This window comes from Cyrtonyx montezumae, unplaced genomic scaffold (genome assembly GCF_038088225.1).
Source record: "Cyrtonyx montezumae isolate F1298 unplaced genomic scaffold, pur_monq_1.0 scaffold_22, whole genome shotgun sequence".
Taxonomy (NCBI): Eukaryota; Metazoa; Chordata; class Aves; order Galliformes; family Odontophoridae; genus Cyrtonyx; species Cyrtonyx montezumae.
In genome coordinates this window covers 5,691,485-5,834,205 of record NW_027071959.1, presented here as the reverse complement: position 1 = coordinate 5,834,205, position 142,721 = coordinate 5,691,485, and the positions used below count along the sequence as shown (strand labels likewise).

The 142,721-nt window shown below is 50.8% G+C and overlaps 1 protein-coding gene across 3 annotated transcripts; it reads right to left on the bottom strand.

Annotated features, from left to right (window-relative positions):
• Positions 1-70,812: 70,812 nt before the first annotated feature.
• ETS1 (ETS proto-oncogene 1, transcription factor) lies at positions 70,813-133,674 on the bottom strand. 3 transcript variants are annotated; one of them, XM_065738571.1, is made up of 10 exons: positions 133,608-133,674; positions 128,442-128,524; positions 126,745-126,889; positions 88,351-88,470; positions 87,494-87,694; positions 84,170-84,247; positions 83,797-84,045; positions 80,085-80,345; positions 71,734-71,852; positions 70,813-71,069 (listed from the first exon to the last, which is right to left on the bottom strand). In XM_065738571.1, exons 2-10 carry the CDS (start codon positions 128,511-128,513, stop codon positions 70,854-70,856), a joined length of 1,461 nt encoding a protein of 486 aa, XP_065594643.1. In that variant the 5' UTR covers positions 128,514-128,524; positions 133,608-133,674; the 3' UTR covers positions 70,813-70,853. The 3 variants fall into 3 exon arrangements, with proteins under 3 accessions (XP_065594643.1, XP_065594644.1, XP_065594646.1); XM_065738572.1 differs by having other exon boundaries at positions 126,745-126,886; XM_065738574.1 differs by lacking the exons at positions 126,745-126,889; positions 128,442-128,524; positions 133,608-133,674 and adding an exon at positions 109,197-109,538.
• Between the last annotated feature and the right edge of the window lie 9,047 nt (positions 133,675-142,721).

Genomic DNA, 142,721 nt, shown 5'->3' with positions numbered 1-142,721 from the left:
TGATGCGGGCGGAGTTGGGGGTGTGGGGGCTGAGCCCCTCCTGCCTGGACCTCTGCACGGCTGATGCGACCCGACCGCGCGTCCTTCCCCTCTCACTAATTCCATCACGCCCTTCACTTTGTGTTAGGGATGCACACGTAATGCCCGAGAGATTCGTAATTTGGCCTCAGTCTCCATTGTGCCCGCGTGATTCTGAGGGTAGAGAGGAAATCTGAGCATTACAATGTGTTTTAGGGTCGTTGGGTGCTTTGAGAGTAGCACAATCACCTCCTAAAAGGGATGCTCTGGCTCCCCACACCCCATATCTCTCCTAGGGTGGGCTCTTCAGGGCAACGGGCACCACGAAACCATATTCCTTGCACACAGAGCAAGCTGTGCTGCATGCATATCCTATTACCCACACTACAGCGACGGGGTCAGCATCCTTTCCTCCTTGTAGGATGAGTTGTCCTCACCTCCTCAAATGAAAAACAATAACAGAGGAAGAAAATACTGTTCCAAATGATGGAGAAGCCCATGGGGAAATTAACACACCTTTATTTTTATTTTTTTGCTTTTCAGGTTTCAGTTATACAAAAAAATCTATAAAGTGGTGACATTTTTAACCATTTTTGCTCATTGCTTTGAACTTCCCAGCCTTGTATTCTCAGGCACTGAGGCCCAGAAGGGCCAGAAGATGTAGTTTAATGAGACAAGTTTTAAAGGTCACTCTGTGTAATAAATCTGTGCTTTTTAATATTTAAACTTTTAAGGCATTTAAACCTTTAGGCTCCTGGGATTTGCTCTACCAGATCCAACCAGATCTATCAAGCCCAGAAAGCCTCTCGCCTCTGGGACTATCCAATTTCTTATGCTTGAGATGAAGAGGGTCTCTTTATCCAAGTCCATTCATCTGTCATAACTCAGGTGGCTTTATATCCCATAAATCACCCTGGAATCCTGGACAGAGTGTTGAAGAACGTTATTCAAGGCCAAGCTTGAGGAGTTCCCATCCCATCCCTGATGGAAGACAGCTGAGCAAGGGGGCTCAGCAACAGAGAAACTGGGGGTCTCCCAAAACTCTGCCAAAAACCTCTCCCCTGGCTTTGGCCAACCCCTTCTGCCTCCAGTTTAGAGGAATATGGATGATGAGGTGGATTGAAGGTAGAAAATCTGCCCATTTTAACACTTGGAAATGCAGGCAGGGATTTGCCTTCAGAGAACTGCACCTATGATTTGGGCCAGATTTGCTTAGGTATCTCTAATTCACACCCCCAGCAGCATTTTGAATGTCTCCAGGCGAGCTCCCCCTGCCTGGTGCCAGCTGCAGGCTCCTCTAGCACAATGTCAGAACCGATGCTGTTAGCACCCAATTGCTTTTCCATCGGAAAGCATTAAGGATGCTCTCGCTTGCAGAAGGCTAATGCACTAACGCGCTCCCAACTGCTCAGTTGACTGGCACTTTTCCTTATTGATATTGCAGTAAAAATTAGATATTATTAAATTGAATCATTGTCTCATAATCAGGCTCCAAGCAGGGATGTGGGCCAGCAGCACGGGGGATGGTCAGGAGGCACATTTCATTTGGGTTTGAAAACTGCGCTTCCAGGAGCTGTGTTATAAATAAGGTAATTAAAAAGTAATTTTTCTTTCCCAAAATCAAGATGCAAAATATTTCCAGGGCTCCTCCAGTGCCCCCAAAACCCAGCAGTCATATTTAAACCTGCCCCAGCTTTCATTGCAGGATGGGTGAGCAGATTTCTTCATTACCCATCTGCATGCTAATGAGGTTACCTGCACTTAGTAAGCACTGCCAAGGGGCAATAACCCAAAGCTGCTGTGGTCCTGGCTGGATGCAACTCCTCCTGTCGGTGTCCTGGGGATTTTGTGGATGGGAGAAGATGCAGAAACCTCCAAAAAAAAACACATTTTCAAATAAATAGAAAGGAAATGTGGTGCTTTCCAGAGAGGTGGACGCAGGTCCTGGGACTACTCAAGGTGAGCTTTGCTAGAGAGGGAAAAGAAGAAAGATCTGTGAGGTCAGGAAGGTGGGAGGAGGGGACTTTGCTGTCTGTCTTCTGAAAAGTTTCTGTATTTAACGAGAAATTGGCTCGCCTCTTGATTATTCCATCTCAGGCACATTATACAAAGGCTCCTGATGCATTACGGCAGCTTTATATTATTGCTCTCGTGATGGATGCGTTTTGCTGCGTGCGGGATCTCGTCCCCAACCCAACATGAATTCCATTAGGAGGCCAGATGGGAAATGAGGTCTTTCAAGATGTAAATCCTTAAATAACTTTTTCTTTTTACTCTTTTTTTTTTCCTTTTTAAATTCGATGCCGGTGTTAAGCCATCTATTTGACTTCAATTCAGCGGTGAGCTCTGGCCCTGCCGGCCTCGCTAATCTTTTAAGTTATCTGTGTTTGAAGTAGGACCTTATCGCTGCTTGTTCATCTTCTCCTCGCTCCAAAGTCAGAATTATTTCCCCACATTTGTAATTATGGCAACGTCATCAGTCGCCTGGAAACTCTATCCTAAAATATGCCTGTGCTTACACTGCGGCAACCTTGAAATACCTCCAGAGAAAGGCACTGAAATCTGCTTTTGGAGGTTGTCCCATCCGCATCTCCATGCACGTTCCAAGAAACTGGATTGAGCCAGGGATGCTAAGCTGCTTTGGGGGAGAAATGTACATTAACAGCATTGTCTGGGGTGGGAGTAAAGCCAACAGCCTGAAGGCAATTGCAACAAGAAAAGAAAAATCAGTCATTTATAATCTTACCCTGGTTTTGAGGTGAGAAGGGAGGAAATTGGAAGTTCAGTGAAGGAAAGCACCTCAGGTTGGTGACTTCCAGGTGGGAAGAGAAGAGGAGAGGATGCTCACCCCAAAGGGATGTGGTCTCATGTGGGCTGGCTGTTGGCAAATGTATATAGTCTGTGGATTATCATCTTAACCCTACAGAGTTAATTCTTGAGTGTCTTTCAAATCAACACAGAGGGTATAAGTGCCTTGATTTTTGAGTTAGTCACCTTTCTTTTGGCTTTTGACCCCTCCTGTCTGGAGGAGGCAGTTCAGCTGATCTGTGCATGGTGAGATGGTTCCCTGGGAATTTCCAGGTGGGAAAAGGGAATGGAAAGTGTTCGTGGGAGTGAAGGGGTCTTGCAATGAGTTCTGCAGCTCCCCAGTGGGATGCTGATGCTCAGCAAACTCAGTGTGCCAGCTGCTCGTGTCCCCTTTGTCCCCGTTTCTTCCAAGCCTAGCTGGTGGCACCAGAGAAGTATGAGGCAGTCAAATAATGTCCCCCAAAACTATCAAACTCCAAATGGTTTCTCCTTGCAAGCAAGAGGCAAAGGAGCAAAGGCTCCCTTTTTTTCTCCTGAACTGTTTTTTTGCTTTTTTTGTTTTTTCTTTTTGCAAAGGAAAATTGATGCATCAAGAAGTGTAACCTCTGCTCCTCTCTGCTTCCCTACAAATTTCTGAACCTCTCAAATCCACAGAAAGTGCCCCGGGTTTGCTCCTGGTGGGAGTTCTCAAGCCTTGTTGTGTTTGGCACAAGAAACACTGCTGTTTGCTGAGAAGTGAGCACAGAAATGATTTATCAAATGATCAATCTATGTCTAATGCCTGGGAAGAAAAGGTTGGGTTGGTTTAAGCTAGAGACCTAACCCCAGCAGCAAGAGGTGAGAAACCACCCAAAAAAGAGGATTTTCCTAGACAAACACTCCTTGAAACTCTTTGAATACACCGGGTAGCCTTTATCCAGGCACTGGTGTCAATCTGAGCAAGAGTATTTCTTCTGATCAGCATCCTTCTCCTTGCCCCTGTCTTGCTTGAAGACCGTGCTTTTGATGCCATCCTCGTGCATCCTCAGAGCTGGAGACACGGCAGTTTCCAGATCAGGCTCTTAGTTAAATGAAGATCGGCGAGAATAAGCTGCCTAACTTGAGAAACCTGCATTAACTCAATCTCTATTCATGAACGCATTACGTTGAATTAATGTTGTTATAGAATTAGCCTCCTAAGAGGCTTGGAGATGTCACCTCCGTTACGTTGCTATTATTTGTAGCCCTCTTTGTGTGGTGAATACGGTCATAAGGAGTGGTCCAGATTGTCTAATCATCTGGTAACGTGCTGAAATTAGGAAAACACATGGGTTGGGTTTTTTTTCCCCTGGTTTTTTTTTTTCTTGATATTCAGGCCTAACTTTTCAAATCACCGAAAAGCAGAAAAAATTGTCCACTGCAACACCAGCTTTGTCTTTTCTTTCTATTCCTCTCCCTACTGCACTGCAGTCCCAGGTCTCAAATCCAGCCATGAAGTGGATTCCCAACCTCAGCTGGGAAGCAGCACACTGCAGGATGCTCCTCCTGCTTACAGGTGCAATTATGAGGGTACATAAACCTCACTGAGACTTCTTTTTTTTTTTTAACAAACTTTACATTTGGGAAAAGCACTGTGAAACTCAACATAAGGCAAAAAGAGAGCTGGGAGGTGAGTTTGCCTCCTCTTCTTTTCCGCTGCTCTTTGGTGGCTTGGCTGAGGATGGCCAACATTTGGAGTAATCTCTGCAACATTTTGTGTAATCTATGGCAGCTCTCCATCTCCTTGGGTGCTTTCTCCAAGGGCCCTCCTGATTTGATTCTACTTTGGGGATGCTCACCAAAGTGGAAGGGCTTCATCCATTCAGTAAAAGCTGGTGGGTGCCCCATGGTGATGTGATGGCTGAAAACAGCACTTGGAATGAACCAGTGAGGACAGGAGGGGGTTCTGCTTGGAGGCAGGTGGGGTCAGCAGGCTGTGCTTGGCATGGAGGGTTCATCCCATGGGTGCAGTGGTGACTCATGAGACTGCCCCATCGTGCCTCACTGCCTAACTCATTTAAAGAAAGAAGAAAGAAACCCAGGAGTTAATTGAGTCTTAACATTTTCTGAGTGCAAACAGATTTGACACTCGGCTCTTTACCTATTTCTGGAGTGCAGATGTCTGAGCACACATCATCTGCTCGCTCACCACAGTGGGGCCAAATAACCCAAATGATTCACCAGAAAAGCTTAAAGACTGTAGAGGTTAGCTCTTCTTGCTAAAAATGCCTCCACACAGGGTTTTCAGGTTGCTCATATGGAAAGGGAAGGGAGAGGAAAAGGATAATTTCTCTCAAACTCAATGTTGCAGGTGATTAGTGCACAATACACCCTGAGCAGCTTTAGTATTTAACATGAAGGTGATAGTGGGAATTTATGAGAGCTCATGGACAATAACTGCTTTCCAGAGAGGCTTTGATTAAACATTATGGATCCACATTATGCAAATTTATTGCATGGTTAATACGACTCCAAAAGAACACAGTGGCACTTTAAAAAGCAGTTTAAAAAAAATAAAAGAGAGAGAGAGGAGAGAGAGAAAGAGACCATGGTGCTCCTCAGCTCTGCAGAAAGACCTTGCTTCAGGATGGATCGACACTGAGGGAAGTCATGGTGCAGCTGAAGAGCACAAGATAAATGGGGGACTACAAGGAAGATAAAGACAAATTCTTACCTGGATGTGTCACATTTCACTCTGATACTGGCATTAAGTCAGTGGTGAACAACTCTTTTCCAACAACCTCTTTGTTGCATTCTTCTTAATCTGGCCCATTACTCAGAACAGTGGAGTGGTACGAGGTGGAAATTGGATGCATCCCCCAAATTTTGCATTCCTCCCAGAAGAGCTGGGCGAAAGGGGTTGTGTTGTTTGCTTTCCACTCTTCTACACTTCTGGGTGTCATTTGTCAACGTCTTCTACAAAATAACATGATTTATTCCAGCAGGGTGATTGTACAGCCTTCATTACCTTAGACAGATTTGCTTGTTCTTTAAAACGGTTATTATTATAAAGCATATATTTATTTCCTTCTGGAGACCAAGGTTAGCAAAATACACAGATCTCATCAATGTCTCTTTCTCAGTCAAACAGCCAAAACACAGAGATAACGTGGGTCAGAGATGGCAGTTAACAACCAAGACCTCTTTGGTTGATGTCTGGTGTTAAAAACAGATGTTTTGGTCAACAACCATGGACTAGGAGCTTCTGTAGGGTGTTGTTCGAAGGATCTCAAGTATGGGGAGGCTTAAGAGCATCCCCTCTCTTCTCCCATGCTCAGAGCAGCAAGGGGCATAAAGCAAACTTCCCCGGTGTTAATCAGAGCTTCTCCCAGCAAGGAGAGACCTCTTTCCTCCCTCCCAGCTCCACCAAGCCCTTCTATTTAAGCAGTACATACTTTAAAGGATGTAACCCAGATAATAATCGCTGCTTGTAGATTATTCAAGGCTGCCTCCGTTTATTTCTCCGGAGGATACTTATGGCTGCTGCTGCTGCAGCCGCTGCTGGAGAGGGCAAATTGGCAATGCATTAAATTTTTAATAAAAATAGAAGCAGAGGACACATAACAAGGCTCATTTAGGGCAGGAAGAAGGAAGGCAGTGAGCACAGACCCAGTGGGCAGAAGCATTAGGCACGGGCGGGCGGTCCTGGCACTACAGCCACTGTCAGGCTGGAGGGGAGAAATCCCCTCCTGGAAGATGCTGGTGGGGATTTGTGCAGTTGGACAAGGCAGACGGCTTTCTCCCCTCATTTTCAAGCTATTTGCTAATGCAGCGTGAGCCCAGCGGCACTGGGGGTGATAAGGAGAGGCAGCAAGTGCACTGCACTGATTTTTGGAGCAGGCACATCCAGTTGGAGTCCAATCCCTGCAAAGGAGGTGCTGGCAGCAGGAACCACCCCTGGCCCTCCATTTGGTGGTGCCAAGATTGCTTCTTTCCACGACTCCCTGCTTGACTTTGGGATCTGCTTTAAATTGTTTTGCTCTGTGACTTGGTTTCCCTGTGTGTGCTGTGCTAGTTCACACTGAAATTGCAGCAGATTTCCCTCTCCAAACAGCAGCAGGAGGATTTGGGTAGGAAAATACTACAGCCTGGATCCTAAATGTGGAGATCTGGGTATGAAATGGCTTCTGCCCCCCATCCCAGCACCCCACACATTCACAAAGGCTGATATGCCACCTCTGAGCCATCACAGACCCATTGCAGCAGTGCTCCAGCAAACAGCCTCTGCTCAGACTCCGTGGGCTGCAAGGGTAGCCAAAAGCAGCACTTACAGAAGCCATAGACATGTATGGATAAGGTGTCCCCGGGGTACCCCAGCAACCCTTCTTCATCCTGGAGTCATCTGGGTATCTTGCATGAGCTTCTTTGCCAGGGGAATTTAATGAGACGAGCGCCCTCAAAGCCCGATGAACTGGATTTAATGCATTTTTAATTGTCTGGGGTTGTGTTTTTCTACTGGGGAGAAGGCAAATCAGAGCCGTAAGAATGAGTTAATTAGAGCAGGGCAAAATTTCTGTGCTGTCAGGGATAGTTTTCAGCAAGACTCTGCCCCAGAAAGGAAAGGAAAGGTTGGCCAATGCTGGGTGTGATTATTTCATAGAGAAAAAAAGGTGGAGATTGCTTGTTCTCTGCCATCCCAGGCTTTGAGACTTCACCTTTTTATCCTATTAAGAAAAAGGAGGAGGTTGGAGGGTGGGCTGCCGGGAACCACTCATTGCTCACCATCTTTTGATTTCACTGAAGAATGATTGATTTTATTAACATTTTCCATCATATACTAGCTTTAATGCCAAAACATGATCATAAGAGCCCTTGCCTGCCAATGGCCAGCTGCAGGATCAGGCCCTGGTCCCGCCATCCTATGTTCCTTCTCCTCCCCAAGGGACAGGGTGACACTGCGTCCTGATGTCCCCAAGCACACACAGGTTACACTGAAAGGAAATGTCCCTTCAGCTCCAGGGCACAAACCTTTGTCTCTGGGGTAATATGTTCCTGTGGGTGCTGGGATGTGTTTCTTGAAATACTTTCCCCTCTTCTAGCAGCTTTTATCCAGTAATCTCAAAAGCACTTTCCAACTAATAATTAATTAAGCTTCATAGACTCTTTGTTCAATTCCAGATTATTAATAAATTATACTTTATTATTTATAAATATATGCCATGTAATTTTTCTCCCCTGCTATTACCCTGAGCAGTCACTTATCCTATATTAGCTCAGTTTAACTCGGATTTAGGAAGCTTGCTCTTTGCTCTCTGGATGTTTGTCCATGCTGGGGGGCTGTCACATAGGAAGCAGAGTGGTAGGAACAGGCTTGCCCAGCTCGTTAGCTGTGTATGTAACTTCAGCACCTGCTTTTACCAAGAGGGGTATTATTATTGCCCTTACCCACACCTTGAATTAGGTGCATTACTTTTCCCCTCACCTTCAGCCCCCTGCTAACCCCCATATAATTCCTAGTCTGGAGCTTGTGCCTATTTCATTTCTCTCCTCTAAGACTCACCAAAGCTGCTTATCTGGGCTGTGAGACCAGGGCCCATTTCTACTCTGCTTCCAAATCCTCTTGACCTCAGCAGCCTCCAGCTTAGCCCCAGAGCAACACAAACCCACACTTCTCCTCCTGGAACCAAACACGGAACAAACAGCAGCTGCCTGGACAGGATTTCATTTACCCATAGGGCAAAAGCCATGCAGAGGGGAAGCAAACACGAGTTAAGAGAAATAAGCCATTGAGATGGTTCCTCCAAAGCACTGTGTTCCTTTGCTCAAGAAAAGCCAGCAAGGGATGTGTTTAATGGCATTAAAAGAGGAAAAGAAAGAGCAAGAGCCACCCCAGAGCCTGCAGTAAGTAGAGAGGCCACTGTCAGGGGGCTGTAATCTCTACAGTTGATGCTCAGAAGAGGAGATGAGGGAAGAGCAGAGTGGAGAAGCTGACGAGCTGACCTGCCACAGACACACAACATCCCTCCTACAATAGGGTTTTATGCTGCACCCACCAGGGTTTAAGCCACTGCTCACTGTGCCTCAGCAAAACCACTGCTGTGCTGCCCTAGGAGACCTCAGCACTTTCACCAACAGCATCAGTCTGGCCCACTTCTACTTATCAACTTAAACATTCTACATACAACCCCAGTGCAGACCCTCCACTGTCTGCACACCACGAAACCCAGCAGCTCCCAGGCAGACACCCTAAAAAAACTCATCCATTTTGCCACACTCCAGTTCAGCAACAAACAACAACAAAAAAAAAGAAGGAAATAAACCAGCCTTGAACTTCTACATATTCCAACTACTCCTGAATTAACATCGAGCCTGGAAAGAAAAAGGGGGGAGCAGCATTAAAAAGCAAGCAAAATGATGTGCTTCTCCTTAACTCGAGCAGCATCAGAGGGTTTTTCATGCTGCCTGTGACAGCTTCAAGCACCGCGCCAGCGAGGAGCGTGCTTCGTTAGCGGCTGCGCTTGTTGGCCGGTTAATAATTTAAAGTCAGCAACATCTGAACCAAACCTCTGCCTTGTGGAAGGCTGGAGGATGCCAGCTGCAGTCTGCTCGTTAATGCTGTTTAATTGGTGATGGGGGGACCCGACAGCGCTGTGTGGTGTGGGGAAACTGAGGCACGGAGGGATTTTTCTGCCCTTCCAACCAAACGTGCACTCCGGGGCTATCAGGGGGCTGTCATGGATTGGTGGTTGGCATTTCTGGTCCTGGAAGATGCTCCTGAAGTTATTTTTCCTGGAGCGTGGAGGATGCTGAGGGGGAAGCCAAGTGCAGGTTGTTGTTTCTCCCTGCTTCGATTCCTTTATTCTTTTGTTTTATTTTGGTATAATTAACAGCTTTGCCTAATACAGTATTAATTCATTGTGCCATCGCATTAATTAGCATTAAAGAGGCCCTTATATCACTGTCTGGAAGGAGAGCAGATCCAGCAGCAAAGTCAGAGGAATTTTTGCTATCAGAGCACGACACGAGGGCAGAAGAAAAACAGCCGAATTGACGGCATCCGGATGAGGCTTTTCCCAAAAAACCCATTTCTTGGTGATGACACAGCATCTCCACATCAGCTCCGTGGTCCCTCTGGCCAAAAACGTGTTGTTGGAAAGGGGAAAAGGCAAATGCCTGGATTCCCTGCTGGGGGCTCCTGTTGGCTGATAAATATGAACCTGGAGGCTTCTCCAGCAGCACTGCTCAGAGCCCTCTTCTCTTCTCCAGGTGGGAGAGCAGAGGAAAAGAGGAAAATCCCCTTGCATCAGCTGCTACAGATCCCCCCAGTGCCTGCAGTTCACCCACACGAGCAAATAAATAAATAAAGGCAGAAAAACTTTTAATATGATTACGTGAACCGACACCGTGACTTTAAACGGAATAAAATCAATGTGATGCTGAGGCATCTCTCAGCTCTATTGACAGCACTGGCTGGTGATTTTTCCCCTTGAACTAGCAGAATAAAAACTCAAAGCTGCATTAGCTTTTTTTAATTAAGACTCCGGCATTATCAGGCTTTACAAGGCAGAGCCAATGCACAGATGAATTACCATTTAATTAAGCTTTCCAAGAAACTTTTGAAGACTGGAGATTAAATGTGGGCTCTGATTTCTTGCAGGTTGTTGTTTGTTGGGTTTTTTTCCAATGGAAGTTTTAATTGTTTTCCATCCGCTTGGTAAACAATAATAATAATACAAATCATTATCTGCAAGATATAGCTTGCTGATTTTCCATTTTCAGAGCTTCCTGGCTATGCAGATGTATACACAGAGAGGTGCGGTTTGAAGGCATGAGAGCAGCAGTGTATTTCTGCCTGGCCACGTGAGCTGAGCCCAGGCTGAACTGGCAGCACAGAACACTCAAGGAGTCAGCCCACAGATGCAGGGATGAAAGGAGGATTTAGGGAAGAAATCCCTGCATATTACTCTCATTTAACGACTTTATTTCACCTTTCAGATGGTCTGCTCTGCATTGAGGTGCAGGAAGGGACAGAGGGTGGAATTACAGCACCTGTCCCCTGGGTGCAGGGCAGCACATGGCAAAGCTTGGAGACACAGAGCCTGAACCTGGAGGGGATTTACTGATGGGTTTTTAGGTTTTCCCTGCTGGTATTTTTCAGTTTGATATGAGTATGCATTCGCTTTGGAGCCAGTCTTTGTTCTTTATGCACACTTAGGCCTGATGGTAAAATGCCTTTTTAATCCCATTACTGACACAGTGAAAGCACATCCAGGAAAGCACAACATAGAAATGCTAAGAGTTAAATATCACTCACAAATACCAGGGAAAGCCCTCCTTGCTCCAAGCTCCCACAGTTCACTCTTTCCCACATTTTATCCGTGCTGGGAAAAAGTGAGAAGTACACTGAATAATAACTCAGGGATTGCAGGAAGCAAAGACAGCAGCACAGAGCAGCTAAATATGACACGCAGTCATGCTTAAGCAGGCAGAAAAAATCAGGCGGACGTAGCCCCCACACTGGGTTTTTTCTTTATGTTTACGTACACATACCATCATTTTCTTTTATTTTTTTTGCCCCAAAGCCGAGCTCTGCCCATCTCGGGCAGGCAAGGCTGCGGCTGCAGTGCCACCTCCCGGTGCGTGGGGCCAACGCAGCCCCGCGCGGAGAGCATCCCTCGTGCGGAGCTGCCCCGCCGCGATGCAGCGCTCGTGGGGGAGGAGATGACCCTGCAGGAGAAGGAGAGCACCGTCCTGGCAGCTCTGCTGTCATCTCAGAGAAACGCCCGTTTTCTCCCACCGTTGCAATGTCCCTTCGCAATCCTCACGGAAAGAGGGAGACCACAGTTGTGTTTTTTCACCCACAGTTAAAAAGAAGAGCCAAAACTCATTGCAAACTGTTGAGTGCTCCATTCTCCATCCACCCCAGCACGGAACGGGACGGAGCCGGAGCTGCAGCTGTCTGAGGCCGTGCAGACCTGGAGGTGGCAGTGCAGCCCTGGGAATGCACTCCTCCTCCCACCCCTCCCTGGTGATGCCGTGGTACCCAACGCTTTGCCCGCATCCTCCGCATCCGGGAGGGCTCGGCTCCCGGCCCCGCTCCCCCTCCATCCTCAGCATCCTCACACAGTGCTCCCCTCCTCATCCGTGCCGGTATCAGATGCTCAGTGCACAAACCCCTTTCACTCCGTGCAGTACATCCACTGAGCAAATCAAGGGGGTCTCACTGAGAAGACCCCAGCCCTCCTGCTGCCCCAGTGAAGCCACCTGGGTCAGCATTGTGCTGCAGGAGGAACAATCTCCACCCAGATCACCTAGGGGAAAAACAGCCATCAACACTGAAAATTGACTTGCAGCTCTTACACACCCCACAGCTGCCATCACCAAATGATATAAGACAATTTTTAAACCCTGTGCAGTGGTTTGGCCAAGACTCTTAATGGATTCTACCTGTTGTCGTCTCCCTGAGGTCAAATCCTGTTTTTCTGACTTTCCAGACTTCACGAGCACATCCCGGACCCCTCTCTGCATCACCCTTGGAAAACCCTGATGTGCTGCAGCATGCAAATGGGAGGACCCCATTACCAAAGCATTATTAAGAAGAATCCCATTTGAGGTTGCTTGGGGATGAGGTGGACCCCACAGCCCAGGGTTTACCCTGCACACTAACACATCTTTCTGGTGTTTATTCGATCTGGGATAAAAAACAAGGAGAGGAAAAGGGTTACGAAAATACCAAGGGTGTCTTTTGTCACTCCTGGCCACGGTGGTGAGGTTTGGTGTTGTTTCAAGCTGTAAGAGATCTGCTGCTGCTCCTGTCTGCAGCTCCTTTCAGGAACACCACTCTGCATAACCTTCCCTTCTCCATGTCAAAATATGACAAAGAGTGAATGTATCCATCCTGGAACACCACTTCCCTTCCATATTTACTTAAAAATTTTTTAATTTAAAAAAAGGGCTGTAACACAGCACTCTGCCAGCACTAGGAAAGAGGGAATTTGCTCTGCTTTAGTCAGATTGGTGCATTTCCTTCCTCATACAACTGCCAAGCCCACCCTCACCTGGGGCCCTTCCCACCCCCCAAACCTCAGAGCCTTCCTCCCATGGGCAGGTACAAACCATCAGCACCATAAGAGGCAAAATCTCCTTCTCACAGGATGCTGCTGTTAGCCTCAGAGAAATGTAATGCCAACGTTTGATGCCATCTGGCAGTATCCTGCACGCACAGCCCTCTCCCAGTAGCCAAAAGAGAACAGGATCTGGAGGCAGTCCTGACACTAACCCCAAAAGTTTGCTGAACTCCACCCTCTTCTTCCTCAGTGTGGTCCTTGCAGAAGCACACTTCAGTTTCTGCCACTTGCTGCCTGCTGGTTGCAAGCACCCCTTGCTCCCTGCTTGCAATACACCCCACCAGCACCAGGCTTCAGATCCAGCCAAGAAAACTGAATAAGAAATGCAATAGAGTGAAGTAAAAGGAAATGAAAGAAATCTTCCCTGGCCTCTGGCTGGGCTGATCTGTGTGGCCCACCCAGCAAACTGAGCATCTTCAGGGGCAGCCATCCTCCCTGATCAGCAGCACGTGGCTGCTTCCAGGCTGTCTGGGTGCCACCAGCCCATGGGGATCCTGGTCAAAGCTCTGCAAAGAGGAGGAGGTCCCCGTGCTGCAGATCCTTCTCCGTTGTGTCCGCACAAAATACCATTAAAAACTGAAATCTTTGACTTGCAAAACAGGTCCTGTACTTGGCAAAACAGAGATGCTTAATGAATTCCCCATCCACTGAGGTTTACTGGTTGGGGTAAACTTCCTCCTGGCTAATTACTGAAGTCAAATTAATTTATGCATAAATTACTACGTGGATGTGTTTATTCCTGTTTACAGCCAAGGCCGTTCTGAGCTGATGTAATGCAGACACAAATCAGCCCGATCCCAACCAAAACCATCCCCTGCCAGGGATGCTCGGGGGAGAACACATGGCACCTCCCTCCATCCCATCCTTTTTCTATGGGCACCAACGAAGTGCAGTGCTCCTGAATCCATCGGGAGGACACTGGGGACCTCCCCTTAATTCAAAACTAAGTTCCCCTTAGAGAACAGGCTTACCACTTCCTGCATGCTTCTCCCCAATAACTACAAGTAGTTTGCATAGATGTTAAGTAAAACAGACAGATACAGTCCCATGTATATACGCATCTGCAAAGCCACTCTTTTGGGGAAGGAATTTCAATCTGAAGTGACACAAGCACAGGTGGATGGAAAGCCATCCTGGCAGATGTGCACATTTCATGAGAAAGGATGTGGTTTGCATTAAGCCATGAGAAATCCCCTGGCTTTGGTCTGCAAATGCCTTCTGCAATTCCTATTCTTTCATCCCTGATCGATGGTGTTGGCAAAAAGAACCCCATATCAATGTTACCATGGGACCCACAATTACATCCCCACCCAGGGGAAGACACCTCAACACTGCTATGATGGACATAAGGATTTCGATACAGATTTCTCTGGTTTGGGGTCAGTCTCCCAACTTCTGCAGCAGCCAGCTCACTCCCTCCCTTCAAGGCAAGGCACCGACACATGGTGAGCTGAGAAACGCACCTCTGACAGCCTCTGCCCTCCCAGAGGCCAAATGCTTCTACCTTTTCTGGCTCAGCTTGGAGGGGAGGAAATACCCACCAGGGACCATCCCCACCAGCAGCACGACCTGAGTTGAACTCCAGCGTTGATAACCACCTCACCCACATCCTCTGAGTGGGTTTTTCTCCTCTCTTACCCTAGGAGAGGTTAATCATGTTATCAACAACAGAGGTGCACCCAGGCATGACTGGAATAAGGGATTCAGGTTTTAACTAAGGCGTTGTACACAGCAACAGCCTCCAGCAGCCCGGGGGCTTTTTGTTGTATTTCAAGTGCTACTAATTCTGTTGGCTGCTTTGGGGCTCTGCTATAATGTCTGTAAGCCCCCAGGACCCAGCCATGAAATATACAGGCTGTAAATCAGAGGTCCCGTCACGCAGCACTTCTCTGCTTCTCCCCCAGTAAATCAAAGCCACTTCTGGGGGAGTTCTTTTGGTTTTCTGCTGTTTGAATTCAGCCTCGTGATGGTGGGGTCAAAGCTCTGGGGAGATGTGTTGGACACAAGCTGAGAATCACTGAGGTTGGGGAAGATCTCTCAGGTCCCCATCCCCACCATGTCCACTGACCGTGTCTGTGAGCACCACAGCCCTGGAACACCTCCATGAACAGTGACCCCAGCACTCCCTGGGCAACCTGAGTCTCACATTGAGAATAACTGAGCTGAAGGGTACCAACAAAGGCTAAAGATGGGCACAGTGGAGGATGTGCCCTTCACTCTCCTTCATCCCAGGGAGAAGAGCAATCCCTAACACCTGAGTTCTGCACCAACACTATCCATATGCCAAAAATATCACACAAAAACTCACCAGTGAGCAGGCATTAATCCCACATCAATCCATTTCTTGTATGTACTGGGACAAAAACCTCAGGGAGGCAAAAAAAAAAAGAAACAGAAAAGATCATATGGAAGCAATTAGCAGAAACTTCATTCAAAAAAACATTAAGGTGCTTGTAGCATTAAGGCTCAAGTGATCTGTACTCTGGGACCATAATTCACTGACACTTAATAGCATTTAGCCTGCAGATGTGCATTTTATGCAGAAATATCAGCTTACTGCTTTGAAAAATTAACCTATTGAAGGCTGTCAAGCTCCGGACACGCTCTGGGGAGCATTAGATGTTGGCTACACAGTGCTCTTTTTCACTTATGGGTTGGGAGAGAGATGGGTTAATGGGGGAATGAGGTATGTAATGGAGGCAAGGGGTAGCTGTGGTACCTTTTGTTGCATGAGGAAAGGAACTTCCCTTGTAAAATTCACTCTGATTCAGATGAGCATTGGAGTGCACAATGTTTGTGACTTAATGGCAGCCTGTTCCCCTTCCCCCACTGCAAGGCTGAAATAAGTGCAGTGCTATCCTGTTGGGCAGCTGTTGTAATTTCCAGTTGGTCATAGAGCATGGGCTGCCTCTTTGGGGAGCAAGGTGTTATCTGGGGATGAATGATTACCTGCCAGCCAAGGATGAAGGCAGTGGGGATGCTCTAAACTCCTGCAGAGCCCCACAGCATCCACAGAATCTGAGCTGAGAGTTTGGATGTTGCTGAAAACAGAGAGCAGGATGAGGTCAGAGCCACTCCAATGCTGGAGTTGGAGGAAAAGTGTAAAACAGACCCCAGCCTACACCTGCTACCTCTCTTCAGCATTCTAGGGTGAAAACACCCTACACTACAACATTCATAAATGAGCTCACTTGACACAGCACAGCCAAACCCTACAGGAAACAACCCCAGAAATAAACCCATACCCCCCCTCCAAGCCATCCAGCCAACCCCATCAGCGACGGCTCCAGCAAAAATGCAAAGCACCTCCACAGTTGGTCTGTGTTTTCCAAACACGGCTTCAAGCAAAAAGCATAACACATTCATAACCCCCCAAGCTGTCATAAACCTTCGGCATCGTCAGAATCAAAGCACTTTGCAGGGCAAGCAGTTACCACGGACTGCCAGCTCGCTTTTCAATGAGGGGGAAAAAGAGAGAAAGGAAGAAAAAAAAGTCTCTCACGGCCCTGGGAATGAATTAGGAAGGTAAAACTCAAGTTCTCTCTGAACACATTTCAATTACGGAGGTGAGCGCTGCTCGCACGCACTGCAGGGACTCAGGGTTATTTATTCAGCCTCCTAGATCACGGGCTTTTCTTAGCAGGAGTTAGGAGCGGGATCTTGTCTTCCCCATCTCTTTGAAGAACAATAAGGAATGGGAAAAGAAAGGCCTTTTTTTTGTTGTTGTTTTTGAAGGGCATATATTTAATCTTATCAGAGGCAGGCAGGACAATAGCAGGAAAGGGTAGGGAGGCCTCGCCAGGGATGCAGAGGGAAGGGCAGGGAGTGAAGAGGGGTTAAAAGCAAAACGCAGCCTGGCCCCCAGGGAAGCTCTAATCAGAGGCTGCGGGGCTGAAACTTAGCCTGGCAAAACACCATTGGAGCCACACAATGAGAAAGCCAATTCTGTGCAGACAGGTTGGTAATGAGGAAGGCAGGCAGAGGATGAAAGGCTGTTTCCCCTCCCGGCTTGCTCAAATATTCACCTAATTCCAGCAAATTGAGTGCTGTGCGATGCTGGCTCAGGGACATGAGTCATGGACTCATTAAGGTCGGAAAAGACCTCCATGTCATCAAGGTCAACCATCAACCCACCCCCGCCACGCCCACAGTAACACAATGGGAAGCACAGCAACGACAGCAGAGCAGCAAGGTCCCAGGTTGCAGCTAGTGAGGACTTCCTCAGATACAACAGCTACAGAGACAAAGGAAAGAAGCTACTTTCCTTTGAAAGACACCAAGTAGGCAGGGATCTCCAGCAAGAGCTCTGCACCTCCTCTGGCGGGGAAGGGGTGGATCCCAGATCACTCAGTGCACTGCATGCACCTGAGCTCCCCTGAGCTGGCCCTGCCTTCCCACCAGGTGCTGCATCACTGCAGATCTACAGCTAGTGCTGGCAGCACTAGAAAAATGTAGAAGTGTTTTGGGCACCGTGTTCCCTGGAATGACCCTTTCCTGCTCTGAAATTGCAGAGAAAAAAGGTATTCTGGATTGGCAGCACCTTCCATCCAGAGCCACATTCTGAACAGCTGATGTGGTAAACGTTGTGGCTATTTTTGAAAGAGCTTACTGAATATTTTTCTCCCCTTCGTGCATGCCTTCACCACTTCAAGAAATGCCAAATGCTTCAAGAGAGTGGATATGAGGAAGGAGTTCATTACGAGAAGGGCAGTGAGGCACTGCACAGATTGCTCAGAGAGGCAACAGTACCCATCCCTGCAGGCAGCCAGGGTCAGGGATGGGGCTCTGAGCAGTGGATGGAGCTGGGGGTGTTCCCATGCACTGCAGGGACTGGGACCAGATGGTCTTTGGGATCCCTTCTGACTTAAACCACACCGAATCCCCGATCACTTGGCAGAGGGCTGACAATGAAGAAAGAAATGGAGCTCCTAGACGGGAGGCCCAGATGCCCTTGCATCCCCATGGCTGAGTGTCTTTGGCTACCAAGAGCAGTGGCTCCTGGGATTTCATTTCGTGCTTTAACCCCCCAGAAGGGAAATATTGATGATTCAAAGGTGGCTTCTGATTGTAGCACTGAATAAATGTATGCCTCTGTTCTGCCGCAGGCTGGCATTGCGTAGGGGTGTCTTTGCCTGCTGCTTGGGCTGATGGCTTTAACTGCTGGAACGCTAACTGCAAAATCAGATTTGGCATCTCCCTGGCCTCTCTCACATGGCACTGCTCCATTAGTGTGTCACAATATCTTGCTTTATTGACGGTATCTTTTAATTACACAGCCGCACACATCCCATCGGCGAGATCTCAAAGACCTGAGATCAGTGCTTCCTCATGAATATTTTACTGGCGTTTTTGTTGCACATGTCAGAAAAATCAAGAAGAAACGGGAGGAAAACAAGTGATTAAAGACTCTGGAAATGAAAGAGGGAAGGTGAAGAGAGAAAAACTGTACGTTTATGAAGATAATTAAAGGGAAAGCACCATAACAGAGCCTCCTGGGGAGCATATGTGCGGGGCAGCAAGCAGAGAGCAGCGCAGTGTTAAATGCGATTCATGTAAAGGAATAAAACCCAATGGCTTGGGAGCATTTGCAACCGAGCTCCTGGCAGCCCCTCTGTCCCAGGGAAGGCTGGCAGGACAGATGTGAGGAAGTGAATTGCCAGAGTGCAAGGAGTGATGCTCCTGGTCCAGGTTGCGTGCTCTGCTCTGCTGGGCTGAGCTCAGAGGAGGAACGTGAATCTCACTTCGTCATTCCCAACGTTCATCTGAGCACTGGGCTGATGAATTCCGCGAGGCAAACAGCTCCTCTCCCTCTCCCGGTGAGCTCTTCTGTTTTGCATCCAATACATATTCATTGGCCAGGGAGAGGAGTCGGCAAGGAGCTTTGAGCCGCTGCTCCCATACCGGCTGCTGGCTAAAATCAACATAACAACAGAGGCTCTCTGCTCCAAACATCTTGCAAATCCCCTGTATGACAACATGCAACAGTTTTGCTCCTCCACGTGGCATTTTTCCCTGTTGACCGTGCAGAATTGGGCTTTCATTTGGATGTTGCAATGCTACAACAGCTCAGTGCGGCCCCGAACCCCTCTGATTGGATCTCCGCAATAACCTCTATCCCTTTTTCCCACCTCAGCCAAGAGGTCCCCGGAGTCTGCATTTGTACAAGGTGATGATCTCCAGGCAATTTCACAGCCTAGAAGTGCAGGGATAAAATGTAGCTTCGTCATCCAAGCCAGAGAGAAAGTGTCATGTCTAATGAAACCTTGTTGCTCCAGTCTAGAGCCAAAATGTTTTGCAGGTGCTTGTTGCCGAGACCGGGACAGATAATGAGTAAAACATGTTTGTGCTTTAGTCTCCAGTAAATGTGACAAACTCGAATCTTATGGCTGGGGGAATGATATGAAATATGAGTTGGAGCGCATCTGAGACACTCGTAACTGATCCAAGATGTTGGGCTGTGCGCTCTTGCTGCTACGGGGTATGGGTCGAGCCAGGTTTATAAGGGAGCAGGGAAACAGAGAGGGGCTGGAGTTATCTTTAAAAAGACAGCAGGATGTGACCTCTGGCTGCTGATGATATAATTCTGCGCATTAAAGCAAGTGTTGTCTTCGTCCGCTGCGTCCAAGTCTGAGCTGACCCCATTGTTTTCAAGCCCAAAGGAGAAGCGAAAAGGGGAAAAACATTTTAGATGCCAAAGCTCATTACATTAAAACACACATGCTAAAAAGCCTCCAGAGCCCATCCGTATTATTAGTGCTCTGAGGTCAGCGCTGCATGGAGCAGCCAACAGCTTAGAGGATTGCTTTAGGAGCAGCAATTCTCTGGGATTCACCCCTGCACTCAGCCCTGCACCCTGATGTTATGCCCCATGCTTGGGTGTTTCACTCTTTTTGAGGACAAAGTCGTGATTCTCTGCAGAAAGTTTGCAATTTTTTGTTTTATTTTTTTTTGCTTTGGCTTCTCACAGGACTGAGCCTGTATGGAAAAAGGAGCTGGGAATTGCTTTGCTGTGTTCCTGGGGAGCAGTGGGTGCTCCCTGCACAGCCCTGGTGGCACTCCCAAGGAGGAGCAGCTCCAGTTCTGTGCTCTGAACACCCCAGTTAACCAAGTAATGCTTTTCTGATACGTTTTCATCATGCTTGCACTTCCTTTTACATCATTACTCCAAATATTCTCCTGGAATACACCTACGTGTGTTCTAAATTAAGAGAATAAAGGGTTATCTACGTGCTGCAGGTCAGCACTGGGCTCGGTGCTGCCAGCCCTCCCTCTCCATTGTGTTTTTCCTCCCAGAACCCTTCACTCATATTTTGAACCTGACCCCATGCTGCCTTTGTCACTGCGAAACAAGAAAACCAACTCTCAGTGCCATGACGAACCCCCCAAAAATCCTAAAATCAATTCAGAAGAAAGCGCTGATTTTGTAACACACGGGGCTGTGTCTCCAGCTCATTCAAAGCATCTTCCTCATTTATCTTCCCGTTAATTAGGGCAGAACTTTATGCTGCTCTGTATTCAAGAGGATTCTGCTGGTAGCACAGCGGGCGGCTGAGACCACGGGGAAGCAGAGTGCTCCATATCTCTGCTCTGCACACCATGCACTGCACCCAGAGATAGGCCCTGGGCTCGGGCCATGAGCTCTGAGACAGAACAATGCAGAAAGCACGATATTCCCAGCTCCCAGCTTCCAAAACTGGGCAGGTTTAGAAGTGCAGAACACAAAGCGTTGCGTTCTGCACATCCTGACATGAACCCTCACCCTCTGCTTTTTGCTCTTAACCTTCGTGCTCCGAGCAGCTTGAACCCTGCATGGCTGCTCCACCCACCCTGCACCTTGCTGAGCATCACATTACTTCTGCATCTAGTGCAAAAGTCCCCCGGGAGCTGGCTCAGAGCACTCCAGACCCACGGAAGACCCTACTCCAACAGCTCGTTCAAGTGTACTTTCCCAGCAGGATCTCACAGCTGACCTCAGGTATTGCTTTACACAGCCCTGAGCCTCCACTCCGAGCTCTTTCCCCTTCACTTCTGTCTGCAGATTCTCAGTATTCTTTAACCCAGATGGCTTTGCCCTGTCAAAAACATTAACTGTCAAAAAGACTCGAGGCAGCTGCTCAGCCTCTCGCTTTTGGAGCTGTTCTTCTTTCTGAGAGGAAAGAGCGAAGCAGTGTGCAGGGTTTCAAACCCACTGTGATCTGCCAAAAATCTGTCAGCACCGAATGCAAGCCTTGTGCAGGAGGCCACTACCTGCCCGAGGAGCACTGTGCTCAGCAGCTTAAAGACTACAGAAAGGTAAAATCCCAGGGCAAACATCATTCATTTTATCACGGAGCATGCTGCTTGCTAATTTGAGATCAGATGCATGCACAGGTGCTCGTGCAAAACCAGAACCTCTCTCTGAAGCCTACGGAGCATCTGGAGGGTGGAGATGCAGGAGTCAGCCCAGCCCACAGCGCAGGTGGTGCTATGGGAGCTGTGCAAAGTCACCTGGGGGGCAAAAATCTCCTTTCATGGGTACTTGGGCTGTGTGTGCCTGCATGCTCTCATGTGAGTGAGCTGATGGCTTATTTCCCAGCCCTCCTATTGCAAAGAATAAAGCATGAGTCCTCAAAACCCCAAGCCAGCAGATTTTTGAGGGGCTCAAGTCATCAGAGCCCAGTTTTTAAGACTTTAGTCACTTTTATAACCAGGACACGGAGAGACTATGAAAGGAGAAGGCTTCCCCACTGTTCTTCACTGCTATTTACAGCAGATTTTATTTATTTGGTTGTTTTGGCAAGGTTCTCGTGGGAGCGGGTTGCTGGAGGTGCTGTGGCTGCAGTGAAACAGAGCAGGCTGCAAGGAGGCCAAACCTGCTTTGCAGGAGACATCTCTGGTTTTAGTCTGTTTTCCTGCCACAGAAGCCAAAATCAAGCAAGCAGAGCTTGGAAAATCATTTTAAAGAGTCACAGGTGGAAGAGTTTGAAAAGGCTTTAATTGGCTTTTGAAATTGCCTTTAAATTGCCATTGAGCGATCTTCTCCAAGGCATCTTTCCCATTAGCCAAATTCATTACAGAATTAACCTCTGCACCCCCACTGGCTTTTTGTCCTTTCCTCCCTTTCTCGTGCTCAGACTCTGTTAAAACTAGAAACTATGGAAGGCAGATGGAGGAAGAGTAGAGAAGAAAGGAACTCTCCAAAATGACAGAGGTGACTTGTAAAACCTGAGCCATGACTGCAACCCAGTTCCTGTAGTATTTCTGTATCTCTGAGCTCTCACTGCTGCTGTCTGACTGCATTTCCTTCGTTTCATGGATGAAAAAGGCTACTCCTTTCCTTCTGTTTAAATCTGGGGGCATCCAGAGAGCATCCATGGAGAATACCCATGAAAAAGGGGAGGAGAAAGTGCCTTCATGAGCTCCGTGATGAGATGTTGGTGAGAGACCAGCCCAGGCGTCTTTTGAGGTCTCTTTGCTCAAACTTCCTTTCCTGGAAATGCTGATGCCAGCCAAGCTGAGCCATGCTAAGGCCTTTCCAATTTCCTGCAGCAGCCTGGCCCCATTTTCAGAGGGCATTTTCCTTCAAAGTGACAAGAAATTATAGAGCAAACTTCAGTTTTGCTCGCTGATGGCAAGAACGTGTTCACCCAACAAGTGTCATTTGTCCATGCTCTCCTGGTCAGTGAATATCAAGAGAGAACAGCCTCTTTTGAGAAGCAATTCCCTTTTCCCCTAACATACAGGCCCTACAGCAGCTGCTGAGGATGCAGGGGGGAAGGAGGCCGAGGAAAGGAATTAAGCAAACTATTCCAAATGAGTAGGGAAGGTGCTGATAGATAACAATAAAGACAAAGCAAGTTAGAAGTGGGTCAGGGCAAGAAGTAGTTCCTCTCCCGCTAACAAATGTGTCTGGCCTGCTTCCATGATGAGCTCATATATCTGACAATATCCTCGCCTTAATGCTTTGCAGACCTCAGGTATATTATCCTACCCGGAGCCTGAACCCATGGGGGGGGGGGGTCATGCTGGGGAGGGAAGTGGGAAGCATGCACATTGCAGCAGGATGCTCACGGCAGAGGGATGGGGACGCCTGCAGTGGTTGGAAGGGAACGGTGGGGGTGCTGAGATGGGGATGGTGGGGGTGCTGGGATGTTGGGGGTGCTGAGATGAGGATATTCACGGTGCTGTGATGTCGGTGGTGCCTGGATGGGGATGCTTATGGTGGGATGGGGATGCTTGTGGTGCTGAGATGATGTCGGTGGTGCTGGGATGGGATGCCCTCAGGCCATGGACCAAGAGGTGGCGCTGACAGACTGCCGTCAAGCTAAATGCACACGGTGAGCTCCAGCAGCGGGGGAAGGCAGGCAGATACCCTACACACACATATAATTCTCTCTTATCTCCGTGCTCTCGGGCTCGATGAGGGACTCTCAGGCACTATATCTCATGTCTGTCCTGCACAGAGCGCAGGGTCCCCGAGGAGAAGGGGAGCTGCCGGGTAAGGAGTGACACTCAGCATGTGGCACTCGTCTCCCAGGTCTGAAGGCCACAGTCAAAGGCAGCTCTAATTAAATTAAATCGAGGGAACTGTTTTTGTGGTAAGGAAAACATGATTTCTTTGCTGAATGGGAGGCTAAGGGGGATCAGTGAAAGTGAAAAGCGCTCACTGTGCAGAGGAGGGAATGCAAACTATTTCTGTGCTCATCTCAGGCTGTTTCTGTGGAGTTTTCACCCCTAAGCACCCCATCTCTCCTTTTAGGCATGGCATGCAGAGGGGCAAAGCTCTGAATGAGCCCCTGGCACTGGGAGCTGCATTTCTCTGCTTGGCAGCTTCCATTGGTTTTGCAGTTGTGCCTGAGGTTCACTCAAAGGAGGAGCATTTTTATTCAGGAAAAAGCCCCAAAATCTACACCAGGCTGCCATCGTATCTGATTAGCAGGTGACTGCAGGTAAAAACCAGCCCGGCACACTTGAGCTGCCTGTTTCCTCAACATCTTAAAGCATTTCTGGTGCTAGATGTCAGTCACTGGAAATCCCCTCTGCCTGGTGACACTTCCCCTGGGGCTCCTCTTTCAAACACCACTGGGGAAAGGACGGTGCAACTTCACGCACAGCACTGCAGAGAACGTGATCAGTTTTTCCAGTAGGAGAATGCACTAAAATGTTGGAAATGGTGAGAAGAAAGGAGCAGAGGACACTTTAGAGAGCAAGTACGTGCACAGCTGTTGGGTAGGTTTGCAAAGCATCTGTCTTCTCAAGGCATCACTAAGGAGAGCAAACCTCAGCTTCGGGACAGATGTTAGCAGCACAGTGAGCTCTCCTTACCCAGCATCCTCCTAATGGGTACAAATCTGCCAATTAAGGGCTGATTAAGGTTTGTCTTTAAACACGTCCTCCGTACTCAGCAAAGTGCTTGCATGCATTGAGCTATTAGCAATAGGCCGTTTGGACAAGGTCATTGTCCCTTTCATCTCAGGATCTCAAAGCACTTGATGAAACTTCACTGCCTTTCTCTGTGGTAGGTAAAAGCTGTAATGTTATTTTAATATCATGAACCTAATTTATAGGGATAAATTACAGTGGGAGATAAAGAGCACATGGATCCATGTGGATAAAAATAAAAATCCATATTGTCCCATTATCTGGCATTGGTTAAGCTTCTGCTTGTATAAGTTTTTTTGGCTAATTTCTCTCCTTTTTCTTTTTAATGAAATGCTATTTATTTATAGCTAAACGCCAACTTTGAAGCCAGAGCCAAGCATTTGGGGAGCTGCTCAGATAGGGCTCTTGAAAAGGAGAATTATGTCTGTTTCAGATGTTTTCAGAAGTTATTGTTTAAAAGCAATGAGAACTATGACATTTCTCCCAACGAGCTTGCCCTCCCCTCATTATTTCTATGGGACGTGGACAAAGCAGATGTCTCCAGAGCTGGGAGAAGAAGTGGTGACAAGTGTGTGTGTGGGGAAAAGGCGCTGGGGAGGGGATCAGATGAAAGAGGATTTTAGTCAGGAAGCTTCAGAGAACCAGCACTGGTGCAAAGAGCTCCCCGGTGCCACATCCCAGCACTCACAGGGGTGGGAGATGCTCAGAGGTGGCCAAGGGGTGTTCCAGCTTTCCCCCCCCATAAAACCACCTTCCCAGAAGCTGGCCACCTTTTGCAGTGTCACACGGTCTTCAAGGGTAAGCTTTATACATGGAAACATGAACTGAGGGAAGCTGAGGAGGTGAAGAAGCTCTCAGTGGTCATTTTGGAGCTGTTTGCTCCAAACCCCAGGCCAATTACAGCACACACAGAAACCTGGGGCTGTGTTCCCCCCCACCCCCCAAGTCCTGTCAGCCCATTTGGGAGACTTTCCCACTCTCCAGCAGCACCAGGGAAGCTATTTCTGGCCTCCTGTCCAATAACCAAACCATCCACGTGGCCATGGGAAGCTCTTTGCCTGGGATCACCGCCTTTTGACGGAGAGACGAGGGGATTATTGTAACACTGGCTTTTTCCATGGCTCCTGCTCTGCTGCCTGAATTACATCATGCCCTCCTGACCCACGATAAGGCAAGAGGCAGAAGAGTCTGACAGAGAGCCTTTGATAGCGTGGGGGGACGTTGGCTTGCCTCCAGAGATGATTACAAGAGGCACATACCTTCATCGCGTCGCATTCGGCGAGCAATTCCTGGAGGGTGATATAACTTCCTCCGCTTAGAGGGGCTCATGTGGGGCTGAGATGGAGACAAGCTGGGGCTCTATCTCGGAGAACAGCAGTTTTTTTGAGGGCTGAGAGGGGGAAGATGCTGGAACATCCTCCCACTTGTGTGTGTGGACAGATCGGGCATTATTTAGCAGTCTCCTGGGAAACAAGGCATCGATGGACTCCCCACCCTTAACCTATTCCCTGCTGCCCTATGATTACAAACACAGATCACATGGCTTGTTTTCCCCAGGACAAAAGTGGTCAAGATAGCCTGCAACATTTGGAAGCAGAGGCTGATAACATCGTATTCTCTGTGTCTTCCCGTACTTGCAGCTCATTCACTTTAGACACATAACCTATGCACCTCTGGAACCTTTATTCCCAGTCTATTGCCAGCACAGGGATGCCCACTTCACTGGGACGTGCTGACAGTCACACAGAGCCTTCAGAAAGCAAAGCAGGAGCAAAGCAGCATGCTGGCCAGGGGAGCAGCATCTCGGGAGGTGCCCTGGATGTGCATTTCAGCTCCATTCCCCATCCTGCAGCTTTTTCTGCTCCAGTGGGACAGCTCTTCCTCCCCTTCCTCTGCTCCTGTCTTTGTGTTGCTGCACTCCAGCCACGCTCTTCAGCAGCTACAGCGAGGCAAGGGAACGTTTCAGGATTAAAGGCTTTTTGCCTTTTTTTTCCCAGTGCTTCAAAGTTGCTCAGCTCAGGAATACGCAGGAGGAGACCACCCACATCTGCAAGAACTGATTTCAGCATCAGCAACAGGTGGGGACAGTTTGGGTTTCCCCACTGCACGTCCTTTCCATACTCTCTAGTGTAGAAGCTCAGCAGCCCCAGCCCTGCTCCCCATCACGCACTGCAACGTCAGCCCTGCACTTACCTGCACCCCCTCAGCTCTGTGTCAGCCCCCACCTCACTGTTTTCACAGGTTCTCCACAACTTTCCCATCACCCAACAGCTCAGGGTGCCACGGTGGGTGCTGTCCCAGAGCCCACAGCAATGCACTGGCTGGAAATACCAATGTTTCCAGCCATGCTTGCTTCTATTTGGTGTAACAGCACAGGGGAATGCTTCCAAAGCAAAGCTGCAGTGTTTGTAAAGGTCTCATTCAGTGGAACATACCCACAGCCTGTATCCACCATGCCACATCAGGCAAGGGGAGGAACAGGGGATCCAGCCCTGCTTGAAGTGCAAATCTCAGCTCACCCTTCGCTCTGGAGCCATTAGCAGTGCGTCCCTGATGCTCTAAGATCTCCAGTTGTTCCCCTGGAAATCTGAAAGCTATTAACACGCTTGAGAAAGGGAGGTAAATGAAAATGTGTTTGCCAGTTTCACCAGATGTGAGGCCAGTGTCAGGGACAGATTTTATTATTCTATAAATACCAGGGGCAGAAGGTTGTTATTAGCCACTCCGTAATTAATACAATGTGCAATGGCCTCAGACATGGCCCACCACTTAATGTCCAATTAATAGCATGCTGCCCTCCTGAGCACATGTTAAACTCCCCAGATGTTGCACAAAGTCTGAAGTGCAGGCAGCAGGATCCCCAAACATGGTCCCGAGCTCAGAGGACAAGTTTATCGGAGAGCAGATGATGTTACATATTGCAGACATCAAAGCCTGCATGAGCACATTTCTGCACATATTCAGTATGCATGCAAGGAATGCCTAATGCAAGCTCCCAGGCCAGATATCTGTGTATTAAGAAGCAGCTAAGTGAACAAATCCCAGATTTGCAGTTTGCCCATGCATGCTAATAACCTGCTTTCCTCCTCTGTTAGCACAGCAGAAAGCCCTGGCATATCTGCACATCCAAGGGCACCGCCTTCTGATGCCAGAAGTCACTGCTCTCTCTGCTTTCATCATACAGATGTTGTTGAGAAAACACTGAAACTGTTCTCTTGATTGGGTGTCCCTCTTCCAGCACACCAGAAGTGTCTGGGGCCAGAGATATGGAGGAGAAAGTGGAAAAAATGAGTGGATTTTCAAGGCAAGGTGAAGAGTAATTTGAGATTTGGGTCTTTGGATGATGGTGTGAAGGCGGCTGGGGTGCTGCTATGCCTCTGCTGAACTGGTCAGCACTGGGCTGGGGAGGAGAGCTCAGTTATTCCCACAGCCCTCAGATGTGTTATCATGGACAAAAGGGGGAAGTCCTTCACCCTGATAGGGGAAATCAGCAGCTTTTGGTGCTGGCTGTATGGAAAAGTCCAGTGGGTATTGTGATACATTTATTACACAGTGAGTTTGTCTGTGGGAGCAGAAATGGGACAGGAGCTCCAGTCCTGAGCAGTGCTGAGCATCACTGCTATGCTGTCCAGAAGGGCTGCAAGGTGGGAGACTGCAGACCAGCAGCACAGCAGGCAAATGCAACACCACTGCTCGTGTTTCTTCCCAACCTGATGTGCATACACCTGGTGTCCTCCACGTGCAGGCTGAGCACCCGCTGCGATGGGTTTGGGCTCCAGCTTCCCAGTGCTGAGGTGGGAGAGAGCATAAGTTGCAGTGCAGCTCTCTCAAGTGATTTATTTTATTGCATGTGTGTAAAAGAGTCTTGGCGCTTCACAGAGGGGTCACTGCCAACTTCAGGCTAGCCAAGCTATACCCTGGTGTAAAATGAGATGGATGAACAAGAACATTTTTCCACAATAACAGAGTGAGAGATGCAAGTGATACTCCTCAGACATCCATCCTTAATTCCTTGACCTCTGAGCTGTCTGGCAGCCAGCCCCTGTGATGAGTAGAGGTGATAAAAGTGCTTGCCAAGCCCTCACTTCCCAGCTCCATCTGGACTATCCAGCAGCAAGCACTTGCATCCCTGCAGGGCCACGTTTCCAAGCCATTCCCACGTGCTGCACTGAGACAAGCTGGGTGACACCTCTTGGATGAGGATCAAGTTGAGTCCGCCGCATGTGATCCCCATGCTGAAGCATCCACTGCATCTTTCTTTCCTTGTTGGACACTCAGCTTCTCTAAAAATAAAATATCGAGTCTACTGAAAGCTATAGCTGTGAGCCTAGAGCTCCTAAAGCTCCAAAATTCCTACAGCTTACAAAATATCTGATGGATGACACCAGCTGGGTCACCAAGGGGTTGCAGAAGAGCGCACAAAGCCATGCACACTGAGGTCTTCAAGGGTGAGGAGGAAATCTTCCATCACTTCACTGGCATGACAATCTGAGCTGTGTTGGCTAAAAAATACCCATCCCCCTGTGGGGCTCCTCTGAGTCCTCTCGTTTACATCCCTCGAATACTTTTGGGCTGTTCTCATGCCCTGGCATAGCCAATGCATTGCCAGAGTGGAAGGGTGCAGCTCTGGGCAGCAGGGCTGTGAAGGAGGCTGCTTGGGGGCTGAGGAAGTGGAGCCATGTGGAGTTCCAGGTGAGCCTTGACCTTCAGTGACAGGTGAGCCCTTCTTAGTTTATCAGGTGTCGTTATACCAACTGGATGATCCATCCAAAAATATACTGCCCGTCTGCATTATATCGTGTGGGTACTATTCATTCAGGGTATTCACCCTACAGCATTTAATCTGGACCTAAGTGGACCTGATCCAGCTGGTGATAAGCAGCCCCTTCATTTTCTGACCCCATTGCATTGAGGTGAGACCATCAACAGCATTTCCTCTCTGGGATCTGTAGGTGCTGCAGAGCCCTTCACTACCTCTCCCTTTTCCTCTTTCCTACCATTTTCTGCTGTGCATGGGTAAAACAACCTACAAATGCCATATAACAGGGCAGGATGCATCCTCTGATGCTGAGAAGTATCCCATGGATGACACTGCCTTGCTGTACTCAGCCCTCATTTCACACCACTGCCAATCTCAAGCAGCTTCAGGGCAATAACTCTGTGTTAACAGGGAAGGAAGCTGGAAAGCACTTTCTCTTCTCTTTTCCTTTGTCAAGATTCATCCATCCCCCTGGCCACGAGGTTGCGAGCAGCAGAAGGATCCTGCAAGCAGAGCTCAGGGGAGGAAGGCACTGGGATGCAACGAGGTTATCTCTTTAACAGGTTTCTCCTGTCCTCCAAACATATGTGCAGTAACACATCTCTGGAAAATATGTGAGTGGGTGAGTTTGGACTTGTCTCTCTCCCAGATGGGACTTTACACAGCCCACATCACAAAACCATCAGACGCGGTTTGACAGAGCTGCCAGCACACCCATCCCTTTATCAGAGGCCCAGAAATGTCCATATGATCTCTCCTCTCCCCCAAACCTCCTTTTTGCTCTCATTTGCAAGCAGGAAATGTGTTGGCAAAAGGGTTTGGCCGGAGCAGAAAAAAGAAATTAAAAGAGAGGGAGGAATAAAGCTTCAAAGGGAGAACGGGGAGATGAGACCTGGGGTGGCCTGGGGATGAACTGCCACCGAGTACACAGCATCACAGCTGGCACCCCTGAAGGGCACAGATATCTGTGCTCACATCCAAGGCACCCAGGAACAGCTGTTTTTGCCCCACTTTCCAAGATCAGCAATGCGCTGCAAGGTGCACAGCATCCTCTCAGTCCCTTCCTGTTGCTGATAGAGCTCAGGAAGATGCTCATGGGTTGCACGGCCCCAGCAGGTCCCGGCAGCATCCCCTAAGACAGGCAGGACTCCTCCTGGCCCTCTCCAGCACACAGCCTGTGCTCCTTAGGGCTGTTGCTTAATACGAAGCACTCGGCAGACCGAGCTGCTCCGCATCTGCTGTGCTGAGAGCAAAGTGACATCTGAATTCCACAGCCCACAGCTGGGAAGCATTTCACCAGCTCCAGAGATTGTTCTGGTGTAAAGAGCTATTTCCCTGCAAACAACCAAGCGTAATTCTTAGGAAAACCATCTGAGTCCTTGGCCTTAGCTCAAAACACATTAGAAAATCAAAAGCATTTATTTTATCCCATTTTTCTCCTGAGCTTTGTTCAATACTATCCAGAATGAGTAGGTTTAATAGACTTTGCCTTGTGACTGCAGACACCTTTCATAGCTTTGCTTTTTCATCACACATGAACTCAGATATTCATCATCTGAAATCCGGTTAGTAACGTGTTCTCATTCACTAGTTCTCTATTTGCATTTTGTCCACTGTTCCTTAATTAATTTGGTATGTCAAGGCTTATAAATCACTGAATTCATTAACTGTTCGTGTCTCAGTTTGCCCCACAAAACCTCAAAGTGCCATACAGACATTTAGGTCCTGGCAGGGTGGTGATGCCTGGGACAGCCCCTCTTCCTAAGGCTGGCTGTGCTCCGAGGTGCTCAGGTTTGCTCAAACACAGCAGACTGAGTGGAAGTAGGTGGGGTGCAGGAAGGAAAGTGTTCAGAGGCTCAGGTTGAACTTAACCATTAGGCAAAATCTGGCAACAAAGGGGTCCATCCCACGTCATGCTCTTTTCCAGAAGGATGTTTGGGTTGATTGGTTGTTGGCATTTTTTTTTCAACTTTCTGGGATATTTTGATCTTAAAAATGGAGCTGTGGCAGCAGGGTTTTTACTCCTGCACCAAAAAAATCCTCCTGAAGGTCAAAAGAACCATTTGCTCACTTCAGAAAGCAAACTGATTTGGCCCATGGCACCACTTGTGTATGGTCTGACCTGAGCTGACCTCTGCTTGGCTCCTTCTCCCCTCGCTGACTCTTTCTCCCATGGTTGGGTTCACATCTCCCAACGGCTGCAGGGACGTTGGCTGACAGTGCTGGAGCACATCTCCAATGGGGGTTGGGAGCTCCCAGATTTGAGGTGGGCGTGAAATCTGGCAGATCCGTGCCAGTACGAATGCACTCTTGGACTTCTACACAGCAGAGATGCTGTCAGGGTGACAAGCATCTCCCAGAACGAAAAGCACCAGCAGCCCTAGGTACAGCAGTCCACGTTCAAACTCCTAAAAGCACTTCTTTCCAATTCTCCTGTTTCTTAAAAATCAGAATCACGCTGTTTTCCAAGGAGAGAGCAGTTTTACATTGCTAACCCCAATCTGCATTGAACAGATGCTGCTATCCCTGGATTTTTCCTCCATGAACAGCACCACGTGAATCAGACATACCTGTGAAGGGAGCACGATGGGACTTCTTCCATATTTTGAGACACTGAACACCTTGGTGCTTCCTAATGTGGGAAGCTCCCTCCCAGCTCCCTTCAGCCAAAAGCCCAAATTCGGAATGGAGCCTGCAGGGATTTTTGAAGCTCTCTATGCTTTGGTGTTGGGTGGGGTATTTTTTTCCCACTCTTTCAGAAGATTCTTAGTTTTTCACTAACTTGCCACCGAGCAAAAGACAAATTTTCTTTGAATGTCAAAACAGGATGTTTTTGACAATTTCAGGACATTCTGAATGATTTTTTTTCTGTCTTTTTGAAACAGGAAGCCTCTTTGAAAGCCCTTTCCTGCATGCAGTTTCAATTGTGACAAAACTAGCACTTTTCTGACTGAGTTGTGCTGTTTTGGCTGTGTGTGCCACTCCCCAAAATGAAGAACTCCCTGCCAGGAAGCTCAGTACTACAACTGAGGGCGGGTTACTGCCCCTGTAAGAGCCCACAAATGGGTCATATCAAATCTGAAGTAGCAGATGGGTGGTGAGGAAGGGAAAGGCTGACACGGATGTATGGAAACCGAGACCATGGCAAGAAAGTCAAGTGAATATGCCTGTGACATACTGCAACCCAGACAGCTCCATTGCATTCCCCAACGTGGGCAGGCAGCACCTCGTTGGATGGAAGGTGCAGGAGGGAAAGGAGGTGCAGGTGGGTGGCAAAGAAGGCCCAGTGTATGGTGGTGCTACTCAAAATGCTCAATTCTTGATGAGGAACCGAAACAGTATTTGCAAGTCAAATGCTTTCTCCTCTTTGCACACTGAGGGAAATGTGGCTTGGCAGAGCGAGGAGGGTGGGGTGTGCTAGAAGAGTGGCTGGGGGGCTCCTCGTGGGCTAAACGATGAGTCCAGTACAGGAAGAAGAGAAATAATATGGTTTATGCATGGGCACGTGTATGCTAAGGCATCAGCGTTCTGTTTGCTGGGACCAGCACATCCTGAAACACACTGAACACACATGAGCCTCTGTGGGGCAGCAAGACCCCAAAACTGATAGCAGCAGGCAAGGTAACATAGCCATCGAATGTCAAGCATGTCTTCTGAGCTGCTGGGTGGTCTGAAAGTTATGAGTTTAATGCGATGCATACACAATACGTTGCATTCATCTTCTATATTTTTGCCAGGCTTTTGTGGTGACTTGCAAGAGAAGTCTGTGTCAGAAGGAATGCAGTGAAATACTCATTCCTTCTGTTAAGGAAATTCAGAGAGAGGCAGGAAGAAGGGACCAAATGTGTGATCAAGGCAGGAAGATGTGCCCTGCTCGTTGCGTTTGTATTTCTGTGACCAGCACGGAGAGAGGAGAGGTCTGACTCCTCACCACCGTTCTGATACAGCAGCATTAGCAAAGGTCTAAAGAGCAGGGAGACACAAGAAACTCCACAGGGGAGAGAAATGTGAGTTTATTTGAATTTTGACAAAGGGAGAACATTGCAACAAGAAATACATCGCTCAAACAGCACGATTGCTAAGTGGCACTGACTGGCTGAATTAATGCTCCAGTGCTCCCCATCAAAAATGTTCTCTGGGAGTGCAAAGCGCTAATAAAATTGTTCCCCAGATGGGATTTTCAGGCTCCTTTTTCCTTGTCTTTCATCTAATTTGATTAACTTAGCTCATTTCCTGTTCTCCCTGTGATCTCGCTTATGAGATGTGCAATCACAGGTTTTATTGCGGCCTGATTAGGATCAGTAAATGACAGGAGGGAGCTCTGCAAGCACGACCTCGGCCAGCTCAGTGGTGTGGTCAAGCTGCTTCCATGTCCCCTGGATCCCCCAGCTATGTCCCCACACCCCCACTGGGAAATGAAGTGGCCCAGGAGCATCTCAGGGCTTCTGCTTGCAGGCTATGGTCAGCTAACACAATCAGAGTGATTAAGGCTGGAAAGCACCTCTCAGATCTCCAATTCAACCCCAGCCCACCCTACTGTGCCCACTGCCCATGTCCCTCAGTGCCACACTCCCAGGGATGACCCCCCCTCCCACTCCCTAGGGAGCTGTGCCACTCTTCCAGAGAAGAAATTGTTCCTTATATGCAACCAACTTATCCCCTGCAGGTGGGAAAGTTGTCCCAAACAACACCCTGATGTGCTGGATGCATCCCAAGTGTTCTTCTCTCACCTTGGTTTTTGGGGTACCCATTTTACTCCATGCAGAGTGTCAGTGTGCAGAGGAAGGGGATTGGGTGCTGTGCTCCCAGCCTTGTTATCAGCTCTGACCTTACTGTTTAAATAACTTTAAGCCTTCGAAAAATAAATACACCAGGAGAGTTTGGCTTTATTCAGCTCCCTGCCTGGCAGTGCTCCTAAAACATCCAGGAGTTCTCACAGAGCTATTTAGCATAATATTTGACACTTCTATCACTCCTTTCATCCTAAAGTGCTTCTCAAACACAAGACCACTGCTGGAGTCAAACCTCTGGTGGGATAGCGGGGTTTTTCCCTAGAGACCGAATCCCACATCAGCTTGGGACCCCCAGCTTCTGAGCACCTCAGTGCTGTAAAATCAATGAGAGCTCAGCACATTGCACATCTGTGAGGACGTGGCTAGGATGATGCTACTGCAAAAGGTCAGTGGTGCTGCTCTGGGGAGCATCTTGGAAGGATGTAGGGCCAGGGGCCATGAGCTTGAGGTGGGTTTTGGCTGAAGGTGGTCTTCCTATGGTCTTTGTATTCAAAACGACTCAGGTTTTGTGCATCTCAGTTCTTTGGCTGTTTTTTCCAGGAGAAAAGTGGCTTTGGGAATGGAAAAAACGTGTCACTGGGCAGAGTGATAGTTCCTGGGCTTCGGGAGCACTGTTAGGGCTGGAAGTGGCACCACGGGTTCAGGCAGGCTCCTGAGAAGAGAACATTTGCAAATTGAGGCAGTATTGACAGCAAAAATTAGGCAAATCTGTACAAGCTAAAGCTTGGGCTCTCTCCTGGAGCAGTCCTCCTCTGGACACCCAGGTATCACTTGGCCCTAGAAGCTGTCAGGCTTGTGGAAATGGGCTCTGGCTGATGTTAAGCCAGGCAGAAGGGTTTTATGAGCAAAATGCAAACAAGATTGCAACTGGGATTGGAGTATGTGTGGTGGGGGAGCAGGACACAAAGGGGACAGCCCTGGGGGAGCTGGGGGAAAGAAAGTCAGCACATTAACCCTTGCACCACTGAATGGTGGAAGCATTACGAGACCAAATTCCCTCTTTCCCCATCCAGGCTCTCTGTAGTTGGGTGCTGGAAGAGAAAGCAGCATAAATGCAGAGCTATCTGTGCTGGGAAGTTTATTGGAGAAGGATGACAGCTCCCTGCTAATGGGATTGGGGATGGGGAACGTGCAGCACAGCCGTGAGCTGCCTGCACAGCCCGGGCTGAAGTTGAAGGGAAGGCAATTATCTGATTACGTGCTAATGAAGGACAATTGAAATGGATAAGTCCTGCTGGAAAACCAAACAGGGCCCACAGTGGATTTTCTAGGGAGAAAAAATGATGACCTCATGTGAAGGATCCAGGAGGAGAAAGGGACGCTGCAGAACCCCACCACGCCATAGAAACACAGAACAGTTGGGCTGGAGGGGGGTCTTAAAGCCCCCCAGCCCCAACACGAATCCCATTCTGCTCCTCCATATCCCACTTCCCCCCGCTGCACGTTTCCAGCCACAGCAACCTCAGCCACAACGCTGAGATTTCTGAGCCCCTGTGCAGAGCCACAAAATGATGTTTAATGTGTCTGACATGGGAGCAGGTGATTAATTTGTCTGGGGGCACGGGGGTACAGGCTGCACTGCAACGCAGCGCTGCTCCTTTCATTCTCAGCTGTGGAAGCAAATCGACATGCCCCCAGAAGAAATGTTATCTATTTATTTGCTTTATTTAATAAATACAGTTCATCCTTCAGCGTTGGCTGGCCTCACAGCTTAAGCTGACCTCCTGAATGAAGAGATGTGATGTTTGGGAGAGGCCAGAGAGCTGTTTGGGCTTTGAAAATGGCATTGCTGTTCGCCTGCATCCTGCAGTGCAGGTGGAGATGCTGTGCAGTGCAGGGGGATGAGCTGGGTGTCTGGGTGTAGGATGCACGAAGGCCTGGGCTGGGTTATCCATCCCCAGCAAGCAGCTGGGTTATTTCTGCTGCAGGGAAATACGAAGTTGTAAACGTGTCCAAGCCAGGTGTGCTGGAGATATGTTTCCTGCAGACAGGTGAAATGCTCTCTGGTGAGGGCTGAACTGCACAGTCATCAACCAGGGGTGCTTGGAGCTGCTTGGGATGCTCATTGCAGCTAATTGGGTGGATGACATCCAGCGGGGGGAATGCTGCACACCCATTTGCACCTCACAGCCGTCCTTTTTGCTGTCTCCAAGCATTCCATGGCCTCAAATGGAGGAAAGGTCCTCGGGGTGTATTTTGCCCCCCTCCCTGCCATGAATAACACTTTTCCCAACAGCAGAAGAAACAAGTGAAGCAGCCCCAAGGCAAAGGCTGGTGCTGCTGAGCCCTCGGGTGGGGCATACAGATGGGAGGGGGCTGCGTGGGGCTGATAAGAGCTCCGGAAACCCATCAGAGACACCCGGCCTCAGCCCTCTGCCTCTCATCAAAATTACCTGCCAAAGGAGGCTCCGCTCCAGCCCTGCACCTTGTCAGCTTTTATGGTAATAGGAAACAGCTGCTCGTGGGGGATGGCGACACGCAAGTGAAAGCAGGGGGAGCCGGTGGGGGGATGGAGCCATTCATAATTTTTGCTCTTTGCACAAGGCTCCAGCACGAGGCAGAGGTGGGGAGGAGGTGGGGATGCTTCCCTCCGTCCTGGGGCTGGCTCTCACTGCTCATCCACCTGCTTAGGGGAAAAGGGTTCCCATCCAGCTCCCCAGCCCAAGGTTGTGTCCAGGAGATGGGCTTAAAGTTTTACTCTGTTCCAAAAAATAGGCTTTCCAGTCTCAAAAGTTCCTGCGTCACCTCTCCACACAAGTCTGCAGGGGTCTGACCAGCCAGGTTGCATCCCAGTCCCACAGCATCCCACATCCCAGCCGTGCAGCATCCCAAAGTTGTGAGCTGGATGAGAATCTACACTTGTGCCTAGGATGAGGGTTGGGGAAGAGCAGGATTGCTAAGGAAGCAGCTCCATAATCAGGTTAGCTGCGCTTGTTTTCAGGAACAGGTTGCTGCTAACAAGTTTTAATTAAAACCATCTTCATGGTGTCAGCAAGTTGAAGTAAAGGGCAGCTATTAATATCAGAGGTAGCTAGAAAGAAGCTTCTATCTTCCTTCTCCTTGCAGCTGGAACATGGTTCAGGGGTTGTTTGGATGAGGGATACAGTTCACCAGCAAAGGAAATTCTGGTTGAGTCCATTAGTGGAAAAGGAACATTGAACTCCAAGGGCTCCTTTTTTTTGTGCAATTTTCCTGCTTAACCCTGGATACGAAAAGAGCTACAGCGCTGTGCTTCTCATTGTGGAAATGCAACATTTCCATTTCTGCTCCAACGCCATCCTTCCAGCTCTTTCTTCCTTGGCAGGAGCTAAAGGCAGCTCACAGCTCTGCCTCCTTACTTCCTCTGCAGGGCTGTGTGGAAAGAACAGCGGAGGCACAGATCCTTCCAGAGTATGGGCATGAGCATCACTTGATGCCCAAGGAGCAGGGCCTGTGTTGAGCTCTGTTGCTGGAAAAACAGGTGACTTTTGGAGATGGTCAGAGCAACTCTGCATTGCTAGCCCAGAACGAAAAGACCTTGCTTTGTTATTACAGGAAAAATCTACTGGAATGGTTTTCTTCAGGCCAAGTAGGTTTGGAGCAGGGCAGGGGATGGGTTTTGTCCACACACGGTGCCTTTAAGACCCTGGACATCAGCAAGAGCCTGGCTGGTCCCAGTGCTGGTGGGAGCAGCAGCAATTGGAAGCAGATGCTGGCGGCAGCAGCTCGGTGCCCGGGGCACTGCAAGGGGCTCAAGCAGGAGGGGCCAGGCCCACAGCCCCCCAGGATCCTAACCCAAACCAGATGGGAGGGGATGGCTTATACTGGGGCTTAAAATGGATCATCTGCTGAAAGGGAGCTGAGATGTCCTGGGAAAAGGGGATGGAATTGGGGAAAGAGCACCTGGAGATGGGGTTTGCAGCATCTCCTTTGCAGGGGGGCTCAGGCAGTGCTGAAAAATGCTCGCAGGGTGCTGGCATGCAGCTGAACTCAGCAGTTTGAGCTGTTGCAAGACCTCGCAGGGGGGATTTTGTCTGCAGCTGGATCACACCCAGCAGCAGGGCTGCTCCAGGCGCCCGTCTGGACAGCAAGAACTGCAGGGCTGCTTCCAGCCTGGGAATCAGAGCTAATCCACTCTTGTTTCCCAGCCCTGATGTATTGAGGGTTGACAGTACACAGGTCTGCCTGTGTGTTTGCTTCCCATCGCTCATACAGGGAGCAATCCTCCTGCAGCACGAGCATCCTCCTCCCCGTCTGCTGCAAGCTGCGACTTCGCATGGGAAAAAATGTAAGGAGAAGTCCTGCTGCCCTCATCCTCAGAAAAAACCTTTGGGTTTTGTGGCTGTATTGCCGTGCAGGGTGCTCTTATAGAAAGCTCCTCCAAAAACATGGTGTAATTTCCTCTTTTCACCTTTCTGTTCAGAAAAAGCAGAGGAAATGGTGTGTGTAAGTACGTCACCGCTGGGGCTGATCTCTGTGTACACCACACATGTCGCAGGCACTCTTATCAGTGGGAGAAGCTGCTGTTCCTGCAGCATGGCATGGCGCAGGAGCAGCAGCACAATGTGCACCATGGCTTTGCTGGACAGCTTCTTCAGGGTCTCTGTAGTCCAAATCTGAAAATGCAACCACAATGCAGTCTTCGCCCGATGTTCCTTTGGTTTGTTTGCTGCTGTCCTTTGCAAATAATCATAAGAGCTCTTTTGCTCTGCCTGCACGAGGCTGGCTCTGCTCTCCATGCACACACACTCCCCCCCCATCCCTTTCCAAACCAGCCTCGGAAAAGAACAAAATCATGGAATTAGCCAAGTTAATCAGGTGAGCTTCTGACGCACCTCATTTATCTTTCTTTCGAGGCCGAGGCTGGGAGACCCAAAAATGGGATTAAGTGCAGCGATAAACAAAAGATCCCAGACGGCCCAGAGATTTGTGGGTTTTCCCCTGGTCTGAACTCTGGGCTCTGCAGCCCAACATTTGCTTTTTATTTCTGAAGAAGAGGAAGTGACGGAATTGGGCTTTCTGCCACACTTCAGTGACCGATTGAAACAGCCTGGTTGAGAGGGGACGAAGGTCAAGCAAGGTGATGACTGCGGCTCTGCTCCATGCTGGGAATAAAGGAAAGGTTTTCTCCACTATGCTTCTCCTCTTCCCTGCATCCCCCTGGCTGGTGAGGCAAGGAGCTCGCTGTCAGCTTCTACTGGGTGCAGGGCTGGGGAGAAAGCAGGGGAGGATGCTGCAGCTCTCACAGACTGCCTGCAGACACCAGTGGCCACATCCATCCATCACCCTGGCCTCAGCCCCCGTGTGCAATCCATCACCCACAGGAGCCCTCTCCGCCGGCAGCGTCCTCCTGATGCCTCACAGACACACAGCTCACCCCTCTTCCCCCCCTCCACCATGCCCCTAAATTCAGCTGAAACTGTGTTTGCTGCTAGAGAAAAAATTCCTTTCCTTGCAGACTTTCCCACCACCTTTTGGTATTGGTGTTTGTCGGGGGATTTTGGGTGCTGCAGAGCTGATGGCCTCACAAGCAGCAAGGCAAAGCTGCTGTGTGTCTGGAGGATGTCACGTCAAATGGAAACACATCCCCAGCCCTATCCTGCAGTCCTTATGGTTTGGGGATAAGTGAAAGTCCTCTGCGAGGATTATGAGACATGAAGACTGAAGGGATTGCAGCCATGGAGCTGAGTGAAAATGTTCTAGCAGCTTTCTCCTTTTCTATTTGGCTTTATTCTTTTTTTTTTTTTCCCAAATGAAATACATTTCCTCATCTGGAATTTCCTGAGAGGAGCGCAGAAACCCATAGTCACGGTCTGTAAAATTGCAATGAATCTCCTTAGTTCAGTATTTTGAAGGAAAACTCGTTGTGTCACAAACCAGTATTTCTCCACTTCTCCAGCCATCCACTCCCAGGAGCTGCAGCCTTATCCCTGGGGCTCCTAAAGCAGCAACCCATGGGGTTACGTTTCCCCTTCTCCCTTGCTGAGGGTTTGGGCTTCATCCCTGGCAACAGCAATGGTGCTGGCAGGATTCAGGGCAATGTGTTGCCTCTGTGCTGCTCTGGTCCCAAAATCCATCTTGGGGTCCCTTTAGGCATGGTCACAGCCCTCCTTGCAATCAAACCCCCTTCCTTCAGATTGATGTTTTCCAATTTCAGCTTGTTTTAAAAGAGCCTCGGCTTGCACACCCAACCCAAAAGCAAGGAGAGGCACCTCCAGCCCTGCAGCCACTAGATGGTGCCAAGAGAAAGAGCGTGGGAGGAACGGGGGAGGAAGAGGAGGGCACCCAAAAATCGCCTGCCTCTCAAAAACTCACGGGGTGAAGGACATCCTCAGCTGGTGAGGATGTGATGCGTGGAAAGAGGGAGATTTCTGCACTGTCACGAAGGAAATGTGTGGCTGTGCAGGGATGGGACCTGGAGGCTGTGCGTGGAAATAGGGTTGGGGTGTGGGATGCAAATCTGCGACATGGATGCTCCGGGTGGGCCTGCAGGTATCATAGCTTCCTTGCCTTGCCTGGAGTCCGGGAGGGTTTGAGGAGGATCTCAATTGCATTTAAAGATCACAAGAAAACGTCATTTGGCTTTGTTTCAATGAAAGCTAGAATTATGGGGAAAAAAAAAAAACCAAAAACTCAAAAGCCAAGTGAAGTTTCTCTGAATCTGTCAGCCTGCTTAGTTTGCCTGCCTGTGCCTGGTTGCTTGACTTTGGTTTGAGTCTCAACCTATTTCTGGTTCCCCTGAAAGCCCCAGTTCCCGGAATCCCGTGTTAGATACAGATGAGACTCATCTTTCTTTTCTTTATTTCTTAATTAAGGAGGTTTCTAGGCCTGTCTGAGCTGGCTCCACCTCAAAAACGTGACCTTGAGGCACCTCAGGGGCTCTGAAAGTCATGGCCGTTCCCAGAGGATGCATAAAATGCACTCATGAGCTTTGGGGCCTCTCCATGCCAGGAGGGCTCACAGTGGGTTTACATTCACTTTTCAATGCTGGTTTGATCGAGGAGGGATCCCGGAGCTTGGTGGGGATGGACTCAGCACCCTGGGCTGTTCTCATACAAAGGCTTTGATTTCCAGCTGGGCATGGAAAGAGTCTAGAAGCACAGAAAAAAGCAGAAACGTGTTTCCTGTGGTTCATCCCTTCCTGCACCATAACAGAGGTCAACAAGCAACGCCATGGCACAAGTGGAGGTGGGGGATGGGATCCATCTGATGTTCTGGGAAAACTGAGGCACGGAGGGGTTGGGCTGCACCAAGTCACAGCTCCTGGAAGGAAGCAAAGGGGCCAAGAGCCCTTTGCCCGCGTGTTTTCCACTTAATAGGGAAGAAAAAATTGCCTGCAGCATTAGTATTTCCCTGTCACCTTTCCTCTTTGTCACTCCCAGGTCTGAAAATCAACACAAAAGCCAAAAGCAGCATTGGGTTGGATTCTCCCCCAGAAGGTTTCCAGAAATTGAGAATTTCTTCTCTCTCTTTTTTTTATTCTCCTCCCTTATGTTGCATTCAGCCCAGAACCAAGGGAGTGGAAGAAACAACTTGCTCATCACGCCAAAGCAAAACCCTCATTCAGAGCTCATCAAGGAGCGGTGAAGTACCACAATTCAGCAGCTAAAACCAAACCACAAGGAGCTCAAAGCCCCCATTAGTGCCTGACCTGAGGCGTGCTGCCGTGACCACGCTGAGCATCCTCCTCCTCCTCACCTCTCCATCGCTGGGAGCCAGCTGCAGCGTGTAGGAGAAAATGCCCCTGTCACGGCTCTCTGTGCTGTGTTATTGTTAGTGTTACATTACAAATCCCGTTTCCATGCTGAGGTCTCGGGGGGGTCATAAACAGGGGAGGTCAGGACCCTGCCAATAAACAAGCCCCCAGCCCCAGGGCGGCCTCCCCATAGTGTTGCAGACAGCATTTACCTCCAGCACCCCAGCCCTGCATCCCAGCCATACAGCATCCCCTCCACACAGCCCACAGTCCCCTCAAATCCCCTTCAAGCACAGCACAGCAGCAGTGCAGGGAGGCTGGCGTTGCTTCCAGCTGCTTGCAGCTCAATCTATAATTAACCACCTTGTGGAGATGCAGCTTTTAAAAATAGGCACGAGCAGGGATTGTTTCCCCTCTTCGTTAGTGTGTGTGTTTGGCTGGTGTTGCCTAGTGGCAGCTTCAGCCAAGTATTGTTGTCTAGAGCAGAGTCGGTGCACAGCTTGGTGGTGTGGAACTGCCTCAGGGGGGCAAAAATATCTTAAAATAAAATCATCTGTGGATGGGAGCTCAGTGCCAATGCTCTGAGCAGGTGCTCTGTGCACACCGTGGGGTTGGTTTGCTCTCCTGCTGCTACATGGGGTTTGGAGAGCATCCCAGAGGGAGCCAGGCATTTGCAACCCCAAGTAGCAGCCAGGAAAAGGGTAACACAAAGATTCCCGGAGGTGTAATGGGATAAGATCTCATCTGATTCCATTAGGAAGATGTACAGCAGCTGATGGGGCAAATATTGGGAACTCTGTAGCCTGCAAACACCTCCTCTCACCCTCCTCCCCAGCACCACTGAGGATGTTTCTTATTAATGTACAGCTTTATTTTGCTGCACAAGGTGGGAAACGGCTGGAGAAGCCAAACTCACCCAAGTGAAGGGTAGAACTACAGCTCTGCTGCCTTTCATCCCCCATTCCCACAGTCTGCTCCAGCATCCTCAGCCCTCCCGTGGTTTGGGATTGCAGCTCTGGGTTGATATTGGCACAATGAGGATGGACATAGGAAAGCTTTGTGGGTTTTTTTTTGTTTGTTTCTACCAAGATGAACACCCTTGGAAAGTCAGTGATTGTCCTCTGCCTGGGCCAGCCACACCAAAAAGCCACCGGGGGTGGAAGGCTTGTGGGTGGCAATGGCATCTCCAAAACTACCCTCAGCTCCTCTGGCCACCACAGTGCTGGGGGGTTCTTTTCCTCTCCATCACATTCAGGCAGCTGAGAAGATGGCTTTGTCAAAAAGAGAGGTTTATGTGTGAGGATATTGCCAGCAGGTAAATGAGTGAAAGACCTGGGGAGTGGGAATAAAACCCCGCAATAAATCACAGACATTATGAAGACCATACAGCGCGAAGCATCGAGGTTTCAGGATGATTTAGGAGCTTGAATGCCACTCAGATCTGTACCTCTGCTCCAAAGGCAATGAGGGTTTTTGGAAAGTCTCCCACCCACGTGCCATGGGAGGGTTTCGGGGCGGTGGTGGCACTCGGAGCCCAGATCTGAGGGGCTTCGACGGTGCCTCTGCAAACCCAGGGAGCAGCTTACTGAGGACTGAAAGCCACTCCTGAGTCATACATCTGAAACCACGCTGCAGGTAATGTGCTAACACCAAAAAAAAAAAGAAGGGGAAAAGGTGGAGAAAAGGAGTGAAGAAAGCAAAGCTCAGCTGCACCGATGTGCTCAGCTTGGGCTGGTGCTGTTCCAGCACATGAGAGCGCCCTGAGCTCCAGCATCAAAGCAATGTGGTTTTTGGCTAAGACCAAAGCCCGGGCCATTGCAAACTTCAGCTGCAGGTTGAATCTTTTCAGTTTGATGCCCCTCACGGTTGGCTCACCAACACGCACCTAGAGGAGCTGATAAGTCAGCAGGGGACCCACGTTAATTAGAATATTGGGCCATCATGTTGGTGATGCTCAGCACTGCTCGGTGCCCAGCCTCTCTCCTGCACTGTGCCTCTCTGAAAATCCCACAGATGCAGCACAGAGATTTCTGTGGGGTTCTGAGCGTTGCCATGAGCACCCGAAAAACCGAGGCAAACAGTGTGGTGACTCAGAGTGACGTGTGAGATTGGTTTCAAGTCCACGTGCAAAGAGCTCCCCGTCTCACTTCTGCTCGTGGGGCGGGTTGGGAGCGGCCCATTGGAAAGGCAGCAGTGTGTTGCTTGGTTTTGCTTGGTTTTGCTTGGTTGTGCAGGTGGCTCACCCAGAAGCTGAGCAGCACTTGCGATCAAGATAAAGGGCTGCAGAGCAACAGAGCCCCACGATAGGAAAAGCAGAATAAATAGGCACAGAGAGCAAAGAGCTGCAGCCGTTGGGTGGCAAGACACGGGGCAGTGGTGGCAGCACTGCTGAGCTGGCACTCATAACTGCTACACAGTGAGGAGATGTGGGGAACGACTCAAGCCCAGGGCAGAAAATGGCTTTAGGGGCTCCAAGTGCTCTGTCCAAATCGTGCTTGGAAATAGGGATGTGTCTTTGTGACAGATCGATGCAAATAGGCCGAGAGGAGCTGAGGTCAGAGACGAGAGCACCAGAGCCTCGGTGGCCATCAGGATTCTGGAGGTGGATTTTAATCCATTTGTAGATCAAAGCCTTTAATTGCATCATCCTGTGGGACAGTAATGGCTAATGGGAAAGGGTAAATACTGCTTGCAAGTGTCAGGAGACAAAATGGGGGAAATCTCAGACATTTCACCACCCTGCCTGCCAAACCCACACCACCAGAGCCACAAACTGGTAGCAGTGGGCATGGGAATTGGGAGAGAAAAGTGTCCAAGACTAAATCTTGGTTTAAAGCCAAGACCTGCTACAATTAATCCATGTGCTCTGAGATAAACAGCCTCCCTCCTATCTGCATCTGCAATCCTTTTGGGGAAGGCTGCCCAGGAAAAACCTTGCAGCATCCCTGATGGGTCCGTGCTGTGCTGGTAGTACAGGTGGCTGTAAACACAAATATAAAGCTGTTGCAATCAGACCTTGGCAACCGTAGAAGTCAAGAGATGCTTTGCAGTGGTGAAAAAGCATCATTTACTTTGATACAGAAACTGGGACACGAGGACAAGCTTGCTTGTTTGACAGCAGCTGCGACATCTCATGTTTATTGGAGGGTTTGGGAGCTGTTCTCATGGCTTCGGTGGGTTGGGTGAGGGGTTGGTGAGCAAATGGGTCAGAAAATGGTTTTGTGTCCAGGGAAATTTTGAGTGAAAGTGAGTCAGGGAGGAAACGTGGTGAAAAAGGTCAAATTAATCTCCAAAAACGCAGAGAGTTCTGTGCTTTGACAAAGTTACCCTTTTCAGAAGGGAGCTGATATTTGCCTGTGCACGATGGAGTTTTGTCTGTTAAAGGCATGCTGCCTGAGTGGAAACCATTCCAGCATCCTAAAAAAACCATCACACAGAGGTGTTCAAGCAGGAAGAAATCCTCTCAAACCCCAAACAGACAAAAAGAAAAGAAATGAAAGAAAGAATCCTGTTAAAACCAAAGATAAAGCACGGGTTTTCAGGTGTGAAACAGCCAAAGCAGGTGAACAGCAGCATCCCTGCTGGCCCTTCTTCTTTGGTTTGGTTCCCCATACCAGGTTTCATTTTTTCCTCTTCAGAAACCAAAAGCCTCCACGATCAGATGCGTTGAAGCCTTCTGCTTTCCTTTTTTTTTGTTGTTTATTTTTAATGGGAACGTTGGAAGGAAACCAATTCCAGCCACAATTGGTGCTCAATAATACCCCAATTTTCCACCAATACATTATGGATTTTGTACAGCCACGAGGTTTTTCCCTCTATGAGAAAATATTTATAGCTGCAGAAAGAAGGAGTGATACAGGCTCAGTTCAGCTTAAATATCAACAAAGAATTAAAGCTCCTCCACCTTTCTCAGTCCATTTTGCCAGCAGTGAGTGGTTGGAGCATCCTGCTGGCTGGGATTTCACCTCCCTCCCACCTTAGCACATAGAGCTGAAGTTTGTTAATGAAGCCCTTCTGTAATTGTATCCCACCTCACGCTGCCATAACCTCCACCAGTCTCTAAATGAACGGGCTCGGCTCTTTTGATCCCCGTTTTGCCTCTGGCTCCATCCCCCAGCCCCAAACTTCCTCCTCTCTGCCTCGTAAAAGGATTTCTCCCCAAGAAACGTGGTTGCTGTTTTACTGATGGGGTCAGGACCTTTCCTTTTTTTGGTTTTATAGCCCGCTGGGAAGCGAGGCTTTCCATCTGGGGAGATAGGTAACGCAATCCCAAAATAACAGTGCAGTGCCCCATGCACAGGGGAGGGACCAAAACATCCCATGGTGCAGGACTGGCATCACACGTGGCCAAAAGGAAGATTTATTTGTATATGTGTGCATTTACCCCAAAGCCACCGTCCCTGAGTGCAGCACCTAAGGTGGAGCTTCTCCCAGATTCCTCCCCTGTTTTAGGTTGTAAGACCCAACCTGTGCTTGCCATTAAGGTGGGGATCTGAAGCTCTAGCTCCCAGCAAACAAGACCCACTCATTCAAGGGCATGCTCTGGTGTTTCTCCTCTCATGGAGTAGCTGCATGCTACAGGAGCTCTGTGGAGAGAAACATAGAAGTACCAAAACGAACCTCAGGTTACCAGGTCCACGAGCACACTCATCTGGGGAGAACTGACTCAGCCTGAGCTACCAGCCTGCAGAAGAGGTGGGTGTGCTGGCAAACCCACCCCAAGCACACCTTTTTCAGCAACTCATCTCCTTCCCTTTTTCTCATTTATCGTGTGGCACAGCTCCCACTCTTCCCACCCATCCTCCCTTCCAAAAAGAGGGGAAGCCTGTAAGAGCATGGTGCCCTGCAGCACTGCCTTGCTTTTTGCCTCTTGCTGAGATTGGCACAGCTCAGCCACTTTTTCATCCACCCGTAGTCATTACTACTACCAGTATTATTCTTAGTATCACCTATTACCATAATTAAAGAGAAGAGGGCATCCCTCCATCCTCACGCATTCAGGTCTTGCTTTGCTCTGTTTTGATGTTGGCTGCTCCAGGTGGTTTCCAGGACTACAGTGCCCGAGCCTTGCAAATGCAGTCAGGATGGTGATGTGAAGCTCCTGTGGCTGCCAGAGCAGCACGATCAGGATTTGCAAACCATTAAAACCAGCAGCAGGACAGTGAGGTGAATGGTTTGGTGTCCCTTATGCTGAACCCTTCAGTGAAGTCTGCTAGAGTGTCCACGCTTGGCAAAATACAACCCTGAACCTGTGACACCTCGAGCACGGCTGCATCCTGCACCACCCCATGCAGACTGAGGGAAAGGTGTGGGAGAGCATTGCTTGAGCTGAGAACTCGATATGGAGGGGACATTTTCCCTCAGTCTATCCTGACATCCCTCTGAGTGCGGGCTGTGCGTCTCCAGGAGTTTTTCTCCCTGGATATCCATTCTGACTTCCCAAACTGCTTGTTTTACCCCCTGAACAAGCCTGTGAAGGTGCCAAAAACCCAAAAGAAAGGCTGGATGCCCAGGTAGTAAAGGGCAAAAACCCACTCCAAGGCTTTTGCAGCTCACGCTGCCTCTGTCTACATCTGCTAAACCACCAGAAAGAGCGAATTTAGTCAAAACTCACACTCCTATGGGGTGGGTAGGGCATCAAGCTGTGTGTGCCCTGGGGAAAACTGCTGGGGTATGGCAGACCAGGCAGCTGGGGGTGATGCTGTCACCCATGATGTACTTAAATAAAGCCCAAACACCTAAGGACACTGCTGCTTTTCAAGCCACCTTTTCCCATACTCCCCTTTGTTAAAATGTTTGCTGTTTCCAGCACGGACAGGAAATCAAACTTAAACGTTTTTCCCTCACAACCAAATAAACATCAACTTATTTTAGAAACACAGCTTGGAAAGAAACACGTAAGCCCTTCCCCAGTCCCCTGTCCCTTCCCAGCTCCCAGATAAGACCCCTGTGATGTTATTTTCTTCAGAGAGAGGAATAAATGGTAGAAAAAGACACGAGTCCCCCACGCTGCTCTGCCTGTCCTCGCACCACGTCAGCCCACCTTTGTCTTTTCAAAAGGGTTTTTCAGTTTTGAAATGAATGTTTGCATACATTCGTTGGTTCTGAAGAGGCAGAGAAGGGTTTGAACCAAACGGATGCACCGCTCCTTCTGTAGGAGCGAGGAATAAAGAAGAAAAGCAACAGTGAGGGGGTTTGGGATTTCTCTCGTCATTCTGGGGGAAATACTGGGGAAAATACTGACTGGTTTTTATTTTCGTGGAACAAAAGAATGTGTTTTGAGGGAGATCGGGTCCTCAGCACAACACACACCACTAGAGGGCCCAGAAAGTGCTTTCGAGTGATGCTGGAGCCATCCTCTACCATGACCTCAAAAACAGCATCACCCACGCCCTCCAGAAAGTCACAGTTTAAAAAAACAACAGTCAGAAAAGAGTGAAAAAGGACCACTATGAGACTCCTAGGGGTCCATAACCTTGTCACGGCATTCTGCAGCTCTCAGGACGGTCACACCTATTTACCCCACGTACCTCAGCTGTGTTGGCACCCACGCTCACTTGCTCTGCTGGCACAAACTGTTGGCCGTGGCAGCCCCAGGCTGAGCCCTGCCCCACGCGTGCCCCTCCGGCTCCAGGCTGCTGTGGCTGAAAATTGATAATTATTTCTCTTGGGATTTTTAAACTGTTTTTCCGCATTCCTCTCTGCAGTGTAAGAAGGGAGCAGCTTGTCCTGGAGTTACACCATTTGCGATACACAGCTGCCTGTTTCCTTATGGACAATAGATGATGGCTTTCAAGTTAAGGGGAAAAAAAATATATTAGAGGTGGAGAGACATTTTTCTTCCAAAAAAGGGGAAAAACTCTCTGTGCTGGGACTCATCCCACTGTGCACCTCTGCGCAGATCTGAGCAAATTCCTTGACTTCCATCCACAAACATCTCCCCAGGGTGCTGGGTCATTACTTGCCGCAATTAAATCGCCTTCAGCTGCTGCTGTATTGATTGCAGCACAGTGCAGGCCCTGAGCTGAATCTAAATCTGTACCTTGATCTCCACATCCTTGGGGGGGGGGGAGGCTCTGAGATGTGACCCCATCTCTGAGTGCTCTCATGTTTCTGCAGCACTGAAGCAGTGCAGAACAGAGTTTCACCCCAAATTACCCCCAGGTTTCTGGGATCTGGACAACCCCCTTAAACCACTCCTTGACACCACAGAGGCAGGGATCTGTTGTTTTTTCATTTGCAGTGAGGTCCCTAAGTGCTGTCTCCTGTTAATTGCCATCTCCTGGAGCTGCGCCTTCATCTCCTTCCCAAATTAACCCCATCACTTGGATAATTCCTGGGGGGGCAGAGGCATTAACAGCGAGCAATGTCTCCTCAGGGACACCATTAAGACAGAGAGCTGGGAAATGCAATCTCTAATAGGGGCAGTAATGAGGGGAGAGAGGGGAGGGGGTGAGGATGGATGTCTCTGTCCTGAAGAAGGATGGCACATGGACTCTGAGCTGAGCTGCCACCATCCAGAGGCCCAAGCAATGATCCCAGCCCAGCACCTCACCTAAATAAGGGAATTCCAGCACCAAACTGAGTTTTCAACAGTGCTGCTCAGGCAAATGCAAGGAATTAGAGAGCAGAGGGACACTAAACTGTTTGAGAGTGCCCAGAGGAGTGCTACAGAGTTGGGTAAGTGTCTGGAGGACAAAGCATGCGAGGAGCAGCTGAAGTCCCATGGCTGGTTCAGTGGTGGAGAGGAAGCATCACGGCAGCATCACACAGCTCATGATGGCTCACAGCTCCTCATAGGGCTCACAGATGACGACGATGTTTCCTGTGATTCTGGCCATGCCCTGACCTGGTTTTGCTATCGAGCGAGACCACGGCTGCTGCTGACCTTCTCTGTGTGCTGCCTGGCAGGCGGCCTCCCCTTCCCCCCCTACTTTATCTGCCCATGGTGCTCGCTTCCTTTGACGTCTTTAGGATGAGTGTGGAGCAGAGGTGGCTCCGTGGGATGGGTTAGATGGCTTTGCAGCCTCCTGAATCATTCCTTCAGGAATCGTGGTGATGTGCAGAAATAACCCAAGGAAATGCTGGATCAGAAGGAAACCTGCCTGCCTCCCTCCAGCACCGCCACGCTGAGATAGCCTCATCAGCAGCTCCAGTGCTGCCAAACGTCCCTATTGCATCACATGGATCTCAGATCCTGGATCCCTGCACACCCAGCCCTGCCAGGTGCCCTGGAGATGCTCAGCATGCCACCAACTCCCCAAAAAATCCTTCAACAGAGCAGAGTATGTGAGAGAGCAGCCCATGCAATGGGGCTGAATGCAGACTTCTGCACCTCACCTTATCCCCTGATGCCCCAAACACTCTGCACAGGCAGCGTCCTTCTCCTCCAGACACAGGTATCTTCAGTCATCCCTGCCCACTTTCTCCTACCCCACCCACATTTGGGAATAGGATTGTAAACCCAGAGGTGGCAGTGGATGATCCAGCTGCCAACCCTCCACTACATGATGTCGTGCTACAAAGAAAGCAGCTCAGCTCAGCTGCTGCGGTTCCCCTCTCCACTATACATACCTCACACCCCCAGCCCCTGGAGCTGAGCTGCAGGACTGTGTTTGCAGCCAGCTTGGTGGCCTTGGCTCGTCCCTGCCGGCCTCTTCCCCCCTCCCTGTCCCTATTGTTCACAGGGCCTGGCCCTGACCCCATGTATTTATAACCCCCCCTTTCCGGCACGGCATTGTGTGCACCCCGTGTCCTGGATGAGCCGGGGCTCGACTCCACGCTTCCTCACCTTCCTGTTTACGGGGCTCACGAGGAGCCTGCCCTGGCCACTCCTCATCTGCCTCCATAAAACCCTCTGTATCCTTCCAGTAGAGAGAGACAACAATTCAGTTCCCTGAAATTTGGACTGGGATGGGTGGAGAGGGAGATGCAATCGCCCAGCTGCAAAAAGGACACGCACACTGATGGCTTGCACACCCTGATGGGTTTCTCCTGTCCCAAAGCAGAGGAAAAAAAATGAATTCTGCTCATGGCAGAGCGTCTCCCACATTGCTTATCTATCTCTTGAATCAAACATTTGTTGTGCTGTATTTCCTCATGTACTCTACATGAATCTGCATTGTCAGGGCTGTCTCAAGTCCCTTTACCTCCATGTGATGCTGTCTAACCCCAACACAACACCCAGACTCACATTTGGACCCCAAATTGTCTTTTTATTCTCTCTAAGAACAAACGAAGGGTGGAACCCTATTGATGCCAAATACACAGCCGTGCCTCAACTCAGGCAAGGTTTGCACTCATGGTTTGCTAGGAAGGAACAAAAATATCTATGCTCTTTGCTCTGATATCATCAGCAAAACCACTTATTACAACAGGAGGGACCTTTAGCCCGATTACCTTTTATTGTTCAGGAGGCAAATCAGCAGCACTGGCAAAGGGATTGTGTTTGCCAAGAGAGCAGGCGGGCGTTCCCCACAGAGACCTCTATGACAGAGCCAATCCCACCAGGACAGGGCTTGGACATCTCTTGCCCCCACTGCCACCCCCTCAGCACTGCACAAGGGGATGATCTATCCTCATTCCCCCTCTTCCTTTTTCTTTTTTGGCTCAACAGTAACCCCAGCACGTGCAAACTGACGTGCCCTGTGCACCATACAGCCACAACCATCAGCAAGGTCCGCTCCTGCGGCGCAGCAGGAACTAAACAAAGCAAAACAAGAAACTCCCAGCCTTAATCTCTCCCTTGCAAAAGCTGGGTGGAGCGAGTGCTCCAGGAAGCCCCCATTCAAAGCCGTTCATTAGTCAAGCTCTGTATAAATAATTATCTTTGCCGCTGGATGCCGCTTCCCCAGCTCACAAGCCCCGGGTCCAGGTGGGGACGTCACTCCCCATGTCCAGTCTTCTCTGGAGAGAAACACTGGGAGCTTTTTCCCCTCTGACATGCAAACAGTGTGCAAACAATGGCCTGGCGTCAGCAGGCACAGCTGGGGCTGCCCCGGCCTTGCTGCCACTTGCAGTGCTGCAAGGTTTGTTTTTTCCCCATCTCCCATCCACCAGGGGAACATCCCCCCCCAAAACTGCACCTGGAGCCATCAGCTGTGAGAGGCTCATGCCCCCCCCCGCTGCCACTTCACACTTATTCTTTCTCTGACTGTGACAAGAGATGCAAATGTATTTCCAGATGTTTCCTACCTGGAGCTGGGACCACGGGCTTGGGCTCCTGGGCTGCCTGCTTGGCCAATGGGTTTGGCTGTGAGGATGGAGCAAACACCCATCGTTCCCCAAAACTTAGAAGGTATACAAGACAGAATAGGGTAAAGCTCTTATTAATTAACGTTTAAAACATCTTATTAATCACAAGGCTGTCGTCACAATTCGTGGGCTCGGAAAGGAGCACGGGAAGCAGACAGGGATTTGTGGGAATGTTTGTGAACATTTTGAAGCTGGAAAATCAGTGGAGCCGCCAAATCCCACAAACACCCACCCATTATTTTTTCTTCCCCCATAAGCTCCTCTTTTGCCCTCCTCAGCTGGAAGCTGCTTCAGACACAAGGCAGCTGCACTCAGAAAGTTTTCCATACGTTCTTTGCTCTGTGCAGAAATGGAGGTGTCTACGGGGGAAGGAGGGTGGAAAATGAGGAACAGGATGGGACGTGGGGGCTTTGCAGAGCCACTCGGTGAGGATGCCTCTCCAAACAGGAGTGCCAAAGCCCAGGCACTCCCTGAAACTGGGGAATGTTTCAAATAAATTCACATTTGCCAGAAAAGGCAAAACATTTCTTTCTCCCTTCCCAATTAACCAAATCTGTCGGTGTGGAAGAAAATTAGTCCCCTCGAAATTTACGAGATTTTGATGGAAACCAGATCCCCAAAGCTGCCCAGCTTCACCCAAACCTCTTGCACTGGCAATGCCACTTTGGCATTCCATGCCTTGAGCTTTGTAACAAAGGAGCCAGTGGATGGACATTGGAAGCCATTAGAAATCCATGGCAAAGCTTTTGTGGTGGGATGGACAAAAGGTGTAGGCTGACACAGAGCTCCTGCAGGGAGGAGAGGTTGTCACGGTTGTTGTCCAGTGTTTCCTTCTGTTTTCCAGTGCGTTTTGAAGACTGGGTGCATGCAAACAGGACCCTAAGGTTCTCCCCTAGTGGTGTTAATCCCTTCCAGAGATGGGAGTGGGTGTAGCATTGCCCAGCCTCTGCAGATGGGAGATGTGAGCTACCTGAGTGGATGACAATGGCTAATAAGGACAATTAATGAGAGCAAAGAAAAAAGAAAGAAAGGAGAAATGAAGAAATAGATTGATATAATGCAATACTCTGAATTGCTCCACACTGGAAGATGAATCTCGGAAAGAAAGAGCCCAGATGGAAACAACAGGTTAATCTGGGAGGTACAGGATGAATTTCCTAGGCAGGTCAGTTCGGATTGCCTCACTAGTGCATTGTATCCTCTAAAGCTTATAAATCTATTAACTCTGGGCTGCTAAGCTAATTACAGCTGGTTACACTTCCAGCTAATAAAATATTTGTCATGTTTAAGGCACGTGGGAGTTTTTCTTCGGCTTAACCAAATCACCCTGACAATTCCTTGAACTAAAGAGATTCCCAGCAGCATTTTTGCCAGAGGTTGGAAAAATCAGATTATGTGCAATGATGAAAAGGAGCACTCGGGCAGCTTTCCCAGCCACGGTGGATGGCGCAGTGGATACGTTGCTCCAGCATCACTCCTCTCAATAACCCAAAGTCAGGGACAGAGGTGCATGGAAATTTGGGGTTTGAGCACGTGGTGACCCATCAGACACTCAGGTTCCAGAGGGTTCAACATTTTCATCCCAAAGCCAGTTTGGCATGATTTGTGCTCACATCTCAGGGAGCCTGGGAGGATTCAAGTTCACCTTGCTGCATCTTTGGTTCATCTCTCGGGACACTTCGTGGTACATGGTTAATTCAGCAAAGGAAAAGAAGCCTTTTGAACGTACTTCTGCATCTAAAGACAGCTTTTTTTTCTTCTTTCCTTCTATCTCCTTTGTATTTTCTTTCTTCTACCCCTTATTTTTTAATGGACTTAATAAAAAAGGAAATGTATTAGCTAAGTCCAGCCCATGTGCTTTTAATAACTCAATTTAATTAACATCTCCCAAACTGTCTTATTAAAACTAAATTAAATCCTTATTTGAGATCTCTAATAGATCACACAGACCTTGTGCAGAGACAACTGCAGCTGTGGGAGTGCCAGAAATGGGAGCAGAGCTTTGCTTTGCTCACCTTGCAGCCAGGCAAGCTCTGCTAACTCACTTGGCCAGAGGGAGCGGGGGGCAGAGATGGGCAGTTGTCTGAAAAGGAGCAAAATTTGGCAAAAAAAAAAAAAAAGAAGCTGCTTACTTCTTGAAGGCCTCAGGAACACAGGGATCTCCAGCAAAATGCCATTGCATCCACTGCCACACCTTAAATGAGGGCAGGGAAGGGGTGGATCCTGGCTGCAGCCCTCCAGCACTCAGTACTGCATGCACCTGAGCTCCCTGGGCTGGCCCTGCCTTCCCACCAGGTGCTGCATCACTGCTTCAGGCCGTGATTCACCATTTCCACAACCGTGGCAAACTTCTGTCTGCTCCTTTTCCTGGGGATATATTTTTCTCTTCTCCTTGAAAAGTGAGGGTGCTCACATTAAATAAGGATTTCCTTTAAATATGCACTATTTTTAAAGATACCCCACACAGGAAAGGAGTTTGGTTTTGGGTTCTGCTGGGAACAAGTCATTTATTGAAGACATCTTTGTGGAAGATGTTGGTGCTGTTCGGTGGATCCTCCAGGGCTCCAGCATGTCACCCCCAGCTCATCTCTCTGTGCCCTTTTCTGTTTACTCCATTTTCCTCTTGGTTTCCATCCCCTTTTCCAGATTTTTTGCCACTTTGTGTCTCGCTGCCTTTCCCCTTCACCTTGCCCAATTTCAGCAGATGTCTGTGCACCACAGAATGTCTGGGCCAGTGCTTCTCATCCCACTTTCCCAGCAGCATCTCCAGAGCCAGAGAGCCAATGGAGGCAGTGTCTGCTTTCCATCACACCTGCCAGGCAGGGCTTAGATCTCTTCCAGTTTAAGACATGTCGGTGCATTAAATTTATCCAACCAGATTAAAACCATGTTCAGACAAGGCTGGCTCGCGGCCGCCGTGGTCCGGTAGGTTGCAGTTCAAAGGAGCTTGTTGGGGGTGATGGCCTGAGATTGCACAGCCCCTGCTGAGGAGGTTTTGGGCAAATGGATTGAAATCACTCGCTGTGGGGTTTAATGATGGGGTTTTATTTGGCATCTACTGGCTCTTGTTGAGTGCTGAGGGGATGCTGAGTGCACACGCTCTGGATGGATGGGGTTGGTAGCAGGGCTCAGCTGCTGTGCTCTCTGCAGAAATGTGGAGCTGCCCCGAAGCACCAGACATGGTGGGGATGGGCTGTCCCAGGATATAACGTCAGCCTGGGAGATGTCTCAACTAAATGAGGACAGCACTGTGCGAAACAATGGATGCAAAGAGCACAGAGCCTGGGGACAGTCACACAAGTGGGCTCAAATCCCTTAAATCCAGCTGGCCAAGAGATCAGTGCTCAGAGGGGCTGCAGATTCCCCCTCTGGGGCCAGCAGTGCTCAGTCACAGCCTGCATTCCCTGGGCAGCAGTGGGAGGAGGGTGATTCATCTGGTTGGGAGCTACAAAGGGATGCCCTGTCCCATCAAAATCAAGAGCCTGGGGCACACGGGGGAGGGCAGCCCACAGGGTTAAAGGCAGATCCAAGTAGATAAATGTGTGAGAAGCCCAATAATGTGAGTTAAAATGCCACCATTCCATCGTGTTGCTTTAAGAAACAAAGAGCCACCAGCTGGTCATTTTGCAATTCTGTTGACCATGATTTTCCAACCCCACGTCCATTCCCGCTGACGTTAGTGGAGTTATATCACCTGGAAAACTGCTCCAAATATGTTTCAAGCAGCACTGTTTACTGAAGATTCCTTCATTTACAGCTTCTCTGGTGCAAATCCACACTGAAACCAGAGAAGACATCTGCAAAAAAAGACAAAACAAAACCAAAAACATTTGTAAATGGAAGGGGAAGGAGATTTGAATCATCGGCTGCTGGAAAACTTCTCTCATCTATTTGTTCCCAGGCTTGACATCTCAGAAAAAAATAATAATAAATAAATAAAATAGCACTTTCCAAACTCAGGAAAGGGTCTGAAAAGGTTAATCCCAGCACGGATCTACCATCAGCCCTTCTGGAAGCTGTGCTCCCTCTGGAAAGTGTTCCCGTTGGGGCTGGGATTGGAGAGGGGATTAGCCCAGTGCTGTGCTTGCACCGTGACTCTTTAAAGATGGAAGATAAAGATCCTGTGATAATTGTCTCAGAGCAAGGAAAGACAAATGTTCATGTCTTGTTTTCTGAATGCTTGTGCAGCTTGCAGCAGGATGCTCTCCAGCCTGTGGAAAAACCCACTTTTTCTTATAAGAAGAAGAGGGAGAGAGAAACCAGCAGGGCACCTCACAGGAGCGGCTCTGGGGTGAAAGAAAACCACTGCCAGAAGTACAAAATAGTGGTGCAAAATGGATTTATGCAAGCAGCTGACAGTGTGCAAGCATCCTCGTGGGTTTTATTTATCTTTTCCCTTCCCCGTGCTGCCCCCCTTTGCCCTGAGCATCCTTTTCATCGAGCAGGGTGTCCTCGCACGGAGCCCTGCTCTGCAGCAACGTGTGCACCTGGGGGAAAGCAGGGAGACATCAAAGCTGCAGGAGCCTGGCACACAGAAGCTGGGGGTGGCTGTGGGGGCTGCAGATGGCAAATGGCTGAGCCCATCTCCAGCTCGAAGCGGAGAGGTTAATGTGGCCGTTTATAGATGGGCTCAGGAGATGAGACATTGAAAGGGGAGGGGAGGAGGCACTAACACTGCTTTTGATCCCACTCTGGCGTTCCCCAAAAGCCACCATATGCCCAGCACCTGATAAATGCTATTTATAAACCTGGAGGAGGAGAAGGCAGATCGTAAATCTCCCTGCTTTTCTTTTCTCTGTAGATCAAGAGGAAAATTAAAACCACGCGCTCGGTTTCCCAGGGATGCCCCATCCTCCTGCCCACGTGCAGAGATGGCCGTGGGATCAGCCCACGTGGTGATGGGACTATGGTTGGGCTTGATGATCTTAGTGCTCCTTCCAGCCTTGATGGTCCCCTGACTTTGGGAATCTCTGATTTCACCCAGGTGAGACACTGCGATATCAGACTCAGGGAGAAGAAATGGTGCACGTGTTTTTGTGGGTTTTCATGAAGAACTCCAGGCTCTGGGGCCATGAACTCCTGAACTGCTGAAACTTCTTCTCATGGCTCCTTTGAGGACCTTATTCCCTTATGTCATCACCAAAGCCCTGTTACTGGGAAGCAAAAGGCTGATCACTTTTGGTAGGGAGCCAAGCCCTGAATTTTAGCAGGCAGGAACAGCAGGAGCCACAGTTACCAACAGACCTGTGTAACGTGCACTGGAGGTGCTCTGAGATCCACTAAGGGGTTGAGCTTTGCTGCCCACTATGCTCATGCCACATTTGGCTGCTGGATGTGAACTGCTGGGCATGAGGGTGGGGTGCCAGGCAGGCACAGCAATCAGTGCTGCACTGCACAGTGTGGGAGCAATGGTGCTAATTCAGATTAATTCAGAGTCTGATGGGGAAAGCAACGTTCTTTGTGCCATTGCTGCAAGAGAAGGGTCAAAGGCTGCTGCCACCAAATGTGACCCACACGGGTGACCCCCCATGGGGGCTTGGAGCACATCAAGATGCCAGAACCCATCGTGGGGGCATTGAGGCGCTGATGCTCGCACTCCCCATCCCCATCGAGCAAGGCAGGGTGAAAGGCGAGCTGTGCCAGTGACCCAAAGGGCAGGGCAGAAGCAGGAGCAGATGTTAAACAGAAGCCTGCAGTGTGGCTGTGGCCAGCAGGAGCCTGCCCTGGAGGAAATGACCCCACGTAAGATGCATTGTCACTGAGATTTCTTAACACGGGATGGCAGCTAAGCTATTAGGGTGAGCTGACCAGGGCCAGCAGCTGCTAAAAATGCCAGGAGGCAGAAAAGCACTGCCGTAGGGACTGCTCTGCAGTTTGCACAGCAGTGGAAGTAAGACTTCTTCCCAGTTTTTTACATTTTTTTTTCCATTCCTCCATCTTTTCCATCAGCGTTGTTCCCTTGACTGGAAACACAGAGCCTGGGAATGCCTTCTGTCAAAAAACAAAACAAAACAAAAAAACCAGCCCACTGATAAGCACTTTTCAATATACTTTCAAAAATGGGGAAACTGAGGCCAGGCATTTGCACTCCCCTTGGGATGAGACGGGGAACTGCAGGCTGGGCCGTTCTGCTCAACCCTGCTGCAGGCACCCCCAGCACACACACCATGTGTGCCCGCCCAGAGCGATGCCAGCCAGCGCTGTGCTGTCTGAGCCCCTTCGTAACCCAGAGGGGGAAAAAAAAAGCAACAGCAAAAAAAGAGAGAGCCATCAAACCAAACAAACCAAGTGGCCAAACTCCCTCCGAGGAGCCGCGGTTCTCACGGCCGGCAGTGACCGGCGGCAGCGAGGAGCCTCCGAGCTCTGCTCCCCCACGGGGCTGGCCCTGCAAAAAAAAAAACCTTGGGGTTTTATTTAGCATCATCAGAGCAAAGAAAAAAGGGCATATTTCAAAGCCACAAAGCCCACGGGGAGGAGAAACCTGCGCTGCCCGCCAGCCCCTCCAGTGTGGCTCTAGGTAGCGTGGAGCTGGCAGCTCCCCGAAGGGAGGGAGCCTCGCCGTGACGGATGCATCCCCCGGGCACCATAAAAGCCAAAGCCGGATGGATTTACATTATCCAAACATCTCACTGCTCCCAAAGCCATCCGGGGGCGATGGAGGGAGGGAGGCTGCTCCGGTGCCCGACTTTTTCCAGCGCTCTCCCCCCAGTTAAGAGCACTTGGCCACCCCAGCAGAGGGGGCACATCGTGGGGCACGGGGCCGGCTCTGTGCCACAGGGAAGCCTTTACCCAGAGAAATGAGCTCAGCGCCTGGCTGCAAGGATCCTCCCACTGAATCGGCAAGAACCACGCTTCTGGGACGGGACTGAGCACAAAAGGAAAGATGTAGGAAAAAAAAAAGAGAAGAAAACCAGCAAAATGCAGCCCAGCACCCAGCACCTCCCAGGCCTCCTGTGCAAACGGCCATCGTTCAGTACACAGAGGGAGCACGATCTCAAGCACTGGGAAAAGCAACATCTGAAGTTTCCAGAAACATCCCACAGCACCTGCGTAATATTTTTTCTTGCTGCCTCCCCCTAATTGCATCCATCTGGGACAGAGGATCTCTTTCAGCGCCGCAGTGCGTGGGCAGGAACCATCGGTTTTTGCCCCATTTTTCTCACAGATTGCATATAAACATGACCTCTTCCCTCTGAGCAGCTCTCAGATGGCACGCTAATGCAAATAGGCGGTGTTATTACCCAGGCTCTTTCAGCAGAGCCTTTGGTAATGAAGTTTTTACAAAATAGCTGTTTTTCATTCTCATTTCTTCCTTTCTTTTTAGGGGAAGAGGGGAAAGATGTTGAAGATAAAAAGGAGGGGACAGCCTCAGCCCTCCTCCCCCCCCTAGAGCAGTACTGGGACAAATCCCCATTCACTCCCATGCCTCAGTTTCCCCCCTTATTTCAGGGAGATGCTACAGTCTTCATCAGAAACATTTGAAATGGCATTTCCATGTGACTGTAGGGATTTCCCATGGTCCCACACAGATTTGGGGGCCGGGGGAGAGTTTCCTGGTGGCGATGTTCTTTGTGTGGGCATTGGACCCCAATGCTACAAAATGCCCCAGCGACTCCAGCTCCTGAAACCATCTCCAAACCCATCCTTTTGCATCTTGGCACCAGCTGATGAAGTTGGGGAGAGATTTATCTCCCCATCACGACCCTGCATCGACCGCTTCCTAAACAGCGAGCAGAGGAGATCATTTAGCTGCCATTTCAGTGAAACCTCGTTAAGTGTTTAGAGAGTCCATCTCTCTCAAGTGCTTGCAGGGTCCCTGGGACTGCAATTAGTCTCGCTGCAACCCTTTGCTGAGCTCACCCTAAGGTCCTCCAACACTGCCAGACCTTGGTGTCACTTGTAGGAATAGGAAGGGGCAGCAGTAAAGGTGGAGGTGGAGAAAGGAGGCTTGAGTCCAGCAGACTGTTGGAGGACCGAAGTTTCTGCTGCTCTTGTTTCTATTTTTACTCCCTTTATGGTTTTCCAATTTTGAAATTCCACTAAAAAGAAGAAGAAGAAGAAAAAAAAAGCAGCCCTGCCTGGAATTTCTTTCATGCCCCGTTCTCAGCCTGCGTGTGTATTTCCCAACTCGTTTGCAAGGGTTGCATTGACTCAGCGGGGACAAGAGCCAGCTCTGGTTTCCATTACCAGTGATTAATGCCAGGGAACATGTTTAGACTCCCAGGGCCTGCACGCCGGTCAGGGCTCGGGGAGTTTTGGTCCCAGCTCTGGTAAAATATCACCGGCTGACAGCAGGGCCTTAGGGCAGAGAACATCCTCTGCTCGTGCTCTGGCCCCCAGCAATCCACACCAGCTTAAGCCCATGCTTGCACCCTTCCCTACCAGTAGGGTTATTCGATTCCATTTAAATGCTTTCATTATACTTTTTTATTTATTGAAATTGAAAAGTCCGGAGCTGGCTACTCCCAAATCCTATCTGGTGGGGAGATTTTAAGAGAAATAGGGAAAGCTGGGAAATCTCCAGGGCCGTGGGATGTAAGCAGCCCCCTGCAGGCTCTCACACTGTGCTGTGGGGTAGGAGCCCCACACCGACCCTTGTTCCCTCCCATCCCAACACACCAAGCACCTCGGGGATGGTGACCGTGCTTGTAAAGCTTTTCCCACATTGCATTAATTGGATCAGCACTGGGAGGGACCACCGAATTCCTCTCCCAGCAGATGTTCAGCTCAGGCTGCACTAAATAAAGAAGTCTCCTCCTGCAGGTAGCGCCGCTGTCAGCGAGGCAGGGCTGCCATTTATCCTCTTGCTGCTGATGGTATAAATCCTTCCCTGGGCTTCTGGCCAAAGCAGCTGCCGTTGAGGAGCCGATAGCTGCTCATGGAGCTAATTCCTGCTGCTCTGCCACCAGCCAACGTGGACCTAAGGGGGAAATGCTCAAATGACCGAAAACCCACAGGGCTGCCCCATGTCCAGTTCCTGGAATTAAAACTTCTCCCAGGCTCTAAGGGAAAAATGAGGGAGTCTTGGAGGTGCGTGAGTTATTTGGGGTGCCACGGTGTCCTTGGAGGACCTCACCATCAGGGCCTGAGCACTGGCTGGGCAACATCTCTCTGTTCAGACAGATGGAGGTATCCATGCCTTTCAGTTACCTCCAAAGCCACAGATGGGCAACAAAAAAATCCAGCCATCATTGCTGGCCTCTCCCAGTAGCCAGGAGAAACACCACCGACAGGTTTTTTTATTGTTTTCCATCTCTGTTTCCATCCCCTACCCTTCTCAAAGTACCTCCATCCCTCAGAGATGGGATCTTCGGAGTCAGAGGTGCTGCTGCCCAGGACATCAGCACAACCCTGCTCATGGATACAGGGAATTGTTGGCAACCAAATCACATCTGACTTTTACAGCTAACATTTAACGGGTCTCCATATCCCTCTGCCTGCAGTGATGGGCAGCTCCTCTCACTTCAATCTTATCTGCGTGGCTTAATCAGCTTCACCTCAGAAGACACAGCTCTATGCCCACTGTGGTCAGCTTTCTCAGTCATCGTGTAGCACATTTGCAGTTCACAAAGCAAGAGAACAGCTTGCTACGGCAGGCAGAAGTGCTGTAAGGTGCAGGAGGGGTGGAAGAGAGTCCCAGTACCATGCAGGGAGAGCTGTGTGGGTCCAGATACTGGGAAGTCTTTGGGAGAGAATGATGCTGAGGTTTTTCAGAGCTGTTGCAAATAGGTTTTGATTTAATTTGGTTCCCCCGACCCCAAGAAATTTGTTCTTTTTCAGGTAAAATTCGAAGTCTACCCAGCTGACCCCCACACAACGCGTATTTCTGTGTTGACTCCTCTGTCATGCCAATCCCGTAATTTCTGTGCAAAGCAGATATCTTCTTTAAAAGAAAATGAAAAATTAATTTCTCAGAAGTCATATACTCTACCGAGAAAGTTGCCTTGAGGACTTGTTGCCTTTTTCAGGATTGTAATTAACTCCCCTTTCAGGCTTTTCTCTCGTCCAGCAGTGACCAAGGCTCCGAGCATCCTGCGTGGGAGAAGAGAGCACAGTGGGATGCGTTGGTCCATTTCCCTCCACTTGAGGTCATGAGAACATCATTCTCCATCCCTGGAAAGCAGTTGGATATTGTCTCCTCCATCTTGATTTTTGCCTGCCCCATGCAAGCAACCCAAACCAACCCCAGCTCCATTCTGCTTGTGACAGGGATGCAGTGCCAGTTTCACCTCCTTCCAGACAGGCTCCTAAATAATAACATGTGCACGCACAAGAACTTCCCACCAGCTTCAATGAGACCTCTTGCCTGCTTCCCTCCCCCTTATCCATCATGGGGAGAGAGAAAGTGGTGGGAAAGTTTGTTTCCAGGGCACCCAGCTGCGGCAGCGTCTTCAGGCTTGGAACAATGCTTGGAAGGGAAGATGGGGAAAAAATAGACTGGGATGATAGAGTATGGACTTATCCAAGCAGCAGCAGTGCATAGTTTGCGGTGTCCTGGAGTTATTTCCTACAGAAATCTGGTTTAGGTTAGGCAGCCCCACTAATGGGATGAATCTTCACAGTTCCGAGTTTCTTCACTGGACTTCCATTCATTTTCAACCAGCTTTTCTGCTAAGGGCTTTGCTTTTCCCAAAGGGAATCTGTTAGCCTCCCTCTCTGGTTTTCAATAGATGTTCCCAGAACCACATCTGCTGGGGGATTTCATCCCCTTGGAGGATACTACATCACCCATGGATGCAGGGCTAGAGTGCCCCAAGACTTGAGTCATTGCTTTTATCATCCACCACGGCCCCGTGCTGAGACTTCAAGGATGAGCTGGGGATTGTGCCAGCCAGGCTGCAGTTGGATGAGTTGGGCCTCACAGAGAACGTGTTTATCCATCCTAAATGGAGACATGCAAGGTCTGGACCTCTGTATGCCACCTGAGCACAAGAATAAAAGTAGAGGAGTTGGGGGTATTGCAATGAGTCTCAGCATTTTAGGGGAAAACAGGGAAGGCAAGACCAGACCCGTGAGCACTTCTCATACCTACTAGGACGTGAACCATATCTACTGGGAGCTTTCTGAGCAAGTCAACACTTGCAGGCCATCTTCATGGCTCATAAGAAGTGCAAACAGAACGTCACCAGCACATTTCTTTTTGCATTCCATCTTCATGCATATTGCTAAGCCTAAACCCTTTCACATAGCTCCACAAGCACGTCCTCAGTTTTAGGACCCCACTTGGAACGGTTTTAAGCAGCCTTACTTTTCCCATATGAATGCTATTCTCCAAAAGCCATCCTCTCCGAAGCATCTGGAAATCGAGCACACAAGAGTTGGATGGTCAAAACCCACAAGCCTTTTTTATCCACCACCAGAAACTTCTGTGTTTATTTCTGTCGTTACAGCAACCCAAAACGAAGATGTCTGTGGCTTAAAATGACTGAGAAAACCGTCAGCGTGTCTGGAAGTCCATCTGGGAGCAAAGAGGAACAGACACGGGTCCTCAGCAGCACAGTGCTGGAGAACCATCACCCACCCCATGCTGCTGCTCCTCGTGTTTCACCCCCCACCAGTCACCATCAGGGCACTATTTGGGGCTAAACTTTTCAGGTCTCTCTCCAGTCCACTCTGCTGATCTCATCCAGACCTTATCTGCTGAGGGTCACATCCATGCGTGCACACGAGGAGCGAGCTCCAGCATGCAGACCCATCCGGCACACGCATACCAGCTTACAACTGATTTGTATCAGTTTTGCTTGTGCGGTTAAGCCAGTTTGAATCATAAAGCAAATTGTTTATTAAACTAATTTAACTAAAATGTGCAACTTCTGGAAGCGGTCGGCGCTCTGTCTTCCTCCCCTCTCCTCCAAAGCCCATTAGTGACAGTGGGGGAACCAAGTCCTCCAGCTGCCGAGATCTCTAAACCCAGCCATAAAACTTTATTTGTCCTGTTTCTGTTTATCGTTTCCATAAGCCATCCCGGTAGGAATTGCACATTCCTCGTTGCTAATTTTAACAGAGGACTGTGCAGATCCCCAGGCTCCAGCCAGGAATGCTCCTACGGAATCACATCACCCACTGCCAACACTCAGCACACACCGGGGGACCTCTCCCATCGGGCTCCTGGAGAAGGCTCACGAATGGCTTCTTGTTGGGTTTGCCTCGGGTTTTCTTCATCCTTCTTGTGGGTGAGCAAGCAGTTGGCACAGCCCTGCCAGTCCTGAGGTTCCTGATGATTCACCACTAACAGCAAAGCCGGCTGCGTTGCTCCAGGTGTGGGGACGGGTGGTTCAGTGCTCACTTTGTGCAGCCCACAGAGCTCAGGAGAGAAAAGGTGCAAAGTGCCTCTTGCTAGCATTGCATCACTGCAGTACTGTGATTTATGAGTGTCCTGCTGGCACCAACGTAAGTTTCCAGTCCAGCATAAGCTTCAGCTGAAGAAAAGCCCCCAAAGCCACAGAAGAGCCCCAAAGTGATGTGGTAGCCCCTCACATCCATTTCTGGATCTACGTTGCATCTCCTCTGCCTCTCTCCTCTCCTCTTTGCTGGGGTTCAGTACCTACTTTCATCAGTAGGGATTGGATGTGACATGAAAGCAGTCAGACCTCACACAAGCAACACCACGACCATAAATGTGGTAATGCAAAAGAATATATACACACATCACTTGCACCAAGCTTTGGGACCAGGGCTTCTGATGGTGTGGGAAAGGCAGAATCCCCTCCTGATGTGTGTATATAAAGGCAGAATCCCCAGTGCACATCCCAACCCTGCAGCACACTTAGCTAAGCTGAGCAGGATGGGCGATTCCTGCAGGAGCAGCAGGGATGGAGAAAGAGAGATAAAAAACCATAGAAACCTCAAAGAAAAAAAATAATAAAATAAACATTGCTCATTGTGGGGATTTTTATATTTCTTTGCATTTCTTGGCATGCCTACCCTGAAGTGATACTGCTCCCCAAAGGAGCCCACTCCCAGCACCACACCAGCCCTGGGGCTGCTTGGGTTTTGGGCTCACAGCCCTGGGATCGCTGGTGGTCTGCACGGTGCTGGCTGCACCGGGTGCTTTCCAGCTGGTAAACGTCAGTGATGGAAACTGGAAATACATGGCAGTGTTCCTGTGACAGGGTTGGAGCTGCAGCACCACTGGGATGCCAGGAAGGTTGGAGGAGAAGGGGATGGGAAGGTGGCTGAGAAACAGCACAGGGTTGTGCTGGGAGTGCCTGCTCCCACTGGGCACGGGCACACCAGCGGACACCCTACTCCTACCCCACCCCCAAAATGATGCTGTGAGCTCAGCGAGCATCTCCACAACACAGATGCAGAATTTAGGGAGCATCCCTGGAGCAAGGCATCCCCCTGGCCCTCGGGAAAGCATTTGGTGCTGGTGGGTGTGCAGCCCCCCCCCCAACCCCTGCCTGCCCCCAGGCAGCCTGGCACAACGGCACATTGTGGGGCTGGCTTTCATGCAGGGCCAGGGAACGGCAGCGTGGGGGAAAGGCCGCCAGAGGAGCAGGAAAGTTGCTGTTGGACGGTGTTCAGAGGCCTCAGCGCAGTGGGAGGGAGCCGGGCGAGGAAAGCAAACAGCAGAAAGTGCTGACTGCAGGGGTGGCCCTGGCACCCCCGGCACCACCTGCAGCAGAGCTTGGGCAGAAGGAGGACTGAGGCCCAAAAGCTGTGACCTGGCCCTAAATCCCCCATTATTCTGTGTACATCCCTTCCAGTCCCCTGCAGGCACTGCAGGGCTCAGCTGAGCATCGCAGCACTGCTCTCAGGCTCCAGCCCTGTCCTTGCTCCCATCCCTCTCCATGGCATCCTTTATATCCTCCCCTTCCATCAGCTCCTCACATCCCTATTCCTAGGTCGGAGATTTCTAGAGAGCCCTTCCCTTTGTTCAGTCCATGCCAATTTCGCTTCCTCTTTCATTCTCTCTTTCCCTGGAGCCCCATTCAGCTCTCAGCAACCCAAACCAGGGCTCTTTGCTCTCCGTCCTCTATTTCAAGCACCATTCTCAGTGTTTTGTGTCTTCTTTCAAGTGTGCAAAGCCACCTCCATCCCGGCCAGCCCATGTGCTGCTGGATGCAGCTCCAAACCAAATCCTACACGTATTGGTGAAGAGCAGAGTTGGAGAGTTGCTCCATCTGCTCCCCCAGTGCTGCTGGGGGGGGGGCAGGGCCTTCACTGCTCTCTGCAATTTCCATAGCAAGCAGCCCAGGTGCACGGGGGCTTCCCCAGCAGCTACCAGTGGATATTTATAGGGCAAGCACTGAAGCACTACCACTGGGCTGTGCACACCATAGGGGGAACAAGAGTGCTGGGTTGGTGTCAGCAGGCTCAGCTTCACGTCCACTTTTTAATCCCAAAAATCCCATCCTTTTCTTTTTGTTGCTTGTAAGTGGATCATTTGCACTCCCTTGATTTACAGGGGGTGCAGAGACCATCTGCAAAAGGCACAAAACCCCTCATAGGATCAGGGTATGCTTACCCCTCTGGTTTTTCCTCTAAGATAGGGATGTGGGGCTGGCTGCTTTGGGCCTGGGCCCACATCGGGGTCTTGCCCATTGCTCTACCAGGACCTGTCAGGATCAGACCCAGGGGTTACAAGAAGTGTAGCCTGATAACCTGGGACCACGCTGCTGTGCAGCAGCAGTGCTCACCTGTAAAGGCGAAGGGATCAGCACAAACAAGCAGATGCCACAAAAGGGAAAATGAACACTCACGCATCTCTGAGGATCCAGGCTCTCAAGAAAAGAACTTCAAAAGACAGATGTCCAACTGAGACCCCTCCTCAGTGGCAGCCAGCCCTTAAATGAGTCTGAGAGGGGTGCAGCCTGCTCCACCCCTTCTGGTCACTCAGGTGCATTGCCTTCACCTGTGCCCCCAGGGCTGACTCAGTGCTCACCTCAGGTGATCCATCAGTGGTTCAGGCCGTGATTGAACAGTCCCCATGCAGCACTGATCCCATTTGTCACCCGGCCTTGAAAAGCGAAGGCAATGTAAGAGCAAACTCACAAAGAAGCACACTGGGACTGAGCACTATGAATTACTCTTCTTTTAATTTCACATGGTTTAAAATACAATATGAAATAAGGCTACAGTATATAAAAAACTCTCCAGCAAAATGATGTGCCAGCATCAGCAATTAAAACAAAACCAATCCCCCTCCTTCTTTAAGTACTCAATGGAGGAGGGGCATTTTTATTTTTATTTTTATTTTTTGTATCCTTAAAAAAAAAAAAACACCACCACAACACACGGACACACACACACGTCGCTACATCTCTAAGCTACCTCAGCTCAGTTTGTTAAAAAGCACCTGCTTTTTTCCTTTTGTTTTTGTATTTTTTTTTGTTGTTTTTCATCTCGTTTTTAAAGTTCATCTATTTTTTTCTTTTTTTTTTCCCCCCACTTTTAAAAAATATAAATTATATGAAAATACACATTGGAAAATAGTCAAACAGCACAATATAACAATCTCTTTTTTTTTTCTCTTCTTCTATCTTTATCAGCTTAAAAAAAATCCCATGTGTAAAAACAAAATGTAATAAAAAAAAACCTTTTTTTTTTTTTTATACTGAGGCAGTTAATTCCTGGAGATATTCCATTATAACATATACGTATACATAGATTTATCATTTATTTAGACCTCTTTGGAATGTAGACAACAGCTCATGGATGTCAGATAGACCCTACCAGAGAGCAGAGCGTGCCGAGGAACCCAACGCTCGCCATGCTCACACCAAGGAGGAGCTGGGCCCCAAAAGCCGTGCAGAAAAGCCCTCCAGAAGACAACGAGGCAGAAAGGAGATGCTTCCTGCAGTGTCTGAATTGCTCAGTGCTTACTGGGATTGCTCTGTGGAGCAGGTGTTGGTTTGGGAACAGGGGAAGAGGATCTATGTATGATACCTTCTGATTCTCGCTAGGTTTGGTGGGCACAACAGGGATGGGTTGGGGGTGGTCTTGGTGACCTCAGTGGTCTTTTTTGACCTTAATGACTCAATCATTTCTCCAGAGCGACCTGTCACTGAGTGACTGTGTCTGGAGTTGGATGGCTGTAGTACGTAAATAAACGGATCTGCACTTGCATGCACACAGCTCCACATGGGTTACAGTCATCGTGCACAGAGATGGAGGATGGATCTCGACAGATCTGCTTGCTTTTTCCAGCATTTTTCACCTCTTACTGAGGCCCTTTTCCCCTGATCTTAGAAATGAGCCATTCTTTAGGAAATGCACCTTAAAAAGCCATTGGGAAAGGAATGTCACAGCAGTACTGACTGCTGTGCTCCCAGGTCTGGGGGACAAAGAGGACAGAGCAGGTGAAGGGGACGTGCCCCACTGGAGTCAGACACCAAGAACACCAGATAAGGAGCAGGACACAAAAAACACCCCAAATCACTGGAGATGTGATCCCAATCCAGTTCCTGAGTGCCACCTGTACCTGCCAAGGGTGGAGCTCACTGCCATGCACAGCTGCCAGCAGAGGAGTGAGTCCCATCCTGGCAGGTCCCTCTCAAACCCACCCTGCTGGTTCAGCATGTGTGTGAGTTAACCAGATGTCCGTGGCCTCGAAGACCACGAGGTCACACCTCCCTCTGCAGAAGTCAACACTCAATTACAAAAGTGGGAGAAAAAAGGAAAAGAAACAAAAACAAATCCACACATTTCCAGTGTATAAACAGCACACAGCCCTCTCTGGAATGGTCTCTAGAACGGGAATAAAAAGTTGAAGAAAACAGCACTAAATGGGAGATGAGGGATTTGGCCTGATGGAATGATGGAGTCGGTACTCAAAACTCTGACTCCTGTCAGAGTGAAATGTTATCCCTGTTTTCTGCTTGGAAAAGGCACTTCAGCTGCAGCAGAGCCGAGCAGGAGGCATTTCCTAGGGCATGGTGTGATGCTACGGGCAGGAGATGGGTGCCTGGCCACGTGGCAGCACGTGGGGGCTGGAAGGGGGATTCTGTGAGCAAAGCACACTTTGCAGTTGCATGCAAGACAGCAACCCCAAAAGCCAAAAAGCACCAAGTGCTGAAAATCCTGCCACATCCTGTTGGGATGCCCTTTCACAAATTCCCTGACACTTGTTTCTATGCCACTGCACTTTGACCCTTTGCCCAACAGCTGCAGCAACCCTTGGCTCTGCTGCTTGGTGAGCCAGTCCCTGCTGGGTGAAGCCGTGGTGCCTCACTGCAGCTCCCCAGTACCCACATTGTCCTCCGTTCTCTCCAGCTCAGAGCTGCTTTCCCCATCTCCCCAAGGAGCCCAGCTGCCTTTCACCCCCCAGCAGGCAGCATCCCACCCCACCTTTGGTGTATGCACCTTTCACCATCCTTCCACCCTATTTTCCTTCCTTTCCACCTGTCCTGCTACTTTTTGCACAAGCTCAGTGGGACAATGTGCAGCCCCAACGCAGTGAGCATACCCAAATCCCCCCTTATCTACACCTCCATCTGCACCCCCTCCACCAGCTCTTGCATCTCCAGAAAGCCCCCACCCCCCACTGCAGCACCTCGGGGTGGATGCAGCTGCACAAGACACTCAGGTGGACAAACAACACACACAAAAAAAGGTACTTTTGGTTCAAACATATAATACTGTCTTTAAAAATAAAATGCCCAACAGCTCTCTGGGGCAAACACCCTAATCCCACAGCCAGATGTGCATGGGTTCAGCCCTGGGGTCATCTCTGGGAACTCTAAGTTTTACCACCCAGTCTTTTCTGTCGCACCCAGCCCAGCCCCGCAGGGTCTTTGCCCATCAGAGTGGGACTCAGTCCTCTGTGGGTAAATGGGGTAGAAAAACTGCAACACAGCAGGAGCAGCCCCCCCAGGACTGATTCTGCTCCTATGCTTGGGCAAGCACGAGACGTGTCACTCACCCCACCACCAACAGTCATGTGCTTCATGTTAATCACACCCTGACACGGTTTGCGGATCAGGCTTACAAAGGGCAGTAAAGATCCCATTTGCAAAGGCCAATTTCCTTTCTGCTCGTGCCCAGGCTGCTTAAGACATACAGCAATAAAGACAGAGCTGGTCAAAACAGGAAGGAAGAAACATTTCCTTTTGGTTTTTCAATGTTTTCCTGATTTCTTCCCCTCACCAACTCCTACAGTTTTCATTTACTGAAGTTGAAATACGGGAATTTCTCACCCCCAACCATGGGCACCAGAGCTGGGTGGGAGCAGGGGCTCCTTCACATCCCACTTTGGACACCCCAGACCTCAGTGCTGCCCTTCTCCAGTGGGGTCTACAGAAACCATTTTCTCCTTTTCCTCACCGTGACAGAACTCCGCTGGCATAACAGAAACAAACACACACAATATTGCAATACTGAGACCATCTTAGAGCTTAAGACTATTTAAAAAATTAAAAAAAAAATACTGGCACAAAATTTAATAAAATAAAACTTTAAGAATTTTTTTTTTCTTAAAAAAAAAAAAAAGAGTTGTGATCCTTCCTAGGAAAAAAAACAAAAATCTGTCTTTCGTATAAAAGAGGACGATCGACAGAAAGGTGATGCGACAAGAACGACCGACAGTTCTTGCTTTTCTTCCTATATTGCCCCTCCCCAAAGCAGGAAGTTTCACCCACTTTTGTTCTCCCTCCCCCACCCCCCACCCCCCCAAAAAAAAAAAGAAACCCAAAAAGAAAGTCTGAAATCCTCAGATCCTTAGGAACACTGTCATCTCCTGAACTGTTGTGCCAACAGCACAGGCACTGAAGGGATCTGTTTCTTAATATTTTTTCCTAAACAGCAAAGGGATGGGGAGGAGTTTTTGTTTGCTTTTTTTTCTTTTTTTTTTTCTTTAAAGTGAGCTACATTTTTCTGGCTTTCTTAAAACTCAGAATTTCACCCCCAAAATAAAAAGCCTGTCCTGGAGCTCTCAGCAAACAAAGGCTCATCCTTCTCCAAACCAAACTTCTGAGACGATTTCCACCCAAACTTCGGCTCGCTCGCCGCCCTCTCTCCCAACATCCTCACAGCGTCAGATCTGAGTTGCTCTTTCAGAAATGAAATAACGAAAACGAAAGCAAAACGAAACAAACAAAAAAACAACAAACAATAAAAAAAAAAAAAAAGAAGATGAAGTCCCATAAACTCTCCAGAATTCACTCGTCAGCATCTGGCTTGACGTCCAGCATGGCATGCAGCTCCTCCGGCGTGTAGCCCAGCAGGCTCTGCAGGTCGCACACGAAGCGGTAGACGTAGCGCTTGCCGGCCGTCTTGTGGATGATGTTCTTGTCGTAATAGTAACGCAGACCACGGCTCAGCTTCTCATAGTTCATCTTGGGCTTGTTTTTCCTCTTGCCCCACCGCCTGGCCACCTAGGGAGGATCAAAGAGGGGATGGACGTCATGGGGGTGAGAGGAGAAGCCTTCCTGGCTTGGCTGGGTGGCCCTTGGATGGGGTGAAGGCATTAGAGCTTGGGGAAACCCAACTGTTCAACGACGGAGAGCTGAGGAGGACTCCATGAGGATACACGAGTCAGGGAAGGTAATGGATATCCCATACACTACCCAAAATTTTAAACAGTTTAATGATCATGGTGGTGATGGGTCCAAGCGTGAACTTCAACACAACTTCAGCTCAATTTTTTAACAAGTCTTTATCTGGGCTCTAACTCACTGTGTTCCCCTACAGAAAACCAGAACAGCAGGCCTACCCCAATCTCAACTATGAACAGCCTCAAGTTGTACCAGAGGAGGTTACGGTTGGTATTTAGGAAGGATTTATTTTTCAAAAGAGCAGTGCTGCACTGGCATAGCTGCCCAGGGAATGTGAGAGGGGGAAAAGGAGGGGACCCATCCCTGGGGGTGCACCAGAACCGTGGGGATGGGGCACTTCATGGTCAGTGGGCACAGTGGGGTGGGCTGGGGCTGGACTGGGGATCAGAGAGGGCTTTTCCAACTTTAGTGATGTGATTCTATGAAGGAAGGAAATGAGAGTTATCTTAAATATTCCAGCAGCTTTTGGGCTGTGGCACTCTACCTCATCTGGATCGGAAAGCTTGAACTCCCAGCCATCGCCCGTCCAGCTGATGAAGGACTGACAGGACTTGTCAGTGAGCAGCTCCAGCAGGAATTGCCACAGTTGGATGGGTCCACTGCCTAGAAAGACAAAGGAAACACAAGACATTAGGGCCAGCAAAGCACAGCCCCTTCTATCCCAGCCTGGGGTGGTGGAGGGTTCACATACAAATGGTGCTCACTGCAAAAAAATGAAACCTTCTACCAATGAAAAAACAGAAAAGCATCAGTGGCTGCGGGGTAAGATCTTGAGATGATCTGGGAGTTAAATCCTGCAGGTAAGAGAGCTTCCCATCTGCAGTCAGAGCTGACTGTTCGCGCCCTGGAATGCTTCACTCCGAGTTACATAAATAGGATTATTTTTCTGGCACCCAAACAGCAGAGCAGTGCTGTCTTGGCACGAGAGCACCACCGTCCCCTGTGTGCCAAACAGCTCCTGGCCATTGCATGAACTCCAGCAGACTCCTGCTTCCCGACCTTGACTCTTTGCTCCGTGCTTGTTTACGGAGATAAAGGGAATCCAGGTATGAAAATTATTTGGCCTCTCTCCAGGGCGTGTTGCTGCAGGCTCGTGGAGATGGGCAGGGGCTGGTGGGTTTGGCAGAGCTCTGCATGCTCCCCAGTGCTGCTGCTTCCACCAGAGCAGCCAGAGAGAGCAAGAGCATCCCTCCCTAGGGATGTCAGCCTCTCTTTCTAGCTCTATCTCTCCCAGTTTGATGTGGGTGCTAATTTTGGCCAAGAGCAATTAGTCTCGTGGCACTGAGCTCAACACACCTAATGAGCAGTAGCGGGTGCACCGCACTGAGAGGCTGTGGCTTCCCAGCCTGGGCTTGGCTGGATTCGTGGTGCACGTGGAGTGATGCAACAATGATCTCTTCTTTGCTTTTGTGCCCCAACCAAAGGTAGAGGAGAAGCCCTCAAGCCAAAACTCTTTGATGAGCAAATTTAAATGTGGCCGCACCCAAAATATCGCGCTTCGCTCTGGGAGAGATTTTGACATGTTGTAAATGGAGCTCAGAAAATCTCAGCAATAACGATGACAATAATAATAATAAACAGAGCCAGGGGTTAGAGGAAATGATTTATCACCCCTGAAAAGCTGTGCAGTCTGGATGAGGATGGCAGGCAGGATGGGGCAAACCCGGTGCTGACAGCGATGAGCACACGCTTCAAGCAGGGAAAAAAAATGTTATTTCCTCAGAATAAAGAGATGGAGTGCAGCCTATTTCCATGAATGACAATGGAGACTGTCAGAGCTGTGGCTGCGGGATAACGCACGGAGGGAGGAGAGGGGTGTTCCCCCTATTCCACAGTGTTACAAATGACTCAAAGCAGACGGGCTGCTGGAGAGCAGGAAATGACAGAGCTGGCTCTGGGACAGGAGAGCTGGGATCAGGGAATCACTGTGTCCCATCCAGCCCTCCCCAGAGGGGAACTGGAGCGAAACCCCAAGGAATTGCTCCAGGTTTTGTGGTGTCCTCTGCCAAAGCATAGAGCACAAGGGAGCATCTTGTCCCTGCTGTCCCTATCCAGCCAGGACAAAGCAGAGGGCTCACAGCATCACCCTGGAATGAGAAGACACTTGGCAGGAGATGCTGCAGCCTCGTGTCCTCAGCAGGAGTTTGCCAAGACACCGAGACCTCTGGTAGAGATGGAGTTGGAGCTGCGCTGCTTTACCCACAGCAAAGTGAGGGAGGAAATTCAGATCACACTTTCGCCTCTCATCCAAAACGGAAGAGCCAAAGCCTGGCTCAAAACATCTCGAGGTCGTGGCCTATTTACAGCACCAGTCCAACAGTGCTGGGACACGAGACTGCAGCACAACCAGGTTCACCATCCTGCCTAGACAAAGAATAAGGAGCTTTTCTCCCTCCTTCCCCAGAATAAAACAGATGGAAACCTATTGCTTGGACACTAGGTTCTAGGTAAGTGACTGTCCTCTAAACACCCCCGGGTGGCTTTCAAGGTGTCGGGGACGTGATGCAAAAAGTGTCACTGTGCCTGAGCCAGGGGCCAGCACAGCTCACACTCCATGACTGCAACTCTGCTGCCATCTGGCACAGGGTGGTGCTGGGAAACCCAGCAATTTGTCACCCACTTGAAGCCAACGAGGTAGGCTCCTTGTTGCAGCACTGTGCTGTGCTCAGCCTGGTATTTTGGGATTCTGAAAGAAGCCTTGCAAGAGGGATTCCCAAGGTCTATTCCTAGCTGCCTGCGGGACTCCTGTAAAACCCCAAATTCCTCTGTTGTTGGACAAGCAATTATGTCAAGAATGTGTTTACCGCACAGCTCGCAGGCATGTCTCTGCTCCTATAAACACACCCTGCAGGAGGGGGAGGAGCAGAGGTTTGCAGATGGAGCACGATGGTGAGATGTCAGCGAGGCAGGCGCTGCACATGGCAGGAAGCAAACCCACCACGTGCGTGAGCCTGCAGGACCCAAACAGCACGGGGAGACCGCAGGAGTTGGGGCAGAAGAGAGAACTATCAGGGCACAGGTGCTGGGGAGGACTGTGTATGGACCACTTGGGTGGAACAGCTGTGATCAGGGCTGAAACAAGGTCCTTCTGCTTCCTCTATAGAAAAGCAAGGAGCTGAAAGGTTTCCCAGTGACCCTCAGCCTGCACAGAGATGTCCACCCACCCACATCGCATCCCCAGTAGTACTGGGGTGAGTGTGATGCCACTGGGCCTGTCTCTGCACCCTGCCTTTCACTGCTTTCCTCTCACCCTCATCCACTACTGGAAATACCCACTGACACACTGGTGTACCCCTGCAGCCCCAAGTGGGGGCTACAAGGACACAAGCCCCTCTTTGTGGTGGCAACCCCACTGTGTGCACCCAGGGACTTCCCACACCAAAGCACCCACCCCGCTGTGACCCCCAGCACCCATAGGGGCTGTGCAGAATAGAACCCACCCAAGAGCCCCACTGCCCAATGGGGCCACAATGGAGACCCTGTCTCTCCTTGGGTCTTGAAGGGGTCCTTCAGCTGGGCTGCTGGGGGCTGCCACAGCGCGGGAATTCTCCAGGATCAGGGTGAAATAAACTTCTTATACTTGCAGAGTAATGTCCCACTGGGTTTGGTATCACACCATCCTTACACTGTCCTGCCTGGGACAGAGCTGGAGATCCCCATCCCCTCTCCACGTGCCTTGGGTAGGACTGGAGGTCCTTCCCACCCTGTGGCTCTGGAGATGGGTTTATACCAAAGTGCTTTGTCTCCAACACTCATCCAGGCTTTCTGCTCCAGCACACCCACGGTGGGCACTGCCACGCTGCCTGTGCAGACACACAGCAATGCCCGGCCCTCAGTGCATCACTCTCACTGTCTCTCGAGCTTGTTTCACACCCTCACCCCTCTCAACGGCCTCTGTTTGAAAAAAGAAAAACAAAACTAAACAAGAAAAAAAAAAGGAAAAAAAAAAAAAGGGCACCTATGCTGTTCAGTCTGTGGTTTGTGGTTCACACCAAACAAAACAATTGGACATAGCAACATCTCCAAAACAGCCCTTGCCTTCGTGATGTGCCCACCCTGCAGCAGCATCAACAATGGCACTGCAGGCACAGGAGTCCCATTGCTGTGCTGGGACTGTGGGACCATTGCTTACCTCCCTCCACATCCCTTGCCCACCCCGGTGCAGCCACACCACCACCACGGGCTTGTATGGAGATGGAAGCATCTCCAAAAAGTGAGCAAACTGGGGAAAGACCAGAAAACTCCTTTTTGCCACGTGCTTTTTGTGCTGCTTGCAGAGCAGCCCCTCTGCTGCTGCTCTGCCATCCCCTCCGGGCTGCTGGGCACAGCAGAGCTGCTGTCACGCTCGGGCAGCGTAGCGTGGGGCTGATTTCACTGTCATTTGCACACGTCTGGCAGGTGGGGCAGGAGCACTGAAGCAGCCCCGCAGCCCACCCTGCAGCTCCCCACACTGTGACATCATGCTGCTGAGCCCCTGTGCAGCAGGGGATGCTGTTGGTGACATGAAGTCACCCCCCAAGGGCAGGTAAAGCATAAGACTCAAAGTGAATGAGCGAGCACCACCTCCTGCATCCCAACTGCATTTCCAACTCCCCCTAAACCAAGATACCAGCAGCTATGAATGCTCACATGGGCAGGATACGGGAAGGAAGGATGCTGATGCTTCTAGAAAAGCAACTGCACAGGATCTGGATGCCAAGGACAGACACCCACACATCTGGAGTGTGGCAGGGATGTGCTGGTGGGTTTTGGATGCCCACATCCAGGAGCTCACAGGCTGGAAGCTGCAGGCCAGCAGCATAGTGACTAGAAGAAGGGAAGAAGCAGCACACAAACTCTTGAAAGACACCCACTTTCTTTGGCATCGACTCGACTTTCTTGCAAAACAGCAGCTGTGTGCTTTCACTTCTGCCTCGCTGATAAGCATCGCACAGAAACGGAGGCTATCGAAGGCATGGCTTCATCTGCACCACAGATGGTCTGCATGGGGCAACGGGTTCATAATTTGGGCCATTATCGACACAGTGTCATGAATGCTGATAGCAAAGATCAGGGCTGGATCCAGGGCACGACTGTTAGCTGTACAGAAGCAGTGCTGGGTGCTCAGGAGATAGCATCTCATCCCTGCACTGCTTCTGTCTTCTCTATGGGCAGAGTGATAATGAAGATAGCATCAATCTGTCGCTAAGAGAGACAGTCAGGGTGTGTGTGATACTAGCTGGGGCAGGGGCATTAACTCCTTCGGTGCTGAGATTGCCTGTGATGACTTCAGCAACTTCCTAACCTGCCCCATAAGAAAGGACAACTTACAAAGGCAATCCTGGCCTTGCAGCCATGGCATTGAGGTATGGTTTGCAGTCACCTCAGCCTGCTCATCCCTCCCTCAGGCCCAAGGGGAACCACTGTGCTCTGCTGGTTCAGCTCTCAGGAGCAGCAGCTCAGTGCATCACAGCTCAGTGCTGCAGGCAATGCCGTGAGACGGAAAGCCCCGAAGCACTCAGATGGTGCTGAGGTCCTATGTGCCACAAAGCAAACACCACAGCTTGGCTAGGAACTCACACAGGTGCTTTGGGGTGCTGAAGAAAAGCTGAAAGCAGTTCAGCCTGGAGCAGCGATCGCCAACGAGCACAGAGGCAGAAGGTCTGAACCTTTGCTGGACCCTGCACCAGCAGGAGGTCAGCAGCACAAGTAGGTCAGAGCAATGGAAAAGAAATATAGGGCAGAAAGGCTGAAGAGCAGTGTGGTCTGGCCCACAGCACGGGCAGCATGCTGCTCTGCTGCAGCCCAGCAGGGCTCATCCACGCGGGGTGGGCTCTCAGGAAGGATGCAGGTTGCTGCGGTGCCCACTGAGGCTGGCAGCTCGTGGGATCCAGCAGTGCAGCCCGAGGAAGGCTGCGGGCAGCACACAGCTCCATTTGGCACAGCAGGACTCACGATGGAGGGCTCATGCAACCAACATGAGGCACTCACCCACACCAAATGCTGCACTGCAGAGCTCAGCGCTCACTCAGATAACTCAGGGTGAGACCTCACACATCTGCCTGCACGCTTCTAAGGCGCGCATTCTGTCTCCGTTTCCTAGTCCGTTTCAAAAGAGAACAAAACCTGGCTTAAAGTACAGCTCAAGTTGGCCAAACTCGAGCTTGCCCCCAAGAAAGGCATCCACAGACATCCCTCCCTGCAGCTACAGAAACTGAAGTTCACCAACTTACACCGGAGCAGTTACGTTTCTCCTTCAAAAAAAAAAAAAAAAAAGATAAGAAAATTGCATCAATTTCTATCTGAGCAACCATGGCAACTTGTTAAATTAGGTCAAGATGTGGGGGCAGATAGCGCAGCTTGGAAAAGCTGCCTGTGAGCTGGGTGAGGAACACATCAAACGCAAATGGCGCTTCCGTCAAAATGCACCTTGTCGGCGAAGCACGCACCTCCCAGGGCAGATACCATCAGAGATTGCCACGGCAAAGATAAGGCTGTGCCACCTCCCAGGGCCACCAGCAAAACAGGCCCATGCTGACAGGGCCAAGTAATATTGGCAGGTTCCTAGCCCAAACCCAGAGAGCACTGGAGGTGATGGATGCGGTACTCCACGCCAAGGCACCGTGGCACGTCTGCTGGGTGCTGCACTGGCTGGTGTCTGGGTGCTGGTGTTGGGCACGTGCTCCAGGCATGCTCTGGGTGAGAGATGGAAAGCTGTGGGACTGTGGGCTGGCAGTGCTCTGCTCTGTGCTCCCTTGGAGGCTCCACCTCCGCAGCAGAGCTGCACAGACTTCGAGTTCCTCAGCTCTAGCCACCAGAGAGCACTTCCTCCCCTGAATAAAGTAAAAGAAAAGCAGAGCAAAAACAAGAAGCCAGGACTTCTGCCTGAGAGTCCCCAGCATCCCTGCTCGGCTGGTCATGGCACTTCTCTGTGGCCTGCCCTGATTTGTTTTTTTCCTCAGAAATAAGCTACTGCAGAGCAGTTTGGAGAGGGCCACGTCCTCGTACAGTTCGTAATGCAACATGTTCTCACTCGCTCTCACCGTGACCTGCTTTCACAGCAACCTGGCTTCTCCTTGCACCCGTGCTAGGCTCCCTCTGCAAAGGAAATATGAGGTGCTGACAGGTCGGTAGATGTCAAAAAGGGACGGAGGACACCCCCAGAGTCACACATCTGCAAAGCTTGTCAGTCCAAAGATCCTTCCCCATGGTAAATGCAGGCGAGGGCAGTTTCAGCTCTGAATCACTGCTCAGCAGCCTCTGGAGAAAGCAGTACTCCAACCAAAGGATTTCCAAGTGATCGGTGTTCCTGGAAACCTCCAATTTTCCTCTGTTTAAAGTTTTTCAAGTAAAGCAATGAAAAAACTTATTGATCATGTCAGAACGCTTGGGCCAAGGGATTATCTTCCCAGCTCAAAGCAGGCTTTGAAATGAGGCAAGGGAAAAAGTTATGTGGAGAAAAGCATTTGGAAGTGTGCTCTGGCACTGCATAAACCGAAGTGATTTCCCTGTGGCAAGAGCCCAAGGACACACTTTGGGGTGCTAATGCTCCTTGGCCAAGCAGCAGGACTGGGAGTGCAGCCTCTCCTCCTCCATGAACAGCAAATGTGAAGGGAAACGTCCCCGCAGCCAAGCTCCTGCCCGAGTGCCCAACACACTTCTACAGCCCAAGTGAAAGGTGGCATCAGAAGAAAGGAGGAAGAAGTGCAAGTAGTGCTTCTGGGCTCTTTTAGGAACACCAACTGCTGCGGATGGGGGCAGAGCCCCTCCTACCACTCACACCTCTCCCCACCACCTCCCCCAGCCAAAGCCATTCAGGAATGGCAGAGCACGCTTTTATTTTGCATAGACCTGCTCAAAACAGGCTCATTCGGCAAGGCTGAGCTGAGCTCTCTTTCTAACTAAAGCTATAGCAACAAACCACTTCCTTTTTTACATGTTGCTCCTAAAATTATCTCTCCACTTCTCCTCCCCTCTGCGTTTACCCCCAACAAAAACTCAGTATTAGCCCAAAGATGAGCTGTGTGTGGGAGGAGATTTCAGGGACAGCCACACCTCAGGATCTGCTCTGAACCTTTCGATGATCTTTATCTGCACAACTATTTCCACTGCTTGGCTCCTCCAGGCCATGGCTGCTAGCAACTGGGGAGGAGGGATCAGTGAGAACAAGGGGAAGAGCAGGCAGGAGGCTGCCCTGCCAACTTACCTGTCTTACAGGGAAAGACATAGCAGAGAATGACTGGAAAGGATTACCTCGACATTGGCTTGAAGCCTGATCCCATGTTTCTCACTGTGAAGAAAGGAGGTGGCCAGATTGCTGGGGGACTATTGTATAAAAAACAGAGTTCCCATAGTCTGTCACCTTCTCATCTCATTGCAGGGAATGGAAAATGCTTGGATGTGCTTTGGCAGTATCCCATCCCTCTCTCCCACCAACACAAAGAGCAAAACAAAGTTCCTTCCCTCTAGCTGAAAGAGGATAAGACCATTCTGCATCATGCATTGCAATGCTGAAACACAGCCAGTCCTGCCTGAGGTGGGAAACCACAAGCAAGAGGCCAGCATGCTGCATGAAAATGGCAGTGGGGAAGCCAGGGCTCTCCAGTACTTTGTGTTCTCAACAAAGCTCACCAGATCCCAATTCCTACCAAAGTCAACAAGAGACATCCAGTGCAAACAACACACAGGTGCCCTGTGCTGAGATCCTCCGTGGGTCAGAGTGCCATGCCCAGAGGATACAGCCCCCACAGACCCTCAGAGCAACCCAGAGACCCCGGAGGCTCTGCCCTCTCCTGATGCAGAGGCTCTGCACGAGATGCTGAGCACAGAGATGCTTCCTGAGGGCCATGACCCTACCTGTGTAACCAGCGAGGGCAGCAGCGGGAATGACAGGCTTGTCCTTGTTCATGTCAGCCCGGTCTCGAACATAGTCCTTGAAGGTGCCCTTGGGTTTGTGGTTGGGCAGGGCAGCAGGGTAGTCCTCCGAGTCAAAGCTATCGTAGGAGGGGACGCGCTGCAGGCTCTGGAAGGAGGACTGGCTGCTCCAGGACTGCGTCAGGCGGTCGCAGCTGTCGTAGCTCTCTATGCTCTCAAAGGAGTCCTGGCCACCCAGTTTACCTGGTGAGAAGGAAGGCAATGTGAGAGGCCAGCACAGGGATGCTCTCAGTCAGTGTGGTTGTGAGAAGGATGCTCTGCTTGCCTGCAACAAGGCAGCCAGGCAGATGATGCCGTCGGGCTGTGCCTCAACCATACAACACAAAATCAAGCCCTGAAATGAAGAGGAAGGCAAAGAGAATTAGGGGGAAAAAAAGCAGAGCCTTGAATTTCTACCAAAGACAGACGCCTGGGGCTAACTGGAAATTGTCCTCTGTTTCAAAAAGTCAGAAATAATCCACTTTAGACAGATACTTGGGGCCCAAACATGGGCTCTCCAAGGCCTCTTGCTGCAGAAAGATAAGGGTCCGCAGTAATTCCCATATTATAACTGCCAGTCCTATGTAAGCACTGCTCGGGCTTATTCAAGGGCACTGGACACCCGGCTTCTTTTGCTTTTCATGTTTCCTACAAAACCATACAGCAGCCTTTTATTGCCATATGTTACAACCGACTTCCACCCCCCAGATCCCCAAACAGCAGCAATTTGATGGAGGAAGGGAGCAAAAGGCTGAGAGCTCAAACAGCTATTTTTCCAGTTCTGGTAAGGTGAGCACAGCTGGGTTGTATCACAGCTACTCTCCAGGGTATTTTTAGTAAAGATCAGAACATGAGAGGCCAGATCCTCAGCAGCACTACGCTGCTTTACACCCGCTAGGAACAGCACAAGTATACCCTCTGTACTGAACGCAGCGAGCTAAAAAAGGATACAAAGAACAAACTGAAATTGCTCTCTCTGATCTCCCTCACACTGCCGATTGCTCAACATCTTTACTGACAAACCGAGAGCATAACAGGATCATTCAAGTTCACTAACTTCCCAAACCGGGCTAAAAACAGCTGCTGGGATTGTGCAAGAACTCCTGGAGAAATTTCCATTGGCAGAGCTACCCACGGCTCAGGCCCAGATAGTAAATCACAGGGGAACGGGACCAAGGAAGGACGCTGGCACGCTCCCCCAGATATTTGTTGTGTTGTAGTTCGGAGAGCACTTGCTGCAAAAAGACTTAACTGCCGTGGGTGCAGGGCTATGCCAAAAAGGCAGCTCTGCCCCGAGTGCTGGCCTCGGCTGCAGCCATCTCTCTCTTCATCCCACAGAGATGCTCTGTCTTCAAGCAAATGAACTGGTCTTACAAGCCTGGGATTTCCAGTTTAGGCTCAGCTTCTCCTTAGTGTGATTTCATGAGGCTCAGTGCACCCTGACATCCAGCACTCCCCCTTGGTTATCTTGCTAGTTACTTCTAGGGAATCCAAGGTTGAAAATGACTCTTGGTGATATCCATGCTTCAAATTCTTTTATTTATTTATTTATTCTGAGAACTGAACGAAATGCGCTTCAATCAATTCCTGTATCCTGCAAGGGGAAAATATCACGGCTCATTAATTGGCATGACCACTAATCTGGGAAAGGCACAAGCTCTTCTAGAAAAGCAACCAGCAACCTGCCAGATGAACTCAGCACTACAGCCACGACTTGTGTCACTTCACTGAAAATTCACCCAGATTTGACCTAGCTGTGAGCCTTTGAAAATCATGCCTTGCACCTACTCAGGAGAAACTCGTGAAGGAGTTTGGCAGCCACACTTTCCAACCAGATAAGGCAGACAGAAAAAAAATCCCTTGGAATGATGGAATTAACTCCTAATGCCCACACAATGCGAGGCAGAGCACGACTGTCTGGAAACTCTTCACCCTGATGTCTCCCTTCCTTAAGTGCTCGACTTTGCGAATGATTAACCTTATAATAGAGGGGGAGGTAGAGATGTCTGTAAATATAAATAAGCTGGACTCTGGTTTACATTAAAGCTTCCTTATACCACTCTGGGAAGATTTATGCCACCCAAAGTCCATTCTACACAGCTCAAATGTAAGTATGGCCATAGTGTGCTTCATTTCTTGGACTGCAATCAGTAGTGTTGGCTAACACCAGAGCCCTTGGTCCTCAGTGCTGAGAGAAGAGCTCCTTCTTCCCTCACCTGGAGCCTTTTTAGGCTTTCCAGTAGGAAAAGGCTCAAGGTGCAATTGCAAAAACATCCCCGAGTCACTGCATTTCAATGAGAATTCTTAGGAAATAACCTTGTTAAAGAAAAGTTCAAGAAGGGTGAAAGACAGATGAATGAATGACAGAAAAGCAACCCCAGAAAGGGAAGCTTACCTAGAGCTGTGACACCACTGCCCTTTTGACTCACTGTATCATCCCAGAAACCTCTCTCAACCATCAGAAGCAGAGGTAATAACACAATTAATACATTTCCTGTCATTAGCTCCGCCAGCCTTGAGAAAGAATGAGCAACTCAGGAGTTCTGCTGTGCAAGACATACACAATGCACACCTGCAAAGGGCTTTCACAGGGAGCCAGCACATCTCCAGCTTTCAGTGATGGATGAATGGGTTCAAACATTCAACTTCAAACCCAGAGCAGAGGGATAAGATAGTGCAACGAATTTTAGGCGTGGGAACACCTGGATTCTACTCAGGACACGATCGCAGGCAGGTCAGATCTCTTCTCCCCTGGAAGCTGGAGATAATGATAGCCCCTTGTAAGTGACTTTGAGCTCCACACATTAAACTCTGTCTTTGAATATATTCTGTGAGCCAGATCCCTGGCCTCACTTTAAGCAATGTAATTACAAAATAGGCGGGCACCTGTGCCCCATGTGTTCAGAATTTAATAGCAGCAGTTGAAAAGGCATTTGGGCTCAAATCTTCAAAAGTGCTTGCGTGTTTAAAGCCCATCAGCTCAAACAGGGATGGTGTACTTATAACTCGAGAGATGCAGGGTGTAGCACAGGATTCAGGGGCTCTGTCATTGACCCAACACATGATATGTGAGTCTCCTAACAAAGCACAAGGCTTGGCTTCGTTGGAACAGCTCTCCAGTTCAAGCAAACAGCAATCAAAATCAATGCAAGTAATGGTAAGGACTTTGGATTGTCAAGTGTAAAGCCTTTCAGAGCTTTAGAGAGCAATTCCTGATGAGAACTTGTGAAGGATTTGTAGTTTTTTTGCCTGGCCTCCTAGGACAGTGAGATTTATACAACCACACAGCAGTCTGTCCCCCCTAATAACCTTTAAGGCTATTTCAAGTTTGACATCAAAATACAGAGCCAGAAATGGTACACTTAAGCAGATGCAAAAACAGCCAGAAGAGTGGAGACAAGAAAGACCTTCTTCTTGCTTTCCCCAGAGAGAAAGGCAGGAAAGGTCCAAAGCCATCAGAGAATCTATCTGGGAGTTCAACCCCATAAAAGACACATGTTGGGAAACAGCTCCGTTACCAGTGTTGCATGGCTCCCTGTTGGCTTTGGGTCCCAACGAAGGACCATCTCCTACACGGGGGAAGGCAGCACACACACATTCATGGAAGCAGAGCCAGCGAGAACCCAAGCAAACCACGAGAGATGCCCGACTGTACCTCGGCTGGCACGCCCCATGCACATGTTGTCGGGCATTACCACTTCTTGCTTGATCGTGAAGTAGTCTGTCTGCAGGGAGTCCGTCTGCACGGGGTCACGCAGGATGACAGAGGGATAGTCGTTCTCATACTTGAGGGACAGGAGCTCTTCTGAGCTGATGGGATGGAGGGTCTGGTAGGACTCTGTGATGAAGCTGGGCTCGGAGAACTCGGAGGGAGGCACGCACTGCGCGTGCTCGATGCCGTAACCTGTCGGCAGGACGAGAGGCTCAGAAAGCAAAGCAAGCAGTCCTCATGCGATGCAGAGACACCTCTAGGAGGTGGCCCTTCTATGCCTGGAAGCACAGTAATGATAATGCTAATTGGGACTTACTAATGAAGTAGTCTGAAGTATAGCGGGTTTCTGGATACGCTGCATTCACTCCATTTGCTGGGTATGGCTTTGCCTCTTCTGCAAAGAGAAAAGGAAGCAGACGTCACGTGCCTGCAGACATGTCATGCTTTGCAAGACATACTGTGATGTAGAGAGGTCTAAACTTCCTAAAAGGCTCCTGGCTGGGTTAAGCTGGGACATTCAAAGGAAATGTGCAGTCAAGTGCTGAAATGCCACTGAAACACATGCTTGAAGCATTCGGGCTCCTCTGGGAACTCCTACTGCAGACACACACAGATTTAAACAAAGCAAAGCAACATTTCTCTCCATGCACGACTCCAGGTGGCTCTGCAATGCTTGTTACATCATCTCCTCACTTCCTTTGCTGGTGTCAGTTTCTTTGCTTAGCGTGGTTACGTGTGTGATCTCATGGAAAAGACAGGGCAGCTTTTTTCCCTGGAAAACTCTCCATTTTTAGGCCAGGTAGATGTATGTACGTGGATAACGCAGAGCCAAACCAGCCCCTACAACATTAAATCAGTGCTATCTCCCAGCACACACATCACCTTCCACCTTACACCCGTTGAAAGCAGAGGATCCATCTCAAAGCTTTGCCATCCTCTCCATTAACCATTCCTAACACACAGAATGCATACAGGCAGCACCACAAGCCTTAACCTTTCTATAGGCGTGGTTCACTGGGAAGAAGCGAGCATCCCATCAAGCAGGCTGTCTACTTTCCACTGCTCTTTCTGAGCACTTTGCTGCTCCCAGCCTCAGCACTGACTTTGCTTTCCCATGTAAAAGCCACTGCTCCTCCCTGACCAGTTTTTCCATTAACACCTTACTCCTTCCAGTACGGCGTGCGGGCAGAGATATCAGCATGGGAGATTTTCCTTTCTTTGCAGAGGGTAACAAAAATAAAATGCACTAAGAACTCCTGGTTATATTTATTTCTGCTGGGGCTGCAGAGAAGCAAACTGAAGATAACGCGTGCTCATTTGCAAGGAGCCTAATTTTGGCCCTCTCTCCTGGGGACTGCAGGGTGGAAAATATTCTCCAACAAAAGGAGGTTTTGTGCAAACAGAGAGACCTAATGAGAAATGCTCTTTTTCTCCCCACGGAGTCTGCCAAGGGGCAGGGAGGGTGACCACAGGGAAAGAGAGCAACCTTCAGCTATGCTTACAGTCAAGCGGAGGGCACTGCTGACTGCTGGTAACTGGAGAGGCTATTTTAGGAAGAAATTTGGAAAAATAGGCCCGAAAATACCCCAATCCATGCAGGGAAAAGTCGCCCATCTGCTGCCATTTTTAAACCCTGAGCAGGCTGTGGTCCGTGAGTCACTCCCTCAGACAGAGCTCACAAGGGAGGAGTGTTAGCAGGAGGACAGTGGGGTCACAGCCTGTCCCAGCACGACCCCACTCCGGTGGTCACATCACTGCAGGTAACACCAGGCACGTCAGGGTCAGCCACCACCCTCACATACATCAACTGCTCTGAGTGGTGATGGAGGGCGATGGCTGTGAGAAGTGGGGACTGGTGAGCTGGACCCTGCGGGCTCACCCATCATGTGGCTCTACAGATGGGCATGGGGGGATGTTGATCCCTTCATGCTTCACATCTCCAGCTGCAAAGTGGAGAGAAACATCTCGTCTCACACAGGGAGAGATGTGTTGTACAACACCAGCACAACACAACCCAGACTTGTCTGGGGCCTGAAGATGTAAGACCAGTAACATGAGTCTCATGACTTACAGGGAAGAGTAATTAGTCCTTGGAGTGAAGCTGGTTATTTCTTGGAAGCTCTTCTCAGTTACTCTCCAAATACTTTACAGATATTGCCCCTCTGGGAAATGTGTTAAGAACCCACCATCCAGGCTAAGGCTCAGACAAATTAAGCAAGAAGTGATGAAGTCACCAACAAAGCTGAGCACAGAACGGGGATTTCTTGGTTCCCAGAGCTGTGTCAGTGGTGTTGAGACAAAGAAATTCTGCTTTACTCTTTTCCATCCTTTTCGAAGAAAAGCTGCAATAGGTACAAAAGATTTCCAGCTTCTTTGTAAAAGCTGTTATCTACCTCACACCTTTTGCACCCTCCTGACTGCAGCATCTGAACACCCATGTGTCAGTGCTGCAGGGAAACTGGAACCCCACTTAGCAGTGAGCAATACAGCACCAAGCTCTTCTCCATGCCCTGGGGAACCTGCAGCAAGAGCAGAGCTGGGAGCAGACCCAGCCCAGTGCCACTCCACGTCCCTCCAGTGGGCTGCAGGAAGGCAGAGCTGTGTTACAAGCAATGGCTTATAGCAAATAGAAATAGGACTGACCACAACGTCTTGCTTTGTTTGGTTAAACTGCGTGCTGTTGATATAAGCACTCATTAAAAATCATGCAAAACGAGAAGAACTGAACAGATACAGAGTCAAACAAAGAGCAGAAAAACAGTCTGTCATCCCCTGACCCTGGGAAGAGCCATGTTTACCTTCTGCAAACCACAGGTAGCAGTAAAATTAGCAATCAGCAATTAACATCCATTTGTCAATGGTTTCCTGGAAGGCATAACTTTGCTCCCCCTCCCCTTCCTGCCACCAGCACGCAGGGTCAGCCCAGCAGCACTGGGTGTTCCAGGAGAGCACATAGCTCTGCACAGCAACGAGCTACAGGAGGACCCCGATCTGCTGCTGCTCCTCCTCTTGATGCTATTAAAGGTCTTAAGCTCCTCAGGAACCATCTCAGTTGGAAAAAGCTGCACACCATCAAAATGAACATCAAAAATCAATGCGTGACACCCCCCCCCCTCCCCACCCCTTGGGAATCAACCAGAATTAATGCCCTCAATTGCTTGTTTGCGGGGACAGGCAGATATGGTTTCTCCCATCCCCTCCCGTGTGGGATATGGCCATACTTAATTACACTCATTAGGCAAGGAACAAAGAAAATCCACTTCCAAGTGCAACTGGGACGTCAGCGTGGGATCCTGGTGATGTTGTTGTACCTGGCTGCACCGGAGGAAGTAGTAAAACTCACAGTGGGAGCTAAACGTGCTGAGGAAGAATGCTTCGGAAAATCCCACCACCAATTCCAGGCAGGCAGAGTGTCCCTGCATGAACAGGGTGTTCCCTTCCTCTTTCAACAAGTGCCAGGATTTGCGTTGCCCACTACTGGCTGTGATGCCCATCTGAATCCTTACGGGAAAGCTGAGCTCTCCGAGCTGCTTTTACTGGGATTGCAGCCCAGGCTGGACATCATGCTCCTTGGAAAAGCCCCATAACCACAGCAGCCAGGGGCACACAAACTCCCCCCCGGGGAGGCCCCAGCTCTCACCTTTCTGCAAGATCTCCAGGTGTTCCCAAAGGATATCTCCCACAAAGTCGGGCGCCAGCTCCAGGAAGCACTCCTTGCCCAGGGCGCAGAGGGCAGCTCCGTTCATGCAGAACTTCTGGAAATCCACTCCCTTCAGGCTGAACTCGTTCACTGCCCACATCACCCAGTCCCGCACGTGCGTCTCTGTCCACTGCTGGGGGTCTGCACCAAGGGGTTGCAGAAAAGACCCATTAATGAGCAACGAATGAGGGGTTGTAGAAGAGATCCATTAACGAGCAACCACGAGCCTTTTCCCCAGGGAAACAGGGACACAGAGAGTGCTACATCCATCCCAGAGGATAAGCACCTGCACAGCCTCGTCCTCTAGAGACTGACAATCTGTTGGCAGCATGAGGTGGGGGCATGCTGTACCCAGAGTAAGTTTGCATCAGCCCTGTTTGCAGACATATTTCATAGCAGGGCTGAGCTTTGGGACTTACAAAAATCCTGGCAGTTCTCTGACCCCTTCTCCCACTCACTCCTTCATCTTGTTGCTTTCCCCTTGTTATCAGCCTCCTGTAAAGCATCCCAGCTGCTTCCCTGTACAGTGGATGTGATTTGCAAACACCAGTCTCACAGTCTCAACAAAGCTGTGGGGCAGTCTGGCAGCAGAGGTTATCTTGCTTTGTGAGCAGGACAGACAGGGGCAATCTGTCAGGCGGGTACAGTCTGCAAGTGGCACTGAAAGGTTCTGCCTGTGTGTCTGGATTCTTCCTGCTTAAACTGCCAAGAAACAGGGCAGTGCCACAGGAAGGGCAGTGATGCTGTGGAGAAGGGGATCGTGGCAGGGGGATGTGTCCTCTGTGCCCACAGTTTACCTTTGGGGATTCCCAGCCTCTGCTGCTCCTTTGCGAAGCCGCTGAAGGTGGCTTTCAGTGCCTGAGACATCATTTCCTTGCTGCTGGGGGTTAGCAAAGGCACGTCTGCACATTCCATATCTGAAAACATCAGAAGAGAAAAACACTCTTAAAGGACTGGGAAAGACAACAGAACACGTTGCACAGTTCATTGCATCGACAGAAAGCAAGCTAACTGTTCCTTTTTCACACCCAGACCCTGCAGCTCTAAACCTAAACCCTGCAAGCCCATGAGCAGACCTGCAGACAAGCTATGTCTGGTAGGCTTGGCTACGTGGTGCTACTTGTGGTCTCCCTGTGAGCCAACCATGAATGGAAATTTGATGGTGAGATCAGAAACTATCACAGACAACAGCTCATCCAGCATCACCATCCCAGGTGGCTTCTGAAGCCTGCAAGATAGCTGGGCCACGAGTCCTACACAAGAGTGAACGAGGAAGCGTGAAGGAAAGCATCCCTGAATGGCTCCTCCAACGCTGGGCATCCCACCCAGAGCAAGAGGAAAAGTCCTTTTGAAGAACCACAGGCAATCCCAGAAAAACTAGGGCCACAGCAGGACGAGGCGGGATGGAGAACCAGCAGAAAAGCCATTCAAGGATGGGAGGGAAAACAAAGAGCTGGAAAATCCCACACGAGCAGAGTTACATCATGCAAGGCCCAGGCACTCCGTGAGTCACCGAACAATGCGCAGCCGCCCCATGGGACACGTGAGCCAGGCCAAGGGCCTTGGAGCCAGTCCTGACCAGAAGCAAAGGTCTGCCTTTCTTCCCTTTCCTTTTGCAATTTTATTTGGAAGGAGGTGGTAACTGCAGCCAAAGGGCTCCACAAACAAAAGCAACCATTTGGGAAAAAAAGAACAACTAAGAAGAATCCCGATCTGAATAAAGGTTGTGGCTCCTTTTCACATACTTGAAACAATCCTGAAAACCATCATTTGTGGCGAAGGAAAGCCTCAAACGTTCACCATCTCCAACAACTGAACGTTGGTCCCATTGTAAATCCTGTGCTGGAGCCCTGCAGCCCATCAGAACTATTCAATGGAAACCATTCTCAGTGGAAAAACAGTGAGCACAAACTTTTGATGCTTCCATCAGCAGTTGGATGACAATGACAGTGCTCTCTGTACTGTGGAAAGCCACCTTAGCTCTCTGATTTAATACCCCCGCACAGTGCTCCCCTCCCAAGGATCGCCAAGAGCATCCCTAGTGCAGCCCAGCCAAGCAGAGCTGCTCTCCTGCCCTCATCTTTACACCTTCCATCTCTCACCTCAAGCACAGATGTACAAAGCCCCCCACGCACCCCCATTCACTGCTCTCAACGCCAACACTGAGCCCCTGTGTCCCATTCTTCCCTCAGCCCAGCTGCAGAAATCAAGGCCTGCCTGCCACACTGCGATCATCGGGACCTTCAAGAGCAAATAATAACATTCAAAGGCTATTTGGCAAATTACACTTCATTATTTACTGGATTTGGCTGAAGAGGGCACAGAAAAACGAGCAGGCACCCTGCGTATCTCTGTTCTCCATCTGCTGGCTTCGAGATAACACTGGGAGAAAGTGCTTCGGTGCCCTTTTCCCTTCATCCTCATGTTACACGTTAATGCTCTGCTGGCTGTGCTCTGTGGTTATGGGGACCACCCAGGGATCTGCTCCCTCGGCAGCACACTGCTCCCCAGCCATGGGAAGCTGAGTCAGAGCTCAGAAAACTCTTCCAACCTCATTTTGCAAAGAATCACTCGTGAAAACCTGCGTGCAGATGACCTCCTTAAGGCAAGCCACAAGCAGGGCATCTGGCCGTGCTGAATTCTTGTTGCTGCCATGGAAAGGAGCATCTGTCACTGATGGCTGTGGGTCCACGTGTTTGGGTTTGCACAGAGCCAGCAGAGCAGTTGCTGAGTAGCACGCGATAGGGTTTCGGTTTCATGAGGCGAGCACCAAAACCAGACAACGAGGCACATTTCAAGGCTTCTCCTTTAAAACAAGATGCACTGGGAAAATTCAGAAGCGAAACCTAGACCATAGCGAGTGCTTAACACTTCTTCAAAACACAACACAGCCCCAAAGCCCCACACCTGCAAATGTCTGCAGAAGCCTAATTTTAGACAACAGCATCCCACCTCTGTAGGAGAGCTCCCATGTGCAGCACTCACTGCGTTGGTGAAGCTGTGTGTTCGTGTCTGGGGGGTATGAGAGATACTAAATGTACTGAAATGTTGCTCTCCTTGTAAATTCCTGGGAGCACGAGGGCTTTACCTGCCCTCTGACGAGGCTGTGCTCTGCAGGACCCTACAGGAGGATGCAGGACCCTACAGGAGGATGCAGGACCCTGCAGGAGGATGCAGGACCCTACAGGAGGATGCAGGACCCTGCAGGAGGATGCAGGCACAGTGCTGCCCCCGTACCCGCAGCACACACCCGCCTGCAGCCTGGGGTGGGCAGAGGTCAGAGCGGGGCAGCATTTTGGTAACAAAAGCAGGCCAGGCTTTGCTCCCCTGGTTTCAGCTTTCACTGTCATCTGAAACCCCTCTCCAAGATTTTAATCAAATCTTACACAAATAAAACGTCCCCTTTGTGTACCTCCTGCTGCCCACAGAGCACATGCAAAAGCATGCATGCGTGCACGCAGGCGGGCTCGGAATGCACCAAACCCAGCTGCTGTATCCCAGCTTCGTTGGGCAATTTCATATTCAAACCTAAAAACCAAGCGTGGACTTGCACTGCAGGGCTGCTGGGGTTGTCAGATGGGTTTTACAACGCCCATTAAAGCCTCATTGACACAGCTCACACGTGCCGAGATGCCAGTCTCCTGCTGCTGCCGCTGTACTGACAGGGAGCAGCATTTGATTTTCCTCCTGGGAGACCAGGCAGGGTATGATGGTTTGGCTTTTAAATAATAGCAGGAGTCGCAGGCGCTGTGGAAAATTATGTCACATCATCTCCAGCATCTGTAAGGCAGAGATAAGCAATTTGCCTTGCACGGTGGGAAGGCAGAGGGATGCTGATGTGAGAGGCTGCAGCTTTGCAAAGTAAGGAGAGGTCTGGGGGTTCAGCTTGAGACCACAAAGGCTTCCCAAAACCAGACTTTGCTTTTCCTCCACCTCTTTCACGCCCCTGGGGACCAGATCTCAGAAGGACAAAAGGATGGCAGAGATCCTGCCACAGCCAACAGCCAGCATTGCACCCCTGTGCAGCTTTTAAGCTGAAGAAGATCCACCATCCCAGCCACCATCCGAGGTAACTAGTGATAATGGCCTCAAGTTGTGCCAGAGGAGTTTCAGGGTGGATATTAGGAACAATTTCCTCTCTGAAAGAGTGGCATAGCTGCCCAGGGGTGGGAGGGTCACAGTTCTGGGGGTGTACCAGAGCTGTGGGGACGTGTGCTGGGCTGGAGATCTGAGAGGTCCTTACCAACCTTAATCAGGCTATGACTGCACTGCTCTAGGTGCTGGACGAGCAGACACGGGGACTGTGAGAAACACAGAGAGGCCAACATCACCGAGTTCATCTCCCAGACAAATTCCCACTCTGCTCTCCGCAGGCTCCGCATGTATAAACTATTTCTATGCATCTGATCTTTTTAAAGCACTACGATTTACAAACTTTAGGGATTTTGACCTTAAAATGCAAGTGACTGTGCTGCATGTCAAAACATTAGCATCTGATTGCATAAGCAAAATAAATGGCAGTCAAGAAAAAAAGTTGGAGGACAGGAGCAAAGTCATTTTTCTCCCTAATTTCCACTTGGAGTCAATGCCCCCTTTAAGCTTCCCTCAGTCACTCACTTTGTTTCCCATCAAAAGCCCCAATGTGTCCTTGTTTGGTCCCCACTGTTTTACACAGTAGCCTGCGTGTAGATGGATGCCCAGCAGGTCAGAGCAGGGCCAGCTGACCCCACAGCCCCCCCGCCCCTGCTCTGCTGGATGGACACCAGGTCAGGGACCCAGCTTGCCGTTCTTGAAGGTAAAAGCCTGCCTGGGACAGGGACTAATCCCACGGTGTGCTGACACCACGAGGATGAGGGACACGCCGATTGCTTGAAGGAGGCATGGGGTATGTTTTGGGGAAGGTGCAATTTGGCACTGCATCAAGCGAAGACAATAATCTCTCTAGGACCGTGCGTCCAACAGCTGCATGAATTTACACCAAGATATCTCAGACGAGCTCAGTCCTTGAGCCATAGCTGGCTGAGATGCTCCCATGCAGGTTCTGCTGGAGGGCAACTGCAGCCAGGACAGGGAGGAGGTTGTGTCCCCAGGGACCATGCTCAGTGCCAGCTTCTGCCACCCCAGGGGCATCCCAGTGCTGCCCCACAGCCAAGTCCCTGACACTTGTGAAGGAGTAAGAGGAGTTTCTGAGAGCTTTGGCAAGAGGGGCAAGGACTGATTTGCTCTCCTGCCTTCCCCTGTGCCACCAGGCTGCTCCGTCCCACAAGGAGCCCACACCACCCAACACATGACACACAGGCTCTTCCACCCCGGCCTTCCCCAGGAGCAAAGCAGGGCAGGGCTAGTGATGGGGAGGCTGAAAGATGATTCCCAAAGTCTCCCAGCTGGCAGGGTTCAGCTGAGAAACCTTTCTCAGGAAGAGAGGAGGCTGGGGAGAAGGGGGCCGGGAGCTGAGACCCTTCCCACGCTCCCCTATGGGGCACCATCTCCCACATCTCCCATCCCAGGTCGTTTTCCCCTAGGGCAGATTTGCCTTTCCCAGGTGCCCCACACAGGGCAGGAGCGCCTGGGCAAATAAACCCCAACTGAGCCCCACTTATTTAGGCAGGATTAGGCAAAAATTTGTCTGCACTTTTGAACTGTTTTCACAAGCACAGCCTCTCACTCCCACGCAGGAAGCAGGAGCAGAGCCGGCCTGTTCCAATTAGGGCTCCTCCGACCAAAAGGGCAGAGAAACTCAGGGGAGAAAAGGGAAAAAAAGGGGAACAGAGGGAGAACTGGGGAGGAAGGATGAGCACGAGGAGATGCTGGGGATGGAGGGCACCGAGGCTTGTGCCCCTCCCTCAGCACCTCATCGTGTTTCTCCCTCCAAGGCATGGCACAAAGGGGACTGACATTTGCTATTTTAATTTTAAATAAATACATTTAAAAAAAAAAAGAAAAATAAGCTTTTTTTTTTTCTTTCTCCCTTCAAGTAGTGAAAAATAAATACTCTGAGATGAAAGCGGGGTTTGAAGAGAAAAACAAGAGAGGAAACCAAAAGCCCGCACTGCTTAGCGCTGCAAAAAGAACAACAAAGCCAGCTTTCTTCCGGCATTCAGCAGCTTTCTTATGGAGATGCAGCGTGTCATGGGGGCGAGTTCTCCCACTAAATAAAGGGCCTGGAAACTTGTCCTCCCTGCATGCAGATAAAAGGGTTTCTCCGGAGTCTGTACTAGGAGCATCACAGGGAGAGGGGAATGGGAAAGGTTAAGAGGAGGGTGGGACCGGCTGTCAGGATGCTCTCGGTGCTCAGCCCCTGGGCTTTGGGATAGATGGTGTTGCTCAGCCTCGCAGCATCCCATGCTCACAGCAAAGCCTCCCAGCGCTGCATTTCCAAACTGTGGGCACTGCCCTGCTCTGCTCCCAAAGAAAACCGTATATGTAAGAACATCCCGGCCACCACTCCATGCCAAACCCAGCTCTGTCCTGCAGGCAGAAGAGCTCAGGACAAAGGTCCCTCCATCCCACAGGGACACATCCTCACATGCCGTGGCACCAAGGTGTTTCATCTCGTCAAGACTTCTTTTGAATGGGACCAGCTTCAGAGCAAGAAAAGAGAGGAAAATGGAAAATAGAGCAATCCAAAGGGCAGTGTTGGTTTTGGCTCCTGTTTCCTGGCGATGGACCAGGCAGCAGCACTGACAGGTGAGAGGATGCTTCACAGCCACCCAAACTCCAGCACCACCACTGACCCCTCCTGCTGCCCGTGCTTCTTTCCATTCCCTCGGTCACAGCTTCACACTGTGGGTGTTGGACGTGGACCCTGGGAAAGCAGCATCCCCTGCACTCACAGGGGCTCGCTCCTCCCTGGTGTTTGCGGGGGAGAGAAGGGGGAGAAGCGCGAGAGAAAGCCCTGGATCGAAGCTCAGCAAAACCACAGGGTTTGAGTCAACGTTTGTTGAGATGATGAGAAAGTTTCCCTGGCTCAGCAGGCAGGACAGGACCCACGGCTCTGGAATTAGAAGCTGGGCTTCCCTCAGTGCAGGACTTGACTGCATCTTCCCTATCTCAGCTGCTGGAGGGAGCACGGATGGAGCAGAGGGAGCACCGAGGACCTGCAGCCACCTCTGGGCTTGGATGCGGCCCCGGTTTAACGACACTCATCAAAACTATGCAAAGCAGCCTGCAAAGGCAGCAGAAAGGTTTTTCCACTGAGATCTCGGTGGTTTAGATGCAGCGACGCTGCTAAGCCAGCCAGCCCTCTGCAAGCAAGCACCCATGAATCAGCTTTGCAACGGCTCCTCTCGCCTCACATCTGTGAGCATCGCTGCTGAAACCTCGTGTGAGCCCTTCCCAGAGGTGCAGATCTGAGCATGGGCTCTGGGTTTAGTGCAACCTCTGCAAAGCCCACGCGCGTGCAGGACTCGGTGCTTCGGAGGCGGCTGCAGAAGAAGGTTGAGATAGAATCACAGAACAGTTTGAGTTGGAAGGGACCCCTAAAGGCCAGCGGGTCCCAGAGCCCTGCAATGAACAGGGACACCCACAGCTCCAGTGCTCAGAGCTCCTCCAGTCTGACCCTGGGGTGTCTGCAGGGATGGGGCCCCCACCACTTCTCCGGGCAGCCTGTGCCAGTGCTGCACTAAATGAGGCTGCAGCCACCAAAAGCAGCATTGCACGACCTCCACGTGTCCCCAGGCTCCTGGCTGGGAGTGCAAGTCTCTTTTTCTTTTTGAGTGGTCAGGCCCTTCTCACCCTGCTTCGCCATGCAAACATCACCTAAGCTGCTGAAGATGGGATGAGCACCTCACTCTTGGGCTGCTTTGCCTCCTTAGCAGGGCTGGATGCTCCCAACCTCCAGTGAAGCTAGACTCTCCTCTGACAAATGCTTCCCCTGTGATAATTCACTCTAATTCCCACTAACCCTTTGCTAAATAGCTCTAATCCCCATGCACAGGCACACACACACTAATGGGAGAGCACGGATGGCCCAGCAAAGCCTGTAATAGACACCCAGCCCCGGCTGAAAGGAGGTCAAGTGTAAATAGCAAGGCCAGGTCACCCCCGTGGCAGCCGCCTCGCATCAGTGCTTCAGCTCAGGGAGATGCTCCTCCGCAAACAAGCAGCAAAAACCGTGAGCTTCTCACACCCCGAGTCCCGGCAGCAAAGCTCTAATTGCTCAACAGCAATGAGAAGGAGGGGGGGGGGTGTTGATGAAAACACCCTCCCCAAACCCAGTGATACTGACTGAACAAACAACCAGATATTCATTTGCTTCTTGGATGGCTGCCCGAGGTATTCGAATGGCTCACGCCTGGGCCCAGAAGTCTCTTGAAATTCCTTGCTCTCTGCTGGTTAGGCTGGAAACCCTGTGAGGTTTAATGGCCCTTGAGGCTCAAGCACCCACAGGAGCCCTTTCCAAGGCAAACCAAGGCTGGGAGCTCCAGGGAACGGATAGCAGCTCCCATCTCACACACCCAATGCTTTCCTACAGGTGTGGCTGAATAACTTGTGCAGCTCTCAGCCCCGTGGCAATGCCACCTGGGACACCTCCACTGCAGTGACACAACAGAGGGTCCATCCCTGGAGCAAGGTGCTCTGGACACAACATAACTCAGGACTGCAAGAGCACACGCAGGTTGGATCACAGTGCTATGTAACCCCAGCCTAGAAGCTCAGATTGCACATCTCCCCATCCAAGCAGACTCTCCTTCACATGTTGATCTCCCTCTCCTTCACCTCCCAGACACATGGACAGACACATTAGGGCTGGATCCAGCTCCCTTGCCTCCAGCTGCTGCAGGAGGCACAACACTGATGCATCACACAAGACAATGTCCCAGAAAAAAGCCAGCAGTGCTTTTGCAAGTCAGGGTTGAGGTTAATCAGCAGTACATTGTGTGAGGAAGATGCTGTCAGGATAGGAAGTGTGAAAAGGGAAGGCTGAGATCTTCTGGCAGGGCTGTCCCCCCACTGCAGGGATATGGGCCAAAGAAACTTTTGGTCATGCTTAGGTCTTTCATCACCCCACAAACAGATCCCAACCCACCAAGTCTGCTCAAGCACACCTGAAGAACGCGCTGTGCCAACATTCTGTAAGCAGATACACATGACCTCACAGCTGGAGATGGTTTCACTGCATATCTGCAAAAGGATTTTGTGCCCAAACGCCATTTGTGCTGTCCATCACCGGGACACAGTGTGCTTCCCATGAAGATGCTCCATACGGATGTCCCTGCTGCTGGGAGTCCACTGCCAGACCGCTCCTAAAAGGCAGCCAGAGCTCTCCTGGCCTCGGAATGAGATGAGGCATGCAGCCGCTCAGCCAAGTCCCTCCTTTCTTTTCCTTCCCCTCCAATCTGTCCCAAGGAATTCCCCAACCTCCACTTGATTATCAGCCCAGCCCAAGTTCTGCGTAAACTCTGTGGTGCTGGCATCAGCCCTTGCCTGCAGGCTGCATCGGTGCCACGTCATGCCAGACACGTGGGGACCACATGGCAGGACACAGACTCGAGTGCCCTCGAGCCAGGATGATGCTCAGCCCCCAGACTATCCCTCCCCACATCAAAGCTGCTCTCCTCCACTCACCAGCTCTCTCTCCATAAACCAGCAGGTTTGCCAAAGCAGGAAAGACTGGACCTGCTGTGGAGAGCACGCTGGCATTGTACACACAATAAGTGCCCACAGGGCATGAGCAGAAGGTGCCCCCAATGACACTCCTGAAGCACAGGACATCTCCACGTGATGCAGTGATGCAGAAAGCATGGAGCTGCCGGCGAGGAAGGCAGCAGAGGGTCAGCTCCTGAGCACACACGCTGCCCAGGGCGGCGGGCTCTGGGGGTGAAGCTTGCCACATCTCTCTGCAGCTGCAGATTCCTGCCTGCTGCCCATCCCACCCCACCTCCGCAGCCTCCCCAGCCAACCCTTAGCTCCAGGGCAGCCAGGCAGACGCAAAGCCAAGCCTGCAAGAAACCATTGCTCAACACGAGGGTGCAAGTCGCAGCGCATCACATCCCCCGTGGATTGCGCAGGGACGGCTGCTGCCTCACCACAGAAGGTCCCACTGCTGATAGCAGGCTCTTTTTTTTCCATGCAGCAGGGAGTGTTTCAGCTCTGCTGAGCACGCAGAGGACACACGGAGGAGCACAAGGAGTACGGTCACCACCCATCAGGTCCCCATCCCGCTGTGATGCCTCATCCTCCTCTTCCTCCATCATAGGACATAAGGACACCGGGTCTGTCCTTTTGCACCAGGCTGAGCTGTCCAGCTTTGCAGCTCCAAAAGGAGAGATGAGCATATTTCTCTCTCAAATCAAACAAATAATCGCACAGACTTTTGCAACCAGATTAAGGCTGGGAGGTTGGAGCACGGCTGGTAAATCTCAGCACTGTTTGCTCTAAATAACATTAAACTAAAGACAGTCAGGCATTGTAATCAACAAAGTTATTGCTAACTCCTTAGAACAAATAGCCAGCTCTGCCAAGAGATTGAGGTAGCACTGCGTTCTGACACCTCTCGTTTCCCTGTGCTGTGTGTGGATTTACCTCTCTGCAGCACACGATTTGCTTCTGATGAAGACTTGCATTTGCAATTGCCCCGACGGCTCTGAAGGGATCGTATCCTCCCTCGTGAACGTGGTTCACAAATATACACCACAACCCCCCCGCAGCTGAGATCAGAACCCAAGGAGCTTGCAATGTGCATCTCACCTATGCCAACTGCATCTCTCAGAGCAGCAGCATTTAAAGGAGGGGAGAAAAACCAACTGGACAGAAGAGGCTGAAGGCCCTTAAAGCAAACAACCTCTCCTCCTCGTGGTGGTGCCTGGGCAGCCCAGACAGCACTCCACTAATGCCACCCCACAGACTGCAAGCATCCTCAGACATCCCAGCTGGCATCTCCACGAGCATCACCCAAGCAGGAGCACTGTCTGTCCCATCCCATGCACAGGAACCACAAGTGCCCTACACTCACAAGAGTTTAAACATTCCCATGTCCCACTGTGAGACAGGAGCACCCTGCTTGGCAAAGCTGTTCTGCTTCACCTCCCTGTACCTCCTATCAGCCCCAAAGGGGACCACGGGTGCAGCAAACGACCTCAGTTTAAGATGGGAAGAATGAATCTGGACCCAGTTTTTCCATCTGGGGTAGGAGGAGAGGGAACCACGCTCCAGGGATGGAGGTCAGAAACAGCTCTGGGAAAAATCTGGCAAGCTGCAGGCCATGCTGGAGTGAGTGCCTCAAAAACACTGCTGCCAGACCAACTGCATTTCACAACATCTCAGGAGCAGTTCTCTTTCTGCTATTATTGTTTGGAAGTGGACAAGGAAATAAAGACAAGGAACACGTGGATTTTCCCAGGCAGAAGAACAGCCCTGAGATTAAACCTCCTCCATGCTTCTTGCCAGTTTCAGACATCAGTGTTCCCAAAAAGCAGGATGAGCTCAGAGCTTTCCACCGTTCAGGCTGTCCTGTGCAGCCTGCAGGTGATCAAGCAGCCCCATGGAGGAGAGCAAGGGTTTTCCCAAGCGGCCCCAGGAAGCTTTTCTTTTCCTACTCTGACTTCTAGGAATCTTCCCACCAGGGACCAGTGCAGCAATTGGGCCAGACAAGCCTTGGGAAGAGGAGGAAGGTGGGAGTGAGCAGGGGAAGGGAGCCAAAACCACACTGGGCTGCCCCATCAGTTTCAGCCATCCCCATCCCAGCACCAAGGGCCAGCCAGGACGAGGATTATGTCACCTATTGGCCTCAGATGGGACAGCAAAAGGCTGGCAGGGATAAACCAGGGGGTTGGGGGTGCTCAGAGGAAGCCCTTAGTTTGGAAACCTCCGCAAAGGCTGCGGGGATGGGAGGAGAGGCTGAGATGCTCACAGCCCTCGCATCCACCCCGTGCACAGCATCCGGAAGCTATTAAGGAATTACAGCCTCGCTGGCCCCGAGCCCTCCCCAGCAGAAGTGCCTGGGAGCAGATGGTGAAAGGGCTGATTGAATTCGGCTGCTCAGGCCAAGAGGCTGTTAGGAGAGATGCAAACAGAGAAGGGAGTGGGGGTGTCACTCAGGAGCCCTTGCCAGGAACTTTGGGAATCCTCCACTGATTGTAATGAGCCCTGGGATGCTGCAGTTTGGGGCTGGGTCACTGCTCCTGAGCCACGATGTGAGTTGACCAGGCATCCACCCACAGGGCCAGGCTGCAGAACTGAAGTGTGCAAAGAGCAACCTGGTCTAACCCCAGAGCATCTCCAGAGGCAGCAGAAAGGCACAGAGCCCAGCACGCCTCGGATGATGCTCACAGGGGAAAAGGCCTGGTGAGAGAGGTATGTGTTATGGAAGAAAGAAAAAGCGGGCCAAAAACATAAAGTAAGTCATCCACGAAGCCATAGGAAGGTAAGGTCAGTGCCTGCAGCTAGCAAACACTGATGGAAGAATCCAAATTGCCTGCAGGCGAAGGAAGGGTTTTAAGACCTCTGGGAAGTGGGGGAAGAAAAGGGATGAATGACCCAAAAAGCAACACAAAGCCAAGCTCTGGGCTCTCTGCCCTGGCAAGTGGCCCCACACCCCCATGCCCTGGGGAGCAGGCACTGGCTCCAGGGCCCCGCAGTCTCAAATCTTTCTTTTCTCCAAGCAAATCCTGCTCTTTTCCAAACAAGAAACTTCCAACAACCCCCCCAGGCCGGCCCCGCTCCCCGGAGTTGGGCAATCACAAAGCTCATCAGGGCTCTGACGAAGGCGCGGGCACGGAGCGCTCCATGACCGTAAGGGGATCTTTTAGGAGCAATCTTTTCCGAGACAAGTCATGAGATTTCTTTCTTGCCTGGAATTTGCTCCCACGGCTCCCATTGGCCCCGGATTGCTGAGTCAAGAGATCGTTAGGCTGTGCCCTCCAGATGAGTAAATTAATTGCCCGGGGGGGGGGGAGTGAGTGAGAGCAGGGAGGGGAGGGGAGGGCGAGCACACCACGATGACTCCCCAGCCCCGCACGCCTTGGCAGTGGGCTCTGCTGCTGCTGCTTTGCGATGCATGGAATTAGTCACCCCATTAGCAAGCACAGTTACACACAGCTGTTTAAAGGCACATTATCCCCATCCATCCCTTTTGCTTTCCTTCTGGATCTTTTTTCCACATTTCCCTTTTTTTCTTTTTGTTTTTCTATTTTTGTGAGGTTATCCAATGAATGCTTGGCACCAGCAGCTCCCAAGGCGGACACAACCCGAAGATGCCAAGCAGCTCAGGCTCACCCAGCCCCACTTCCCCATCCCTCCTCGCCCCGTTGAGGTAACCCATCCCTCTGAGGGGTCACTCCATAGGATCCATATGGCCACGGCTGCTCGGGGTTGAGCCGTTTGAACGCAGGAACACGCGAGAGTCATCCAGCTCGAAGGCAGAACACACGCACGGCCGGGGCCTTTCAAGTCACAAGCTCTCGAGCCAGCTCCAAATCTGGAGCCGCTTAAAGGGATGGAAAACAGCACCAGTGACTCAGTGCCCCGCTGGGCCACAGCTACCGTGACAGCCCTGAAAGCCCACTGCTGACGTTGGGAAGAGAAACTTTCCCAGCCCCGCGGCAGCACCGAGCTGCCCAGACTTGGGGACAGAGCAGTGAGGCTGAGCCCGGATCCCTGCACATCCCATCCTGGAGAGCGCTCCGAGCGATGCTGTGGGGATGGAGGAGAGGAGCTTTCCCCCATTCCAGCTGCAAACCACGAGGAACTGCACTCAGTGACCCCAGAGAGCGGTTTGGGGAGGTGAGAGGCTGCACAGTGGGCCCTGAGTGTCTGAAAAGAGAAAGCCACTTGGGATTGTGTTGAGAAACTGCTCCTCACAATGCTGTGTAAAAAAAAGCCTGAACTTCACGCGCTCCACTGCGGCTCCTTTTAGGTTTTTGCAGTGGAAAAAGCCAGCGGTGCTCAGCTTTTGCTACTGGCTTCTTCTGATAGCTCACATTTTCGGTAAACCATTTCTCAAAACGAAAAGGTAAAGATATATACACATATCTTGTTGCTCTACAGCTTCCAGAACATTGCCCAGAACGGAGTGGTTTTGCACAAACACGCACAGTCACCTATTAAAAAAAAAAACAACACAGCTTTCATGTGGGTCAAAAAGCCACATTTTGATTACTGTGATAGATGATGCTAACAGGAAAGAAATAAAAAGCAACACGAAACAAAGCCCAGAGTGAGCTCTGGTGGGCTGTGCTGCAGTTCCCCTACGTTAAACCTTTTCCTGCCCTCTGTTGGTGTCAGAAGCCAGGATCGACGTCCCTGAAATTCTGGGGCTGAGCACCCAGCATGTGTGCATTGCACAGACAGCAGCATCCCAATGGCTCACTCCTCTCGTGCTCCCCAGCAGCCATCTGAAGAATGCCCTGGAATCGTGTCAAATATTTTAAATGAGATGGGGGGGGGAGAGGGGGCACGGGGTGGGGAGCGGCTCGGGGGGAGCGCTCAGCTTTTGACTCAGTGTCTGGCTTCTTTCATCAAACCCACATTCCTAATCATGCCATCACCCTCCGGGAAAGTGCGACAACATACATAATCCATGTGGAGCCAATTTAAAATCCCCTCCATGGAGGAAAATGCATTTCATTCATTAACAAGCTCCGAATGCTTCACTGGGGTGAGGAGCCGGCCTTCGCCATCCCAGCTTACCCACACAGGCAGAGTCACACCCTACAGGAGAGCAATTTCCCTGCAGACACTTGCTGAATTGCGTCGGGTTTGGGTCCACCTGAGGTGGATGGCCATCTCTGCCCCTTCTGGCATCATCACAGGAGCAGTGGAACATCTGGAGCCCTGCCCCACAGATGAGTGCTTCCTGCAGAAAGCTGCTGCCTTACTACGTCAGCCCCGTGCTTCCATCAAGCATCCCCGGCAAAAGGGAAGCCCTCTAATCCCTCTGAAAAGGTGCTTCAGAGGGCATGGCACTAAAGCTCCACTCAAGCACTCAGCCCCTGGCCTCTGCAGTCACCATTCAGCTGCAGAGCTGCCCACGTGCATCTGCAGGCAGCATGGGCTGCGAGGGAGCCCTCCCCACACTGCCCAGCACCTGCAGCCATCAAATTGGCACACCACAGTGCAGCTCTGCACGCACACGGGGTCACCAATATCCTCCAAAACCTGACATCTCCCAGAAGGAGCCACTGAAAAAGAAACTTCTCCTCTCTGCGATAGAAAGCTGCTCTTTATTCCTTGCACGTGCAAGCCACTGTGCCCTAGGAGGGCATTTTCCTGCTGGGCACTGCTCCACGGGGAGCAGATGCAGGATTGAGCAGCACAGCATCCTGGCTTCTTGCAAATGCACAGCGAAGCTGGCACACAGTGCACAAAGGCACTGAACAGAGGGCACCAGGCAGCAACCACGACTCGAGGCGTGCCAAAAAAACTGTGCACCATCAGCAAGATCAGGGAGGTGATGGGGAAAATGCACTGCGTGGTCCTGCCCAGACAGACGTCGTCCCAGCGACTTGACGCCGCTCAGGTCACCGAGGATCAAACCAAACCTCCCACTGCTGCCAGCTGAGTGAGGGGGGGGGGAGAAGAGAGCCCAAAAATGTGCAGTTTCATCTCCCAGTTCAGACAGAGGAGCGCTGGGTTTGCTCTCCATGCAGAGCTAAAGGAGCCCAAAGTTGCTCCGAGCCACCCACTGCATGCAAAAAGAGAGCAGCGTGATTCTGAGCGCTTCTGAACGTGACCTTTGCTGCCATCTGAACACACGCAGCTTGCAGAAGCTCAGGTTTTGCATGCAAACGTTTGCAGTTTGCTAACGCTACCAGGACACGCTCTCAGACCCAGCGGTGCTCTACAAACGTGAAGACCGAGCCCTGGAGTCAAACTACTGAAACCACCCGGATCTTTTGTTTTATTTTACTTCTTAGTTTCTTCTGCCATCTCTCTGGACCCAACATCGAACCACGTATCCCCTCTGGACAGGAGCCACTCCCTAATTCAAGGAGATATTCATGCAGATAAAGGGTCTTGCAGATTTGCACATTTTCCCATAATTACCACCAGAGCCCAAAGCAGCCACAGGCACAAACCCTGGAAGCTGGGGTCCAGACAGAGCACAGCTATGGGCCACGGACACAGAGGCAGCCTGCAAGGCACCCAACCCTCAGCAGAGCTGCTATCTCCACAGTCATCTCCCACTTTTGTCATCAGGAGGAGCAAATTTCACGCAAACCCAAAACAAAAGCATCTCCAGAGCTCAAGAGCCCCCGCCCCCAAATTCCACTGCACCTGGGAAAAATGTAGAAGCTTGTAGGAGAATCAATAAATATTTATTGTTAAACCAGCAGTATTTTGACTGGAGATGTAAGCATGGCCCCATGCCAGTGTAACCAGAGCCTCTTGGCCAACACTGCAAACAAATTTTCTTTCTGTATCTAGTTGGGAGATTATAAACTACACAATGAAGGAAAAAAAAAAGAGAAACACAAGGCAGCAAGCGGCTTAGTCACGGAAGAGGAACAAAAGAGCTCAGATGCATAACTATGTCGTGGGTTAAAAGAAAAAAGGATGCAGGGCCAATTTTTGGCTGCGGGACAGCTGCACCATTTGTATCAGCTACAGATCTGGCCCACCGGTTCTGCAGCGATGAGGACTTCTGCTGGACCACAGCATCCCTGGCTTCAGAGCAGCTGTGCTGGTTTGGACAAGCTGCAAAGCAGCCCTGAGCTCACAGCCAGCAAGGGGACTTGGGGAAAATGCATTTCTGCTGGGATCCCCAACTTCAGAGCACAAAGAACGGGCAGTCCCTGCTCTCAGGGGCTCAAGCAAAGCAGATTGCCACTGATTTGTTGCTTCAGTTTGCCCCCTGGCACCTTCCTACCCAGCACAGGTCTTTCCTCGAGTTGAATGTGAGACGTCAGCAGCTTCATCCTTTCCATTCATTCCAGGGATAGCAGTGACACTTGTCTCCCCAAGCCATGCAATTCGCTGCCTCTAGGCAGCTTATGTGCCCGTGCAAGTGCCAGCTGATGGTGCTGAAAGGAAAGAATCCCTTTAATTGTCTGGGACAAATCCACATGGGTTTGGTTTTTTTTCCTTCCCCCAACCTCCACCTTGCTGCAGTCACTCAGCATGGCATCCCTGCTCCTTCACATCCCTACATGATATTCAGTCTGCTCTTACACCTGCCTCCTCCCCAGGTGCCAGAGATGGACCTGCTCTCACCAAAACACCTCCCGGTGACACAGAGCTCATCTCCATCTTGCCCCCAGCATCCAACTGCCATCTCGAGGTCTACCTGCAGGATTTGGGCTGCTAGAGGTAAATGGGAGCTCAGACACTGCCACACACTTCCTTTCCCAGCTCACTTCCACATCCACCCAGAATTCCAGCTCCAGGCAGGGAAAGCAGCCCCTCTGAACCCTAAACCTGAAGCTGTTGCTTCCCCAGCTCAGCCACACCACACATCTGTCCAGACAGAGGTCCCCAAAGCCATCTCCCTGGTAAAAGCCAGCCTGCCAGGATCCCAGCAGAGAGCACAGCACTGCCTGCCAGCAATGTGTCACGGATTTGGGACAGCAGACTCCTTGCCCATCAGCTCCCTTTGGAGCTTATTCCTGCATGAGACTGTGTCATCCCTTCATTTTATAAGGCTCATCAAAGCATAGCACACCATAATTACACGGCAAATTAGAGGCCACTTCATGTAACTATGCAGTAATTGCACAGTTGTTAGATGCTTTGTGGACTGCGTGATGAAAAAGTGGATGGAATGGGGCTCTGCTCCTCTTTCTTGGAAATTCTGCTCTCTGTACCAAAGTTTAAAACCCTTTGGCCAGGGATGCACTTCAGGGCGCCTATCCCTGAAGGAGGCTGTGAAGGAAGGGCACAGAGCATCGCCAGTTGTCCTCTTTCCAGCTCTCCTCATGGCTTTGTTCCTCAAGCAGACGCTGATCAAGCTGGTGACAGCCCGGTGCAGTCAGCCCCCTCCCTCCTACGAAACTATCATCCCCCCATCCTAGCTGGATACCACAGTGATGGGCATTTTGTAAGTGCATAGAAAGATAATTGCCCTTTTTCAGCTCAAATTCTCACCTCTTACAGCGGCAATCAGCGCTGGAAATACTGCAGGAGCCCGAAGCCCTCGTTTACGGACGATTGGTGCCCACACAGAACAGCACGCAGCCAAAGAGGAGCTCCCTCCTTTGCTGTCGGTGCAGAAGCAAAAGCGTTCAGAAAGATGCTGGGTAGCATTCTCCACTGCCCTGAAATCACCAAACTGCAGCTGACCCTGCTGCAAGGAGCAGCCCCCTGCGAGGGCCGTGCAGAGGTAACCCAGGATCAAACCCATCTCTGCAGAAGAGCGATGCCCCAGTGCACTCCTTTCTATTCCTACCAGCTCCCAGGCTGACTCCTTTGGGGGGGATGCTGCTGCACACACACATAACGACTGTGTGGGAATTAACGACGTGTGTTTGGAAACCTGTGCTCTCCAGGATCCCATCTGAAGGCTGTAACGAAGCAATGCTTGTAAAGCACTTTGCCCTTCCCCTGCAGCAAGGCACAGCACAGGAGGGAACGCACCTGATAAACGTGCTCAAATACAAGCTCCCTTGCTCGCGTGCACTAAAAGTGAAAGCAAAGGACAAGAGGAGATTGCCCCGGCTCCGGGAAGGGGAAGCCGTGTGCTGTGGGCAGATCCTACATCCCAACACACTGCGCAGGAGCTGTCTGCTTCCCTGCGGCAATCACAGCAGGAGAAACCTCGCTCATCCCAAACACTATACAGAGGGAAGGGCCCTTGCCAGATAAAACATCACCTCGGGGTGCCACCCACACTCAGGCCAGTGGAAACAACGTGCCTGTCTCCCAGCTGGCCCTCGGGTACGTATGGGAAGTGCCCGAAGGGACGGGTCCTGTCGGGATTTCACAGCCCGTTCCTATTCCTGTGCTGGGCAGAATGATGCCCACCACCAGGATGCACCCAGAGGGGAAGGAGGAAAAGAGGGAAGTGGATGCAGAAACCCAGAACCACCTCACATTGCACCCTGCGCTGCGGGAAGCCACGGGGCAGCAGGTCTGCATCTCTGTTAACAAGAAACGCAGTTATGTCACAGCACTGGGAGTCCCAGTGACACACTGCCTGCTTCCAGCAAGGGCTGCAAGGCTGCTTCACACTCCGACCACAGAGACCAAACAGCTCTGCAGAACTGGAGGGAGCAAACTGATTTGCAGAGGGCAGCGTTTATCAGTTGCAGCGTTCAGTTTCAGGGCTGATTTGCACCTGGTTTGGGTTCTTCCTTCAGTGGATGAACTTCAGAACGTCCACGATGAATAAAGTTGGTAAATTAAGTCAACCCTTTGGTGGATCAGATGTACATTTGCAATTAAAACTACGATATCATGCACTCCTTCATAGCGTTACAGCTAACACCACCCTCCCCCCACAGCGTGCATACTAAAGAAGACCACTAAAGGGTACTTTGGCTCCTGACCTCATTTCCCTGGCACATTCTGGATGAAAACAGTGGGGAATCTGGCTCTGGACAGCCTGTACAGCTTCACATCCCATCTGAGTTACTTTTAAACCCTTTGGACACACTGCAAATGCCATCCCACTTTTGCACACCGAGGCTGCTGCACACACGGGTTGGTGCAGGTTTTTGTTCTGGGGAAAGAAGGGGACACTGCAGCACAAACCAATGCTCCTGAGCAGCTTTACAGGGCACTGAGCACCTGGCAAATGGAATCTGCACGATTGAAAACCTGTGCCTGCAACAGCTTTCCCTGCCTAAGGTTAACCCTGTGGACACTGCAGAGCAAACCTGCTTTGCTGGCACGTGAAGGGATGAGCAGCTCATCTCAGCGAGGCCATACCCATTTCAAAGGGCAACGGGACACATCCGATGGCAGATTCCACAAGAACATACCAAGGGCTGAGCAAGCAAGACCTCAGCAGCAGTCTGAAATAGGCTGGAGCAGAGACAACGTGATGTCCCCTATTTGGGGCACTGCTGGACGCCTGAAGCAGAAGCCAGCAGCATCTGCACTCCCTCTCTCATCGTCAGTCCCAGGCACGCAAGAAAGCTTCAGCTTTCTCTAAAAAGTTGCAGGGGAAATGAGGTTAAGCCAGCTAATTGACAACATTGACCTTTCTGGCTCAGCGTTCACACAGCCACCAAAACAGAAGCGACTGCAGCTGAAGCTGACAGGAGTCAGCTCTTTTTTACCTTTTTGGTTTGCGCTTCTCAGCGCTCTTCCTGCCAAAGTTTAAACTTTGGGTCGGAGCTAAAAACTGCTTGCTGACATCAGCTGCAAAAAGAGCTTTAATTGAAGAGAACGAACCGAAGGTGGCACGAAGCAACACGTCCTCACTCGAGGCAAAAGCATTTCCATTGATCAAACACACGGGCAACAAAGAGCCTCAGTGCCCGCTGCCACCAGCACCACGAGGTGTTCAAATTTAAACAGATATTTGTTCTGATTGGAAGACAAACAAACCCTCCCAGCCCTGTGCCTGTGAGCCAGGTGTTGCTTCCCATCCCGTTTGCTTCCTCTGCAAGCAATGGCACAGCAGTCACCACCTGAAGTGCATGGGCAAGTCCTGGGTAAACGTTCTTTCAACCAGAGCTGTTGGAAATGGGCACAAACAGGTCCTCAGCACCACCAGAGACTCACATTTAACATGCTTAGGTGCTTTGGAAATGGTCCATCGCGACTGGAAGCCCTTCAGAGCACACACGAGGAGCACTGACACAGCTGTGATGCTGACCAGGTCCTCCACGGCTCACGCAGAGGATCTCCCTGCAGACAAGCTGATCCCACACGCACACCCTCCTTTATTCGGAGCTCTGAGTGCCGCGGCCCCATGTGGTACTCGGCTCCCACCCACATCCCAAATCGCATCACCCGGCAGTGCAGAGCCCCCAGCTGGGTTTCCCCAGAAACTTATGAAACGGCAAAAAAAACCCAAAACACACACAGCTCCGACTTGATTTCCTTCAGCGCCCAAAATGCAGCAACAGGGGGAACGGCTCGGGGACAGGGGAAGCGATGGGACTGCGCTTCACCCTCCCCTGCGTGCAGAAGGCAGAGCTGTGTCCCTGCAGCCCCCCCCCCCCGCAGCCCCCGGCGTGGGACCGGCGCTCCTTCTAATGGGAAACGCTCAACTAGCAGCTCTGTACAGCCGGCATCTCAACTTAGCGCCAGGAGAATTGAAAAGGAGAAAGAAAAAGCGCTCCTCGTGACGGTGACACGCCGCTGCCTTCCCGGATAGCTCCGGCAGCCGTCCTCCCCCCGTTTCTTCAGGGAAGGGGGGGGAAAAAGCCCCACCAAACTAAAGGAAGCGGAGCAGAGGGCTCTGCCGCTGCAGAGGCGGTGCCGCCCCGATCCCGATCCCGGCCGTGCTCGGACCGCACAGGGCCACGGCCCCGGGGAAGGGGGATCCGCCCCACGGCCCTTAGCCCCACTCCCCTCCGTGGGAGCTGCCCCGAGCCCACGGCGCGCATCCCGTCCCGTGCCGGCACCGGGAGGAGCGCGGGGTGCGGCGGTGGCCGCGCAGGGAGGGGAAGTGATCCGAGCGCTCCGAAGCCAACTTCGCCTTTACCAGAGCCGGGGGCGGCCCCCCCGCACCCCGCGGGACCCCCCCCAGATACCGCGCATCCCCCGCAAACCGCCGCCCTCGAGGAGGGCTTTCCCCGGGACGCGGGCGGCTCACCGGGCGACGGGAAGAGATCGATGTCCACCTTCTCCGTCTTGATGATGGTCAGGGTGGGCTTCAGGTCCACCGCCGCCTTCATGGCTGGAGCCGGAGCGAGGGGACCGCGACCGGGAGCTGGGGGGTTGGGGGGGGGGGGGGGGCGGCTGCTGCGCCGGGGCAGCGGCGGCCGAGCGCCTTCCTCCTCCTCTTCCTCCTCCTCCTTCCTTCCTCGCTCACTCTCTCCCTTCTCCTTCCGCGCTCCTTCGCTGCCGCTCCGCTCCGCCTCGCCCCCCCCCGCCGCCGCCGCCGCCCGGCCGGGCTGAGCCGAGGGGAGGGAGCTGGGGCGGCCCCGAGCGGCGGTGACAGCGGCGGGGAGGGACCCGGCTGCCCCCGCCCCGGAGGCGGCCCCGGGCCGGGCACTGCGGGGAGCGGAGCCGGAGCCGCCTCGGGGGGGGGTTAGGAGCTGCGCGTTGAGGCTCCGCAGTCCCGTTTCCACGCGGGGAAAAAAGATCTCGAGGTGTTATCTTCTCCCCGCTCGATGCCCCGAGGCGGACGCGGAGCGGAGCCCTGGATGCCCGCGGGTGATCGTGATGTGTGTGCCGGACGAGGGGGCTAGATCGGGGGGGGGGGGGGGCAAACGGGTGTGGGAGCGGCTAGGAAGATGCGAGTGCTGTGGCAGCGTGTTGTGAGCTTCACAGAGGAATATCGGTTTTCACATAAAATACGTTTTATTATATTTGGGTAGCAAAAACTTCAGACCACAAACGGCAGAGCAGAAAGGAGATTATGACTCACAGATGTCAATTTACCGGTACAAGTGTAAAAAAAAAAAAAAAGAAAAAAAGAAAAGAAAATTAGCAAGCAGCTTTTGTGGTTCTCTCTCTCAGAAACTCTCGGCAGTTGGTGACACGCTGGCACGGAGAGCTGCACCCAGGGGCTGCAATGGGGCAAGGGCTGAACTCGGGGCTGCTCACCCCAATGTGCAGCAGGGAACACATACAGCAGAAACCCAGTGTGCTTCACTGATGCAAATGTCACAGCTCAGAAGTATTTCTAGCTCCTTCAGCGCTGCCTTTCTCGTTCACCCAAGGTGCGTTTGTAGAAGAGATGTCGGTGGAAATAAAAGAAGCTGTGAGGTGCTGGAGCCACAAATGCAGAGCTTGATGCTCGCTCACACAGCGACTGTTTAACCAAGGCAGACAGCTCAGGCTGTTCAAACACCAGCAAAGCTCGGTGGGCAGCGAGCTGTGCCTGAAAGCTCAGCCTCAGGTGCCTCACGTTGAGCAACCAGCCACAGGAATCTGAGAGGGTGGCTGCAAGAATAAAACTTGGTCCTTATTGCCTCCCCCTGCACAGGGTGACGGGCTTGCTCCTGTCCTGTTGTGTTTTTTATCCCCTTTTATGATGGATAGCAATGATTGAAGGAAGAGACTGTAGAGAGGAGTGTGAGCAGCATGCAGGTTGGCTGCGATGCACGGCAGGGAGCAGAGTGAAGCAGGGAGAGTGCATGTGTGCTGCTGCTGGGGAGCAGCTGGCTGCAGCCTCCTGGCCACGGTGAAGACATCAGAAAGCACCTATGGCCCCTACACCCCACCATTAGTGCTTGAGAACCCGCGGTGCTCAGAGTGAGTGCAGCCTCCTGCAGCAAACCACAATCCCCAGGCTGAAAGAGGAGGCACGCTGCGAGGCCATGGTGCTGTGCCTGAGTGAGAGCTGATGGGGACGAGCTGCTGACACCATGCAGGAGGCTCCCACGAGCAGAGATGCTCCCGGGTGCAGCAGAGGAGCTGCTGCTGGGATGAAAATGCTGCAGCAGAGAAGGTGTCAGCTGCCTCTCAGGTGTCTGTGCTTTAGCCCTGCTCCCGTGGGCTGATGCATTTGGCTTTGGCCTCTCCTGTGAGCGTTACAGTCTTGAGGACTGGCTGAAGTCCAATGCACCTGTATTGAGGCTCCCTCTCTCCTGGACTAGTACAAAGGCTCTAATGAAGATTGTTCTTGCAGTTCGTGTGTTTTTTATCAGAGAAGATGCACACACTCATGCATGCCGGCTCCATGCTGAAGCCACAGCTTGGTGCTGCATGGCTGCAGGGGCTCTGAGCTCCCCCAGATTCCTGTTTTGCAGGACAATGAGGAGTGCTTCCAAGAGCTGCACTGGGGCAACAAAGCTCAAAGTGGAGGAAAGGTGGTGGAAAAGAAGAGAGAGCCTGCGGACAGAAATTTCCTCCCAGGGCAGCTGAATCTCTCCTTCAAACTCGACTCCGTTCTAGCGACTGCCTTAATTTGTGTTCACTTCAGAGCCTGCAACATGAAAGCCCTGGCTCTGAACTCCAGCTGAGCCACTCAATGGCTCAGTGTTCGCAGAAGGCATGGAAGGAATCCATTGATTAGTTTCTTCAGCTGGGATGTGACCATTTGGAGTCCAAGACCTGCCAAACATGACTCTGCCTCAGCAACTGGTTCCTATTTGCTGCTTAAAGGCTTCAGAAAAATCTTTCCTCTTCAACATCCAAGACTCACCCTCCTTTTCCATTCTGTTGCTCTTCAACATTAATATCTGTTCCTGTTCTTCCCTGTTGAGGGAGGATGCTGGGCCACGGACAACAGCCCTGCTGCCATTAATGCAGTCAGAAGATTTTGCTGTGGATGGGAGATAACCATCCGCCCTCCCTCCACAATGCAGCCCCATTATTCTTCAACAGTTTGGAACAAAGAAAGGAGAGGCAATAATGCCACATTGTTCCAGGGATGCTGACTAACCTGGGTTTAAATGAATAATTATTCATTTATTATTCATTTTGAGTTGAGGAGAGGTATGAGGAGATCAGAGCCTTTGCTGCAGTGTGGACACGAGCTGGGGCCAGCCCTTTCCATTAGCAGGGCCAAATCCACTCCTGCTGAGCCTTTCTGCAAACTGGCAGCTGTGGGCTCTCCTCCAGATGTTGTGTCTGGGACGGCTCCCTGGCTTTGCCCACCTCCTTGCAGCCACTACCACTGGGTGAGCAAAGGTGCTTTCCTAGCCCCAAAATGCAGCCACCTTTGGGGTGAATCACAACGGCTCCGTAAGAACACAGAGCCACACCACCCAGCTGTTATGGACAGGAAATGAAGAACACCATAACCAATTAAAACTGCAGGGGGATATTTATGGCAGAATGTAATTAGCCAAATTGGAGCCTTCCCCAAAACTACCATGGGATTTTTAATGACTGCGAGCGGTCAGGGCCTTGGTTTGATGCTTTGTCAGGCAAACAATAACCAGAGGGCAGGAGACAAAAATCGGGAGCAAAGAGGAAGAAAAAAAAAAAGGTCTTGTGCAATTCCAGAGAGAAACGGAGACATGAAAGGAGTTATGGCAAGGGATCATTGTTGGAATGAGCAGCAGCCACCACTCCAAGAAAGGAAAGAGCAGGGAGGTGGCTCTGGGTGTGGAGGTGGCCCACTGCAATGAGAGGAAGGAGCAAGCAGCTGCCACGGTTGCTCCCCAGGGAGATACCTTTCCTGGAATTTAAAATTATATGAGAAATTCTTCCAAGGGCCGTAATAGCTGGGAAGCACTTGAGTGAGTTGCTGTATGCTGGTAAAGGGAGGCTGGGTTGGTAGCCCTGGTGACAGCAGCGTCCCCGCAAATTGAGCCCATCAGCACTGTGTGTGTCCCACACTGCTCTCACATCTCATGTGTGTGGCCAGGAGACGGTGTGGTGGCTTCTCCGTGAGCCAGGTGGCTGCAGCCCCTGAGGTCCCATGGCTGCTCCGTGCCCGGAGTCACTCGGCGTCCCCATCCTCCACATCACCTGTCCTAAAAGCAACTTTCTGTTCCCTCTGAGAAGCTGCAGACTTCAGTCCCCAGCACAGCCCCGAGCAGCCCAGACGCTGCCACAATAACGTCCTCTGATTGCCCTCCGGGAGCGAGCGGAGGAAGCCGCCTCCGAGCCTCCCCGGCTCCTGCTCTCATTAGCTTCCCAGCGGAGATGGCTCACAAAAGCATCTTTGTGGCCATCGCTGCGGCAGGAACCCGGCAAAGCCCCACAGCCGCCGTGGGTACCTCCATCAGCACTCTCACAAGCTGCTTAAGCATCTTCAAGTGTCTCCTGCTATTGGTTTCCCGGCGATCCCACGCTGCTTCATAACCTGATTAGCTAATGTGAGCTGGAGCGATGTAATTCTGCCTCGAATTTCGTTGGTGGGGGGTGCTGTCACTCACTCGTTGCCTTGCTGGAAGAGCTGGCGTGGATGGAAAATCCTCATAAGCCGTTCTGCAGCGCTGTTTGCTCTCGGTACATTTTCCCTCTCCTCCTCAAGTGACAGCACTGAGTTTTTTTGGTAAACACGATCCAATGTTTTTGCTGTTTAACTCACAGTTACCCCGAGCATGCACAGCTAAAACACGTCAAACCTCATTGGCAGGACCTCTCGTCTTCACTCAGATCTCAGGCAGACTCCTCCACAGCAGAAATAAACAGCTGAGACTTAAGCAGCACATCTCTGCTCTCAGCCTCACCCTTTATTTTCACTGATCTCCAGCAACAGAGGTTAGTGAACCCATTTCGGATGGTCCCTGAAATCCCCATCCCTGGGAAACAGGAGAGGCATCACGAAGAAGATGCAATGGGATCACCACTAATCCCCCAGTGAAGCACTTCTGGACAGCTGGATGCTGTTCACCAACATTTCTCTGTTCCTCCAGTGTTTCAGTAACAACAACTAAAGCCAACACTTCAAGAAACATCAAGCAACGGCCTCATTTTGTTCTCGTGAAGGTGCCAGGAGCCTCACAAGCAGCTTCCAAGGAGAGACCATGCAATGCCAACCCCTAGGGCACAAATTCAGAGCCTGAGGAATGGCAGCCACCAGAAAAACACACTTGCACACGGATGGTTGGAAGTGGTCAGCACGGGGGAATCAAACTCTGGAGTGCAGTGACCCTCACGTTAACTCTGTGGCCAGGACAGAGGGGCTCAAGGGATGGGAGTTAAATTCCTGCTCAATATTTCCACGTGACCTCTTACAAACTTCTGTGCCTCCATCTCCCCTGTTTAATGGAAGGATGCTCTCACTTCACAGAGGGACAGCTCAGGGGTGGGGACCACGGGACAGCTCAGGACGGAGATGAGGATTTCCATCACCTGCCGTGCAGGACTCTGGGACTTACAGACATCACACCCTTGGGGGACAAGGTCTCTCCACCCCAAACCACAGTCCCACCTCAATCTGTGGAGATAACTCTGAGCTGGGCACAATTTGCCCATGCTCGGAGCACGAGTTTAGGGGGAATTATGGGATGGAGCTCCCAGCAGTCACACCCCAGAGCCGCCCACCCGGATACGACGCTGGCAGAGACGCTCCTGGGTGAAGGATTCTCCCATATAAGCGTTTCAAAGAGGAAAGCCCTCGCCGTGCTCCTCGCTCCCAATTGTCACAGCTTGGCAGCCGGGCCTGATAGTGAATAAACGACAGAGAAATATTCCGCTCTACACGTGTTTGGGTTTTTCGGGTGGTTTTCTTGGACAGCGATCCTGGCTCTACAACAATGCCCGTCTTGTTCGGCCCCATGCTACAGAGCAGGCTTGAATAGATCTGTCTAAAATTATAAGCGGGCAGCCCCTAGGCTCTGCGAGATCACAGGCCACATGCTGGGGCTGAACAAAGGCTCTGCTATTTCCTAACAATTAGCCCAGCTAAAAGGACATCTATCTCCTTCTATTAGAGCCACCACGTGCCTCCCAGTCAGTCCATTGTGAAGCTAATTAAATAACACGCCTCTCTCCCCATGAGGGTCTCCCGATTAGCTCGCCTCAGTCCTAAATCCTCGCTGGTGTAAATGGGCAAGAGACAGCTGGTCGGTAGGGGCCTGCCACTCCGAGCATCGTCACTCATTATGCAGCTATCATCATCACCAGTTATTTCGGTTTTTTAATTATCTCCTGAAAGCTGCTGAATGGAGATGGAGAGATAGAGGGGGTTCGGCACTTCCCTCCTCGCTTGCCTCCTGCTTGCAGCACAAGTTGTTCAAATAGCTGATTTATTTGTGTTTTTTCTGGCTAACTGGTAGCCCGAGGGGGAAAAAAAAGAGAAGGAAAAAAAAAAAGTAGACATAAATATTTTTACTAAATATGTTCTAGGTTAAAGCAAACCCTCTTCTTTTTCCACCCACTTCTCACTGGGCTAACGTAGCCAAGAGAAAGTAAGCAGGGAAAATCACGCGTTGCTCAACCTGAGCTACACCCTCTCATTTTTGCACTTTTCAAGTGGGAAAGAATTGGAGCAGGAAGACCTCAAAAAGAAGGTGTTAACGAGGCCTCTTCGCACTCGGTTCAGCTCTTCAAGGGGGTTGCTGTGGCAGGGGTAGGGCTCAGGTGCAGATGAGCTGAAATGCATCTGCGTTTTCAGCTGGGGAGCCCAGGTCATGTTTTAGCAACACTGAGATGCAGCAAAACAAGTCCCCCGCATTGTAATGCGGTGCTTGAAGTTTCCTCCCAGTCTGAAAATTAATTCTGACCACTCAAGAAAATTCACTCAGGCGTCACATCAAACGTCACTGGAGCTGAACGAAGTTCCCTGAGCGGTGCCCGTGGGAAGCAGAGCCATCAGGGCCATCAACACCCATCCCTTGTCCCTGTGATGTCAACCTGTCCCCATGGGGTCAGCGCGGCTCTTTTGCAAAGCCCAACGTGCACCTGCTCCAGCAAGCAGCTTCTCTCTCCATCACTCCATCCCAATCCTTCGGGGGCAGCTACGTCTGCAGCACCACGAGCACACAGCCTCACACAACGGCACAAAACTGCTAAATCACTCCAGATGTTCAACACCTTTCCCTCCCCGCTTCCCACGCGCTCCCCAGACCCGGAAGAAATACAGCATCCCTTTGCCAAGTCTACAGTCAGCAATAGCTGCAAATATTACCTTTACCTCCTTTAAATCACTATTTTCCACCCTTGGCTATTTAAATCACTACTTTCACACCGAGAACATAGCTGGAAAACTCGAATGTGGGTCGGAAGACTAATGAGCTGATTTCCTGTGGACTTTCAGCTCCAGGACTGCAACAGCTGGACCTGCTGCTCCAGCCAGGGCTAGTTCCACCCAAGGAAAACAAAGAGAGCCCCATCCTCAGCTCTGGTCGTGGGGAGGCAGTGGGAGGAAGGGCACGGAGGAGGAGACAGATCTTGGTTTCGTTCTGATGGGAACAGAAGGAGCTGATGTGAGGCTTGCTCCTGTTTTCCAAGCCCACGAGCTGCCCTTGCTGCTCACAGCCATGCTGGGCAGCAGCTGCTGCTGGAGCCTGAGTGGGAAAGTGCTGGGAAGCTTCAGGAGTACATCAAAGCTCGCCAGGAAATATATTAATTAGCTCATATGCGTGTGAGCACATCCATAGGGTTTTACTGTAGAAAGCAGAAGGAGCAACTCATTGCTGTCAGAACTGTATTTCCCCTATGCTCAGGCAGTGCAAACATTTTTCATGAAATAATCAAATTTTATCAACGGAGCCAGGTAAATTGTCGTTAAAAGATGCTACATGACTCACTTGAAGGCCTACCATGGTGAAGCCCAAAGCACAGCTTGCCTGGAACCTAAGAGCACAATGGCCCACTCTCCAGTCACGCTTTTCAAACCCAAACAGCCAAGTCTGTCTGCTTCACTCACCACAAATGCACAAAAAATGTCAAAAGCCCCCAATAGAAAGCCTTGTATTAGCTGCCTGCCTCCCCTCACCCAGCTAGTGCCCCTTATCCTGAAGCGATGGGAATGGCTCCGTAAGCCACTTGATTAATAAGAACCCAGGGGGGAAAAATCGTTTATATAACCCCGTCTTCTCTAAACTTCCTAAGTGCTGTAGAAAGTGGCTGCCCTGGAAACCCAAACTGGAAACGAAAAATATTATCTCTTCCATTTATAAACATCTCCAGTGCTAATGAAGTGAGGAACTGCAGCACCGGGGAGGGGAGCATCAAAATGCACTTGGCAGGCGTGGGAGAGCCCCGGTGAAGACATTGCATCTCAGGTGGGTGCAGAGAGGAAAGTCCTCCCATCACTGTCTGCTGCTAACTGCAGCCTGCAAGGCCCCAGGGAAGGATGGAGGGAGAGTGATGGCTATGGAAGGATCCGCTGTGCCAAACACGGAGACAGACAGGCAGCCTTACGAGGTGCAAATGTGGGGGAAAGGAAGACAGGGTGACAAGCTGTAAGACAGCAGTGGATTGATGAGTCCTAAAAACAGCAGTTCCCGTGTCTTGAAGCTGTAGCTCGGATGAAGCTGCGGCTTGGATGAAGCATTACATCCTGACAGATGGAAAGGAGGGCGCGAGCATCCCTCGCAAAGGCTCTGTGGCACAAATTGGGCTCCTCCTGTATTCCGACAGAGCTGCTCGAGCCAGTCTGCTAAATAACCCCTAGGACTGATCCAGGTTGACCTCATGGGTTCCACCACCCTCAGCCCTGCAGCCCCTCAGGTCTGAGGCTGAGAGCAAGGCAGCATTCTGCACAGCAGCCCAATGTATTTCCCCATTTTCTCTCTCTGTTGGCATTTCCCACGGAGATTTGTTTTTGCATCAACACAGGCAGCAGCAGAAAAAGCTGAGCTTTGCCTGGAAATGTTTGGTTTTCGCTTTGACAAAATATTGATGATTTCTGCAGAACAATCCGACACTTTTTTGCAGCAACAAATGAAAGGAAAAAGTCAAAAAGCAGTATCTCATCTAGGTGGGGACTGAGCTGACACCTAGCCTGGAATTCAGCACGAACGTAAGGCAAAGCAGGCTACTAGGCTGCCTCGTTATCCTGTCACTTTGATTACTGCGAAGCAAGGGAAGCTGCTACTACTTTCATGCAGTAGCTGTTTGCCTGGATAGAAACACAACAGGAGCTGCCAGACAAAGGGAGCATCTGGTCTGGTGGGGCTGGGCAGTGACTAGATGCAAGGCAGGGAAGAGAAGGTTTAATTGTCCCTGGAGATGTCTCACAGCAGACACGGGTACCCCAGGCATGCAGTGTGGTGAAGAGCTGGTCCAAGGCAGGACTAAGATGCCAGCTTTATTTCCATCACTGCTTTCCATAATTATTCATGCCTCTTGAGCCTGCAAAATTAGGCTGAAATCTCCCAAGTGCAGGCTCTTCTACGAGATACCTGGAACTGACAAACCAGAAGTTTTCCATGAGCAGGATCCCCTGGGGCATCTCCTCCTTTTTTCCTATTCTACCTCAATGCTGACATCAGCCGGGCCAATATGAGTGCCCTCTGCACCCCTTGAACTTCAGATGTGGAGTATGAATCATACAAATCAGGGAGAAAAGCATTTCTGATGCCTGAAAAGCCATCACTGACGAGAAGCAGCTTGGGCCAGCGCTTCCTAAAATCAGGTCTCCACTTCGGTGGAGCAGTTTATTTTGCTACGCTGCACTTGTGCTACGGAAAGCACAAATAGCTAGAAGTGCTTTGCTCACACAGCATATGCCACGTCAGCAGCCTTGTTTCCCTTTCCAGGAAGGGAAGTTGTGTCATGAACCATTGATCCTTACTCTATGGCTTTTTGGTGCGTGTGTCCAATACTCTTGCTGGAATCAGTGGCAGCATTCCCACACAGTGGGGCAGAGGCAGCCCCTTCCAGGCAGGCTGCAGTTAGCTACAAGGTTAAAGGCCGGATCCTGACCTGGAATCCTCAACTGCCCTTGCAGTGTATGGCAGAGGAAGGAGAAACCCAGAAGAGGAGCCCTGCCTCTGAAAGAGGAGACCACAGCTCTCTGAGGGTGGACCAGCACTGACTGGTGATCTCCCAGCATCACGAACAAGCCCACTTGCAGACCCCACCCCAAGCTTTCCCTACATCTGCAAGCCTCCCACTGCAGCTCTTCTGTTGGCCATTGGCCATTCTGTTCACTGCAGGGAAACCCTCTTCCCGACGTTCACACACAGCCTCGTTAGCCCTGCCTGCAGCCGGAGGCAGCCTGTATTTACTTCGTTGTGAAATAGCCAACAATTGACCCACTGCAACTTTTTCAAAGCCTATTGATACAAGGCCCCACAGGGGGAGGCCCATCCGGAGGGCTGTGTAAACTTCAGCACGTGTTCAGCAGGCTGTACACGGCTTCCAGGGGACAGCCACACCGATGGCTTGGCATTGCTTAAGATGGCTAATTCTGTCCTTCCTACCACGTGGCTCTGAGCACCGTGTTCCTCCTTCCTGCTCCTCATCTACCAGCCTACATGCGAGTTCTTTGAGCTGCATGTGGCTCAGGGTAGCTCGGTCCTCCTGAAGGTGTCTATCTGCTCAAAACGCTAAGACAGACAGACAGGCCATCCTCAGACATCTTGCTCCCCTCCCCAAGTGTCAGACAGCATGGTTTCTCAGATCGAAGTGATGCAAATAGCTCAGATAAGGCTCAGATAAAGTATCTGAGCCCTTAAGGGCTTATCTGAGCTGAACACCAGCTCCAAAAATTCTGCAATTTGCCCTGTGGGACTATCTCCGTGCAGCCTGATTGCCATCTGAAGCCTCGGCCTCCAGAGGCTGCAGGAACAGCTCCTGTTCAAATGCATTCTTGAGATAGCGGGGTGGGACACGGCAGATCTGCAGCACTCCCCTATCATCGCTATCTGGGGATTTGCCTTCTGGTGGGAGCACTGCAAGAGCCTGGCTGATGGCTCGAGGAACCAGTGATGGCACCTTTCACCGCCAACGCTCACGCTGTAACAGATGAGGTAAAGCCTTCCTCAGCAGCATCGCTGGAAAGATCACTTTATCCTGGCTACAAAGTGCTCGAGGCTGGTTTTTCCTTTCAGCTGTGTCTCTCCGGGGTAATGGTTAGCAGAGGGAAGGTTTGCAGGGAGAGCACAGGAGTAGGGTGCTGAAATTCAGCTACCAGCATCTCGCTAAGAATGGGGTTCCCAAAGCAGCCTGGCTGCACCAAGGAGATGGGTGCAAAACCCATCTGGGCTTCACTGCAGACCTGAGCCTGGCAGGATGCAAAGGGTGTTAGCAATCACAGAAGGAGCTCTGGTGAAACAGATTTGCAGTGATAAACATTCATGCTTAGAGATCCATCCTTCCTGAAACCCAAGCGACTGCAGCAGCCTTAAGATGTGTGAGACCAGGCAGCAAGTATCCATTTATTGTGGGCAGCTCAGACTGTGACAGGGGAAGTCCAAGACTTAGAGAGTTCCTGGAGACCTTTGTGAAGCTGGCACAGAGGGCTATTAGCTCACTTACACCTGGGCTATAGCTCTTCTTTGTCCTGCAGGAGCACCAAGGGTCCCTGTTCCACGAGCAGATCCCATATGTTGAATGTTCAACAAACACAGGAGTAAAAGTAGGAAGGATTTTGTCCCATAGAGTCTGCAGCCATTCAGTCTGCAAACAGTCGGTGGTAATCTTACAATTACACACCTAACACACTTCTAACAAGAATGAGAAGCCCTCTGAAAACTGTTCAAAGGTTTGCAGACGGTACCCCCAAATCTTGCTGATCCAAGCAGAGAAAGATTTCCTTTTTGTAGACATTTGCAACAGTCAGGCAGGGTTCCCAGGCAAGAATAGCTATGAAATTCTATAGGATGGCTCATAAACCATAAGGAAAAAAAAAACCCTCAATTAATTTCCTACTAAAAATTCCCAACAACCCATTCCCAAAGGGCCAGCATGCCAAAGGGCCACTGCAGAGTGCTGGCTCTCCTTCTGCATCAGCACTTGGCTCTGGCAATAAACCAGGGAGCAGGGAGAAAAGCACGTGGGCAGGCTCTGAGCTCCTCAGCTCAGCTGTGTTGGCAGCACCAGGGTTAACCACGGCAGCACCCTGTAATGCAATGATTTCTGGTTTATTTCAGCAGGGGAAGTGTGTCCCAGCCTGATTAGCCCAATGGTTTCCTCTTTTCCCATAACCTCCAGACCCCCATGGCCTAAGTGTTTACTTTCTGAAATAAAAAATCTGCTAGTGTTTTTCTTTTTTCAGGGCATGTGTATTTTGGGAGGATTCGGGGGGAGGAAAGTGGAGAGGGGGAGCTGAATGGGATGGGAGGCTTGCATACACCTCCCTTCTCTCTCCCACCCCTCACCCTCAGCTCCTTTCCAGCTGCAACCTCTGAGCTGAGACTTCTGGCTTCAGTGCGAGAGAGAAACGTATTAATGAGAGTTCGGTCTCTTGCTTCAGCAGCTATAAACACAGTGAACATCTGGAGGGATAGAGAGATGCTTCACACTGCCAGGAGCTGAAAGAAACAGGCTGCTTGCAGGGTCCCAGCCCCCCCCATGCTCCCCACATCCCCTTCTGCCTGTCCTGCATGGACCCACACTGCTCTCCCAGCCACAGAATAGAAGCTGGCTTCGTGATGCCCTCCTGCACAGAGCCCTCTGAAGGCACTGCTGTGGGAAGAGCTGGCCACGTGCAACCCAAAGTCCCTGGAGAGATGCTCAGCTGCTCAGTGCCCCCAAGACGCAAGCATTCGTGGGCCCCAGCACACTTCTGTAGGCAAACAAGGTTGGGAAAGCACAACGAGGCATCTGTGCTTTGTGTGGCCTTGCTCAATAAGCATAGGGAGGCACAGGAGCGAGTCCTTCTCTGGATAAAAAGAATGGGTACACTCAGAAGGTGGTTCTCACTCAATGTGAGACATCCACAGTCCCCCTCAGGGCATTGAGGAATAGCCCATCACTGTTCCTTTCCCCTTGGACTCTACACCCAGTGAGCCCTTCCCCACAGCATGCCAGAGCCGCCAGTACTGCTGCTCACAGTTCTCATGTCTCTGGTGCAGTGCTTTACGTGCATCTGGAGCTTTCCCCTCTGACTGAGCTCCAAATCTCCTTTCATAAGGTGGCCCCTAGCAAATCTGTAGGTATCACCCCCCAAAAATGCATAACAGCCTTTCAGTTTTCACCCAGCACCATCGCCCTGTTCAGAGCACGGTTCATCCCCACGCAGCAGCTGATCCCCAGCTGACACAACTCTGCAGCTCAAGTGGGAAAAGAGCTCAGTGCTCATTCTCTGGTGACGACCCAACGTGCAGGGATCTCCCTTGGGCTTTGTCTCTGAGAGGCAAGACAGGGTTTTTTCCAGGGTCAGGCAGGAAACAAATAGAAAAGTGAAAGCCTGGATTTTTGTCATTCTCTTGCTTCAGTGCAAATAAACCTCTCCAAGTGCTGACTTGCAGCAGGTTACAGCAGGGGATGTAGAGGGAGTACACTTCGGTATCACAGGGTCACCCAACGTTTTCCTCACCTGCAGAACAGTGAGGATCAGACACCGATTACTTCCCACTAACCTGAAGAGCAAACCAGTAGCAGCTCAGCATCCTTCAGAGGACCCTTGCAAATGTGCCAGGAGACACAGGCACGGGCAGCCCGTGGCTTTACGATTCATTCACAAGGCATAGAGGGATCTTTTCTCTGCCGCCAGACTGAAGTAAGTGCCATTAATGGAGAAAATTGTGTCTGCCCTCCAACAAACCCAGAGTGCCCATTTATAGTAGGTGTGACATGGCTTGAACTGTGGTCAATGAAACACCCAAAGACAGCCAGGAAGAAAAAGGGTCAAAGAAACTCATTCTAGCCAGGCTAAAAACAGTGCCAGAGCTCAAGGCTTGTGAGAGGCAGCACCGCCGCGCCGGCTGGAGGATGACAACAGAGCCCAGCAGAAAGGCTTCATTCATCCCTTGGCAGTGGGACACCAGAGAAGAATCGGGGCAAGCTGTGAGTTTGGGGACATGAGTGGCAATGGGCCGGGGAGGCACGGAGGATTTTGTTCGTGGCTTTTATTGAGCCTTGAAACAAACAGCAGCTGCCACCCCGGCCCCCTCTGTAGCGGCTCACCACTTTTTCCACCCACTGCTGTTTCCCTTCACCTTCTTCCACGTCCTCCCTTGCCCACTCCTCATTTATTAGAGAGGGAAAGGACAGCCAGGCTGGGCCGTGAGCTGCCTGAGAAGTCCTGCAGGGTCTCGCAGCCGCAAGCAGATGTGCGTGCCCTGCAAAGAGACGCCCATTCATCTCTGCAGAGAGCGTGCGGGGGAGGCAGCAGCACAGGGGAGGGGGGAAGTGTTGGAGGAGGCTGAGAAAAGGAAGGAGGCCACAGTTAAAAATAGGATAAAAGGACATGAAAAAATGCAGATTTTTTTTTTTCCCCCTAAGCTTCACTTGGAAAAATGTGCTGCAGCTGGAGAAGCCATCGGGCTGAGCCTGGTCAGCTTTCGCCTTCCCTCTCCCCAGGCTCCCTTTCTTCCATGCATGGGCCTGGAAGACAGCCCAGAAAACACTCACAGAAAGGGCTTTCCTCTAGAGATCTCCACCAGGACCCAGCAGGGGAAAGAGCAGGTCTCGTGGCACAGGAGGGCAAGGTGGGGAAAAGCAGGGAGAGTTTGTGATGGATGCAGGCGGTCCCCACGTGATTTCTGCCTGCAGTGCACTCCAAGCTGAGATCATGGCTTGGAGAAAGATCACAGCCAGAGTTAGTGGGGTGGAAGCAAAGGGAGGGCATCTCCACGTGGTGTGGGGCAATGCAATGTGCTGCAATGCCTTGTTTCAGCTCTAAAGGCTTTGCTTTCCTTCCAAATGACACCACTGCTGCCCAGCCTGCAGGACCCAAGACAAGATGTCCATTGAGCACCAGGGAGTTGGATGCAGGTCTGCATTAGGGACACACTGCCCCCGAGCTAACAAACTCTTTCTTTGTGGGCTGAGAGATAACGTGTCCAGACAGCATCAGCCACACTGGGTCAATCTGTCCTCTCTGCACTGTGCCCTTGTACAGCTCTGGGTGCTGGGGGTCAGCCTATGGCAACGCCTTCTGCTCGTGATGGCATCTCAGTGCTGAAATCAGCAGCGTTGCTTCCAAAGCAAATGGAGCAGGGTCGGACCCACAGCTCTCATCTCCCCTCTAGAAAAAGTTTTAATTCAATTCCTTGTCTTGCAGAACTCAATCCTGTTCATTTGAGAGAAAGCAAGTTCACTCACCCAGAGGTTCCAAGGGCTGTGAGCACCTTCAGTCCAAGTGCACCAACTCAGCACAACAACAAGCTTCTTCCACTAGAGGCATTTCATCCTTCTCCTGCCATTAACAACAGTTTTATCTCCCCTATCACTAAGCAAAATAAACCAGTTTGTAGTGGAGGGGGTTGTCAAAGTGACCTTGGCTCAAAAAGAGAGCACTGCCAGGAAGATGTCAGTGCTGAAATTACGATACCGCTATCGAATATTTTCCTCCTCTCCAGTTTTGTGCATAACCTTTAACCGACAACAAAATATATTACCAAAGAGTAATATTAGGATACTACTGCCCTAAGAACTGGAAATCCCAGTGCTAAGAATGACAGCATCCTCTTAGTGGCCTTGCTGCTTCCGGCAGGCACGCAGCACCCTTGATGTTGGTTGATGAGATAATGCAACTAACGAGCAATAGTCTCTATGCTCCCATTCCCACAGAAGCCAGCTCCCATTGGCAGGCACTTCTCACCAGTTGCTCTCTGGCACCTCTGAGACGTGTCCTTTACTCACTGGGGACCCGATCGCAGCTGGCTCTCAGGGCAGCTGCAGTCCCAACCCGTGTGCTGCAGATTGGGACCACAAGCTGACGAATGAAAATGTCTGCACACCACTTCCAAATCCTTGTTGTAATGGAAATATAAAATAAAACCCGCCTCTCTTCCTATCCTTATCTACAAACTAAATGCACGTCAGGCTTTTCTTTGTACATGTCACCAAATAATCTTAGCAGACTTCAAGCACAATGTAAATAAACTCAGCCAAGCTTCAAAGGCAAAATATCTTTCAACAGAGCCAAGCAGCTCTAAAACTTCGGGACGTGTTGCGGGTTTCTGTTGCAAGAGGATATATTCACACTTGCGTTTTCCTTGTTGACTTGTTTCTTTCACCAACATCAAGACCATGAAAACCAAAATAGCCTCCAGTATACCAGAAGAATAGATGACAAACGGCTTTCATGCACACCCAAAACACAAAGGAGAAATGAAAGACTGTTCCTAGCAGTATATACAAATGAGAGCTTCCTCTCATTTAAAATTAGAAACCTCTCTAGACTCTGAAAAAAATGGCACAGCATTAAAATAATAATAATAATAATAATCAGAGAAAGAGTACCTCGCACTGCAACAGGAAGAAATGAAACGTAACTCTTAGGTACTGCAAGAGAATCAGAGGGCTGTGCTACAAGCCCCAGTGCATCCAAAGTTGGACTCACAAGTGTTGAAGAGTGTGACATCTTTTTTTTCCCAATGAGCTTTGAAACAAGCTCCAATCTCCACAGCAAGAAATTTCACAGACCCAGCATGGGGTAACGAAGATCTGGGTTACAGATCCGTTGTCCCTGGAGAGCGCTTTCATAGAAAAGGGGAGAGGGTATGGAAAAAAAAATACGCAAAGAAAACTTTCCAGGCACAGATTTGCAAAATGTTTGAGCGAATCCAAATGCTGCAAGAGCAGATTTCATCAGAGCAGAGCTGACATCATGCTGAGAGAGGTCACCCACAGGAGTTGAGCAAAATAGCTGAAATAAGAACGGCTGGGAATAGGCAGTGGAGTTTTTCTCCATCCGCTGCTCTGTTCATCTCCAGCTAATGCACAAGTGTTCACCGAAGGAAAAAAAACTGAAATGTCTGAATATTTGCCAAGGAGAGATTTCAAATTGTACGTTTGACCGCAGCAGTCACTGGTTCTGCTGAACTCTTTAGCTGCAAAAAAAGTCTCCAAACATCAGGGCTTTTCCCCTCCCCAGGGGCCAATGTGCATAACTAACAAGCCGGGAACAAGTCACAGAAGACCAGCACATGCCATGCAAAAGCTTACACGGGATTTATGTGCTTCACGATAGGCTTATGTGGGACTTAAGTGAAACATAAACTTCATATTGGCCCTTTGCAAAGGTCACATTCATGCAACTTGAGCTCTTTCACTTCGTTTTGCTGTTGGCCTGTGCCATGGTGTACCTGAGCCCTCTCTTTTGCTGCAGAACAGCTGAGAAGTGAGAGCTGGTGGCACCTCTTCCCAAGGTGCTGCAGGCAGGGGAAGCCTCCAAGCTGTGTGGCACAGGGGCAGTGAATGCAGCACGCTGCAGTGGAAATGGGGCTTGAACTGAAGTCCCAAACTCTTTGCTCATGTCCCATCTCTGGGCAGGGACCCAGAGCCCCACACTGTCTGTTGTACCAGCAGCAGCCCAGGCTGAAGCTCTGCTTCACAGGTTGAACAAAGCACGGGGCAAGAATTAGTCACCAGTGATTTTTAACGACTTTCAAAGCACGAATGCGTTACAGAGCAGCATCACCTACTCAAAGCCAGGGCATTGTCTCAACTGCAGGCTGTATTGCAGCCACCCAACCCTGGCAGCACAGCATGGCCATGCCCCATAGCTGCACTCACTGTAGCACTGAATGCTACACCACCACCATCCCCAGGAGCAAGGGGACGGAGACCCAGACGCACTGTAACAGCAGAATTCAGGCTCAGGAGTCTGAGCTCCCCTTCACGAAGGCATCACCACCTTTTCAAAGCAAACATCTCAAGGCATTACACATGAAACCCAGATGTTAAACCTGCCCATCGCTGGCCCACGTCCCCCAGCACCGGGTTCCTACCTGTGCTGTAGTGCTCCAGGCCGGTGGGCACCTCCTGGATGGCCGACTCGTCCCATGGTGGGCAGCAAGCCCTGGGTGGGCAGCAGGTGGACTGCAGCCTGCATGGCATCCAGGGCTCCTCGCAGCAGCTGCTGGCACCTTGCTTCTGGGCAGGGGAGGGAACCATGTCACCTCAGCAGCAAAACAAACCCAGAACCAACACCCCACCTTCAGGAGAAGGTCACAGAGCGCTTACCTGACTGTCCAGGTGCAGAAGAGGAGGCAAAAAGAACAACTTGCATTGTTAGGGCCAAAAAACCCAACAACAAAGCATGGAGGCAAAGGAGCGACAGCTGAGGGAGCAGCAATCCCCACCTGGTACCAAACCCAGCTCCCACGTGGAGCCCTGTGCTGAGCCTGCCTGGGGAGCAGCCCAGAACTGCCCCAGCTGGGCAGCCACGAGCACCCCACGGGGTCAGAAAGCCCCTTCTGATATAACACATGTTATTTACATGTATTTACCTACACGTCTGTAATTGCATGTGTAGGCAGCTGGAGGTATGCCCTAGTTCTAGGCACAGCTGTCATTATTGATGTTACACTTTTATGCGTGTAATGTACCCACACACGTATAGATATGTGGAAATAATCCCCGGATATCACTTCCGTTATGAACACACACACTCATTACATACATCTTTATGGATGCATCCACCATACATGAGCACATATGTGCACGCACAGATATATACACCACATTATAGATTTTTACACACGTGCCACATACATGCGTGCATTGGTAGAGCAGCAGCATACAGCCATACATATAGATAAATAAGGGATGTTTTTAGTCATTCATTTCTTATTATTAGTTCCCCACATGGAAACAGTTTTGCTTCATTTCCAATCAGTGTTTAAATGCCAAATGCATTCTTGGAACCATTTGAAAGGAAGATATTGAGCTGTGTTAGACATTTTTCATGTGTCACAGTGGCCTTTTCTTCCTAATTTGGTGATAATTTTGCTTTCTAGCAAGTCTTCTGTATCCCCTGGTGTCCCAGCTCAGAGATACAGCTTACATCTGACCTTGTCTAGGATCTTTAACACTAGCTGTCATTTCTTTGGAGAAATGTTTGTTGATGTGATTTCCTTGATAAAGGTCACATACAAACATAAGGTGATCAGCAGCACAAAGAGCACCCAGTGCTCAGCTCAGGAGCAGCACGAGGTGCTGTCAGACCCATCCCACAGCTGCTGACATCCATACAGGCACGCCCAGCACCGCACAAACAAAAAGGAGCTGCCATCAGAGGAAGCCCAATATTTATCAAAAATACTCCAGCCAACCCAACCAAAGCTTTTCCAAAGCCAGGTCTGCTTTGTGCTGATGCTGCTGCATTCACCCACGCCAGGTGAAGGTCAGCACAGGCAGTGGAGGCTGCAGGACAATGGTTACCCTAACAATCCTCCTCTGACGACAAGCACAGGAAATCCGATGCAGCAATCCTATTTCCAGCTCGGGTTTGCAAGCTCGAGGGGCTGAGATAAGCTCTGGGCAAACACTCAGCCTTTGGACGCTGCTCTGAACTACATGAAACCTCAGGATGATTTAGCAGTCAACACCAAGCCGTGTCAGTGAACGGTCTGCCATTGTCACAGCAGCCAAAGAGGAAAGCCACTGCTAGAGATAGAAAAATAACCCCTGTCTCCTTTCTTACCATCACTCCAGGGCAAGCCAGAGGATAAGGGCCCGTGCTGCCAATGGTTGTGTCCATGTAGTAACTCATCATCTCTGAGGTGCCTGCAGAAATGAAAACAGACATCAGATGCTCTGCTGCAGAAGTCAGAATTGATAGCCTCAACTAGACCTGCTGGAGAGGCTGTGCCTTCTCACAGCCATATTCAGGGAGCACCAGGCTGCCAAACTCAGCGACTTAAAGCAGGAAAAAATAAAAGGAAAGGAATCTGTATTAACAGTTGGTTTTGTGATCGGATGCACCTATACATCAACAACACAAACACAAATCCATTTGTGTAAACTGATGGGAGCTGGGCAGTGCTGAGTGAATCATCACCTGGAGCTGATGGAGCTGCTCAGAGGGCGGAGGAGATCGTAATTCCCTTTTTGTATCCTCCAGGATATAACTTAAAGGTGCTGGAAAGAAAGAGTGAAATGGCAGTGGCCTGAGCTCAGAAGGGCTCACTCAGGCAGGGAACAGCGTGGAGCCGAAGGGAACTGCTGCTTTCATCACACTGATACACAGCACAGCCCGAGAGCTGGAGGAGCCGCCGTGCTCTAACCTTTCTGAGGACCCAGCAGCCCCAGATCCTCTGGAATTTCCATGTATTTCTGCAGACCTCCAGTGCCACCAGCTCTGACTGCTGCAAATGCAAAGGTTCATCCAAGCCGTCCTCCAAAGCCAGCATGCGTGGGTTTCCATCAGCCTCCACCTCTGCCCTGCACCCACAGACAGCTCCTGCAGGCACTGCCACCTCCCCACCTCCCTGCTCACAGAGCTGGGGCTTGGCTGCTGTTAGCAAACCCCCAGCGAAGGCAGAGCCTGCCCCAGCTGTGCCTCACTCACCACCTTAGTGACCAGGGACTGCAGATAACGTCTCCCACCACGCAGTGTGACTAATGGCCAAATGTGAAACACCTGCACGTATACACGTATTAAATTATCATCATCATTTCCTGCTTAGTATTACTAACTTTTGCTCTAACACCGGTATTATTATTATTATTTTTACTTCTCTTTTTAATTCACAAACCTGACAACGACCAACGTGCTGAAAGAACAACGGGCCTGCTTCTCCTCGTGCTTAAAGCAAACCCAAAAGCACACATCTTGCAAGGGACTGTGGCTGAGAAGCCTTAACTGATCTCAGCATCACAGCCCGCCCTCCCAGCCTGCCCTAACCAGGCGTTATAACACGTTGTCTTAAATCTCACTGCAGCTGGGGAGAATAAAAGAGCGTGCAGAGCAGCCACCTCTGCGAGTCAGCCAACGGAGGAAAGTCACTCGGCCCCATTTGCTCACACACCTGTCCCTCTGGTCCCAGCCTTAAAAGAGCATCACCTAACCACGTCTGATCGCCCTCGTGCTCTGAAGTCAGGACTTACACTGCCAAAGCACACTACAGAAACCATCAGGCTGCCCCAGCAGTACGGGCACGTGTGAGAGAAGGGGTTAGAGCGGTGACACGGCGTGCCCACGAGCAGCTCGCTTTCCTGCCCTGCAGCTCCTCAGCAGGCAGTTGGGGCTCGGCTTTGTTTTTTCCCTTTGATCAAGTCACCTGGGCTGCACGCTGCTCACAAACTGCTTTCATGCCTCGCTGAACTCCGTTTGTATTTTTCTCAGGATGCTGTTGCCGACCAAACCCTCCAGCGTTGCACATCGACGCTCAGAGCAGGACGTGCTTTGGTTCAAGTCTCCTGCACCCAGGGCAAAGCTTCAGGCAGTGGGGAACGAGAACAACATCGCCACAGAGCAGCAGTGCGTCAGCATCTCCATCCCGAGCCCTGCTCTGCAGGAGGGGAATCACCAGGAGGGGATCTGTGCTCTGCAGAAGGTGTGCAAAGCCAGCAATGAAGAGAGAGAAAGATCCAGCAAAGAGGGGAGAGGCAAAAGCAGAGAAGGAGCTCAGGAGAGCTCAGCGCAGGCTGATTTAACAGAGCTTCCACCACTTCCCATAGGAAACTACTTCACAGCCCAATACATCTCTCGCTGTCAGCAAGTTTCCCTGATGGTTGAGCCATATTTTTCTTCTCTTGAGCTTCCTCTAATAAGAGCCTAAATAGTTCCTCTCCTCCCCTTGGATGCCATTAGAGAGCTTTAATGACCACTCAGGAGTTTGCAGCTAAGCTAAATTCAATGAGAGCATCCCTTGTGTCAGGTAACCTGGCCAAAATTAAGGAAATCACTGCAGATTTACACCAAGATAATCGAGATCCGCAGCTTGCTGCAAACTGCTAATAAGTGGAGGGGAATCAGAGCCATTTGGTAAAACCCTTAATGACTTAACAGCTTGATTCATCGCATTGTTTGCTCTTATTATTCCTATCTTATGGTAAAAACATGTGTGGGAGAAGCAGCACTCGTTTTTGGGGCTTGATCTGGTACCAGCCAAAGCTGTTCGGCTCTTCAGTCATTTCTAAACTTAATTACAACTTTAATTTTATTTCAACATCCATCCCTCCTCTCTTACAGGACAATTCTCCAAGAAAATAATTACCAATCTTAGTTTAAAAAGGGAAGAATGATTAGTCTTCATGATGAACACCCATACCCTTGTAGAAATCGGGATGAAATTAAAAATATATGTTAAATGGAGATGAGATGTATATTCTGGATATGTGAAGAGTGTTTGAAAGACTCCCTTACAGTGCCTAAGTACTTGGTTGTTTTAAGGCTGGGGAAGATGAATGAGACTGAGCAGAGAAGACCAGCAGCTCCCATCCCTTCCACGTTAACACCCTGCACACCAGCACTATGACTGTGACAGCTTTCTGCATCCCTGTAAACCAACACGATTCCCTTTCCTTGGGGTTGGATGGGGATCCAGGAGCAGCACTAGCAACCCCCACCAAAGCATTCCTAACTTCGAGTATGGGAACAAAGGCCTGAAAAATGCAAAGGGCACAATCGCCCTCCATGGGCGGCTGTGCGGGCAGCTCCTGCCCCAGAGTTGCTTAGTGATGCCGTTTTATTTTTCATCAAGCAATAATTTATCATCTTTGAGGGGGTGGAGAAAATAGCTCATGGAAATGACTTTGTTCCACAGGGTTTTAACCCTTGGAACCTTGGCATTTTCCAGGCTGCCTGCCAATCCAGTTCTCAGGGGAAAGAGTGGTTGTTGATCTGTTGGCATGTTAAAAACTCATTCAATTCATCAAACCCTGGCACCAGCTTAAAATGAAAAGGAGCATCCCTGACACAGGGATCCAGGCAGCAGGAAGGACTGCAGCTCTCTCGCTGCCAACTCTTTACAAAATATGCTGCCCAGGAGATCGGGCACCTCCTGACTGCATCGGGGGCTCCTACGTTTATTGTGACTTTGAAACTTCGCAGCACTCTCAGAGGTGACTGAAGGGAAGCCAGGCAGGGCGGTAAATAACGCTGCCATGGGAAACAGGAATGCACTAAGTGCCCTTCTGCACCCTCAGTAAATACTCCAGGGATTAAACACCCTGCCTAAGCTCAGGGGAAAGGCAGGGTGAGAGGCTGAGTACCTGAGCACTAAGGCACTGCCTTGGCTCCGTGCTGTGGTGGGATGAGGGTGGCAGCACCAAACCCACAGTGAGGTCGTGCTGAGGAGGGGTTTAGGTGGGATGCTGAAGCAGGGAGGCTCTGCCAAGAGTCACACTGCTCCCTCTTCGAGCAGAGCTGCTATTTGCAACCGCAGGAAGATGTGAATGGGTGGGGGGGTTAATTAGGTCATCTGTTATTCCACTCACGTATTTCCCTCTGTGAAATAATAGACCTACAGCACAGCGTCATGGGCCAGATCCTCAGCTAGGGCAAAGCAAAGGGGGAAAGAAGAGGGATTGAGGGCCCAGCTGTATTTGGTGCTTTGCTCCATACAACCTGTGGAAGGATGCTTGGGAACAGCCTGCCCAAATCTGCTGGTGTTTTGAAAATCTCACTAGGCATTAAGTACTCAACAGCTGCAGAAAGTTAAGAGAAACCAGAGTTTCTCTGTGCCTTCACATGCCAAACGTAAAAAGGTGATGATAGCATGGGGGTGCTTTCTGGCTTGGAGGTGCACGTGGCACCCTGCAGCTCAGGGCAGGGGCCACGCACAATCCCAATGCTGGGTGCACAAAATACACAGCAACCCTCCGTGGAAATCACACTCCCTGGGTGAGTGGGGTCGTTCAAACGTTTGGGAAGCCCTAAATATCCGGCTTACCAGAAAATGGTTTACAGGACAGGCAGGGGTGAGATCAAAACCCCAGCTGGATTAGAGGCAGCACGAGCAGGCTGTAACCAGGAAACCACCCCAGACCCAGCCCACAGCCCCCAAAGGTGTCAGTTGACAGCACAGGATGGGAAGTTGATGGTAACTGTAATACCAAGAGCGTGGTCGCATGCAAAGTGAGGATTTAGAGGCTAATGGGAAGGGGGAAGGCCTCGGCTGTGCTGCTGGGGCAGCACAGTGCCCGCTGGCCCTTTTTGGCTGGGTGGGTGGGCAGGATTTTGCCCATCCCAAGGAGCAGCAGCAGCACAGCTGCACATCCCTGTGGCTGCTGACTCCAGTTCCTCCCCTGGGCAAATGCACACGAAGTGCTCACTTTTTCTGCCCTTTGGGGATGCCATTGCTACAGAAAACATGCGGAGGTGAGGCAGCAAATCCCACATAGCATCCCTCCAAAGACAGAAAGCAGCCCTGTCTGGGGGGCAGGTCAACCTGCCTGCTCCCTGTCTGCACCCAGCTGTGCTGGAAGAGCCAGGGGAGCACCTGGGCCTGGGCACCCCACTGGTCCCCTGCCCCACAGCGAGCACAAGCAAACCCCCACCCCACAACCAGAGCTGCCACTCAAGAAATAGGAGGAAGCACAAATGTAATCCGCTGTAAGAATGCAGGGCGCAGCCCCTACCTAGATCAGGGGAACAGTAATGTTCTCCTAAGCACATATATCAACTTGATATACTCCATATATAACAATAAAAAGGGTTCTTAAAGGGAAGCATCAGCTCAGACATTCGTAAGGCACTGCAGAACTATTAGCAAACACGAATCAGCCGCCGGGTGAAACTGGGAATGGACAGAGAAAGAGTAAATCCCCAGCAAAACAAACCTTCCATCTATCCTGAAAACAAACACAGGTACCTACAGCCCACAGCAGCCTTCAAAGCCACTCTCTCCCCACCACCACTTACTACTTATCTGGAAGACCAAGGAAAAAGCTTATGTCCTCCACGGCTCCCCACACTTGTCTCCGATCTCTCTCCAACTACCTGGTGCTATCCTCTGCGCCGGAGCTGGGGAGGATGGAAATACCATAGTGTTTGCAGCAGGGCCGCCTATTCAAAGGGAGGGGGAGTGGTCAGCCCCGCACGGCGGTGGGGAGGCGAACCCCCCGCGCTCCGGCTCAGCTCTCGCTGGCAGATGTCACGCCGTGACCCTCGCCGTGGGGTGTGAGGTTGATCCAGCCCGTTCCCAAAGCTCAGCTGGGCTGCCTCAGCTTTGAGGGCGCCTGCTGCCAAAAATCACTGTTTCTTTTTCACAAGTCCCCTGGGCACCTCTGGGTTTCCTGCTCCCTTGCTCACAGCAAACTACGATGCTCTTGGATGCCCACCTTACCCCAGACGTGGGGAGGATCCAGCCACCATGCTCCCACTGCCCATCTGAACCCCCCCCCAGTGCACGCCTGCTTTCCTTTACCGCTGTAGTCTCCTTTCCTGTGGGGTACCAAAGTTGGTACCAAGCCCTGGCTCTGCCCTTGCTGCTGGAGGCCCCACTGCAGCTTTGCCCCAGGGGGCAGGGCTGTATGGTGGCTGCAGTGTGCAGGGCTGCAGTGTTCAGAGCTGCTACGTGCAGGGCTGCTAGAAGAGCAGGTGAGCACTCTCCCTGGGCAGGGAAAGAGATGGGGACAGAAGCAGAGGCTTACAGCAGCGCTGCTCGGTCCTGAAATCCGGGAGTGAATTCCTCGTTGTGTCCCAGCAGCTCTGCAGCCCAGCACTGCCCAGCCCTGGAAGAGGAGGATGCGCCCGTCCTGCAAAGCTGCCTTTTCCTCCAGGAGAGGGCTCCAGGCTGGAAATGTGCTGCGCTCTGGCACGCGTCCCTGCCACGCAGGAGCTGTCAGCTCGCAGGAAAGTTTGCAGCATCTTCCCGATTATTAATCATAAAAATAATAATCAATGTGTTGTGTGCATCTAAATGCTATCGCTGGAAGGGCAGAGTGAAGCACTGGGAAAGAAAGAGCTCCCACTCTAACCTGGCACTTTGGCTACTCGCAGCTGAGTGGCAATTTGCAAAGCCTAGATTGAAACTGTGTTGTTTCAGACGTGTAATTTCTGCCTGCATGGACTTCTGTGGCACCCACTGCTGCCAACTGCTCCCCGAAGAAATCCGATGTGCAGAGCTGTGTGAAGGACCCTCCTGCCCATCCCCTCCCAGCCCAGCAGAACCTGGTCGCTCAAACGCACACGGTGACAAGCAGTCCCCAAAATGCCCCTCCAATAAAACCCCACCAATATTTATGCACATAAAAAGTATTAAGAAGCCCTCGGAGGACTTCCACCAGTGTCAGCCCTCACCCTAAGTCAGAAGCATGCAGCTGCAGGTGGCACGAGTGCACGTTACCTGTTGAACTCGCAGCCGTGAGGCACGGATCTCTCGTGTAGCTATTTTAACTCAGGAAATTATTTACAGGGCTCCATCTTCTCAGGAAGGTTTCCAGCCTGCTGGGCTTTGGTACAAAGCCTCGGTCACGTCTGAGCACCAAAGGAGTGGAATGCATCCAGCAATCAATTTTTATCTGGGCAACTCTTCCCAAGGCTGCAGGATAACCCTGCGGGCAGCTGCGAGCAAGATGTCTTTCCCTCCCTGTGCTGGATGCTGTGCTCTGCAGCACAGAGCCTTTCTGATACGGTAATCTATGTATTAATAACCTCTGTGTTATGGCTGTCCAATCCACCGTGTGGCTGCAAAATGGAGAAGCTTCTGGTCAGAGCTCTTGCAGGGCAGCACGGTGCCTGCTGTGTGCAGGTCACCTCACCCCTGGAGGTCACCTGGTTTTGGGGTTACTGCTGCTTCAGCCACCTGAATCCATTGCTTCAGCCAGCAGCAAGAAGTTGGGTCAAATTCAGGGTAGTTCATTCAGCTTATAAAGCCATAGTGCATAAAGAAGTAGTTTCTATTCCAGATGGTTTGGATTTTCTTTGTACTCATAAAAAAAAAAATAAAATGATTCATTAGTGTCTAATTAAAGCAGTTATTACCGCTTTTACCGAATCTGAAATGTCTCGTGGATGGTTCAAAGGCTGTGCACAGGTTGAATCTGGGACACACAAATGACCTCTGGGCTCCTGGGAGGCGTTGGATGTCAGCACACGCAGCCCCTCCCCCACTATGCTGAGAAACGCTTATCTCCATTTTGCAGTTAGAAGAATGGATGGAAAATGGGACTGAATCACCCCAAAGATGGCTGTGAACAGGGTTCACATGTCCTGGAGCTGGAGAACGGGCTCTGGTCGCCTGGAAAGATGCATCCCAACCTGCCCTGATTGCATCGAATGTCATCATCCACAATTCACCACCCACAGCCCCCAGGTTTCTTGACAGATCCTTCTGACCTGAGCTCCTCCTTAGGACCCTCTTTGCACTGGGACAAGGAGATGCGGTCAGACCAGGGTTCTGCCTGTGCTTGTAAATGCTCCAGAGGGTTTGTCCAGGCTACAGCATTCCCTCCTGACCCTCCTGGAACTGCAGATGAAGACACGTAGGCTGTGCCACAGATGGCCCAGCAGCAGTCCCTCGGGAGCCGAGCACATCTGGGCTCCAGGTGCTGAGGCTTTCCGTTGCTGGCTGCCCTCAGACACGAAGCAGAGGCACTGCCAGGGCTCATTCTGGTCCTGCTACACTGGGATGAGGATCCCATCCTCTGCTCCATGGGTGAGGACCATGGATGCTGCGTGCCCTGCCTCAGGCCGGGGGAGATAGTTGTCCCCAGGACCCAGAGAGCCACACATGCCTGTCCTTGTGTCAAGTGGGAGCTCAGGTCTGTCATCTTGGATACAAGGAGATGGGTACAGGATGTATGGCTAGGGTGAGACGCCCTGTAAAAATTCCCTCTTTCTGCTTTGAGTATTCATTTTTAGCACAATCTCCCTCTCTGCGTATGACAACAAATCCAGGTATGTATCTATATATGATAAAGCCAAAAATAACACCCAGTCCCATCCATCTCTTCATTCTGGAAGAGGAAGTGAGAAATTTCCACTTAGCTCTAAGTGTGATGTGAAGAAACATCTCTAGGGAAGTTGTAGCCATAACATTGCCAGTCTGCGCCCTTCATATGCAAATAGGCATTTTAGCACAAAGAGTAATTGCTTTTCTAAGAGCTGACATAACAGTTATCATTGTAAGCTTCGCGTGGGGGCCTGCCCTGCTCCCACCATCAAGCAGTGCAGAGCGTGGGTGCTCAGGAGCCCCTGAATGCCGTAATGTGAAGGTAGATCCAGTTATGGAAATGTCATTTACCAGTTCTCATTTCAAAAACTTGGGCTGTTGATTGGGAGGGGAATCGTTTATTAAACTATCTGATGCACCTGGAGACAAACAGATGGGGTTGTGTCATGCATGCCCCTCTTCAAATCTGTGAATGAAGATCCTCCCCCCAAACCATTTCATCTCGGGCTGATCTCAGAAGTGCTCTGCTCCCAAGCAAGCATATCAGTGAAGGTCAGGTTTACAAAATGCCATCAGCCTGCTCAAAATCCGGGCAGATCTCCAGATGAATTCAGCAGCCAGTTAATTACTCGGTCTTTATTACTTAGCTAACTATTAGCATGGGGGTAAAGGGAGAATTTTATTTTCCTCTACCCAATAAAATGTCCCCTGTGCAGCTCTGCACCAGCATTCAAACCATCTGTGGAGAGGTTGGCATCCTCACCAAGTGTGGCAATCGTGAGCAGCCCCCAGAGGATGAAAGGACTGCAAAGGGAAGGGCTGCTGTGTGCCCACGGGGGCTCTGGCCGTGCACACACCCATGGAGCCAAGGCAGCAGCCGTACATCTTAGCAATACCCATTGCTACAGAACGAAGTGGGACCGAACGGTAGCAGAAACGTGAGGCCTGGCGTTGTGGAGATGAGTTATGAACGTGTCCTTTGCCTCTCTGTTTATTTTCCATCTGGTTCCAGGTCAAGGAAAGTTTGCCTGTGACGTCGGGAAGAGATGGGCTTTGAGCACAGCTGCACTCTCCTATGAAATTCCTGAGCCCCACCACAAGCGCTGCGATGGGCTCCTGCTGGGCCCCCCGTCCCTGATGGGGATTTGGGTGGCATGGCTGGGGGTCCCTGCGGGGAGGGCACCCCATGCTCAGGGAGGAGGACCCCGTGGTCCATATGGGAGCCGCAACGTGCCGTCACCGTGCAGGCCAGTAATGGAGGGGTTATTTATGGCCCCGCTCCGGATCGCAGTGCTGGGTCCCACATGTGAAGTGAAAGTGGAAGTGTGTGGGTGGGAGGGGAAGCAGCAGCGTCTCATTTATCAGAGGGGCTGAGCAGGTTTCCACCCAGACACGGGCTCTGCATCTCCCGGGGCGTTTCTCCAGCTGCTGCTGGAGCTCATCTGGGCTCCAGAGCATAGAGCTAGATGCAGGACCCCATTGGTGCAAGGAGAAGCATCCCTGAGCAGTTTGGATGCAGGCAGAGCATCAGCAGCCAGACCACGCTCACATCGCTCCATCGTCACCTGCAGCATCGCGTGGTATGATGGCATGAGCTCCCATCCTGCTGGGATCCAAGCAGTGCATCGACTTCCCCAAGTTATCAGAGCTCCAAAAAGGCTCCTCCATGCTGCCCCAGCACACACAGAGCTCCAGCAGGCAGGAGGGGCTGATGGGGAGGGGTCACAGCAGGGTTAGCACTGAGCAGCAAACCATCCTAATTTATGCAAAAAGCAGTCTGGAGAAACTGACATTCCTGATTGTCTGCATATATAATATGGAGAATGCTAAATAAAGGAGCCAAAGATGTTCCTATGAATCAGACCTTTATCCTTTCCCCATCCCAGAGTGCATGTCGTGAATTTGGGTGAGTTTGCCTTTTTTAATTGCTCTGTCTTTCTAATGCAGGCTATTTAGAAACGGCAGCAGCAGTGCCCTGCTGGAAATCCAACAGGTCAATCGGGCTACAACTTTTATCTGGTTTTCCACCATCTGAGACAACAAACAAGCCATTAATGTCTGGAAACATAGCTTTGATTTCGAACTGTAGACCGCAGCATGGATCAGTGTGGTGGTGTCACACTTGGGGCCAGCCCACATCCCGGCTCTCCATGATCCCTCCCTGCCCTCCCACCCGGGTGCACCTCCCATCAGCTCTGGGTTTGCAGAGACAAGACCACAGCCAGCCCTGGGAATAAGAACTATCCTGATTCAAAGTTTCCAATGGGGAAAAAGTGAGGGGTTTGCTTTTGGTCCTAGGTTTGGCTCTGCTCTGGGTGAAGGAGGTGACCTCCAAGCTGAGTCACAGAAAACAAACTATCCAAGTACATTTCACGTGTTCTCAACACCTGGGTTCTTCTAATGATGATTCTGCAACCCCAGTAATCTGTAGGATCTCTGCATATCACCCCTAGGAGACCCAGCACTGACCACATTACCTGTGGACCCGTGGGTTTTCAGCACAAAACTGAGAAAGCTGCATCCCGAAGGCACTCCTTGTTCCTGCTCCCATAGCTGAAAACCCCATATTTGTTTTTTAGTTATTATTTTTTTCATTTTGCCCTCCTGTGCCACCACCCTGAGCGTGGGCACAGCTTCTCTCACCCTAACGAGATAGGATGGGGACTCTTCTCCAGTCCCACCCTTTCCATCTGCGGGCTGCAGGGACCGTGGGGAAACACAGAGCAATCTGAGCCCACCTCTCCCCGAGCACCGCAGCCAGCTCCGGATTTTCATGGATGCAGCAAATGGGAGGAATAAAATAAATACTACAATCAAAGTGTTTAAACCTACGCCTCGCCTATGCCAACACAAACCCTGAATCGGAGGAAGCGTTCAGGCTAAATATAGATCCCCGAGCAAAATCAGAGAGCGTTTATTTATTTATTTATTTTCCCTAGGTTCATGCTGTAAAACATCTGCTGAACAGTTTCCTATAACTGTTTTTGGCTTTTGAATCAAAGAAAGAAGAAACAATGTCCCATTTTGGTAGGGAGAAAAGGAGCTGGGGAAGAATAGACCTTCCTCTCGAAGCAGGATGACAATGAGGATGGAAATAGAAAGGGGGGAGCTCTGAAACATCTTGAGCACAGACAAGAAGTGGGTGGGGGGCAGGCCCAGGTAGCTCTGCACCGTTTCCCATCTTGAGGCAGAGCTGCAAAAACCACTGAGAGCCAAAAGGGAAACGGAGCTCCGTGCTGAGGGGGAAAGGAGATAGGGGCAGGGGAACGGGAGCTGCCACGTCCACGCTGATTCCCACTGACTTGGCCAATCCCTGCCCGCTCCACGAGGCTGCCGTGCCCACCCCTTACAGGGTGCTGGGGATGGGGACCGTGCTGTCACACCTCGGGGACCGCCAGGCACAGCAGTGCCTGCCTGGAGCCCTTCCTGCCCCGCCGCAGGATGCGATGACGGCGCGGCTGGGAAAACTTCAAACCGGCCCCAAACAATCAGAGATTGTCTGCGAGCGCTCTAAAATTGGCTCCTTGGATTAGCACCAGGCTCAGCCCGGCCTTTGTCAGGGGAGCGGGTGCAGTGCGGTGACGAAGGGCTTAATCTCGCTTCCCATCTGCAGTGTGGGTCGCACTGAGCCCTGCTCGTCCCGCCGTGACCCACTCCAGAGTCACCAGGAGCCACTTCCCACTGCTGGCGATGCTGTGTGACTCAGGAGTCTCCTTCTTGTTCATTTCCACCAGAAATGTGGCTTGGGAAGGCAAAAGCACGGGTGAACCCATTCCTGAGCAGCTCTGATGAAAGGGAGTGCAGGAACTGCTCTTTAATACGTGTCAGGCAAGTTTGGCTCTTTTTAGGTAAATCCTCATTACTGGAGGTAGAGAACCCCCCCCCCCCCTGTTCCCACTGCATTTCTGCAGCACTATGACAACACTGATGCCCTGCAGCCAGCTGAGGTGTGGGCATGCAGTGCTGCACATGTTGGGGGCTGCTCAGCACCGTTCAGTCCCCATTGTGAGGATGCAGTTTGCTCCCCACCCAACCCCACGGAGTAAACCTGGGACAAAAGGAGCTCAGAACGAGAACCAGGAGCGGGGAAGTGGCAGGAGAAGGGCTGTGGCACAGCAGTCGGATCCCCAGGAGGAAATAATTGAAACAAGGCTCCAGCTCGTGCTGGGGATGGGAGGTGCTGGGGATGTGCTCGTGGCAGCCCTACGGAGGGAGGGGGCACCAGAAAATGGCATTCTGGTGTAAAGCTTGCCTGATATAGAGCTCCTGCATAGAGAAAAAATGCTAGTGTTTGGGATTACAATGCACCCAGAGTCACTTCTCATACATATCTCAGACACAGCTTCTGCTCTAGGCTAGAAGTGTGGCTTAACCCTAACACCGTGCTTCAAGGCCCATCTGTTCACACTGAGGGGACTGCAGAGCTCGGGGCCAGCGAGCATCCTTCCCTCTGCTCATACCCACTGCCATGGGGCTGCAAAATGCAGCTCCAAAGGGACAGGAGGGACAGTGCTGGTGGTGAGATCCTCTGTCTTTTTGGGAAAACAAGCTCCTGCATGCACAGGAGAGGGACAGCAGGAGCTGACAGCAACACGCTCACCCCCAAAAAGCACTGGGAAGTGCTGGAGGAACGGGGTTCAAGGATAAATGGGGCTGCCCATCTCCCCCTGCTCAGAGGCACAGCCCCAGCACGGCGGCTGAGCACAGCGTGCTGATTGCGAGCTTTGCAGCTTGGAAACTTGGAAGGGCCGTCTGTTTGCACTCCCTCTCTCCCAGGCTCTTTCATTCATGCTTCCTCTCTCTTTTCCCCTGTGCATTTCTCACTCACGCTCTCATTCATGCTCGCTCGCTCATTCGCGTTTTCCTGGCTGTATTTTTAGCTCCCTCGCCATTCAGAGGATGTGAACATTATCCCTGAGTCATGACTTTGTGAGGAAACAGGCGGCCAGGGCTCCCATTACAGCCCGTCAGGGCTCTTATCAGCTGCAGCACAGCCCTGCGGGGCTGGGGCTGCTCTCCCCCTCCTCTGCTCTCCTTTGGCAGCGCTGATAGAGCCCCAGACGCTCCGCGGGGCCACGAGTGGGGCTCAGCCCTCGGCCGCGTCGTGATGCAGAGCTCCGCGAGTTAAATGAAGATTGGCAGCCAGGAAATGGGAGTAAACTGTGAAGGGCCAAAGAGCATCCTCAGGGCTGGGGTGGCTGCCGCGAGAATTACAGCCAGCAAAAAGGTGTCTGGCAGCTCTGACACGGAGGGCTGTGGGTGTTATTCCCAGCCCGAGCAAACAAACATGAGGTAATGGCACCTGGGGCTCAGCCCTAAGCTCACTCTGGATGTGGAAATCGCAGAGCCCCGGAGCACTTGGCTCACAGGAACGTCCAGCTTTTGTTGCTGAATTACACAGGCTCCGTTCCCACACGTGGATGAGGCACTGAGACAAAATCCAGCCCACACGAGGAGCGACCACAGCCAATCGTTGGCGTGTGCTTTGTCCCCAAATACCAATGATATTTGGAATGGAATGGATGAAATGTCACCCCACGCTGACACTGCGCCTGCACACTGCCCCGGGACCCACACCCCACACCCCACACGCTGCTCCTGAGTGACCCCAGGGTGCTGGATGGGGACAATGGTGGTGTATGTGCACACTGCTGGTGTCTCTGCACATCACTCAGTGCTGATTTCCTCATCACGGTGCTCTGCACTGCTCGTGAGGCTCAGCTTCACCTCCCTGTGACATTCAGCCGTTTTCGGCTCACTTCCTCTGACTTTCCCCTCTAACCTTTCTGTTATCTCCTTAATACTCTCCTCCCTTTTCCACCCTCCTGCTTATTTTAGCTGCTTCTTCCTGCCTGCGCATGGGGTGTGCCCTGCCCTTCTCCTCCCGTGCCCCGTCTGCTGCAGCTCCACCAGGCAGGGGCTGACCTGGATGACTCTGTGGCCGTCCTTCCCAGCTCCCGGGTGCAGCTTTGCCCCATTTTCCAAATGTCAGAGCCCCGTCCCCATCCTGCTGCACACCCACCCTCCCCAAATCCTACCGTGGCTGAGTTGGAAGGGGCCTTAAAGACCGTGGATTTCCAACCCCCAACACCTGTGCTCAGCATCAGACGTGGAGGGGTTGGAACCGGTGCTCACTCCCT

Bases quoted from the DNA above. Each gene is read 5' to 3' on its own strand.
- ETS1 (XM_065738571.1), bottom strand. From the start codon at position 128,513: ATGATGAGTTACTACATGGACACAACCATTGGCAGCACGGGCCCTTAT. The intron at 126,890-128,441 runs GTAAGAAAGGAG...TCCCCTGCCCAG, and splicing joins TGGCTTGCCCTGGAGTGATG to AAGCAAGGTGCCAGCAGCTG. The intron at 84,046-84,169 runs GTAAGTCCCAAT...TCCTGCCGACAG, and splicing joins TACTTCAGACTACTTCATTA to GTTACGGCATCGAGCACGCG.